General features: G+C 45.0%; 1 protein-coding gene across 1 annotated transcript; it reads right to left on the reverse strand.

The window, feature by feature from the left end:
- Positions 1 to 12,918: 12,918 nt before the first annotated feature.
- On the reverse strand, positions 12,919 to 82,467 carry CAPN13 (calpain 13). The gene is made up of 21 exons (XM_088841730.1): positions 82,270 to 82,467; positions 73,433 to 73,511; positions 71,546 to 71,661; positions 66,401 to 66,534; positions 59,948 to 60,122; positions 58,930 to 59,004; positions 53,374 to 53,459; positions 49,664 to 49,738; positions 47,497 to 47,642; positions 45,350 to 45,501; positions 39,196 to 39,398; positions 37,866 to 37,902; positions 37,459 to 37,515; positions 35,785 to 35,842; positions 35,633 to 35,691; positions 33,452 to 33,520; positions 31,467 to 31,542; positions 28,888 to 29,016; positions 27,792 to 27,847; positions 27,173 to 27,227; positions 12,919 to 13,314 (listed from the first exon to the last, which is right to left on the reverse strand). Exons 1-20 carry the CDS (start codon positions 82,465 to 82,467, stop codon positions 27,201 to 27,203), a joined length of 2,007 nt encoding a protein of 668 aa, XP_088697856.1. The 3' UTR covers positions 12,919 to 13,314; positions 27,173 to 27,200.
- Between the last annotated feature and the right edge of the window lie 61,712 nt (positions 82,468 to 144,179).

A 144,179-nucleotide genomic window follows, 5' to 3' on the forward strand; every position in this document is an offset into this window, starting at 1 on the left:
GGTCCATGGGGTTGCAAAGAGTCAGGCACGACTGAGCACACACGCAGTCACAGTCATTGTATTCCCTGCCTGCTTATGTGCCAGGCTCCTTGGAGGAACTCAAGTGAACAGAGGTGAGAACTTCTAGGCTGAGAGAGTAGTGAGATTTCAGATAGTCGGTAAGACACACTCCTAGGAACACGTATGTAACACATGGGCTGTCAGGATGTGGGGCTCCGCCTCTGGGCCACGGAGGAAGCTAACATTGCAAGTAGCTGGACTAGGGTGGGCATGGGTCTCCCTGGCAGGAGGTGGCTCCTGGCTGGCCAACAGCAAGCTTCTGTGCTTTGGGTTAAGCAGGCAGGACCCCAGGAAAGGTATGGAACTCTCTATCCTGAAGAGTGTGAGAGAGCTTAGTTTTTATTTTTGTTTTTCAGTAGAGTATGGACAGACGGAAGGGAAACAGGATTATGTGATGAGGCCCACACCTGGGAGAGACAAGGACATAACTGTGAGCCCAGAGTGGTGGTGGACAGTGCAGTGATGGGGGTCAGGACAGAGCTAACGTCTCCGGGACAGAGCTAAACCCTCACAGAGAGTCTGAGCCAATCTTATCTCCTTCTTAGGGGCAGGGCCACCTGCTGACTTGCTGGTGACGAAGTACTGCAACTGCATCTCAAAGATTCAGTCATTTAGGGACTTCCCTGGAAATCCGGTGATTAAGACTTTGCCTTCCAATGAGGAGGGGTTGCAGGTTCCACCTCTAGTTGGAGAGCTAAGTTCTCACATGCTATGTGGCCAAAAAAAAAAAACCAAACAAACCAGAAACAATGTCATAAAAAATTGAATAAAGACTTTTAAAAAATAGATCATCACATTAAAAAAAATCTAAAAAAGAAAGATTAATTTATCCAGTTCATGGAGCTGCACCTGAAGCATCCCTCTGTAACGCCCCCTGCCTGGGCAATGTCTGGGACCATCCAGTCTGTCTAGTGGGCTAGTCCACCCCTGTCAGGAATGCCCAGCTGCTCCACTGAAGCCTGATAGCCTCCCTGGCCCTGGGCTCCTTCATCCCGCAAGAGTTTGAGTTGGCTGTGGCTGCACTGGGCAACTCTCCTGTCCTGGGTGCACCTTCTCAGAGCTGCAGGTCCTTGGTCTCCCCCAGCACCAAAACTGTGGCCATTCCTGGAGCCCCCAGACCCCACACAGCCCAAATGGCTCTCCCACCACTGCATTGCTAAACCTGTGTGAGGAGCTGATGTTCTGGGGTCCACGTCTCTAGAGGTGGGAGACAGGGGAGAGCCATGGCTGTCACTGAGGGGGTGGGGGTGGCAGGGAGACACTGTAGGTTAACTACAGCTAGCCACCTCTGATGGCGTGTTAGTTTCCAGGCTCTGCCTTAAGGTCGCTAAATATGTTACATTCATAAATCCTCATCCCTATGAGGCAAGACTAATTTTACCCCCATTTACGAGAGGAAGAAACTGAGGCCCTGACTTCAGACAAGAACATCCCTCTGAGAATCACTCAGTGTGGAGACCGGGGACCCAGCTCCTTGGCTGCCGGCCAGCTGCCCTGTCCAGGTACTGCTGCACACAGACCTGGACTTTTCCCTGACCTCCTGCCCAGTGAGACTCGAAGGAGGGAGAAACAGAGGCTGACTCAGGGACAAGCTGGTGGTCCCAGGTGTGCCCAGATCAGATCCACTGGCTGCTGGGTCCCAGCAGGACACAGGGCTGCCCATGTGCCTTCCTAGGAATATTTGGTGCCCAAGGGATTAGAGGCACCGGCCGCAAATGCAATCACTAAAGGGTTCAGTCGAGGGAGGATTAGCCAAGGGAGATTTGGAGGAAGTTATCCATAAATCTCTGTGGCTCCTGGAGGCAAAGATTACTTGGGGATCAGAAGAGGTCCTGTTGGATGAGCAGAAGCCGACAGCAGGACATCAGGTGCTTGCTTTGCTGGGGTTCCCAGCACCCCCTCAGAGAGCCCAGGCTGAGTCTCAGGGCAGTGGGGGCCCTGGCCAATGCGACCCTCCCTGGAGACTGGGCCCTGCAGGAAAGGGTGCCTGCCTGGGGTCAGGCCTCTGGCTTTGGGTCACTCCCTCCCTCCAGGGGCCACACTGTTCTCATCCACCACATGAGGCTCCTGCAACCCACCAGGAGGCCACCAACCACAACGGGCAAGTGCCCCAGCTGCCAGCAGGGGATTATTTGATTCTAGGCTCTGCACCCTTATGGAACCTGCCTGCCAGAGTCCATCATCCTGCCCCTGTACAAGGCAGGTAACTGAACCTCCCCCTGATATGAACCTACAGCGGTTAAAGGAAGGGTTTGTGACATGTGCCCAGCATGGTAAGAGCTCCATAAACAGTCTGTGGTTATCGTCAACCAAGGGGCCTTGCCAGCACTCCCATTCTGTGAGTGAGAAAGAGGGCTCCATATACGGCCCCATGCTGCCACCTGGCAGTCACAGGGAAGGAAATGAAACTGAAGAGTATGAGGAAAAGAAGGGCCTGAGTTCTTACCAAGCAAAAAACGCTTTACGTGAATTATCTCATGAAAGTTACCTAATAACTCAGATAGAGTGGTATTGCTATTTATGTGGCCAGAAACATTGCTTGTGTCATTTGACTTAATCTTACTTACAACACCCCTTCAGGTGGAGATTTATTTTCTCCATTAAATAGAGGGCAGCAAGTTTCAGAGAAGTTAAGTAACTTTCCAAGGTCACACAGCAAGCAAAATCAGAGTGAGAATTTGAACCTGATCTGTTTGGAAGCTGAGCTCCTAACTGAGCATCATGTGCCTCCCCCAGAGAAGCTCTGGATCCTCTCGCAGGGGAGGGGATTTGGCATGGAGGACAGGTGTGAACATGGAGGGGGACTCAAAGAAAATCAAGCACTTTGGTCAGGGAAGCATCCACTTTCATCTTGGATCAGATACTGAGGGCAAGGTCGCAGCCCAGCAGTCTTCAAAGTTATCTAAGCACTTTGCAAACGTGTGTTCCATTCCCTCAAAGGTGGGCACAGAAATGAAGATTCAAAAGGCAGAGCCTGGGAAGAAATACCATAAGTAAGGGAACCTCTTCATTTTCACCTTCATCCTTCACAGATTTAATATTTCTCCCAGTGCATTTGAACCACACTGAATAAAACATAACATCACCACAGGGAGGACCTTAGAGATCGTCATGCTCATAGTGGGCACTCAATAGTGTGTTCAGTGACAGAAAGAAGAAAGGAATCGGCCTGGGACACTGAAGCACAGCGTTGGGGAGAGATGCCCCCGAGGTCATACAGCTACAGAGTTGGGTCTAAACTTTGGGTCTCTGATTCCCTGTTTTCTTTCTACTCCACTAACAGTTCCCAGAGTGGCTGTACCACAGAGGAAGCGGACGGAAAGCCTACATGCCAGGTGAAGGTGCTGGGGAGCACGTGAGAGCTTCAGAGCCAGGGGAGTGGCCCGCCAGATTCATGATTTTTACCAAATAACTAGTCTCTTCTGGTTCCTTCCATTGGCTATGAGAAGGTTCATCTGGAGAGAGGGAGGGACCAATCTTACAAATCCTAGACCTGGGCCTGTTAGCATATCTAGTCCTGGGCCAAAATTGCTTTTCTGTCTTCTGACTAATACTTGCCCCAGACTGGTCCTTAATCCTTACACCTCCAGCCCTCCAATCCCCCACCCCGAGGGCTCCTTGAGGGAGACGAGCATCGCCCTTCCTCCACTGTCAGGGTCCTTCTGGACCTGCACTGAGTTTACGGGGTGATATCTCCCCTCATTCAGCTACCAGGGACCCTGAAGCATGCCAAAGCCTGGGTTAGGCCCTTTCACAACATTATTTTATTTAATAATTCTCACAACCACATTAAGAGGCAGTAATTTTTTCTCTTTTCACTAGACTTGTTTTTAGATTCACAGAAAAACTGAGCAGAAAGTATAGAGAGTTCCCACATACCCCCTGCCCCACCACCTCCCCCACCATTAACATCCCCCACCAGAGCGCTACACGCTACAGTCAATTAACCTACGCTGACCTGTCCTTATCAAAGCCCACAGTTTATCCTAGGGTTCACTCTTGGTGCTATGGTTCTATGGGTTTGTGTAACAGAGCAGGACCCTATGAGGCCTTCCCAGGACAGACCCCTCCTCCATATCCTCTGCTTTAGCTCCTCTCCGAAGGACCAAGATAATAGCACACGATGCCCATTTCCTGAGTTGTATTATAGATGCTAAAACCCCCACCAAATGAAAGACATTAACTTCTTGATGACCATGAGCACATAACCCCCAGCCTACTAGGGGTTGGCTGCCCCCCAAGCAGGGGCTCTGAGGCAGGAGCCAGTTCCTCTCCCAAGCCAGGCACACAGCTTTGGAGTAAGTCTCATGTGTGCCTGAATTTCAGCTCCGCCCCACGAGGCCTTGGACAGACCCCCAGTTTCCTTGTTGTGGTGTTAATCCTCGCCAGCAGGTTCCAGGGTTGGAGACAAAGGGGCACAGCTCCTAGCACACAGTGGCTGGCTCTTATTTTTGACTCAGGTGGGACTGCCCGGCTGGCTCTAGCTTGGAAATACCTCCTGTCCAGAAAATGTGTCTAAAGGGGGCCAGGGGTCCTGGAGCCCACCTTCCAATTTTCTGGCTGGCAAACAGGAATTAATTAGGCCTCCATTAGAGCCATTACAACTTGATCACCCATGAAGCAGATCCATGTGCCCCATCTGATTTTCATTTCCGAAGTCAGGTAGCAGCATTGACCTTTCTGCGAGGCGCTGAGGCTGACAGGAGCTTGTTAGTGTGAAGTCCCTTCCCCGGCAGCCAAGGCCAGGCAGCTTCTCATTTGCTCATCTAGTGCAGTGGAGCAGTTGGCGCTCCTTTATAGGCACATCAAGATTTCTGGGGATTTTGTTAAATGCAGACTCCAGCCCTACTCCTGTTCCCAACTATTAAATTAGGGTCTGCAGAGAAGGACAGGAGCCTCTATTTGCACCAAGCTGTTCCTGGTGATTTTGGTTTAGAAACCACTGCCTTAGGGCACCCCAAGGCATCTGCCTCACCACTGGCCTCTCCAAGGAGGAGAGCCCAAGAAGCAATGCTGGGAAGGTTCATGTGAGTTCATGGAGGAGGAAGGGGGAGGAAGGATCTCACTGTCCTCCACCCTTCACAGAGAGGCACTGTTAGCTTGGGGTAGGAACCGGGACTCTAGAGTCACAAACACAGCACTGTAAACACCAGCTCAGCCACGTATATTAGCTGTGTATCTTCTCGGATCACTTCTAGCTTTCAGAATCTACTTAACACTAAAATGGGAATTCTAGTAACTATTTCAAAGAATTGTGCTTCTTGAGATTATATGAGATTCATTAGGGAAATGCATAACAGCAGACCTGGCAGGTGGACCTGTCATCAACTTGTTGCCTTTCAACTCCAGATCCGCCCTTCTTTGCTCACTTTGTAGCTGCGGCTGGACCCTGGTTTCTGCTCTGCCAGCTGGTGCTCAGTCAGTCCAGTCGCCCAGTCGTGTCTGACTCTTTGCGACCCCGTGGACTGCAGCACGCCAGGCCCCCCTGTCCATCACCAACTCCCAGAGCTCACTCAAACTCATGTCCATCGAGTCAATAATGCCATCCAACCATTTCTTCCTCTGTCGTCCCCTTCTCCTCTTGCTTTCAATCGTTCCCAGCATCAGGGTCTTTTCCAGTGAGTCAGTTCTTCCCATCAGGTGGCCAAAGTATTGGAGTTTCAGCTTCAGCATCAGTCCTTCCAATGAATATTCAGGACTGATCTCCTTTAGAATGGACTGGTTGGATCTCCTTGCAGTCCAAGGATTCTCAAGTCTTCTCCAACACCACAGTTCAAAAGCTTCAATTCTTTGGTGTTCAGCTTTCTTTATAGTCCAACTCTCACACCAATACATGACTACTGGAAAAACCATAGCTTTGACTAGACGGACCTTTGTCAGCAAAGTAATGTCTCTGCTTTTTAATATGCTGTCTAGGTTTGTCATAGCTTTTCTTCCAAGGAGCAAGCGTCTTTTGAATTCATGGCTGCAGTCATCATCTGCAGTGATTTTCAAGCCCAAGAAAGTAAAGCCAGCTGGTGTAATGTCAGGCTTTGTCAGCAGAGGGTGCTAGAGGGACACTGGAAAGCACACAGAGGCAGAGTGCCCCTGCTGGCTCCAGGGTGCTTTTTTTCTTCCTACAAGGTGACTGCCAGCAGCATCTGGGTTCTCTCACCCAGCAAGGTACCCCCGCAGGTGTCCTCCAGTCAACAGGAGCCCCGTGAACATCTTCACCATCCAGTGGGCAGCAGGCACACACTTTCCGAAGTGGTCTGGATCTCACCCAAGTTATTTCTTTCATTGTTGGGTAATCTCCTTCATCCTTTGAGGCATCAGCTGCTTCCTGCATTTTCTATTCCTCTGTTCTCTAGAGTCTCCTATTGCCCCTTTTAATAGTTAATTACCTTTCACTAGTTAATAATTCTTTGTATTAAAATACAAAGAATATACCCTATTCAAACAGCTGGTATGATTTTTGTCTCCTGAATGGACCCTGGTGAATATAGAGTAGGTATTTTTAAATGATAGCTCGTGTGCTCTCTATGTGTATAAAGTGTTTTTACATACACTATTTAACAGGCAGGGAAAAATGACCATATACCAGAAGCTCTGGTGACTCTGGAAAATGTATCCCCAACCTGAACGACTCACTTCCTTCTTCAAGGGGTTCTTGGGTGTTACCATTGTACGCTTCTCAAGGACAGTCTAGGGGAGGCTGTAAGGGAGTGATGGTGACACGAACACAGCCATAAAGAAAAGCACCACAGTCCTCTGCAGAAATCATGTAGCTCTCAAAGATTACACTAGGAGAAAGATTCATAAATAAGGACCAGAAACTAGTGATGAGGGACATGGCTCACGAGGGAGGGAGCACAGTTCTTCTGGGGTAAGAAGAATATGTGAGTCAGAAAAGACCCTGAAAGCTCAGCCTGTGTGTCCTCGGCCATGCCGAAATACTGTGAGTGACTATGGGGCGGTTTGGAAACTTCAGTACGCAGCCCTCTTTCTCCTCTTCGCAGCTTGTGCAGGTGTCAGCAAAGGGAGGAATGTGTTAAAAAGAGCCCATTTACATTGTTCTTTAGGTGTGCATGAACCCCACAGATCCCATCAATAGGGCAAGATTCTGGTACCCAAATTGAAGAATAGCAGGTGGAGTTCCCCTCCCCACCCAACCCATAGGAAGCTGACTCAATGAGGCTTCCTTCTGACTGGTTCCATTACTTCTTCCCACCTCAGCAGCTGGTAACCAGGATGGAGGCAAGCCTTGGATGGACTATCTGTGGTCAATGGTCCGGCCACGTGCTCTTGTCTCTAGGCTGATCAAGGACTGTGCATGATCACGTTGGTGGGAACCCCAGGGTCCCAGTGGCGAACTCTGGGCCGTGCCTTCCCAGCAGGGACATCCTGCCCTCTGCATGGACCTAAGATCCCTGACTACATGCCCTAAGTCGTGGCGGTCCAGAGAGCAAGGCAGTTGGAAGGGAAGCACGTAAGGGCCAAAATCCCATTTGAAGAAACTGAAGGTGGTCAAACAGAGAGGCATTTGCAACACTGAGATTACAACCCAGGGCCCGGCATTTCTTGCATTCACTGAGAGTTAATGCAGCCCTTTCAGCCACGGAAAGGATGGGACTTTCTCAAGTACAGAGAAGCTGATCTGGGCTGTGATTAGTGGAAATGGCCACTAGGTGTCACTGCACCACCACCAGCCCTGGCTGCACCGTGGCCCGGATTCCACCTTTCCAGAGCAAGGTCAAAGCTAAAGACCAACTCTGGCTGAATGGAGGAGCACTGTTTTTTCACCCCATGCATACAGTTTAAAAAACTTTTTAAAAATTGAAATATAGTTGATGTTCAATATTTTATTATTTTCAGGCGAGCTACCAAATGATTTGACATTTGCATACATTATGAAATGATCACAGTAAGTCTAGTAACCATCTGTCCCCATACAAAATTATTACAATATTATTGACCATATTCCTTATGGTATAATATACAGTGAAGGGGATTTTGAACTTCTGTCATTGAAAACCTTGTAAAAGGAACAGCAACTCCCAGGTCAAAGGAAAAGAGTCCTGTTTATTTCCCTAGAGAGTGGGTCTCTCTCTTCAGATAGGACAGCTTCGATGACAGCAATGGCCAGGCTAGCTGGATACTCCCACCGAGCCCACACTGGAGAACTGTTGCTGCCACATTGCTAGGGGCTTGTTTTTCCTGACTAGTTGCTTCCCCTTAATGATGCCTGTGACTTAGAATCCTTAAGCTTTGGCTCCCCAAGTGTGTGCCATGGAAGGGACCTTAGATATCTCCAAGTTCAGCCCCTTCATTTTAAAGAAGGAAGTCCAGAGAGGGAAGTCCTCAGAGCACACACAGCTGGATGGAGGCAGCACCAAGATTTAAACCTGAGACTCCAGAGGACTTGCCCAGTGCTCTGTCCACTCTGCCATGCTCCCTGTATTCACACTACACAAGCTCAGCCGTTCATTCTCTTAACACTACTGGCACTCACTCTATTATATTTTCTCTTCTTTGTGCCTGAACAGAATTGGAAACATCGAAAGACATAGGATGACATGGCATGTCAGTGATCGCATGAGAGCTGCACAGTTGGAGGGTGGGGGGATCAGTTCCCTTCCCCGTGGTCAAGACTATTTACTAATGTCATCCAATCTTTATGCAAAAGGGGGGGCAGAAATGAGATGGAGTCAGGCAGGTGATAGGGCAATTGTGCATACAGGGCAGCCTAGATGGCAGCAATGCCAGACTGGCTGGAGACTGCCACTGAGACCACACTGGAGACTTGAGTTGGAAGGAACCTTTGGGAGGCGGATGCTTTGAAGCTGTAACAACTGTGACCTCCAGGGGGCAGTGTTTTGCCACATCCTGCTCAGTCCAAGGCACCTCCACGCACAGAAGAAAGCAAATCTTTTGAGGGAACAGAGATCCAACCGGTCCATTCTAAAGGAGATCAATCCTGGGTGTTCATTGGAAGGACTGATGCTAAAGCTGAAACTCCAATACTTTGGCCACCTCATGTGAAGTGTTGACTGACTGGAAAAGACTCTGATGCTGGGAAGGATTGGGGGCGGGAGGAGAAGGGGACGACAGAGAATGAGATGGCTGGATGGCATCACTAACTTGATGGACATGAGTTTGAGTGAACTCCGGGAGTTGGTGATGGACAGGGAGGCCTGGCGTGCTGTGATTCATGGGGTCGCAAAGAGTCGGACACGACTGAGTGACTGAACTGAACTGAGGGGTGTTTAAAACAAGAGTCTAACTGTGGGGGAAAAAAGTAAGACATAACAGTCTGGACTTGAAATTGATCTCGGGAAGGCAGTCATTTTATCGTTTTGCCTGTCTCTTCTCTGACTCAGGCAATTAGATAGTTGGCAGAGCTGTAAGGTTGGGGAATTATGTCTCTGTGTCCAGAACCTTTCAAGTGGTCCTTCTCCTGTCTGTTGTCCAGAGTTGTTCATATCCTTATATACCCTCTGGGGGCATTCAGTGGTCTCAGAAAGAATGGCCTAGAATCTGGCTAGAAGGGTATAGTACCTGCTGCAGCCTGGGCAGCCTGGAGACTTTCCACCTTCCTCTCCACTGACCTCCACCAGGCTGCAAAGTTGGCCCAACTGCCCATCTCACATCCATCTGCTCAGAACCAGGCCAGTGCTGCCGCTCGACTCATTACTGACCACTCCGCTGGGATATTAAGCCCTTTAGGCTCAGCTGCTGCTGCTGCTGCAAAGTCGCTTCAGCCGTGTCTGACTCTGTGCGACCCCACAGACGGCAGCCAACCAGGCTCCTCTGTCCCTGGGATTCTCCAGGCAAGAACACTGGAGTGGGCAGGCTCGGCTGGGGGATGGTTAATCAACAACCTTGTCAGAGTGATGGATTCTTCTAGGATTATTGCTTAATGAGCTTGTTTAGAGGTAAAAATCAACTAGGACATCAGTTCTCAGGGAGCAGGAAGGAGGGGAGCAGTGAGCTGGGAGGTGGTGGGAGGGATCTCAGATATTCTAGGCAGCAATGAGGGGCTGGGGCGGGGAAGTGTGGTGAGAGGCCTCTGACCAGAGCAGAACTTAAGCTTGGATTCATAGTCGCCCTGGTTGCTGCAGCCCAGAGCATTTCACCACTCAGTGGGGCTGCAAAGCAGTGGTTCCTAGAAAGTCATCCAAGGACCACGGGCATCACTTGCTGTGCTTAGTCACTCAGTCGTGTCCAACTCTTTGTGACCCCGTGGATTGTAGCCCACCAGGCTCCTCTGTCCATAGGGATTCTCCAGGCAAGAATACTAGAGTGGGTTGCCATGCCCTCCTCCAGGGAATCTTTCCAATCCAGGGACTGAACCCAGATCTCCCACATTGCAGGTGGATTCTTTACTGTCCGAGCCACAAGGGAAGCCTTTGAGCTTTTTTTTTTTTTTTTTTTTTAAAAAAGCAGATTCCCAGTTCTAGCATCAGACTCTCTGGGTCAGAATTTCTAAGGCTTGTTATAAAAGTTATTCCAGGTGACTTTTACACACAATGAAGTCTGAGAACCACAACCTGATTGGCATCGTAAGTCAGCAGTTCTACTGGCAACAGATTTTGAGTGATTGGGTGCTATGGCCTCCACTCCCATCAACGCCCATAGACCTCAGCCTTCCTCCTTCTGTTTTAGTCTCTTGTCCCTGGCCTCTCCCATCTTATTTGTCTGTGTTGCTCCCTGCCATGCCTCACCTGTCCTCCCCGTGTCTGTCTGAATCATCCTCCTCCCACCGCCCCGCTGTCCATCTCCATCTGCTTGTCTTTCCCTCTCCCTGCATTTGTCACTTTCCTCTGCACTTGTGACTTGGAAGGCAGCAGAGAGGCAGAAGCCTTATTCTGCCTCTGGGCAGGGTGAGCAGACACGTGGGCTGCAGAAGTTGTGAAATTTTGTCCCGCTTAGGGCTACAAGCAGCCGTGGCCATTTCTGGCCACTCCCTATAATGTCTGGCGAGGGTGGCGGCAGCAGCTTCATCATTCTTTCTTGGTGGTGAACCTGGGACTTGGTGGCGATCTTCTCTGGCCTAGGGCTTCCCTGGTGGCCCAGACAGTAAAGCATCTGCCTGCAATGTGGGATACCCAGGTTCGATCCCTGGGTCAGGAAGAGCCCCTGGAGAAGGAAATGGCAACACACTCCGGTACTCTTGCCTGGAAAATTCCATGGATTAGAGGAGCCTCAAGGACTACAGTCCGTGGGGTCACAAAGAGTCGGATACGACTGAGCGACTTCACTTTCTTTCTTTCTCTGGCCTGTGCTCCTCCAGCTGAACCAACAGCTTTGTGAGCAACTCGCTCCCTGTGTTAAATTCCTCCTTCTTAAAATACCTTGAGCAGTTCCTGTTTTACACTTGCTTGATGCCGCCTGCTACACTCTCTGTTCCTCCCTCCCACCTAACCTTTACTTCTATTCCACAGTCTCTCCCCTTTCCCTGTTCCTAGCCCCTCCTCCTAATTGGCTATTATATGAAACTTAAGGCTTTAAATGTTTAGATTGGATAAGTTGTAGTATCTCCATTCTTAATTTAAAACACAAGTGAATTGAATGTGAGGTTCCTGTTTTTGAGATTGGAAAACCCATCACTGGACTGAGTTGGTTATCATCTAAGGTCCTTGTGGACTCTGTCCTGGGGGTCAGGGCCCTGATGGAGCACAGGGAATAGGGAGGCATACATGTGCTGTGCCGCTCCACTGCAATCCTGCCTCTGCCTGGAGGTGGTGAGAAGCAAGCTGTTCAAAGGAAACTATTTCTGTCCTAGGGAAAAGCAAGACTGATGTCATCCCTGATCAGTGGGCTTGCATGTGGAACTGTTCTCTGGGGCTGGGCTGTGTGTGTGTGTGTGTGTACACGCGCATATGCATGTGGGCTGGGCTTCCCTGGTGTGTGTGTGTGTGTGTGTGTACATGCACTTTCAGATGTCCACCCTCACTAGGGTCACCACCGGCTCTGGGGAAGCAAGACTGTTCTTCCTGCTCCTCCACTTGAGGGCTTCCCAGGCCAAGTTGGGTTTCAGTCCAGGTGTTTGGTTCAGCAAAGTGTGTTGGACTTTCTACCTGAAAGTACAGGTAGGTGAACATCATCTCTGAGTCCTGCCAAAACAGCTCATTCATTTTTTTTTTGAACTTTCTCCTTTTATTTTAAAACAGTCTGTCTTGATCGGTCAGGACTCATTGTTTTGCATAACAGCCTAGGACTTGGGGTCTTCAGGCATTAGCTCTGTCTACCTCTGAAGCCCATGCTGATAACCATGGCCATCTATCCTAGTTAGCCAAGCACAGGGCAAGGGCTCACAATGACGTGGCCCAGGCTATGCCGTGTGTCTCAGCCTGCTGTGCTTCTGAAATGATTGCAGACCCTTAGCAGCAGCCCCTGTGAGAGGCAGTCAGTTGGCTGTGTGTGTGTTCCTTGTACCAGGACACATCCGCCTCCAAATGCTAACCTAGTTCCTGAGTGTGGGTATTTGCATGATGGCACACCCTTGCCCATGCCACTGACATTTTGATTGTTTTTTTCTCAGAAAAGTCACACTCTGGAAGGTTCCTGCCCTCCTATTCTTGACACACACGTTTGCAAGTATTCCCTCACTGGTGAGATGCATTCAGGAATGGGTTCTCAAATGCCAGTTCTCCTGAGTGAGGTCTGGCCTGGTCACTCTGGAATCTATTCTGTACTCTAGTGGGTCTTTTGGAACTATCTGATGACTTCACAGACTAGGAGGGAGGGAGGTGCTTGCCTTGCTGGTTGGATTTCCCCTTCCCCAAAGGTATTTTTCATCCAGAACTAAGATCTTACTTGCCATGAAGTTGAAGACATTTATTGGAACCATGTTTTATTTTGCCATCTGGCTGTGAAACAGTCAGGATTCAGATATCAGAGAGTATGATTAACTCTGCAAACACCCAGCGAACCACTCCCACGCCACGCACAGCATCCTGTGGGTGGACAGACTGAGAAATGACTGGGTTGGTGGGAGAGGACCAAGATGCGGCTTTCCCCTGCCTTCCCACAAGGGAACATCTTCTGCTTCTTTCTCCTGGGATTCCAGGTTGGTGTCTCGAAATATTCAGATAACTTGTTTTATGACCTTGGGCGAACCAGAGCTTGACCCAGCTGAGGACCCGGTCCAGGCTCCTTGAAGGCAGCTTTGACTACATCCAGGTAGGGCAGGCTTTGATGTATATCACCCATGGGGGTGGCATGCTCAATGGAACAAGAGCCAGATTCTCGAGTGATCACTGAGAACTCATCCTAGGGAAAGACACAGGCACTCAAACACAGAAGGCCCAGGGTGAGTAAAGAAGCTTTTCCTTTCTTTGAGTGACTGCAGAGGTAGGCCCCCTTCCCACAGATGCTACTCTCAGGACTACCAGGCAACAGAGGGTACCACGTGCTGGCCAGGCTGGCCGAGTTCCATCACACCCGTGGCTCCAATGGATGGCAGTGACTCTACTTCATTCTTCAAAATTCTCCAGATGCGGAGGGGGGAAAAAGATGGTGGAGGAATAGGACGGCGAGACCACTCTCTCCCCCAGAAATTCTTCAAAAGAACATTTGAACGCAGAGTAAAGTCCACAAAACAACTTCTGAATGCTGGCAGAGGACATCAGGCACCCAGAAAAGCAGCTCATTGTCTCCGAAAGGAGGTAGGAAAAAACAGAAAAGATAAAAAGAGAGACAAAAGAGGTAAGGACGGAGCTCCATCCTGGGAAAGGAGGCTTTAAAATGAGAGAAGTTTCCAAACACCAGGAAACACTCTCACTGGTGAATCTGTGGTGAGCATTGGAACCTCAGAGGGCCACATAACTCGGAGGAAAAAGAAAGAAATAATTAAAACCCACAGATTACCCGCCGAACGGTAACTCCCAGTGGAGAAGTAGCGCAGACGCCTGCATACACCATTAGCAACCGGGGGCTGGGCAGGGAGGAGCCGGCTGAACTGCTTAGAGAGAGGACTGGGCTTGAATGCCACGAGGGCAATCTGAGAGAACTGGGGATAGCAAAGCAGACTGTGGGATAGCTTCCCTGCGAAAAGGAAGAAAGCTCTAACCTAAGACTCCGCCAGCCCCGCTCACAGAACAAAGGGCTGAGCAGAGCGAGCTGGCTGCAGTCGGCCCATCCCCCATCCCCCGCTGAGACAGGCAGGGAGGGCAGCCAGAGCCAGAGGGGGCAACCATGGCCCCAGAAAGGCATCCGATACAAACTGCAGGCAGGCTTGTTGCTAATCAAGACTTCTTGGGCTCGGGCCGGTCGATATCCGCCTGAGAAGGTGTGCTGGTTGTACACCCAGAAAACTGGGGACTGGGGAGGCGATAAGTCGCAGTGACCGCACTCGCCAAACACCTGGTCACCTGAGCTGCTCGGACGGGGGAAGGCACAAAACGCAGGCCCAACCAAGTCTGCGCCTTTGTGGAGTACCCGAGTACTTGAACTTGAGCCGCTCAGACCTGGGAAGTGCATACAACCCAGTGCCGGCCTTGGACAGTTCCCAGCAGAGCAACCTAGAGCCTGTGCAGTGTAGACTGGGACAGCACACACGCTGTGAGTGGGGGCAAACCCAGTGTGGCCGAGACGCTACGAGCACTCCCCACAGATGCCAGAGATATTTGTCTGCAGCATTCCTCCATTCCCAGAACAGGACTGAACAAGTGAGCCTTAAAAAGTGTCCACCCGCCCCCTAATATCAGGGCAGAAATTAGACACTGAAGAGACCAGAAAACAAGCTAAAACAGAGGGAACCACCTTGGAAAATGACAGATAGAGAAGTCTAGAGGTTACTCCAAGAATAAGACCAAAAACCAGAGGCAAGAGGCTTAAGCCTGAATCCTGAGAACACCAGAGAACTCCTGACTCCAGGGAACATTAATCGATAGGAGTTCATCAAACGTCTCCATACCTACACTAAAACCAAGCACCACTCAAGGGTCAACAAGTTCCAGAGCAAAACACACCACGCAAATTCTCCAGCAACGCAGGAAAACAGCCCTGAGCTTCAATATACAGGCTGCCCAAAGTCACTCCAAACCCACTGACATCTCATAACTCATTACTGGACACTTCATTGCACTCCAGAGAAAAGAAATCCAGCTCCACCCACCAGAACACTGACACAAGCTTCCCTAACCAGGGAACCTTGACAAGTCACCTGTCCAACCCCACACACAGCGAGGAAACTACATAATAAAGAGAACTCCACAAACTGCCAGAAGAGGGAAAGGCCACCCCAAGCAAAGCAATATAAGCAGGATGAAGAGGCAGAGAAATACCCAGCAAGTAAAGGAACAAGATAAATGCCCACCAACACAAACAAAAGAGGAAGATATAGGGAATCTACCTGATAAAGAATTTCGAATTTTGATGGTGAAATTGATTCAAAATCTTGAAAGCAAAATGGAGCTACAGATAAATAACCTGGAGAAGAGGATTGAGAAGATGGAATAAAGGTTTAATAAGGACTTAGAGGAAATAAAAAAGAGTCAATATACAATGAATAATGCAATAGATGAGATCAGAAACACTCTGGAGGAAACAAACAGTAGAATAACAGAGGCAGAAGACAGGATAAGCGAGCTAGAAGATAGAATTGTAGAAATAAATGAAGCAAAGAGGAAAAAAGAAAAACGAATTAAAAGAAATGAGGACAATATTAGAGACCTCTGAGACAATGTTAAATGCTCCAACATTCGAATCATAGGAGTCCCAGAAGAAGACAAAAAGGAAGACCATGAGAGAATACTTGAGGAGATAATAGTTGAAAACTTCCCTAAAATTGGGAAAGAAATATTCACCCAAGTCCAAGAAACCCAGAGAGTACCCAACAGGATAAACCCAAGGCGAAATACTCCAAGACACATTAATCAAATTAACAAAGATCAAACACAAAGAACAAATATTAAAAGCAGCAAGGGAAAAGCAGCAAATAACACACAAGGAGATTCCCATAAGGATAACAGCTGATCTTTCAACTGAAACTCTTCAGGCCAGGAGGGAATGGCAAGACATACTTAAAGTGATGAAAGAAAATAACCTACAGCCCAGATTACTGTACCCAGCAAGGATCTCATTCAAATATGAAGGAGAAATCAAAAGCTTTACAGACAAGCAAAAGCTGAGGGAATTCAGCATCACCAAACCAGCTCTCCAACAAATGCTAAAGGATCTTCTCTAGACAGGAAACACAGAAAGGGGGTATAAACTCGAACCCAAAGCAATAAAGAAAATGGCTACGGGATCGTACTTATCAATAATTACCTTAAACGTAAATGGGTTGAATGCCCCAAACAAAAGACAAAGGCTGGCTGAATGGATACAAAAACAAGACCCCCATATATGTTGTCTACAAGAGACCCACCTCAAAACAAGGGACACATACAGACTGAAAGTGAAGGGCTGGAAAAAGATATTCCATGCAAATAGAGACCAAAAGAAAGCAGGAGTAGCAATACTCATATCAGATATAATAGACTTTAAAACAAAGGCTGTGAAAAGAGACAAAGAAGGAAACTACATAATGATCAAAGGATCAATCCAAGAAGAAGATATAACAATTATAAATATTTATGCACCTAACATAGGAGCACCGCAATATGTAAGACAATTACTAACATGTATATAAGGTCTGGGAAACTTGTTTATCTTATAATTGAAACTTTGTACCATTGGCCAGGAGTATCTCTCCCTGTAGCGAAATCCCACAGCCCTGGTAACCACTATTCTACTCACAGTTACTATGAATTTAACTTTTTTAGATTCCACGTATGAATGAGATCATGCAGTGTCTGTCTTCCTCTGTCTGGCTTATTTCACTTAATGTAAGGTTCATCCATGTTGTCTCAAATGGCAGGATTTTCTTTTTTAAGGTTGAATAATACTTCAGTTTGAGTGAACTCCGGGAGTTGGTGATGGACAGGGAGGCCTGGTGTGCTGTGATTCATGGGGTCACGGAGAGTTGGACACGACTGAGCGACTGAACTGAACTGAATACTTCAGTGTGTGTGGGTGTGTGGGGGGAGGTATTTGTATATCACATTTTCTTAACTCATTCATCTGTCAATAGACACATTGTTTCCACATTTCTTGGCTACTGTGAATGATGCTTCTATGAACATGGGAGTGATGTTCACTTCTAGACAGTGATTTTATTTCCTTTAGTTATATACCCAGAAGTGGACTTTACAGGTGTCTAGTCCAGTACTCTTGCCTAGAAAATCCCATGGATGGAGGAGCCTGGTAGGCTGCAGTCCATGGGGTCGCTACGAGTCAGACATGACTGAGCGACTTCACTTTCACTTTTCACTTTCACACATTGGAGAAGGAAATGGCAACCCACTCCAGTGTTCTTGCCTGGAGAATCCCAGGGACAGGGGAGCCTGGTGGGCTTCCATCTATGGGGTCACACAGAGTCGGACACACCTGAAGTGACTTAGCACCAGCAGTAGCAGCAGCATGAAAGGGGAAATTAACAACAATGCAATAATAGTGGGAGATTTTAACACCTCACTTACATCTATGGATAGATCAACTAAACAGAAAATTAACAAGGAAACACAAACTTTAAATGATACAATAGACCAGTTAGACCTAATAGATATCTATAGGACATTTCACCCCAAAACAATGAATTTCACCTTTTTCTCAAGTGTACACGGAACCTTCTCCAGGATAGATCACATCCTGGGCCATAAATCTAGCCTTGGTAAATTCAAAAAAATTGAAATCATTCGAAGCATCTTTTCTGACCACAATGCAGTAAGATTAGATCTCAATTACAGGAGAAAAACCATTTAAAATGCCAACATATGGAGGCTGAACAACATGCTGCTGAATAATGAACAAATCATAGAAGAAATCAAAAGAGATCAAAATATGCATAGAAATGAGTGAAAATGAAAACACAACAATCCAAAACCTCTGGGACACTGTTAAAGCAGTGCTAAGGGGGAGGTTCATAGCAATACAGGCACACCTCAAGAAACAAGAAAAAAGTCAACTAAATAACCTAACTCCACATCTAAAGAAACTAGAAAAGGAAGAAATGAAGAACCCCAGGGTTAGTAGAAGGAAAGAAATCGTAAAACTTAGGGCAGAGATAAATGAAAAAGAAACAAAAGAGACCATAGCAAAAATCAACAAAGCCAAAAGCTGGTTCTTTGAGAAGGTAAATAAAATTGACAAACCACTAGCCAGACTCATCAAGAAAGAAAGGGAGAAGAACCAAATCAATAAAATTAGAAATGAAAATGGAGAGATCACAACCAACAACACAGAAATACAAAGGATTATTAGAGAATACTATCGGCAATTATATGGCAATAAAATGAATAACCTGGAAGAAATGGACAAATTCCTAGAAAAGTACACCTTTCCAAAACTGAACCAGGAAGAAATAGAAAATCTGAACAGACCCATCACAAGCACGGAACTAGAGGCTGTAATCAAGAATCTTCCAGCAAACAAAAGCCCAGGTCCAGACGGCTTCACAGCTGAATTCTACCAAAAATTTAGAGAAGAGCTAACACCTATTCTACTCAAACTCTTCCAGAAAATTGCTGAGGAAGGGAAACTTCCAAACTCATTCTATGGGGCCACCATCACCCTAATCCCAAAACCTGGTAAAGATCCCACAAAAAAAGAAAACTACAGGCCAATATCACTGATGAATATAGATGCAAAAATCCTGAACAAAATTCTAGCAATCAGAATCCAACAACATATTAAGAAGATCACACATCATGACCAAGTGGGCTTTATCCCAGGAATGCAAGGATTCTTCAATATCCGCAAATCAATCAACGTAATACACCACATTAACAAACTGAAAAATAAAAATCATATGATTATCTCAATAGATGCAGAGAAAGCCTTTGACAAAATTCAACATCCATTTATGATAAAAACCCTCCAGAAAGTGGGAATAGAAGGGACATACCCCAACATAATAAAAGCTATATATGACAAACCCACAGCAAACATTATCCTCAATGGTGAAAAACTGAAAGCATTTCCCCTAAAGTCAGGACAGGAACAAGACAAGGGTACCCACTCTCACCACTACTGTTCAACATAGTTCTGGAAGTTTTGGCTACAGCAATCAGAGTAGAAAAAGACATAAAAGGAATACAAATTGGAAAAGAAGAAGTAAAACTTCCACTGTTTGCTGATGACATGATCCTCTACACAGAAAACCCTAAAGACTCTACCAGAAAACTACTAGAACTAATCAATGAATACAGTAAAGTTGCAGGATATAAAATCAACACACAGAAATCCCTTGCATTCCTATACACTAATAATGAGAAAATAGAAAGAGAAATTAAGGAAACTATTCCATTCACCGTTGCAATGAAAAGAATTAAATACTTAGGAATATATCTACCTAAGGAAACAAAAGACTTGTACATAGAAAACTATAAAACACTAGTGAAAGTAATCAAAGAGGACACTCATAGATGGAGAAATATACTGTGTTCGTGGATTGGAAGAATAAATATTGTAAAAATGAGTATACTACCCAAAGTAATTTATACATTCAATGCAATCCCTATCAAGCTACCAAGGATATTTTTCACAGAACTAGAACAAATAATCTCACAATTTGTATGGAAACACAAAACACCTCGAATAGCCAAAGCATTCTTAAGGAAGAAGAATGGAACTGAGGGAATTAACCTGCCGGACTTCAGGCTCTACTACAAAGCCACAGTCATCAAGACAGTATGGTACTGGCTAAAGACAGAAATATAGATCAATGGAACAAAATAGAAAGCCCAGAGGTAAATCCACACACCTATGGACACCTTATCTTTGACAGAGGAGGCAAGAATATAAAATGGAGAAAAGACAGTCTCTTTAACAAGTGGTGCTGGGAAAACTGGTCGGCCACTTGTAAAAGAATGAAACTAGAACACTTCCTAACACCATACACCAAAATAAACTCATAATGGATTAGAGAGCTAAATGTAAGACCAGATTCTAGAAAACTCCTAGAGGAGAACGTAGGCAAAACACTCTCCGACATAAATCACAGCAGGATCCTCCAAGACCCACCTCCCAGAATACTGGAAATAAAAGCAAAAATAAACAAATGGGACCTAATTAAAATCAAAAGCTTCTGCACAGCAAAGGAAACTATAAGCAAGGTGAATAGACAGCCTTCAGAATGGGAGAAAATAATAGCAAATGAAGCAACTGATAAAGGATTAATCTCCAAAATATACAAGCAGCTCCTGCAGCTCAATTCCAGAAAAATAAATGACCCAATCAAAAAATGGGCCAAAGAACTAAACAGACATTTCTTCAAAGAAGACATACAGATGGCTAACAAACACATGAAAAAATGCTCAACATCCCTCATAATCAGAGAAATGCAAATCAAAACCACAATGAGATACCATTTCACACCAGTCAGAATGGCTGCTACCCAAAGTCTACATGCAATAAATGCTGGAGAGGATGTGGAGAGAAGGGAACCCTCTTACACTGTTGGTGGGAATGCAAACTAGTACAGCCACTATGGAGAACAGTGTGGAGATTCCTCAAAAAACTGGAAATAGAACTGCCATATGATCCAGCAATCACACTCCTGGGCATACACACCGAGGAAACCGGAATTGAAAGAGACACATGTACTCCAATGTTCATCGCAGCACTGTTTATAATAGCCAGGACATGGAAGCAACCTAGATGTCCATCTGCAGACGAATGGATAAGAAAGCTTTGGTACATATACACAATGGAGTATTACTCAGCCATTAAAAAGAATGCATTTGAACCAGTTCTAATGAGGTGGATGAAACTAGAGCCTATTATACAGAGTGAAGTAAGCCAGAAAGAAAAACACCAATACAATATACTAACGCATATATATGGAATTTGGAAAGATGCAAATGATAACCCTGTATACAAGACAGCAAAAGAGACACAAAACAGTCTTTGGGACTCTGTGGGAGAGGGTGAGGGTGGGATGGTTTGGGAGAATGGCATTGAAGCATGTATATTATCATATGTGAAATGAATCGCCAGTTCAGCATCGATGCATGTTACAGGATGCTGGGGCTGATATGCGGGGATGATCCAGAGGGAGGATAAGGGGAGGAGGGAGGTGGGAAGAGGGTTCAGGAGGGGGAACTCATGTACACCCAGGGCGGATTCATGTCAATGTATGACAAAACCAACCAATATAATATTGTAAAATAATTAGCCTCCTATAAAAATAAAAATTTTTTAAAAAAGGAAAAAAAAATTCTCCTGATGCACCCAACCCACCCTACTCTGCCCTGTCTGAGTGCAACCACTGTCCCTTTAGCTCCAGAGTACCCGCAGCAGAGTGGAAGGAAAGTTGGGGAGCAGATGTTCCTATGACTCCACGGACAGGACCGAAGGGCTGAGAACAGAGGCAACTCTATCCTCTGTCCTCAGGAGTCCCAGGGAAGGGTGGCTTTTCTCAAGGGCTTATCTCCTGGATTCAAGTGATGTTCTTGCATGGACAATTTTTTTACAACTCTAACAACCTACTTTCCTGTCCATGTGGTAAAGAAACAGTCTCAATTCTGCTCTCCATCTCCTTCCTCTTCTCTTGAGTCTTAAACTCTACTTCTCAGATTATTTGCTAGTTTTCTTACTTTCATAAAAGTCCAGACCAAGGTACATTTAAAAATGCAAGACATTAATACAAAGCATGAAGAAATAACAGCAGTCCCCTGCCCCACTCCTATATGGAATTCCTCTCTCCTAACTCTTTCTTCTGAACTCCTTACTTTTAAATAATATTTTATATGGTTATCCCCTTGACTTACCAATTTTAAATGCCTACTGACATCTCGTGATGGAAGATGAAGCTGGGGTGTTAACCTACTTTTGTGCCTGTATCTTCTTCCTTCCTCTAATATATTTGTGTTACATATTTTATTAAATCAATACTCAATTTTTATTTTATTACAATTATGTGTGTACGGTTCTCTTCTGAATGAAGAAAAACTCCATTTGCTTTCTTCTAGAAGTCTTTGTTCTTCTAGGAATTAGTAATTACCTCCTTTTAAAAATCTGTTTGGTCTATGTCATTATCCTAATAATTCTTCCAAAACCCTCCAGCAGAAATTCAAAATCCTGAGCAATAGTTTATCTATGATTAAGTGATTAGATTGGGGCTTCCCTGGTGTCTCAGATGGTAAAGAATCCGCCTGCAATGTGGGAGACCTAGGTTTGGTCCCTGGTTTGGGAAGATCCCCTGAAGAGGGGCATGGCGACCCACTCCATATTCTTGCCTGTAGAATCCCCATGGACAGAAGAGCCTGGCAGGCTACATTCCATGAGGTTGCAAAGAGTCGGATTAGATAAAACTTCCCTTTTCAATCCCAACTCAGATTGAACCTGGGTCTCCTGCATTGCAGGCAGATCCTTTTTCCCCAAAGATCGCTCTTTGTGATTTCCTCTTGGTTTCTGGCTCTCCCATTTAGCTGTACAGCCCTGGACTCTGGAGTTCCTTAGCCAGTGATGGATCTAGTGTTGAGCCTCCTGTTTCCTGAATTCCAGCTCTTTCTCCTGCTTAGTTTATGCCTTTGGAGTGTTCATGCTATCATCCCAGTTTGATACATTTCTCTTTAAAGGTCAGCTCTGGAAAGGTGGACACTCTAGGTGTGAAAGGTGCCTGGTAATCACCGGGTGCGTGTTTGCTAAAGGAGGTGGGGAGATTTCCTATCAGTGGAGGCAAATGCAGATTCCTACCTCTCAAAAAGAATTTCTCTGGGTCTGAATGCTGGAGAGATGGGATTTATTAGGATGGAAGTAGACCCACTCTTGTGAAAACGGCTGTTGGTAAATCAGCAGGACCTGGGCCTCTGCTGCTCATATTTCACCCTCTTGCAGAGTAGGAGGAGGTGCCCCATCCCTCGAGACATTTTATTTATGTGTAGTGGGAAGTTGTTCTAAACACTAACTTTGTTAGAGTAAGGCACTTTACTGCCATATTGACTGTAGATCAACATGAATGTAGATGACATCAGTTAGACAAACTGTTAGCGGGTGTGACTAGCATGTACGAAACCTCTAGACTCTGCAATCAGATAAGATCAACATAGCCTCAGATATCCAGGACCATATACCAAAGCATGAGTATTTAAAGCATTATTTAAAGTAAGAATTCAATATTTGGGGGGGACTTCCCTTGTGGTCCAGTGGTAGACTCCATGCTTCCAAAGTAGGGGGCCCAGGTTCGATCCCTGGTCAGGGAACTAGATCCTACCTGCTGCAACTAAGACCCAGCAGAACCAAATATTTAACATTTAAAAAAAGAGTTCAATATTTCAAACAACTTTAAACATTGCCCCCAGTGTGACAACGGAAGTGTGTGCTTTGTTCAAAAGAAACAGATGTGACAGGAGGGAAGGAAGAAGAGTTGTCTGGTTGGTTTTAATATTGCAGTTTACTAAGTCAGAGGAGGGCAGATGGGTTGAAGATTAGCAAGAGGAACAGAAGTATTCTTATAATGGGAGTACATCCCGGCTTGCCTGGTGAAGCTTCTGGCAGGAAAGGAATGAAGATGGACCCACTACATCGCACCATACACAAAATTTACCTCAAAATGGGTCAAAGACCAAAATGTAAGAGCTAAACTATAAAACTCTTAGGGGAAAAACACAGGTGTAAATATTCATGATCTTAAGTTAGGCAGTGATTCCTTAGACACAATACCAAATGTGTAAGTTACAAAAGAAAAACAGATAAGTTAGACTTGATCAAATTCTGAAAATGATACCATCAAGAAACTTAAAAGACAACCTACAGAATGGGAGAAAATTTTGCAAATCACATATATGATAAGGGCCTGGTAACAAGAATATATATGTGTGTGTGTGTGTGTGTGTGTGTATTTACAACTCAGCAACACAATGATAAATAACCCAATTTTAAACCTGTAACAAGAATATATGTGTGTGTGTGTGTGTATTTACAACTCAGCAACACAAAATGATAAATAACCCAATTTTAAACAAAGGATTTGAATAGACATTTCTCAAAAGAAGATATACAAATGGCCAGTAGACAACAACAAGATAATACCACAAGCTATCAGGAAACTGTGAGTCAAAACCTTAATGCGATATCACTTCATACCCCGCAGGAAGGCTAAAACAAAAAAGACAGACAATGAAAAATGTTGGTGAGATGAAGGAAATTGAAGATGATTCAAAGAAATGGAAAGATATTCCATGCTCTTGTATTAAAATAATTAACATTATTAAAATGACCATACCACCCAAAACAATCTACAGATTTAATGCAATTCCTATCAAACTACCAAGAACATTTTTCACAGAAGCATAACAAATAATCCTAAAACTTATATGGAAACATGTGAAGTGAAGTCGCTCAGTCATGCCCAACTCTTTGTGATCCCATGGATTATAGCCTACCAGGCTCCTCCATCCATGGGATTTTCCAGGCAAGAATACTGGAGAAGGTTGCCATTTCTTTCTCCAGGGAACCATGAAAGACTCTAAATTGCTAAAGCAATGCTGGGAAAAAAGAACAAACCTAGAAGTATAACCCTTCCAGATTTTAGACAATAATACAAAGCTACAATAATCAAAACAGCACAGTACTGGCATGAAAACAGACACATAGATAATGAAACAGAACAGAGGGTCCAGAAATAAATACACATAACTATAGTTAATTAACCTATGACAAAGCAGGCTAGAATATACAATGGAAAGAAGACAGACTCTTCAACAGGTAGCACTGGGAAAACTGGACAGTCACGTGTAAAACAATGAGATTTGAACATTCCCTCATGTTAAACTCCTAGAAGAGAACATAGGCAGAATGCTCTTTGATATAAGTCATTGAAGTATTTTCTTGGATTGGTCTCCTAAGGCAAAGGAAATAAAAACAATAATAAGTGCTTTTGCACAGCAAAGGAAACCATCAACAAAATGAAAAGACAACCTGTGAATTGGGAAAAATATTTGTAAATGCTGTGACTGATAAGGAGTTAATATCCAGAGTATATAAACAGTTCATACAACTCTATATAAAAAACTCAGTCCCATAAAAAAAATAGGCAGAAGACTTGAAAAGACATTTTTTCCAAACAAGGCATACAGATGGCTAATAGGCACATGAACAGATGCTCAACATTCCTAATTATTAGAGAAATACAAATCAAAACCATAAGGAGATATCACTTCACACCTGGTAGAATCACCACCTCATAACTACTATCAAAAAGGCAAGTGTTGATGAGGATGTGGAGAAAGGGAACCCTTGTGCAGTGTTGGTGGGATGTAAACTGGTACAGCCACTGTGGAAAACAGTATGGAGATTCCTTAAAAAGAGAGTAATAGGCTCTGGGTATCTGCTCTCCACAGGACGCTGAACTGACTCCTAGGACCATCAAAAAACACCTGTCACTTGAGTGGGTACAGCATGCCTACTTTTACTTGCATCCAGGTAGACTGTAAACTGTGTGTCTTGCCCTCAGAATAGGACCCCCATGACCAACTGCCTGCATATCATCCACTGGCTCCCCAGCTGGTAATGTCTTTCTGCCTTGAAGCTTCGCTCAGTCTATCCAAAGAATTCCATGTGAACGCTGACCTCAACAACTACCCACAACACTGGATAACAACTCTGAATCATTCAAGACTCAGCTCCTAGGCTGTCTCCTGGAGAGACACAACAACTTATAGGCCAAGTTAGTTGTATCGTCATCTTTGGGTGAACCTCTGTGTTAGCCATCTCTACAGAGTATTGTAATTGATCTATTATATTTACATTTCTGTCTCTTTCATTTCACAGCAAGGCCCTCCAAGGCAAGGATCAGGTTTGATTTCCCTAGAGACCTGTGTGTTCAGCTGTCCATGGGAGATCTCCATATGAGTGTCCCACAAGCATATCACCTTGTCCAAAGCAGAAATCATCTGAAGCATCTGCTGTTAGTATCCACATAGCACCCAAGCCTCATTCATTGAATCTTGTATATTATAGCATAGTTTCCTATTTACAAGACTCTCTCTCCCAATAGATAGTGAGCAACTGAGGGCAGAAACCATGTAGATTTTCTTAATCTTTGACTCCCTGGAGTCCAACACATAGCCATGTAGGAGTTGTTCTATAAACAGTCACTGAACTGAAAAAAATTAATAATAGAACTACCAGAACTACCATAGGATCCAATGATTCCACTTCTAGGCATTTATCCAAAGAAAACAAAAACACTAACTTGAAAAGATATAGGCACCCTCATATTCACTGCAGCATTATTTACAACGGCCAAGACACAGAAACAATCTAAGTGTCCATCAGTGGATGAATGGATAAAGGAAATGTGGTATACATATTTATATATACATACAACAGAATATTATTCAGCCCGTTGTGGTGTCTCTGCCATTTGTGACAACATGGATGAACCTTGAGGGTTATTATGCTAAGTGAAGTAAGTCAGAGAGAGACACATATTGTATAACTTCATTTGCATGTGGAAACTAATTAAAAAAACCCAAACTGAACAGATACAGAAAACAGAGTGGTGGTTACCACAGGTGGAAGGTGAGGGAGTGGTCAAAATGGGTGAAGGTGTCACAAGGTGCAGACTTCCAGTTATAAGTATTGGGGATGTCACATACAGCATGGTGACTATCATTAGCAATACCGTGTTGTATATTTGAAAGTTGTTAAGAGAGTAAACTGTAAAAGTTTTTATCACAAGAAAAAATATAACTGTGAAGTGATAGATATTAACTGAACTTGTCATGGTAATCATTTCACAATACATACAGATATCAAATGATTATGCTGCATGCCTAAAATGAACACAGTGTTAAATGTCAACTATATCTCTAGAAAAACAAATGAAAAAAAATTCTAAATTCCTCACTCATAACTTCCAGGCCACACCCTTTATGAATGTACATAAAACTTGGATGAAATCTGCAGTATTGGCCTTGAAACTCACAGGCCAAGCAGCTTGTAAGCCTTGACTCACACAGATGAGGGCTCTGTGATCTCTGGGGAGGCTGCCCCCAGGGAGAGAGTCGTGTGTAGTTCCTGGAGGGGAAGATACATCGTGCCCTTGGGAGGAAATGATTCCAAAGCTGCCATGTCTTACCTGGGCTCTGGTGACTGTGCTCCTGGCTTCAGTTGTACATCACCAGGTTCATCCACTGAGAAATAAACATCCCTATTACAACCAATCTTTAAACTTGTTAGCTTAACACAGAGTGGGGCAAATGGTTCCCTCTTCCCCTGAAAGATCTCAGTCTAGTCTCATCAACTCTTTCCAGTTAATTCCCACCCAAGCAGGAGGTCTCAGCCCCCTGTTACAACATTTTCGTCTGCTACTCCCTGAAGAGCCGGGCACTGAGAGGGACAGCTGAGGTTGACCAGCTGGCTGGGCCAGGAGGCTCTCTCTAAAACTCACTGGGAGTCAGTTTAATGTACAGTGAGCTCAGCAGGTGTTCTTTAGTTCCCTCTTGGATTTATGACTCCCACATAATCCTCTGCTTTATTAAGCTATTGGAAAAAAATAAAATCTGTCTGCCAAGATCCTAAAGCAGCCTTGGTAGCTAGCAATATATAAAGGCAGTAATTGGAGGCAGGGGGGCCGGCAGCTTGGCTGGTCTTTGACAGACTATTCAATAACTTCAGGGAGAGAAATGCCTCCTGGACTCAGGTGAGGAGAGGTGGCCAGGGTTGTGTCCTGTCTCTGGGAGGGGAAGGGATCTCACCTCCATTTCTGTCAGGTAGAGTCCTTTTCCATCCTTGGAGAGGTTCTTGAAAGCTTCTAGGTTAGAGAGGAGGGGAGGGATCAGGACGGGCCTGGGCCCGCATGAGAGGAAAGCCAGCGTGTTGATCCCGTGAGAAGCCACAGGCTGCGCTTGGTCTCCTCTCCGCTTCTCTTCCCAGTTAAACTCCACACCCATGAGACAGCTCAGGGCTCAGCTCTCAAAACAGCTTCCTGACTGCTCTGCCCACCTCGCCCCTCCCTTCTCTAGCTTCCCTGCACTTTAGACCCTCTATTCTGCGCCGTGGAGATGCAGAGGTCTTGGCTTAGGAGGTATTTCAAGGGCAGTGCTCTTGTCCAACTGCGAATTCTCTGAGCAAGATTATGCCTCTGGCTCCTCCGTTGCCCTCCCAGGGCTCTGTTCCCTCTATCCTGTTAACTGCCTAGCTCAGAGGTGTGGGGCTAGAGCTGTGGGGTTTAAGGACCACATGGTGGGGTGGCGAGGTTGGGGGGAGGGGGTGGAACGATGCGAGTGGAGGCCAACCCCACTTCAACTCAGCCACCACAGCTCTGTTTGCAGCTCTATTGTGGTTTGGGGTTTCATATGAAATTTCATTTCAAACAAAGGGGTATGCTGCTAAAAAGTGTCAAAAACTCTGGCCTACATAGCTGGATTTCTGAGGCCTTGGGGGGACCTCCTGCACCTACCAAGACACCATTTGTGAAATCCTTCAGCAGAGATCAAACCATTTACTGCATAACTAAAGAGTAGGTTTGAACCGTAAACAATCTGGAGGAGGGCCACAGTGACTTAACCTTGTTCCTGAGTGAGAGAAGTGCTGAGAAGGGTGAAGAGGAAATAAACGATCTGGGATGTGGAATGTCCTGGGGAGAAAAGGATGCAGAAGGGAGGCTGAGGTCTCAGGCCAGCTATACGGTCACCTAGGCTGATGTTGGCTCTGCCCCTCAGGATGAGGGCTCCTCTGCAGGACTCCAGCCCATCCCGCTACTGAGGCCTTGCCCAGGCCTGGAGCCAGAGTGCATTCCTGGTCCTCTGCTGTGTTCTCTGGTCAGCGTGATGGTCTCCGGGTGACACTTACTTGCCATGGCTTCCAGTCGCATCAGTAAGCAGACCAGGCTGGGGAAGCTGACCCTGCCAGTGCTGTCACTGTACCGGAGTTTCATGAGGTCCAGCAGCTCCCTGGTGACAGAGATCCCTGCGAGGAAGTCTGGGACACAGTGGGGGAGCTGGTGAGCAGGGAGGAACGGGTGTGGTCCTCCACCTCGGTAGATCAGAAACACCTGTGCCGAGACCTCGTGGCCTTCCACCACCATCCCCTCCTCCACCTGGCTCAGCGGCCAGTCCACTCCTCTTCTGTGTACTTTTGACTCTTTAGTATGTTAGCTTCCAGGCCCCAACAATATTGTTTTAGAGTTTGGCCAGAGGCCAACTCAAAACACTCCTGACCCTTCACAATCATCTGATAATTCCTGTGGGGGATGGGCGCTGCCAGGACACCTGAAAAGTTTGCTCTCAGCCCCACCTTGTCAGGCCTCCCTCTGCTGGCAACCCTCTCCAACAGCCTTCCTCCCCTAGTCCTGGACCATGTGTGGTCTCTGGAAGGCCGGACCCTGGTGGCCATCTTGGCTTCTTCTTCTGCTCTTCATTTCCCGCCGGCGAGAAAAAGTCCCACCAAACCGCTGAAGAGTCTCTGACACAACAGCTCTCCACCGAAATCAACCCTACCTCCTAACCTCCAGAGCGACCAACCCGGTCTCGCCACCTCGACTAGCTGACCTATGAGAGACCGCCACTCCAGACCTCGCCTTTTTTGGGAAGAATTATGCTGCTCCTTACTAAGAGGCTATATAAGTCGCTCTCTGCCTTTGCTCAGGCGCGGACTTCCCGACCTCGCTCTGTTAGGTCTTGGGGTTCCACCCAGGGGTGCCTAGCCAGTAAAGCCTGTTACATTATCTATTTGGCATCTGGGTTCTTTTATTCAACATCATTGGACCATCTCGACCTTACAGTCTCATGTGTGGTTCCTGGAGAAGGGGCTCAGTCCTAGGTTGGTCATCCAGTGATGAGGCAGGTCCTCAGAGCAGAGACCTCAGGCGGACAGGACAGAGCTGCCTTGCCCTCTCTGGGTCTTGTGATCTTAGGTGTCTAGCTATAAGCTCCAGGGAGGCATCGACCACAGAACTGACAAGGGCAGACTGAAAATCCGGGGATCTATGCACCCCAGTGAACTAGCAGAACCCTGTAAACTGGACCATCCATCATGGGGACAAGGCTGGTGGCCTTCGGGCCCCACACAGTCTGAGACACTTTGGTTTCTCCTGCAGAATTAATAAAACATGCATTCAAACACCTTTAGATAGGACATGCCTGCAGCTTGTACATTCTCAAACTGTCCCCTCAAATCACATCAGCTCCATTGCCCTCTTCAGTTACCTGCTGGCCCCTGTAAGCTTTTCAGTTGAAGTCCAGCTATTTTCTTTCTCCCTTTTATTATCCTGGAGTCATGGGTGAGGTCTCCTTTAAAGGTTTCAACTTCCACTGGCCTTTCAGTGGTTCTCAAAGTGTGATCCCCAGACCAGGAGCTTTGGCCTCACTTGGGAACTTGTCAGAGATGCCAGTTCTCAAGTCCCACCCCAGTCCTCCTGAGTCAGTACCTTGGGGTGGGTGGTGAGGCTTAACAATCTTTGCTTCCATAAGCCCCCAGGGGCTTCTTCCTCAACCTCAAGTGTGAGAACCACAACCCTCTGCTGTGAAGAATTAAGGAAGGGGAGGGACTTCCCTGGTGGGCCAGTGGTTAAGAATCCCCCTTCCCGTGCAGGGGATGTGGGTTTGATCCCTTGTCGAGGAACTAGGATCCCACATGCTGTGGGGAAACTAAGCCCATTTCCTGTAACAGGCTCGATGCAGCCAAATAAACAAATATTTTTATAAGTGGAAGAGGGAGGATAAAGGCAGAAGTGGGGGTAGGGGTGGGGAGCAAGAGCTCAGGTTTCTACCTGCTCTCTAGGCCAGGAGCCCCAGGAGGGAAACCCATTGAGGCTGCCCTTTCAGCAGTGACCTGCGGGAGTCTGATTTTACATTTCATTAGGGAAGGTGGCAATTTCCCGACTTCACCTTTCTGTGGGCCATTTTCCCGCAGGGACAGTGGGGACAACGATTCCTGCCCTGCCCGGTTCAAGAGCTGTTTAGATAATCAAAGGAGGTGATGTGTGTGCAAGTTGTGGCTGAACTCTGACGCAGCCTCACCCTTCAGTGTTATTATCATTTTCCCAGGACTGAAAGCTCTTGGCTCTTTGAAGCAAACATACCACGTGATTTCACTTAACCCCAGACCCTCTGCGAAAAGAGGGCATCCACTGGCCTGTGGGTATTTAACTCTGATAGCCTGGATGCTGAGGTGGATGTGTCTTCAAGTAAGCTAGATTTCTGGTAGGTTATCAACCATTCAGGGTCATTTTTCACAGTTAGTGCTGTGCTGGGGAGAGAAGGCAATTAGGAGAGCTGACTGGCAGGTGAGAACTCAGGTGGGGGAGGGTGGAGTCGGAGTCTGCAGCCAGGAGGTCCACAGAGGGTGGGCGCGTGCACACACACACATACACCAAATACACACGCACTGCCACTCCCAGTCATCAGTGCTCAGAGGATTGTCTGCTTTACCTGTGTCTTTTATGGCCTTCCACAAGTCCGAGCTGAGCAAAATGCCAGCATTCTTTGGGGAGTTCTGGAAAACACTCTGATATGGAGGAAGAAGCAAGAAACCCATATGAGCCCCAGTGTCGACGTGAAAGAGGGTGTCCTGGAAGATCTTGTACCCATTTCTGGAGGCTGCTTCACTAAAACGTGATGGGCTCAGCTCAGAGGTCAAAGGGTGCACAGCTGAGGATGGTGGTGGGGGAGCAGGGAGATGGGGAAGGAGAGGCAGCGTGGTTCCGCTTGTTAAAGTCCACCGACCTCCTGGCTGCTAACTGCAGGGCTGCGAGCCCCTCGCTCAGGCCTGCACCTCCCCGCTCCCAACCTGCTCTCCTTTAGCCTCTACACCCATAGACTGGGCTCCATCCTCCCAGGGAGGCTTGTCACTTTCCAGGGATGTAAAGAGCTTGCCTAGGATGGGCATTAAGAGCACAGACCTCACAACCAAATTGCTGGGTATAAATCCCAGCCTAACTATTCACAGCGGTGTCACCTTGGGCAAGTGACCTAATCTTTCTGGGCCTCAGTCTACCCCTTCTGCAGCACAAGGCCAATGTACTACCTACCTTGTAGGTTTGCTGTGAGGAAGAAATGAGCACATCTTCTGAAGAGCTTAGGAGTGCACCTTGCACGCTAGTGAGCGTGGTGTAGGCAGCACTGAAGGCAGGTGAGAACTGTCTCTGGGACCAGGGAATGCCTCAGGGTGGAGTCCCCTGAACACCTCAGTTTTTTTACAGGGCAGCTCTCCATTTGCTGGGGACTGTTCCACCTCCCTCTAACTCTCACTCTAACCCTCAGCCTCCTCCCGTTTCCCAGGTAAGAACACAGGCTGGTGAGTCATGCACCTTGATGAAACAGACAAGCACCAGAGAACTGAACCCCAGGATGTTTCAAAGCAAAATACCCCCAGCAGGTGCTCAGTCCGGGCTGATTGTGAGAGCCAGTTATGGTGAAAGCGCAGCTTGAGAACTTTTTCCTGGCCTTATTTGGCTTTTGTGAGTTCAGAGTCCTAGATGTTCTCAATTAGGTAGGGACTCAGTGTCATGCATTCGTTCACTCATTTGTTCAGCACATTTTTAGCATCTGCTGTGTGCTGGACACTGTGGAAGGCACTGGGGGAAAGGACGAACATGAGGGCTCCCTGCCCGGGAAGACCCTGAAGTCTAATGGACGGGCCATCAGTCCTGTCTGTGTCCAGTGGGAAACCCAATCACTCCAATCAGAGGTAGGTGATATAAATAAATAGTATTAAACAGGAAGTATTTGCATCTTATTGTTGTGAGTTCAAGTGTTGGGAGCTGAGTGGGAACTAACCGGATCTGCAGAGGGGAGTCAAGGCCCCCACGGAGCTTCGGGGTCTGGATTCTTAGGCTGGGTGGGCACCAGGCAGGCTCCCATTGCAGGGAGGGGAAAGTGAGGAGTCTCACATTAGGGTCCAAAGGAGCAGGTGGGATGAGTGAAAGGGCTTCTCCTAGACCCCAAAGTGGAGTGTTAACTCAGGTCTTGGGTATAGCTGGTGAGTTTCAACTTTGTCCTGGGAACAATGGTGAGGCCACACTGAGGCCACAGACCACAGCTGTGACTCTGATCTGTTTTCTGGCAGGGGTAGGGGAAGGGAAAGAGGTGAACTAGCGGCTTTTGGGGGACGCTGCAGTGGGCCCACAGAGAAATGGGGAGGGCGGTGCCAGCTGGCAGTTTCAGCTGCAACCCGCTGTGGCCCTTTCTCCTCTGGCCTCCTAGAGCGGTCCTCAGCCTGCCACCTGACTGAGCATTGCCTCGAGCCATCCAGTGGTACACGCACATCTCCCCAAGCAAAATGGGGGCTCTCCTTGAGGGTGGGGTGAGGTTCCCCTTCTTTCACACCCCTCAAGCCTGGGGCAGAATCGACCACCCAGTAAATCTGTGCTGACCCAATTGGAATGAACACTAGTCAAAAGAGAACATGCTGGTACCTGGCAGTGGACAAGACGGCTCCACAGCCTGGAAAACTCCTCTTGGTCAAGTCGCCCGTTCACCTTCAGCTGGTGGGGAGTTAAGAGTCAAGCAGTCTCGTGTGTAGTGAGCAGAGGGGCCTCAGGCCTGGAGAGGATCCATCCATCAACTAGTAACCCAGGCGGTCCAGAGTCATGGGGATGTGGCCCCACACCAGCTGGTTCTGATGCATCTAAAAGGGACCTGGCTTAGATTCATTTCACAGGAGAAAACAGGCAATTGGAAGAAGGCAGCCCTGAGAAAGGGGTGCCAATGTCATTTGCACCCATGGAAAGAGGGTGAACCCCAAACACAGCCTTCACCAGTTGGGGTGGGGCCCCCTTGTAGAGGGGAATGGGAAGCAGCGGTGGGGGGAGTCACTGCAACTCCTGAGGCGGGCTGAGAGATGAGCGCATGTGCTAAGTGTGGGGCCACGGATGGACCACATTCTGGGGATCAAAGCCAGCCCTGGTCCCTCCATGCTGGGTGCTGTGCTTAGTTGCTCAGTTGTGTCCAACTCTGCGACCCCATGAACTGTAGCCCGCCAGATTCCTTTGTCCATGGGGATTCTCCAGGCAAGAATACTGGAGTGGGTTGCCATACCTTTCTCCAGGGGATCTTCCCAACCTGGGGGTTGAACCAAGGTCTCCCACATTTCAGGTGGATTCTTTACCATCTGAGCCACCAGGGAAGCCTGGTCCTTCCATACAGAGAGTTTAATGAGAACTCATGGAAAGAATGGATCTCTGTGGCACTGGAGGGGAGCTGACAGGTAAGCAGGAGGAAGGGTAGAAAAGATTGGTCTTCTGTGCAGGGGTCCGGCAGACATGACCTCCCCTGGGGTTACCTGCCCTAGGCTGCGGGGCTCCTGAGTGTCATTCCGATTTATCTGCAGGGATAAGCAGTGTCTCTGAGTGATTCTACACAATAGTCAAGAGACAGGGCCTGACCGGTGAGCTCATCAGGATGGCTCTTGTTCGGCAATGCCCAGCTCCATGTCCCCAGTAGAGCCCTGTTAAGAGGGAAAGAGCTGGGGGATCCGTGTCCCCTCAGGGAGACAGTGCACACCGAGGGGAGCATTGCAAGCTGACCCCTGGGGGATATGCTCACCAGCAGGGAGATGGGGTGGCAGGGAAGAAATGGCTCCCAGGGGAGTGGAAGTCAGGACGGGAGGCAGGAGATCCTGGGTTTGGGTCCCAGTCCAGCCACTTGTGGCCACGGAACTAGGGCAAGTCACTGCACTGCCCATCCCAGTCTCATCTGTCAATGCAACAGAATAGTAATAACAGGGTGTAACCGCCATGCAGACCTAGGGTTTCCTACATTAGTTGGATGGACTGTACAGTCCACAGGGTCGCAAAAAACAGACACAACTGAGCGACTTTCACTTTGGTGGTTGTTACCTTTATTGAACTGGGGGTTTGTTGAGCAAGGGACTGGAAAAGACTGATGCTGGGAAGGATTGGGGGTGGGAGGAGAAGGGGACGACCGAGAATGAGATGGCTGGATGGCATTACCGACTCTGTGGACATGAGTTTGAGTGAACTCCGGGGGTTGGTGATGGACAGGGAGGCCTGCCGTTTTGTGATTCATGGGGTCGCGGAGAGTCGGACACGACTGAACGACTGAGCTGAACTGAACTGAACTGAAGAAGAGGGGTAGAAGGAAAGAAGTTAGGATACTGTCCTTCGCTAAGCAGTGAAGAATACTATTAGAACATGGGCTCTGGAAGCTGAAAACTTCAAGTTCGAATCCAGGCACAAATCCTGACTAGCTGTGCGATCTGGGTGAATGACTAAACCTCTCTGAACCCCTGTTTCTTCCACTGTACCATGGGACAATACTTCTTATATCACAGAGATACTTGCAAGAACTACAAGGGAAAAAATATCTATCAGTACCATTCTGGGTATGCAGTAGACACTTGATCGGTAGTAAGTGTTGTTTTTGTTGCTATGGTGGTTCTAGAGAGTTAGTGAGTTATGCAGAGTCCCCAGAAGCCCAGGCTCTTTGGTGAGCTCTTAGAACCAAGGAAGAAGAAAAAACAGAGTGAAAAAAGATTCTCTACTATCCCACTTAGACCCCTGGGGAAGCTGATGGAGCAGACAGGCTCTCAGTGCTCGGGAGGCGGGGTGGGGGTGGGGGGTGCCTGCAAAGGATACATCCATCAGAGCCACGATGCTGCGGCACTCATCCAAGGAGAACGCGTCCCCTGAAGGTCCTGAACGGAAGAGCAGAAAGGACTGAGAGGTCAGAGAGGGCAGCATTGGCCTGGCGTGGCCGTGGGGATGGGGCCGGGCCAGCAAGTCCTTACCTCTTAGGAATTCCTGGTTGAGAAGGCTCTGAAGCTGCGTAGCATCAATGTCCAGCCCCTGCTCCAAACAAGAAGGGATGCAGGAATCACATCAGTGCCCAGGAACTGAGGGGCAATGCCTGCCTGACTGTGAAAGCACTGGGATTTCTGAGCACTTAAGTTCCCATCTCACCTTTGTCCTGAAGCCTTTCCTTTTTCTTTTTGGCCATACAGCATGACTTGTGAGATCTCAGTTACCTCACCAGGGATTGAACCCATGCCCTCAGCAACAAAAGCATGGAATCCTAACCACCAGGGCCCCAGGGAATTCCCATGAAGCCTTTCCTGATTGCTTCAGGCCATAACTCCCTCCCTGAACATCTGCAGTGCTGATTACTCCTGACACTTGATACCCAGTGAGGGTCACCTTGCATTTCTCTCTGTATTCATTATTGGGCTGAAAGCAGTATTTGCTTCCTCCCCATCATACCAGGCACTTGGGAGCCCCTCAGGAGAAGTATTGTTGAACGAATCAATTCAGCCCTGCAGCAGTGTGTCCCCATCTGCTTCCAGAAAGATGGGAGTGAGAGAAAACATGGCTACTGTGTGTTGTGTGTGTGTGTGGTGAGGAGAGATACACACGCCAGGAATCCAGGCTAAGAGAAGCTGCTCTAATTGAGCACATGACTTAGCATTCATCTTCCCAGCCACAGAAGCCAGAAAGGGAGACATCATGGTTTCCCTTGGATAAAAAACAGGAAGCAACAGAGGTTGAGGGGAGAGAAGCTCTTCCTGGCTTGAACTCCTGAAGGTGTTAACTGCCTTCCCTTTTCTGTTGGGGACCCTGACCAGCTTTACGGGCAGTGGCTTCCATGATGATTTTATGGAGAAGCAGATGTTCCCCATGCAGGCGTTTCTCACACCCAGCCTGGTAAAAGTGAACACATAATAAGATATCACCACCCTGGGAAAACTTGTCCACGGGAGAAGGAGCTGGCATGAGGTCTCCAGCAGTAGCTCTGCAGAGCATCACAAGGTCGGGGGAAGAAGATGCCTCCTTGGGGGTCTTCTGGGAACCCACATTTCTGGGGAAGGAGGCCACCTGTCTGATACAGCAAGAACCCAAGAACCGCCCACCTGTCTTCCTGAGGCCAGCTCGGTACATACGGTCATCTGTATGGCTTTCTGTTTCCCACACCAACATGATGACTAATGGTAAGAGGCCCATCGTGTGGAGCCCTTGGCAGCTGTTTTCCTCCTGACAAGTCAAGGATCTTTATAACAGCTTATTAAACCATTAAGAAAATCCCTTGTGCACATAGGTGGCTTGGCAGAAAGAAGGCTGGTGGTGCTTTCTGAAAGCTGGCCAGCTCCCAGGAGGAAGGGTGCCAATGCCAGTGGGAGGCAGCAGAGCGGGAGAAGGGAAGATTTCCAGGGGCATTGCCGATGGCTTGTTTAAAGATTTATACATGTCACCCTCGTATAAGGAGCCCTTTCCTTTCAAAACTCTACACTTCACCCCAGACGTCACCCAGTTGGGTGTCACCCCAGATCAGTTCTGGAGGCATCCAGGGAGAGAGGCCAGTCATCTTCCTTTCTAGCCTGGTAAGGACCTGGAAAAGGCTTTCTTTCCTTTCACTTCTTCATCTCTGTCCTAGGCAGGGCACCTCATGGCTACGTTGCTAAATACAGTACCTGCTGAACGTACTTGTAGAAAATGTTCTGCTGGGAATCATTTCCTGGAAGACTTGCCTGGATATAAGGAAGAACAGCCAACATCAGATTTATGGGAAAGGGATCCCCTGTCTGATAGAGTGAGGGCCCCAGAACCTCCCACTTGGAAATCAGAGGCTTCATCCAGCAACTGGATCAAACCTTAATGGGGAATAGGAAAATGGAAGCTTGTGGAAGGAAGATGGTTGGCTCCAGCCTGGTTTCTGAGGCTTCTCCCCTCGTCCCTGCCCGCTTGGAGCTGTCACCAGCCCGTTGTGGTGTCTCTGCATTCACTGGTCAGTGGTGAGGCAGAAGGAAGGAGATAGAAGCTCTTGGGGATGGGCCATGGCCCACTGAAGGCTGCCAACCAAGCCTTGCGGCACACCTACCTGCAGGGCTCTCATGTTGAGACTGCCGTCCAGGTTCCTAGAAAACCAGGGGACAGTGTGACAAGGGTTACCAGCTTGTTATTCAAAGGAGGCTCGTGCTTATATATGGTGGGCACCTCTGGAGGCATTGGGCATCTATGCCAAGGACATGCGTGGAGAGCCCTCAGCACAGCGGGCTGTGAAGTGGGCAGTCAGGAGACAGATGAACATCGTGACCTCATGTCCAGTCTTCAAGGTGGGCCTCCCCTGGCCGTCAAATCATTTAGTAAACTGTTACTTTCACACCCAAATATGGGTGTTTAGTGACCCCCATTGCCAGGATGGCAAATAAGATTTGTCTTAGGTTCCAACTCTGAGTGGTGGTACAGTGACCCCATGGCATGCTGGACTGAGAAAGCCTCACCTGCACTCGGCTGTGAAGACTGCCAAGGCAGCAGTGATACCTGCCTCGGTGCCCCAGCAGCGGGTGTGCTGTTGGTCCCCGTCTTGACTGCCGACTTGGCAGTGACCCCACATTCTGGCCACATTTCAGACAATTACCACGCATGCCATATACCACCTTCCTGCACGTTATGGACAACATTGCTGATTCTTCAATGAGCCCCATCCTCGCCCACTTCCCTGTTTCTGCTCATGCTTTTTTCCTCCACCAGAGTCCCTTGGACTACAAGGAGGTCAAACCAGTCAATCCTAAAGGAAATCAACCCTGAATATTCATTGAAAGGACTGACGCTGAATCTGAAGCTTCAATACTTTGGCCACCTGATGCAAAGAGCCAACTCATCAGAAAAGACTCGATGCTGGGAAAGATTGAAGGCAGGAGAAGGGGATAACAGAGGATGAGATGGTTGGATGGCATCACCGACTCAATGGACATGAGTCTGGACAAGCTTTGGAAGATGGGGAAGGACAGGGAAGCCTGGTATGCTGCAGTCCATGGGGTTGCAAAGAGTCAGACATGATCGGGCAACTGAACAACAACAACACTGCCTTCCCCTTTGAAACACTGAGTTATGTTTTTTCTCAAGGACTAACTACTTAGCAGCAGCAGCAGCAGCAGCTCACATGCCATGCCCCCAAGAAGCCTTCCTCCGGCCCTCTTGCCAGAGATGGGTCCCTCCCTTGCGGTCTCCCATGTGACCCTGCCTTCCATCAAGCAACATCCCCACCCTCTTTTTTGTCTTGGCATTGGACTTGGCATTGAGTTTCTCCAGAGTGAGGGCCATGCTGTGTCCCCCACTGATAGAGTACATTGCTGCACAGAATGATGTGATGTGTTTTTATAAAATTAAGTAGGATAAAAACATTTAGAATCCCAGAAGTTCTGTACCTGTCACTGTCTGGCATCTTCAGGAAGATTCGGAGCAAGAATTCAACAGCTTCTCTGCCCTCGGAGACGACCACCACGTAGGTCCCAGGGCTCAGACTGAAGCACTCTGTGAGGTTGCATGTGGTTTCAAACACAATGCCCCTCTCAGCAATTCTGAATTTGGAGAAGAAGGTAGATGGCAATCTCTCTTGAAAGTGCTGGAACTGGAGGAGATGGGATGTTGGTGAGAAACCCCCTATGTCTATGGGCCCCAGCCACTGGGAGAGACCCCCCACCTCCCAGGCCCCTCACTATCCCTCAGAACAGCCCTACAGGCCCTGAAAAGGGAGAGACAGTTGCTTACCTGAAGTCTCAAAATGCAATAGAGTTCAGACTGTTATTTAATATAGATGCTAACACTGCAATGAATGCAAGGAAATATGACACATGGTTTTACCTCATTAAATCTTACAGCATCCTGGGCTTCTGCGTTTATCACTCTGCTTATATATAAAGACGAATCCCATGAAAACTAGTGAGATTCTTCCAGTACTAGATTACCATTGGAGCTCCTAAAGTCCCTTCTCCCTGAGCTGTCTTGCAAAACGCTCTTGGACCCCTGTAGCACTGTGCAGCTGGGGTCCTTTCACTCCCTCCATCTGGTCCTTCCAGTGAAGTCCTGAAATGCCTTCTCACTGGAGAATAATAGGCCCTGATCATTTTCCTTTTATTTCAATATTTGCTTAGAGACGAAACAATAAATATAATGGAGTTCCTATTACTGGATGTCACATACATATTACATAATAAAAACCCCTTACTAAATAAATTTTCCCCAATACGGTTGAGATTGGGATTCCATTTAGAATGATCACGCAGCGTGAAATGACTGCTTGTGAGCTCTGCCTTAGGGGGAAACAGGGAGACGGGAGAAGTTCTCTGCAGGGGCTGGAGACCAGGCTGGGCTGCACGAGGAGACCACGGTGGCTGTCGAGCGGCAGGGAACTGGGCTGAGTCTCCACAGCGGCTCTGCTGATAGCAGCAGCAGCCCCAGTAGGTTTGGAATCTACCTCGCTTGGGCTTTTCTGGCAAAAGCAATGATGAGATCAGTTCTCCAGAGAGTCAGCGTGTGTGTGTGTGTGTGTGTGTGTGTGTGTGTGTACGTGCATATGGGGAGGAAGTGTGTACAGAGGTGTGTGGGCTCTGAGCCTCCTACAATCACAAGACATGACCCTGTAATTCCAAGGAAGGGGCTAATGCCCTTTCTTCAATCAAGTCCTCATCTTGTTCTCCAGCTCTAAGAACTAGAACCCTGACCTGTTTCTTGCACTTCAGTGCTGCCCTTGAAGTCCTTCCAGAAGTTCTAATTTCATGACTGGTATGCTGAGAACCAGAGTCAGACCCTAGATGCAGCTCTGTGGCTGTGCCGCCACTGTGACAGACAGGACTTGCTGTCTGTGGTCTGCCTGAGCTTCTGTGTGTCCCCTGCTCAGACCCTTGTCCCAGCCTCTGTCTCCCTGTTGGGGTACCTCTGGGAGGTCTGGACCTGCCAGCAGGCTGCAGTCGCTATTCATTGGCTGTGGCTCCATCCTGCTCCATCTCTTCTCCCTTTGATCCTCGGGCCAGGTCACATGGACCCTTTGGCAATAACAGCGCCACAGAGCTCACATCTACTTAAGCGGTCTGAGTGCCTGTGAGGTTAGGTTTCCCAAACTCTGTCTTTCCTTCTCCATCCTTACCCATATTTTGGTCACCCATGCCAAGCCAGAATATTTACTGGGGTGGGTGGTGGGGGGTAGGGGTAGTAGTGGCAGCAGCAGCTAGCAGGAGGGTGGTGGCGGTGATGTGGTTGAAGAAGAATTGGAGGACATGCCTTGAGCTTGCATTTGCATTGCATGCATCCTAGTTGTGGTGAGTTTGGGGGCTGAAAAAGAATACAGGAGGCTAAAGATACCCATCAGTCCTGTCTCTCATCTTAGAAGGAATCAGCAGCATCAATCTTATCTATCAGGGGCCAAATGTTGAGGATAGTTTCATGGCTGCAGCCTCTCTGGGACGTCAAGCCAGAGAACAACCCAAGGAATCCAGCTTTAGACGAGCACAGCTGAAATATTTCCTGTGTTGTTGACCTGTTTGGAAGTTCTAAGCTTGTGTCTGTTGCAGGACATGGCAAGACTGAACTGGCAGCCACCGAACAGCAAGAGACATATGGAGGTCAAGGGTGCTGGAAGAGGCACAGCAATAACGACAGATGGCAGTAGGGCGGTGGCCATACCTGATAGTCGACCTGTGGGAAGAGAAGAAAGGCAGGTTCAGGAACCCAAACAAAAACCCAAAGGCGAGTAGATCTGGGCAGCCTAGCCCAGGGCCCTGTGTTCCTTTTTCTGGCACATTCAGCCTGTTCCCTGGAACACTTGGGGGGCGAATGGGGACCATCACTCGTTCCCCATGTGAAGCTGCAAGAAAGGAAAGCCAGCTGCTGTAGAGACCTGAAGGGGAAGGAAATCAAGGGTGAGGGAGGTGTTTGAGGAGAGGAGAGTCTTCCTTTATCATCTCAGCTTGGTTACTCTTTACAGCAATGATGATAAAATTGAGAGGAAAAGGTAAATGGTGATGGGGACTAGAGGGAAGACAGAACCTGGATCAAGTGTAAATTCTCCAGCTCTGGAGCTCCAATGCGAAGGAAACTTGTTCTGTCAGATTGCTGTCGAGCATGATGGGTGTTTGTTCTAATGTCCCCCCACCCCACTGTGCCCCAGTGTTTGTAGGGACGTATGTGTGTGTCTGAATGGGGAAATGTCTATATTCCAGTCTGCCCATGTTGTAGAAGGAAGCACTGAAGATGGAGTCCCATTTTTAAGCCACTTCAGGGTTTACAAAGTACTTCCATGTACTGTATTGGATTGTCACAGTAATCCCAAGCAGAAGGTTGGCTCTTTATTCTATGAGTGTGGGAACTGAGGCTTTGCAGAGGTGAGAACAGAGAAAGCTGTGTTGCTTCCTTTTCAGTTAATACCCACCACCTCCAGGCACTGTATTTCATGTTGGCATGGGTTTCAGTTCTATTTTACTGCTGATCCTCAGTTCCACTTAGGTGTACAGACCATTTGACTTGCCTTCTTCAGACGTCTCTGGAGCTCAGGGGTAAGCTGGAAGGGAGGTGGAAAGCCCCAGCCTCGGGGAGGATGAAGCTTGTCCACCCTTCCTTTTTTCCTTTCGGTTTTCTCCCTACCTATTTGCATATCACCCATGTTTGGTTTGATGCAAGGCAGAGCCGTGCTCCCATAGCACTCGGAGGGTCACAAGCCCATGCCAAGGTGGCAGCCCTGTACCCACAACACCACTGGAGCCCTGGAGACTTCAAAGCCTAGTTGCTGGTGTTAACATGGCTTATTTCTCAGCAGAACTGTGGAAGGACCCCACAAGTGTCTCTTGAGTTGTCAAGGTCTGGGCTGCTCTTTGGCATTTAGAACCCTCTCAATCAGGATCCTACAAGACCCAATGGGATCTCCAGGGAGCCCGAGGAACTCATGGGTCTGCATGTTGTTGCTGTTTAGTCACCAAGTCCTGTTCAACTCTTTGCGACCCCATGGATTGTAGCCCACAAGGATCCTCTGTCCATGGGATTTCCCAGCCAAGAATACTGGAGTGAGTTGCCATTTCCTTCTCCAGAGGATCTTCCTGACCCAGGGATCAAACACACTTCTCCTGCATTGGTAGGCAGATTATTTACCACTGAGCCACCTGGGAAGCTGAGGTCTGCATGACCCTTCAGCAAGGTGGGCAGATGAGAAATAAGGCAGCTCTAGTTGAAAAGTAGACAAATGGGCTTGGCAACATTTAGAAAACAGATATGATTACAATCTTGCTCTGGAACCATAAAGACTTTGGGCAAATCGGTAAACACAAGGCTGCTACATTGTCCAACTCTGGGGTAACCTAGAATCAATGACAATAAAAAGTGCACACCCAACTTCTGTACACTGGGGGCAGCCCCTATATCCTCTCTGGACTTCTCTTATTAGGAAATGGAAGAGTAGGCTGAAATATTTTTGGTAGTCCTGTCTGGTCCTGAACTGGGTATACCAGATGCCTCATTTCTTCCCAGCCTTTCCCAACTCCTTTTGCTTTGTTTTTCTCAGAGGTGGAGAGCTGGGGGACTTTGAAGTTGAGGATCCTCTTAGGGGGCACCTGAATAAATTGGGATCCTTGGCCAAACACAGTGGAAACCAATCTAGGGTGGAGGGAACAAAAAGTCATTTATGGAAAGGAAAGTCACAGAGTCAATGGGAAATCTAAGGAATGCAGCTAGGAAGGTGGAATGAAAAGAGGTGGCTACACAGCTAGACACCACCACCGGATCTGACTGCATTGCTGCTTGTGGGCCCAAAGATTTGCTGCAAAAAATCCCTCGGCTAACCCCACACCTTTAGTTACTTTTTCAAGACTCAAGCCCTAGAGTGACCAAGAACATCTGATCGGACAAGCCTCGCCCAACAGTCTACTCCTTTGTATCCAAGGGCTGGGAGAGGCAATATTTGACCTCTTTGCTGCAGTGGGAGACCAGGCCTTGCCTAGTCCCTGCCCACATGGAAAGGGTTCACATGTGCCCAGTAGTGACGAAAAGGACAACTGTCCACTACAGCATCCAAAGATGTTCTTTTGATGGTCTCTGCTGGTTTGAGGTGCCTCAAAAGTATGGTCTTTTCCATTGATTTCATGCAACTAGAAGAGGAAATGTGCTCAGAGAGAGCAGGATCCAAAGGGTTCTCCTCCTTCTAGAACCAGAAGCATTGTTTTTCTTTGCACTGTGAGCATCACCAGAAAGGCACATGCCTAAGTCTTACTGAGAGCTTTGGTCCTGGGGCCACAAGTTCTGGTCTTAGGCACACCCCTGTCACCATCTTGCTGCACCTTGGGCAGGACATTCATTCTCCCTGACCTGTGACTTCCACATCTATGAAAGCAGGTGTACTAGGGTTTTTGAGACAATGAATGTGAACATGCTTGGAACTCTGAAGTTCTCTATCAGCAAGGCCTTCCTATTAGAGTGAACCACAGCCAGTGCACAAGACTGTTTCAGGACCCAGGTGTTCTGCCTGTCCATGAGGGGACTGAAGCCCTAGATGTGAATATTGCCTTAGTCTCGGGTAACATTCCTGGACTCCATCCTAAAGATGCCATAATCAGAGCTCCAGTCACACAGATGATGAGTGTACTGAAGGCCTGAGAGACATCTGGTACCCAGTTCCCAGTTCTGCCATTAACTCTGACAATGTCACTTCACCTCTAACATGGGGACAGAGGATCCCAGCATCGGATGTTTTGCACTTAGTTATCCATGTTTGTGCAGAGAGGCTGCAGGGTATATGCTTTGAGGACCCTTCACTTGATCTTTGGGATGCATTAAATTATTTGGGAAAGGAGAAGGGATCGAGGGTGTCAGATTTTCTTTCATAACTCCTTTATTTTACATGGTATTAAAAAAAAAAGAATTCCCTGATCATCTGCTCACAGTTAGGGTGTGTGCAGGTGAGTATGAGCAGGCGAGGGGAGGCGATGACCCCTTCAGAGCTGAAGGGCTGGCTGGGAGAGCCATGAAAGGGGAGGGGAGGGAGGGGAGGTTGGGTAGAGAGGAAGACCTGGCCTTGGATGAGTGGCCAAGCCAACCATGGAACTTTCACCAGACTTTAGTTTCAGCGTGAGAGAAGATGTACCTCCCGGATATATACCCAGGACTGTTTTTTTCCTTATACTCCTCCCAGAGTGTAACCAATGATCCTCAAACATTCCTGGGTATACACAGTCTCCAGAGAGCTCGTTACAATGCAGACTTTCAGGCTCTGTTCAAGGGGATTGACTGGGACTCAGCAGTTGGAGGGTGGTCCTGGGAATATGCACTGTTGCAATAGCTGGCCTTGGATCAGATTACTTTTTGAGGAACAAGCATTAGAGCCACCAGCATACCAGGAAATCGTGACAAGAGACGAGGTGTGTCCCATTGTACTCTTCTGTCTCAGGTTTTCCTGCAAATTTATAGACTTGAACCAAGTGAACTCAATTGCCCTTTTGGTTTTATCTCTGAGTCTGTTGCCAAGTGAAATTTCCCAGGCTAGCAAGCTGCTTTCTCCACCCAAGGTGTATGGAAATGTCCCCAAAGGGCAAGCCCTGAAACATACTGCCTTACCTTGAACACCTCGTACTTCAGTGGAAATGTCTTGTCTTTTGCCTTTAAATTTTGTGACCCAATGTTGAAGGACATGATGACATTGTTGTTTTCCATGCTGTCTGGTACAGAGAAGATATATTGCATGTCCCTCTGGTATCCTGCATGAAAAACAGCAGTGATTGGACCTCAGCTTGTCCCTGGGGTTCTGGGATGGGACCATGACCACTTCAGAGAGCCAAGCCCAGTTCAGTGGGTTGTGGAAGAAACTCTGGATTTAAAGACCTAAGACCAGTGTTCCAGTCCCCAGAGTTACCAGTTGTGGCACAAGCTGCTTTATTTTGTGAGCCTTAGTCTCTTCTTAAAAACAAGGAGGGAAAGTATAGTTCCTGTGTGGTGAAAATGTTTCTTACACTGTAAGATGGAGGGCTGTTTTTATAAAGGGCTTCCCTGGTGGCTCCATGGTAAAGAATTCGCCTGCCAATGCAGGAGATGCAGGTCCGATCCCTGGATTTGGGAAGATCCCCTGGAGAAGGAAATGGCAATCTACTCCAGTATTCTTGGCTAGGAAATCTCATGGACAGAAAAGCCAGGTGGGCTATAGTCCATGGGGTCGCAAAGAGTCAGACATGACTTAGTGACTAAACATAAACAAATTTTGTAATAAGTGGAATTCTAGAGGCCTCAGGTATACATGAGCTTATACACTGACAACCATGGAGCCATGAAATGATGTCAAACCCCCAAGCACACATGGAGACAGAGGAAGAGAGGCTGAGAGATGTCAATTCATAGAACTCTGCTACCCAAGTGTCCTCACCGAAGCCAGAGGGAGACCACAATGTGAAAACCATTAGATTCAAATGCATGGGAGATAACATATGAAAAATAAATGAAGATAAATCAAGACAGAGATCAAGTAGTAAACATCAGAAGGTTAAGGCACAACTGGGAAGCTCTGAAAGGGAAAGAGGGAGTCGTACATGACCATCACAGGCGTCAGTTTTTTTATGAGGATTAAAGAAGATGATACACTCAAGCGCACTTAGCAGCACATAGCAGGTGCTGTTGGCTGCCTCCCTGCCCTCTCTCCCTTGTAAGGAATTACTAAAGATGGCACCAGTGTATAATTCTGGTTAATTCCTCGACCTGTACTATATTTAGGGAAGAGGGCTTCAGCCCCACGGTTGGGTAGGTGGAGCTCAGGAAGATTAAATCAGTCAACCTGCTGCCCAAGAGTGACTCAGCAACTTCTCAGAATCTGCCCGTGGCCTCCTGGTGACTAGCTTCTCTGACCAGCAGAGTGAAAAGACTGAGGGAGGGTGGATGGTGAGATCATTCAAACACACCATTTTTGGCAGGCTGGTGCCAAGGAGAGGGAATGCGCGTGACGAGGTGCAAACACACACACAAATGTGTTGTTTGCATAGCTTTTCCTATCCAGGGTGTGTAAGCACACTCAGGTTCATCTTCAGAGGGTGATATTTCACTCATCCATGTCACAAATGGGGAGCCAAGGAGCAGTGAGAGTATGTCACTCATTACCTTAAAATCTCATCAATACAATTCATCTTCTGGTAGCCCAAAGACAGGCTCTGAGGCGCCCACCTCTGGGACCTCAGTACGGTGCTGCAGGTTGCAGGTACCAATCAACATCAACCAACAGGAGCAGGAGTATGCTCCCTGGTGCCTGGATGGGCCTTTGTGGCTTCCAGGGGCAGACAGAGATGACTGATTCCACTGGGAACAGTTAGGGAGACTGAGGACAGAGAGACCAGAACCACAAAGCCAAAATGTGGCAAAGACAATGGTTGAACCCAGGCCCTGACACATGTCCAGTATTCTTCTCACAGCCCTCCCAAAGTCCTAGATAATCACTGAAGTGCAGTGGGCCCATTCTAGTCCTGGGAGGTGGTGGAGGTTAGCAGAAGGGCTATGGGAAAGCAAGAAGCCAGGGGAGGCACATCTGAGAGCCTCCCACCCACTCCCTCCAGCAATCATTTCTCCTGGAGAAACACAGTTGTCCCTTTGGGCTAACAAAGTCCTCCCCTTCTTTAGGCTGTTGGTCTAGAATCAAGGGCCACTGAGAGCTTAGATCAGGATAGGGCAAAAGCTGGCAGCTTCCCACCTGGTAGAATAATTATTGTCATAGCTACCTTCAGTGTTTCCTGGAATTAAGTGGTCCTTAAACATCATTTGGGACCATCTTTCATGGAGCATGCTTCCATGGTCCAGGCTGATTGGATCTTGGTTACATATAAACAGGCCGGAGAAGTTATCTCGGAAATCTTGACATGACATCCTGTTATAAACAGAGACACATCGCCTTAGTGACCACTGGTTTGTCCCTTGGGTGGAGGTCCCCATCACTTTACTGTCCCTTTGCCTGTCAACTAGAGTATCCATTGACTTACCACTGTCCTACCCGAAGACCAGAGCCCCATTCTGGTTCATTTGTGGGCAAATGCCCTTCTGATTTCTCCAGTGGCTGGGAGGACAAGTGAAAGTCGCCCAGCCTGTGTCTGACTCTTTGCGACCCCATGGAATAGTCCATGAAATTCTCCAGGCCAGAATACTGGAGTAGGTAGCTGGTCCCTTCTCCAGGGGATCTTCCCAACCCAGGGACCCAACCCAGGTTTCCTACATTGCAGGCGAATTCTTTAGCAGCTGAGCCACCAGGGAAGCCCAAGGACACAGTCAAATTATGGGGAGGTCAAGGACACAGCCAAATTATGGGTTCTGTAGTCCCCTTTCCTGGCCAGCAAGATGACTGGCAGTCTCTTTCTGTCCTGGGTCCTACACACTGCTAATCACCTTTCCACAGGCCCTTTGCCAAATGCACTATTGAAGTCTTGTGCTTGTGTGTGCTCAGTTCTCTCTGCTGTGTCCAACTCTTTGTGACCCCATGGACTGTAGCTCGCCAGGGTCCTCTGTCCATGGGATTTTCCAGGCAAGAATCCCGGAATCGGTTGTCATTTCCTTCTTCAGGGGATCTTCCTTACACAGGGATGGAACCCACATTTCCTGTGTCTCCTGCATTGCAGGTGGATTCTTTACCACTGAGCCACCTGGGAAGCCCTTCTCAGAATACAATGGATTTAACACCTAAAATCACACCTGTGATTAAAGTTGCAAGACTGGAAATAGTTTTCATTCTAATTTATATGTGTCCCTCTGATTCTCAATTACTTAGACCTAGTCTCTTTTTCACACACGCTAAATTTTATTTAAATATGTCATTGAATAAACTGGACAACTCATCAGAGAAATGTCCATCTTATCCTTTAAAATGTGAGTGTAGGGCTGAGGATGTTTTTAAATTTTTTTTAAATAAAAAAATGTTTAATGTTGCATAAGAGATAACTTATTAATAATTTTTCAATAGTTTCAGGTGGACAGCAAAGGGACTCAGCCATATATATACCTGTATCCATCTCCCCCAACTCCCCTCCAACACCCAGCCTGCCACATAACACTGAGCAGAGTTCCATGTGCTATACAGGAGGTCTTTGTTAGTTGTCCATTTTGAATACAGCAGTGTGTACTTGACCTTCTCAAATTTCCTAACTATCCCTTGCCCCTGGCAACCGTAAAGTTCATTCTCTAAGTCTATGAGTCTCTTTCTGTTTTGTAAGTTCACTGTATCATTTCTTTTTAGATTCCACATATAAGGGATGTCATATATTTCTCCTTCTCTGTCTGACTTAACTTCACACAGTATGACACTCTCCAGGTCCATCCATGTTTCTGCAAATGGCATTATTTCATTCTTTTTAATGGCTGAGTCATATTCCATTGCATATACGTACCACATCTTCTTTATCTGACGGTATGTTTTAAAGCATCTAGTCTTACATAGCTGCTGAGTGATGACACTGACAACTTACTCAGAACTCTAGAGAAAGGGCTGGGAGGTTAACCTCAAGTTGCTCTTTCACGATTCATGCCAGGAAAGACTGTGGCACTCCAGGGTTCCAAAAAGACAGCAAAGAATTTACACGCCTGATAACCATGTATCCTGGTTGCCAGGAAACTGCTGATTTCAAAGCTTTAGTGCCAATATTCCTTTTCACCATTAACATCTGCTGCAAGTTCTAATATTTCAGAGCTGAAAGGCCTTTCATGCAAAGAGAGAACACACAATATCCTTTTCAAAGCTTTGGTGTCTTGATGGAGAAAATAAGCTCCTTCTGTAAAGGTCTCTGCAAAACTAATCCTCCTTCTCACAAAAGTTTAGGGAAAGGGTGGGGACTGAGGGTTTGGGCAACAGTTAAAGATTTAAAATATAATAATAATAAAGTACCAAATAATAAAATAAAGTACCAAAACTCGCCATTGTCCTTATCCTCATACAGCTGGCTTTTCCGTTGGTCGTGGGTTTCCTGCCACTCTGGAGACCTGGGCATGGAGAGACAGACCATAGGATGAGATCTCCTAGGATGTTTCATTTCAATTACACGTGCCCTGACAGGGGCCCTTTGCACAGGTCTCCAGAAGTTTCCACGTGCGAGTGGACACTGTCACTCTACCTGACAATTCTTTCTCTGCTGATAGCTTCTACACTGTCCCCAGCCTTATCCTCTTTCCTGAGCTTTAGAAGGATACATTCTATGCTTCATCCCTTGTCTCCACCAGAGCCCCACCATGACCTTGAAATCAACCTATTCCAAACCGTACTCACCACTGCCTTCTCCTATTGCCCAAGTGAGAACATGAAGGGTTATTCTCTCTTGTACCCTCCACGTCCAAGCCATCACCAAATATTAATGATTCACTGATTCTACCTTCTAAACCCCTCTCAAAACCATCCAATTATTTCCATCCTTATTGCTATGTTCAAGTTCAAGAACCCTCATCTCCCTCGTGGACTTGCCTCCCAGAACTCAGCCCTGCCCACTTTCATATTCATTCTCCACACCTCCAATGAAAACGATCTTTCTAAGGCAGAAGTCTGATTATGGCAGTTCCATAAACACATGAAGCACGGCCCCACTACTCTCAGGACGAAGTTCAAACTCTGAAACAGTGCTTGACCTCTGCCCACCTCTCCAGTTTTACCTGAGCAGCAACCTGTTCTCTCTGCCCTTGAACTATGCACTCCAACAATAATGAATATCTTTGTTTCTTAGAAATGCTGGTCTGTTTGGTGGCCATGGCAGCACCCAGCCTCCACCACACCTTGGCCTTCACCATGATGCTCCCTCTGCCTGGAATACTCCTCCTCTTTTCAGTCCTGAAGCCCAATAACTTCATTTCATTTTTCCTCCTATTAAGTTACTTCTACTGGGACACCTTCCTTGTCCCCACTGTGGCGCCCGTCCTTTGAGCCCGCACAGCACACTGTACCACTCCTGTCCCAGCACTTGGCACCCTCTGATACTAATGCCTGTATATTTCTTGCTGTCCCTTATTAGCCTCCAAGGTCCATGAGATCAGTGACATTGCTCAGCATTGCATAATATCATCTGACATAGGGCTTGAACACATGCCTTGGCATATAGTAGAATGCCATAGTTTTTTGCTGGCTTAATAAACAATTAAAGCTGTCTGCTTCATTGGGATGATGTGTTCCAAAAGCTAGTCCTAGGGTCTACAGTGAAGGATACTCTTATAGGCAGAACGGAGTAGCTGTCCCTCCCGTTCCAGCCTGCTCCTCAAATCAGAGACATGCTCATAGGAGATGGGCCCCACAGGCACAAAAGTGTAATGAGATCTTTCTCTGGGAGTAACTTGCAGGGTGGGGCTGGGTCACCTCTGAGCCGGGAGAGCAAGGCAGGGACCACTCAGGCTTCTGGCTGCAGGCTGAACCAGTCAGATGTGTTATTGTAAAATGGTAATTTTATAATTAAGTGATAATTACATTTTCTGCAGTGTGTAAGGGAAAATGAATGGAGTGTAAATCAATACACTATTGATTCATGCAAGTTTGCCTTTAAGTGTGTGTGACTGAAATTTCCTTTATGGTTGAGATTAGACCATCCACTCTCCCGATCCATCTCCAGTTCTTAAAAACTAGGGAGGGGATAGACCAGCGCATGGGGAAAGTGAGGATGCAGCCGTGCCACTTGCTTCAAGCCTGGTCATTGGTGGGGGAATTGTGAACCTCAGCCCTCAGTCATGTGATCCACCAGAGAAGGTGTGGCGGGGTCCACTCCACCTTCCTGCTCTGCACACTTCTCTGCCCCATTCAAAGGCCTTCATAAACCCCAGGACTCTAGGGCACAAATCTAAACTTCTCAGCTGGCACCAGGCTCCCTGGCTCCAGGTTGTGACACGTCTTTCTCTCTTGTTCCACTGCCCCAGACCAGCTTCCTGGCCCTTAACACATTACCAATAAATGTGGCTAGGCTCAGCGGCCGACATTTCCCTCCTACCTAGGGATCGCTTTCAAAGCGAGTTATACCTTTTTTGGGGGGGCGTTAAACTCCATTCAACCCCATCCATCCATCCCTGAACAGACCTGCCCGTGGGAAGCTTCTCTTCCCTCACCTCTGGGGTCCCTAGTTGACTTCACTGGCCATTTGATCTCTAGCACAGGGACTGTGGCCAGAACATCAGCTCATGTGAATTTCTTGCCTCTTTTACTCAAGGAGGATGTACTACAGGCACCTTCCCTTCCTCTGCTCCTGCTGTTGTGGCCAGCCCCAATCAGGGATTCTGGCTAATCTGATCGCCCTGGCCACAGAGGGCAGCTTGGAGAGATGATTGGGAAGGGGGGGGGAAGGGACTTGTTAGCACCATGGATACCCCTGGGGAAGAAGAAAAGAACAGAGGTACAGTAAAAGGAGGGAGGGCAGCAGGGAGCAAAAACTGTCCAGTGGCTCGTGGCTTTGCAAGTTCATTCCCCTTCTGTTGGGGGAGGGGGGATTAGCCGCCCTTTTTTCAGAGGGTATCTGAGATCACAACAGGTTTACCCTAAGTCAGGTTACCTATTTCCTCTCTCGACCTCTCTCATGTTACTACCCTCCAGCCCCACTCGTGTAGGCACCTCAGCTGTTGGGGCTCACACAGAATCCCGGGACCTACACAGGATCACACGCCACTCAGCCTGGGGCACAGGGGTCAGGACGGGGACAAGAGCGATGCTGGCCTTTGCCTCCAAGACACGCTTCTCCCTGCATGGATGCTCACTGCTTGTTGGGGCCTGTTCTCTTGTGTGCCTGAATGCTTTGCATTTCCTTTTGGATCATCTCTTCCTTGTGCTAAGCTGCCTTGGCCTCTGGGCTCTTTCCATGGACCTAAAATAGGTCCTCAGCAGCCTGTGGAGGGGCTGGGCCTCACTGGAGAGGAGCCGAAGGGAGCCAGTCTGCGGTGGCTGGCCCTCCATCCCCGCTCAGGACTGCCAAGTCATTCTTAGTCAGCAAAGGGGTGGGAACCAGGAGTCAGTCCTCCTGGCAGCTGGGAAAGACCAGTCCAGCTCCCCAGGAACCACAGACCACACAGCGGGGGCCCCACAGGTCAGCTGGGCCAGTGAGCAGCTGCCTGGAACATGGCCACAGCTAAGACCTACTTCTCCTCGTCACTTCCACCACCAGCAAAGTGAGTCTGGACCGATAGGGCAGGAGAGACAACACAGGTGGACTGAGTCAAAAAATCAGCCAGCTGTTTTATGCCTCAGCTTGCCAACTCCCCGTCTAGAAGAAGGCTTTTCCAGCCTGATGATGTGGCATCATCAGGGCCCGCATCCCATGGGATCCTTTTATGGTCTGAGGCTCCTGCTCTCCATCTCCCTCTGCCCCGCCCCACCCCCTTTAAATTTTTTACTTATTCTCGGTAGTATGAGTTCACTGCTCTGGTGTACCCACTGGAGGACAGACCCATCCTGCACAGTGTACTTAGCACAGAGTACACAGTAGGTGTCTAAATGATGCCTGGTGAATGGCATCATGGGAGCATGTGATGGATGGACAGTCCCACACAGGTGTGAGCTGGATAGGCCCGCAGGGAGGTCCACCTGCTGCCCTCGTGGGCCAGGGTGCTCTCTGAACACCAGGTCCCCATGAAGGAGAGAGAGAGGTTTCCAGAAGCCATACCGATCACTCCAGCGCCCTCTCCATTCCATCTTGCCCCAGGGGTTCCACAGGCGGATAAGATACTCCCAGCTCCTCCTGTACTCAATCTGCAAAGAACAGAAAAGGAAAACTGTCAGTGTTCTCCAGCAAAAGTTGGCAGAAGGGATATGAATGCAGCTGCTTTTCACCTCCAAGGACTAATTTAACTTCTGACCTCATTTGGCTGCAGCCAGAAGAAAAAATGGAAAGGAAAAAAATCAATGCTTCTGCCCGTGTGGAGCTGGAATGAGACGAGAAGAAAATGGTCATTTTTTTTTCCTGCGCAGCACCTTGAAGGCAGGTGCAGCTTCCTCATTCCCTAAGACTGCATCCTAAAGCCTGCGCCAGCTGAGACTGCATGGCAGATAAACTCTGAGGATGGTGCTGCCACGGCTGCAGAGGGGAGATCTTCATGGGTCCCCAGCCTCCTCCACCTCTTGTTGCAGCCGGCATCTCTATTCCACAGAAATAGCTGCTTCCTGGCTGGCAGCCCCTTGGGAGCTGTGCTGGGGTCTCCACAGCACTGTCCTGAGCAAGGTCAGTAGAGGAGGCTGATCTGAGCAGGAAGAGGACTGCCTGGGAATTGAGACCTCCCCCAGCCTGCAGTTGGGGCGGGGGGCAGGGTGGGGGCTGCACCTGGCTCAGGCAGCCTGTCTCTGTAGGGGCATCTCCTGAGTGCTCTGAAATTTCCTTCCTTCCTTGGGGGGGCTCGGGGAGCGGGGCATGGAGGTGGAAGGGGTCACATCATCATCCCTCCCAGATATGGAGGCCAGCACACCTATTCCTTCAGACCACTGAGGCCAGAGGGCAGGACTGTTTGTTGCAAAGTTAAAACAATCATAACCCTTTGAACTTACATTCCTGGATCCAGGAGCCCTCCGCCTGGGGAGAAGAACTAAAGCATGATTGAATTGCAGCTGTGATATTGATCGGTGTTAATGTTGTTGGAAGAGACAGAGGGGTGAAGAAGGGGCGGATTTGTTCACTGATTCCAGGTCAGAGGAGAAAGTTCTGAGTAGAATATTCCCACGTGGAAAAGAAACACGTGTGTGGAGGCAGGCCCAGAGCCAGGCCTGACTGAGCGTGCGATGTGTGCTCTAGTCTTCAATCCTCCCAGGTAGATGTTCATATAACCCCTGTCTTGCAGAGGTGGAGAATGAGCATCGGAGAAATTAAGCAACTTTCCCAAGGCCACAGAGTGAGTGGCAGAGGTGGTGATCCTCACCACAGTCAGTCTCCAAAGCCCAGGCTCTTATTACTTTGCCAACCAAGGTCCGTCTAGTCAAGGCTATAGTTTTTCCCGTGGTCATGTATGGATGTGAGAGTTGGACTGTGAAGAAAGCTGATCGCCGAAGAATTGATGCTTTTGAACTGTAGTGTTGGAGAAGACTCTTGAGAGTCCCTTGGACTGCAAGGAGATCCAACCAGTCCATTCTAAAGGAGATCGATCCTGGGTGTTCATTGGAAGGACTGATGCTAAAACTGAAACTCCAATACTTTGGCCACCTCATGCGACGAGTTGACTCACTGGAAAAGTCTGATGCTGGGAGGGATTGGGGGCGGGAGGAGATGGGGACGACAGAGAATGAGATGGCTGGATGGCATCACCGACTCTGTGGACATGAGTTTGAGTGAACTCCAGGAGTTGGTGATGGACAGGGAGGCCTGGCGTGCTGTGATTCATGGGGTCACGGAGAGTCGGACCTGACTGAGCGACTGAACTGAACTGAACTGAAAGGCTACAGCTGCTCCAGGGCCCAGCTCATGCTTGGATGTGGCTGAGACTTTGACCTTGCATGAAAACCCTGGGCCAGCATGTGATTACCAAAAGGGTGGTGCCCTGAAGGAGCAAGGGGCTTCCCTGGTGGCTCAGATGGTAAAGAATCTGCCTGCAAGGCAGGAGGCCCGAGTTCAATCCCTGAGTGGGGAAGACCCCCTGAAGAAAAGTATGGCAACCCATTCCAGAACTTTTGCCTGGAGAATTCCATGGACAGAGGAGCCTGGTGGGTTACAGTCTACAGGGCTGTGAAGAGTCAGACACAACTGAGCAACCAACACACATACATGAGAGAGCAATGGGGTCAGACAAGGGCACACGAACCGAGCTTGGGTACAGTTCTTTTCTGTCTACTTCTGTCTGGCTGACACTGCAGTGGAAGGTACTCTGACTTTTAATGCCATATGAGGTGGGGGTTCCCCTTCTATGCCCCATCCCCTGGGATCCCAGGCTTTGTACGTGGTGTATTACTAACCGCCAGCATATAATGGAGCCCATGGAACAGGGATGTGAGAAACAGTCTTCTGGTGGTCCAAAAAGCTTAATAAGCCACCCTCAGTGCCTAAGGGACAGTTAGGGGCTCAGGCAGGCTCGGGAGAAGAGCAGCCAGAGTGATTGGAAGGGGCTGAGGTAGCGCTAAATGATGCATGCAGAGAAACATACAGCCCCGTGCCCCGGGGAGTCACCGACCCAGCTAGGTGCATAGTAAAAAATGCCAATTTTGTTTATCTTCCTGTCTGTGTCCCGTCCAGAGGGAGGATGAGCGGATTAAAAAGCATGCTGCATTTATGGGCTGGTTTAATCTTAGCACTTGTGGTCAGTTATAAGCCCCTCATTCTGGAGGAAGACTCTTTAATCAAGTTCTTGGGTCTTTGTCTGACTATGTTACTTCTTTCTGACAGAGCTCTGTTATCACATGGGCCTTGGTCAAGTGGCTAAGAGGTCACCTTCGAGGCCAAGGTCACATCGGCATCTGAGAATGGGTGAGCTTTCTTGCTTCACTCTTCTGGCTACTGACTGTACCCTGACCCTGGTCAGATCTCTCAGAAAGGGGGCTACTGGGAAGAGGTGATCCAGGTCATCTCTCCTAGGATAATAATTCTTTGAAAGTATCCTCTTGAATGTAAGTTCCATAGATGGTTAATAGTGACTCCTAGAGAAAACTGTTTCTACTGGTGGATAACGGTAGATTATAATCTACAGCGGCTAACGATAGATTAAAACCAAGCTGCATGTATGTTGTTAATACAGGCCTTCTCAGAGCCTTTAAAATGCTAATATCCAAATACTGCTTTCACAGATCATCTCACCAGGCTGGTACTGCTGAAAGCACACGCTGGCAAGTGTCAGTAGCCACAGAATGGCAGGAACGGCTGGAATGGACCATGAGGACACACAGTCTTCATCACCTCCTGTCACAGGAGAATGTCCTATTCAGACTACTCAATGCACTGTAAGAACAACTGAAAGCATGTGCTGTGGGGGAAAAGCATCCTGGCTGTGAGCAGCATCATCAGGAGCCCAAACCCCAGCTAAACCCCCACTTGGAATCCCCAGTTTGCCTCCCTGCCCTTGCCCCAGAGGTCTACTTGGCTGCTCTGTCACTGCCATCCCCAGGCCCAGCCTTGGCGGGACTCATATTCCACAGCCATCTGGACCTCTGGATACACAAAGTACCTTCTCCCCTGTGTTCAGGGAAGAAACAGAGGCCACCTCAATGTATGAAAAGGGCCTTGCCAGGAATGGCCGGCACATCACACAGGTACCATGGCTCTTTCCTTCCAGGCCCAGGACAGATGTCACTCATTGATCATAGCTCTCTTTTCCAAGTCTGGAAGCAGAGCCAAAGTCTTGTCGACACAGTTATCTAGGCAGTAGTGCCGGGATCAAGGCTGGCACACGAGAAAGCCAATTTGCTCTCCCTAGCCTAGACTTTTGGAGAAGGAAATGGCAACCCACTCCTGTGTTCTTGCCTGGAGAATCCCAGGGACGGGGGAGCCTGGTGGGCTTCCATCTATGGGGTCACACAGAGTCGGACACGACTGAAGTAACTTAGCAGCAGCAGCAGCAGTAGCAGCAGCAGCAGCAGCAGTAGCAGCCTAGACTTGTCCACATCTGGGATGGGGAGCTTTGGGGGAGCAGAGCATCCATCCGTGGTCAGATGTGATGATGGTACTGACTGTCTCCACTGAGAATTCAGGGAAGGGAGTGGCCAATTACAGATGAAGTGCATCGGAGCCATTGGGACTGGGATCTCCTGTGGCCTGGGTTTGTCAGGGCCTCTTCCTTGCTTCTGAGAAATATTTGAGCTCCTCACATACGTCCTATGATGGAGGATCCATGATGTCATTTTCACAGGCCAAGGACAGATGCATTGATTTAAGAGCATCTATTAAGTGCCTACTCTCCTCCAGGTGCTGTGCAGAGGAAGCATTTTGGTACTGATTTCCTTAGGGAGGCAGGCATGCGGGCAGGAGATAGAAGATATTGCCTCTGTTTTTCATTCACCCAAACACAGAACAGTGGAGCAACTGGCCTTTGGTCAAAGGACAAGAGAGACAGATTGGCACAGGGAAGGGAGATATGAGAAACAAGCCAGAAATAGAAGTTGATGCTTTTCATTCCTTGCTCCATAAATACCTGTGAAAAATGGACCCTGGGGTTTGTAACTCTGTCTCTTAGGGCCTAGAAAACATTATCAGACCTCAAGAGCTGTGAGAAATACAGGGATCAGCGTCGGGGGGACATTTGTGGGAAATCATCACAAGGCCAGGAAGGGTGGTCCCTGCATGTCTGCGTGATGAGCATAGATGGGATCTGAGGAGATGTGGTGTCTGAGTCCAACCACTGCAAGCAGCTATGCAACCCTGATCTTCCCCTCTCAGGCCTCGGCTTCTCATTTATGAATGGAGGAGGCTGGACTTAAGTCATGTTTTCCAGAATAAATGCTACTGCACACACTGGTGACATGCATTTTTGCCCAACCCAAGTCAGTTGTTGCACTGGGGAGAAAGACTGTCCCCCAAGAGCCACCCTCCCCTCTTTTGTGGGAATAAAGTTCTAGCTGGGCATATGGCGGCCCTGCCAGGTATGTTTTCCAGATACCCTTGGGCCTTGGGGTGGCCCGATTAGGTCCAGACTCATGGGATCTGAGAGGACACAGTGTGTGCCTGCACTGACACATGCCTTCCAGATGGGTGTAAGTGTCCCTCGCCTCTTTCTCCTCCCCAGGCTGGGAGATGAGGAGACTGGAGGCAGCTGCCCTGGGCTCACAGGTAGAAGCCCCATGTTACAGATGGCAGAACCACCTACCAGCTCTGGAATCGCCTGCTCACCTGAGGCATGAACTTGATCTTGTTTGAGCCCCTACACTTTGGAGAGTCTTTGTCATAGTTAAGTTGGTATGTAACATACAAAACCCTTTTGGGGGCAAATTCTCCTCCAAAGTCAATTGGGTAGCTATTCTGCTTCTTTTGGGGCTAATCCCCCAACCTGCCTAGACACTCAGCCTCTCTCAGTTCATTTAAGGAGAATAAGATCTCTGGTTGGGGGGAGGGGTGTCCCTGAGGGATGGGGATACCAGACGCCAGGACTTTTGGACGAATAGAGGGAATGAGGTTGTCCATGATGGGCCTGGACACAGCGGAAGCAAGAGTGATCAGTAACCATTTCAGCTTTGCTGGGCTCAACTCGGCATGTGTTTCTGATTCCTGCTTAGGGGAGCAAGAACCCTGGGGCACCGTGTCCACAGGGAGCCTTACCTTCTCAGCGCCAGTCACTGTGTAGGCATGCCGGCTCACCAGTCCATTTGCCATCCTCATGGACTCGCTTGTGGGCTTCAAAGGAGGGAAGCAGACCAAGCATTAAACACTCATACATTCTTCAAAAAAAACCCAGAAAAGCACAATTCACTCAGCAGCTGAGCTGGGGCTAGATGACAAGCCTCCCACTGACTCACGCTGGAATGCCATGTGTTCCTGGATCTCTTTCCTAGAGAGGTGGAGTTTGAAGGCTGTAGGGTGTCTGAGGCCCCAGCATTTCACACCTCAGGAGACCATCCTATGACAGACAGAAGCCCACTGAGTCCTGAGGACCTGGGCCGCTTGCTTGTCCCTAATGGCTTGTTATCAACGAGACATACCCCAACACATATCTTCTGGGCATTTTGTGGGAGTCAGAAAGACATCCCACCTCCAGGCCGTGAGGAATTGGGATTTAAAGTACATTTTGGTTTCAGGTGGCGTTTCAGACCAGGGGTGTGTGACTCAAAGCCCACGTGGTTAAAGAGTGAAGGGAGGACCCGCAGGGATAGGGCATTGGCTTCCTTAGAACAGAATCAGATCATTTGGAGGGTCAGCCAAGCTTTTCAGAATGGGGCATGCTGCCTTTGGGGTGCTGCCTTTAGAGCCAGTGAGAATCAAAGGGCCTCCCCCGATCACTCTGAACCCCACTGCTTCTGGTCACAGGAAGCAATAGGCAAAGGCTTCAGCATCAGACAGCACTTGAAGCCCTGCTCAGCCACTTACTGGCTGTGTGGTGGTAGGCATTTCACCTAGCCTCTCTGAGCCCATTTCTTCTTCTGTAAGTGAATTCTGTGATCCCGGTTTCAGATGGAGGGCCGTTGTGAGGATTAAATGAGGCAGTGGCAATAAAGCACAGCATCAGTGCTCCGTGGTGGTCACTTGGCCATTCGCCTTACTAACTGAATGGGCCAGTGGCTGAACACTCTGGGGTGAGGAAAGGCTCGGACCAGTGTAACAAGATCCTTGATCCACTCACCCCAGCCAGGGTGCTGCAGGTCATCAGAGAGCCCGTCTCTGCTGCCGTCTTCACCATCGTCATCAGGTCAGACGAGGATGAGTGCAGGCTGATCTTGGTGACCACCCCTCCCGTGAGGTCCACCAGGGCATTGGGGAGGTAGCCATAGTGCAAGTTGGCATAGGACCCGTGAAACCTGGGAAAGAGGAAGGCAGATCAACCCAGTGGCGCCTCTGGTGCCTCCAGGAAGGGACCTCTGTGTATTTCCCAGGGAAAGGATTTACCAACCACCCTCTGGCTGTGGCCATCTGCCAACTTCTGTTCTCCTGAATAAAGATTCTAGCAATGTGCCAGTCTTATCACTTCCTTCTCCTGGTCCTCTGGGCAGTCTAACAGGTGGCAGCATTATATAGAGGTTAGGAATGCAGGTGCTGAGGCCACAGGCCAAGGGTCAAATCCCAATCTCCCCAGATATTTAACTGCTTGACCTTAGATAAGTTATTTAACCTCCTAGGGCTGGGCTTCACATAGTGCCTGGCACATGGAAAGTCTTTAATAAAGACTGGCTGTTAATACAATGAGGATCCACTGTTTCCTGCTTAACAACAGTGGTAAGTACTGGCTGTGTGAGGGTACCTTGTATTCAAAGAGAGGTGAGACTTCTGCCCTCCAAGAGACCACAGTCAACAACTCTGATGCCCTCTGTGACCATAAGCAGCCTTAATACTTACTCTTGTGTGAAGCTTGATGCAGAATTCCCCTTCCCATCCTCAGAACAAACCCTCCCCCCACTCCAAGAATCATTAAGGAGGTGATGTCACTGAAGGTAACATAGGTGAGGACAAGGCTTCCATACACATCCCCAAAGCAAACCACCTAAACTCTCAGACCTGTGCTCCAAAGTGCCTCTCCCACCCTCCCATGAGGTTTCTGCTTCGGGACACATACCCCGAGAAAAGCCCAGACTTATTGCCCCTATCTTGCCTTCCTCCCAATTTTCTCTCAACTGTGGCAGCCCCAATCACCTACTGGTGAGGCAGACAGTCTCAACTCAAGAGCCAATCTGCTTGGGCCAACTCCTGACCTCCCCTGTCATGATGTCTCAAACTCGGGCAGGAGGCTGAGCTTCTCAAGGCCCCCTCTGCTCATCCAGGGAACGGGCTCTTGCAGCGGTGCTGCCAGTAAAGCACACACAGCACATGGAGAGGGTCTGGCTCACGGAGGTGTGCTTCCCTTGGGCACAATCGGGACAGCAAGTCTCTGCTTCCCTGCTTCTACTGTCCCCCCTGAACAGCAGAACTCGCCACCGAGATGCTCTCCCCTTCAAAGGACACATCGGGTTGCTTGGCCTTCCTCGGGTGTCTGCTAACTATGAGAGTGTGTGGATAAACTTGGAACAGACAGGAAGTGACTGAGGGTTCTGGGAAAGTTTCTAAGAAGGGGCACAACTCTGAACTAAGTTTTATCCAAGTAAGGCTATGGTTTTTCCAGTAATCATGTCCAGATGTGAGAGCTGGACCATAAAGAAGGCTGAGCACTGAACTGACACCTTCAAATTGCGTTGTGGGAGAAGATTCTTGAGAGTCCCTTGGGCTACAAGGAGATGAAACCAGTCAATCCTAGAGGAAATCAACCTTGAATATTCATTGGAAGGACTGATAGCGAAGCTCCAATACTCTGATCACCTGAAGCAAAGAGCTGACTCATTGAGAAAGACCCTGATGCTGGGAAAGATTGAGCGTAAGAGAAGGGGGCAGCAGAGGATGAGACGGTTGGATGGTATCACTGACTCAATGGACATGAGTCTGAGCAAGCTCCAGCAGTTGGTGATGGACAGGGAAGCCTGGAGTGCTGCAGTCCATGGGGTCACAAAGAGTTGGATATGACTGAATGCCTGAACAACAAGGACAGCGGGACAGACACTCTGGGGAGGAAGAACTAAACAAGGAGGCTCTGGAGCTGGAAGAGCATGGTGGAGTGGGGCCAGTGATGGACTGACTGGTGCTCCTGGGAGAGGCAAGATTGATAGATCACAGGAAAAGCCTACAGCAGGCCGGAAGGATGAGGTCATATTTGATTTGAAAACTCAAATTCCTGTCAATGGGGTGACCTGGAAAGATTACTGTGGGGTCCTAAAATACAGGCAGGGCAAACCCACAACAACATGGAGGTGAGCTGGGTTGGGTGGGAGACCCTGCCTCCCATAGTCAAAACTGTCTGGTGGGCATGTTCCCCACCATTGCCTGATCACTTGGGCTGTGGCCGGGGATCTCAGCTTTCCTGTCCCTGACGGGCAAGCAGTGGCCAAGCCCCTCCCAGGGAAAGTCCTGGCCTTGGCTTGCTTTCTGGAGATGACCACGTGGAGGTCAGGCGTGGATCCATTCTGTTGCCGCCTCTACTGGGGCCCATGGCCTTGGATAAGATCCCTCCCAGTCCTCAGCCCTTCACCCAGAGCAGCTCCAGGGCCCCTCAGACATCCCTCTCTCAGCATACTTCCAACTCTGCCATTCTCTTCCCCTGAGACCCCCAAACTCACATAAACCCACTCCAGCAAACACAGATCAAGCAGCCGCTCTCAGCAGGACACTGTCCCAGGTATAAACACCATGGATGCTGAAAAGCCTTGTATTAATGAAAGCAAAGGACCCACAGCACCCAAGGGCCATTCTACAGGAACCAGATGACAGATGGATCTCGACTTGTTATTAAACTGGTTCTAAATCTTATCTCCCTCTCTCTGACCGGGGTTATGTTTGGTATTAGACTCTTATCTCTGTGATGTTTGCTGAGTCAACTGCAAAGCTTCCCTTTGGTCACGATTGTGCCCAGGTGGGTCTCAGTATATCTGACTCACTTGATTTTCCACATGCTTTCAGGCTCTGGGTCATAGATTAAGAGGGTGATGAGGGTGCCAGAAGGTCACCAAGACCAGTGAACCAGTGAAGTTGCTCAGTTGTGTCCGACTGTTAGTGATCCCATGGACTGTAGTCTACCAGTCTCCTCCATCCATGGAATTTTCCAGGCAAGAGTACTGGAGTGGGTTGCCCTTTCCTTCTCCAAGGGATCTTCCCGACCCAGGCATCGAACCCAGGTCTCCCGCATTGCGGGCAGACGATTTACCGTCTGAGCTACCGGGGAAGCCCAAGACCAAGGTTCTAGAATCTATTCAAGAGCCCACCAGCATGACCAACCTCCCTTGCTGCCACACCCCCTTCTGGCTTCAAATAGAATTGCACCAGAGCCACACCAGGAAGGCCCTGCTGGCTCTGTCCCATCACTCCAGGGCCACGGCCTCAGTGTCTACAGGCCTCATCTTGTTATCTGGGCTTCATTCTCAAATGCTAACGGTCCAGCTCTTCCTGACACTGGAAATGAGCAACACCTTCAATTAGGAACAAGGTGGCTCAAAAGAAACAATGTACAAAAACAGTACTTCCAATGCACCCTCCAGAAGGACAGGGACTGGTGGTGGTCTGTAGGGTTGTAACCATTTCTTAGGGCCCAGGACTGGATGGTCCCAGGTCTTCAGTCTTGCCAAATAATGTCACCTGATCACACGACCAAAGACCTCAGTAGACTCAGGTTAATCACTTGCACCTGCCATCACATCACTATTCAGAGTCTTGGCTTCCCCATTCATCTTATGAAGCATTGGTTAGGAAGATCTTTGGGGAACTTGATTCCAGAACACTCTCCACTACTCATTTTCTCCCGAAATGTGTGGTCCCCTGTCCTTCTGTCTCCTAGTATTGATTCCTAGCTGTGATGTGTCCCTCACCTGTGTGGCTCTTGATGCTAGCAAACTCTTACACACACATGACTCTTGTATCTGATGTCAGCACCCTACCCTCTGCAGCCACCACGGAGACACCAAATGAAAGGGGAAGGATCCACAGCCAGCAGCCCCCTCTCTCAGGGTCATCCACAGCCTCCTCTCGTTGTGTGTCTCTGATGCCTATGAAGCCTGTCCCAGCAGGGGCTGGGTGTTTAGACAAAGAGACAAAGAGCTCTCTCTCTGCTTTATAGACACGAGCTCATGGATCCTGCTTGTGTTTCAGGGACGTGGCAGTTCTTCTCAGCTTCCTTGGCTGACAGAAAATAGAAAGGGAGGGAAAGAGAGCGCTGTGTCTGCCACACCTGTCACTATGCCTGTCATCTGGACCCAGGAATTCTGAGAGAGCCTTGTTCTCACCCCTCAGCTTCAGCCTCATTTTAGGAAAATGTCTCTCTACCTGACAATGATAGGAGAGAGGGAAGAATTCAAATGGCAAATCAGATCCAGGAAGGATGCTGAAAGGCTGTAATTCTGAGTCACAGAGATCCCAGAAAGGATGCTAGGCAGCCTACCAGATTTTGTCCCCCACTCTCCTGTTTTGTGACCTCTGGGGAAAAAAGCCAGACAAATACGTATATGTATATATATTTCCCCTCCACATCTGACTCACTTGACCAATTTATTTCCAGACTCCCCAGCTGCAACAGCGTTTCAAAGTCTGGAATCCAGAGGTTCACTCAGTACTGTCTACACCCTGGGAGGGAAAGAGGACCATCCCCACTCAGACATGTGGGTTCTCATGCTTGTTCTGCAATTATTGTGGGCCAGACACTGAAGCAAAAAGAAGCAGAAGACAAATCCTTTTCTTCTAGGACTGGCAGTGTCAAGGGATGATGGACAGGCATGTGACTGGGGAGGACAGATCTGATCCCAGCTTGGCCTCAAACACTGTGTGACCCTGCGCAAGTCATTTCATCCCCCACCAGCCTCAGTTTCCTCATCTTTCAGAGAAGGTAGGGTTTGATGCTGACAGAGGCTTCATCTAGCTCTGATGTGCTCTATTTGATTTCCTCCACATTCTACAATCCCCTTCTTTGGGTGGAGAGAAAAGCTTTTAAATAGCTTTGGAGTTGGCAACATTTTCTCCTGGGTTTCTTCAGGCAGTGCAATGTGGATTCTGAGTCCAGTTTCCCATTTCTTTTCAAGCTGAATGACTGCTTTAGGTCAGCTGTTAACAAAATGGGGTCAAAGTCATCACTTCATTCACGAGCTATCTAATTCTCCAAGTGAACCGTCTTGCTCCCCCCTTTCAATAAAGGAAAAAAAAAAAAATGAAGCCCTGGAATGGTGAGCTCTGAATCCACCCAAGAAAGATAATGGCAGCATTTGCATAAGAAGCTTAGAAGTGAATTAACTTCCCAAAACATATGGATTGTTTCAACCACCTTGGTTGTTTTCTGGGCTTCATTCTCAAATGTTAATGTCCAGCTCCTGATACTGGAAATGAGCAACAGCTTTAGTTTTGAACAAGCTGACTCAAAAGAAACAACGTATAAAAAGAGTGCTAGCTATGTGCCCTTCAGCAGGGCAGGGACTGGCGGTGGTCTGTGGGGTCCTAACCATTCTTCGGAGCCCAAGACTGGATGTGGTGGGGTCTTCAGTCTTGCCAAATAATGTCGCCTGATCAAATGACTGCTTGCACCTGCCATCACATCACTATTCAGAGTCTTGGCTTCCCCATTCATCATATGAAGCATTGGTTAGGAAGATCTTTGGGAAACTTGATTTCAGAATACTCTCAACTACTCATTTTCTCCTGAAATGTGTCCTTCTGTCTCCTAGTATTGATTTCTAGCTGTGATGTGTCCCTCACCTGTGTGGCTCTTGATGCTAGCAACGTCTTACACACATGATTCTTGCACACCCCACCTGGGCCAACCTGAGCATCTCTATTCCAGGATGCCGTGCAGTGGCTAGACTGTGACTAAAAGTGCAATAAATATCTGTTGAATAAAATCAACCCAAATTGTGCAAGTGAAGCACGTGACTTGGGGACGTGTCCTTCAGCTTGTGAACACCAAAAAATAGTCCTTAACACAGGGTGTTTAGACCACATAATAATAAGCAGCTCCTGCCCTGCCGCCCACACATAAATCCAATCTCACAGTATCCACACCAGGCCCCAGACTGTCTGCTGGGGTTGCTGCTCATATCATTCCCATTGTTGGGGATGTCCATGCCCCCATATCCCCTCTCCCGCTTCTGAAATCTCACCCACACTTTAAGGCCTCGTTCACAGCCACCTCCACTGTGCAGCGACTCTCTGTGAGCCAGAAAGTCAGAACTGCTGTCTCTCTTCTCTGCCCTCTCAGCAGACTTTGACCATGATATTGTACAGCCCCTAAAATAATACCACTGTCAGTCCCTATCTCTGTCCAGCTCTGACCTGCCCATCCCTTGCTATGTGCCTCTGGGTCCCTCCCAAGGGTTGTGTCTAACACAGCCTTGCACATGTGATTATTTATATAGGATGTCCCACAAGGTGGCAAAGGCTCTGAGGCTCCCAGGGGCATTGCTTGAATTGAGCAGAGCTGCCAAAAGTCTCAGGACCGAATGGTGGGGAGCATCTGTCAGGGCTAGTGGCTGGGCAGGCTGGGCCAGTATCCAGGCCCCAGGCATATGGACAGGCCCATCCTTACTTGGCGTAGGCCTTCTCCAGCAGGCACGGCCAAAACTCTTGCTTGTTGCGAGGTTTGACGAAGAGGTACTCGTTGTTCAGGACAGGTAGGCGATCGTCAATGACCACTTCCACCCACTGGCCACACCGCCAGAACTGGAGGAGAGAGAGCAAAATATATGCCTTAGTAGAGCTGGGGAAGGAGAGAGGGGCTGACCCCCTGGCCCCAGCCAAAAGATTACCACCATTGCCGCATGACCACCACAGTGCAACAAGAAGTCTATGCAGATCAAAATTGCAGCCCAGGTTGGCAGACAGGGCCGGGCCTGTCATCTCCACTGACAGGGGAGTCGCAGATCAATTTAACCAAGGAAAACGCAGACAGGGAGGAAGGCGCCTCAGGGCTAGCTGGACTTGGCTACTAATTCCTGCCTCACTTTCGAACGTCCTTTGTGAGCTTCGAACACATGTAAGATGCTCCAGGTACATCTTGTGTACAAAATGGGAGCAGCGGGAGCAGATGCTGAGAGCAGAGGAGAATGGGTGACTGGGAGTGTCCTGATGGGGAAAGAGAGCCTTCAGGTTGCTGGAGGCTTGAGGGAAGACGGGCAGGATTCCTGCAGGTGGCAAGGAGGTGGGAAAGCATCCCAGATGGTAGCCACAGAGTGGGCAGGGCCCGGAGGCCGCCAAACATGAGGTTGCTGGGGAGGACTGAGCAGTTTCAGCCTCGCCCTGACCCTCCTGTCCTCACGTCCAGCTGGCCCTGCCATCAGAGCAGCAGCAATGAAGCAGGCTGGCACTGCTGCCGCCAAGAGCGCAAACGAACCAGATGTTCCTCTCCAAAACAGACTGGTTTAATCTTCAGCATTCAACTCTTAATGGTTCACCCGGGGACACTGCCAAATGACGAAAATTCATAACAAGGCCAGCTTTTGGGAGTTTGTTTGCTGGTCTCTGGATCAGCAGGCAAGCCTCCGACAGCATGGCTCAGAGTAAGGCTGGGTGGATGCGATCCATCACCTGCTCATGGTGAGGGGGAGCCATCCGCGTGGCCTTGTCCACAGCTGAATGTCCCAGGTGTTGGACGGTTGCACCCGCATGAGGATACATTATTGAAGCAGAGATGGAGACCAAGACGGAAATGTCAGGGGAGACAAAACAAAGAAGGTGTTCTTACAGTCTTTAATGAACCAGTCCACTGGAGCTGGTGTTCTCACAGCTGCGGGTCTGCGTTCCCGCTGCAGTCAGATGCACAGGCAGGTGAAGTGGGGAGCCAACAGAGATGCTATTACAGTGAGATCATTGAACATGTCTGAAGCACCAAGGAAGCTAACCCTGGCTCCTGGATGGAGGGTACCAGAAGGACAGGCCCATTTGAGTTTGATTGGATGGCAAAGTGTAGGAGCCAGTGTCCGGTCAGTGGAACCACGCTCCAGGCCTAGTTTTGTCCCGAGCAATAGCTATTGGATAAGACACTTAATTCTCTGTGACTCAGTTTCCCCATCTGTCAAATGGTAGTAAGAGTGACAACTATCTCACACTGTGACTGGGATCAGATGAGACTATGAGAGTGGGATCACAGTTTTGAAAGAAGGAACTGTTTTTTCAATAGCCTTTTTGTTCAGCACCTAGGATAGTGCCCAGCACACAGTAGGCCATCAAGAAATGAGTGAGTCCCGGCTTGAATGAGCCCATCTGGTTGGTTCCACCCTCATTTGCACCTTCCCTTGCCAGTAGAGCTGACCAGACTTGCTCTCCCTATACAAAGGAAACCTCAGATAAGATCATAGTTCCCAGAAAGGATGCAAATGGCCTGATGAAAATGGGGTGGTCAAGAATGAGGTCAGCGATCTGTGTTTCCTAGTTCACTTCTCTGGATGAGGAGGGCTGGCCCACTAGATAATGTCTGCACCCTTTAACAAGCAGCCTGGGCCATCTGACCAGCACCCAAGTATCTGCAGGAAACCAGAATGGTTTTGGGCAAAGCATCTGAGTTGCCCAGATACAGGGCTCTTTCCTGAGAACCGTGCCCAAACTCAGAAGGAACAGATGTACAGAGGTCAGCACTGCAGCTATTTCTGGAGAACCGTGGGACTTTCTTCACCTTCCAGAAGGGCAGGGCATACCCTGCCTAGACCTCAATTTGTCCTAACCACCTGTCTCTCCACCACTTGTAGCTTTGAGGTGAGCCTGGACACAGCTAAACCCTGCCCCCTCTGGCTAACTTCTCAGTGTGATCCTTGGACCAATAATACCAGCATCATCTGTTAGAAGACCTAGCATGCAAATAATTGGACTTCAGGAAGAGAAAACTCTTTTATCCTCTTATCCTCTTTTAACTCTTTATCCTCCAGGATAAAGGAGGATACCCAGAAAAAAAAATAGAAGGAAACAGCTGAGCAGAAAAAGGAGGCAGGTCTTCAGAATGAAAGGGCTCACTGAATTCCAGGCAAGAATATTCTTCAAAAGGACACAGACATGGGGAACAGACTTATGGACACAGAGGGTGGGGGAGGAAGGAGAAGGTGGGATGTTCGGAAAGAGTAACACGGAAACATATACATTTTTACATGTAAAATAGACAGCCAATGGGAATTTGCTGTATGACTCAGGGAACTTAAATCAGGGTTCTGTAACAACCTAGAGGAGTGAGTGGGGAGGGAGGTGGGAGGGAGGTTCAAGTGGGAGGGGACATAGATACACCTATGGCTGATTCATACTGATGTTCAGCAGAAACCAACAGAATATTGTAAAGTAATTATCCTTCAATTTAAAATAAATACATTTAATTATAAAAAAAGGCATACATCTGGACATATTCTAAAGAAATTTCTGAACCAAGAAGAGAGAGAGCGCCTCATACAAATTTGCAATTTGAAAGAATGTATTGCATACAAAGTCAAGAAAATAGATTGGATATTTCTTCTGCAACATTGGAGAAGTTGCAGGACAATGGAAAAAATATTTACAGATTTTTGAGAAAAAGGAATGTAATCCAAAAATCCTAAACCCAGCTGAAATACTGTTTTTAAGAAAGAGCAAGTGAAAAAATACTCATATAATCTGAGGAAACTCAAGGAATTACTCCTACCGAATGATAATGAAGTTAGAACAAAAATCTTAAGGGGAAATGAAGGCTGAAGGAAACAATGGTGAATAATGAGTTTTGAATATGCTTTGGACAGGAAGCATACTCATAACACAGTGAAAGTAAAATTGATAATGAAAGGATGAGCAAAATTATAACAGGGAATGTAAGTAACAGGAATCTGGGATAGTGGTGTGAGATCAGGCGAGGAGGGAGTCAAGGTTAGAAGCTTCATACATAACAAAGTGGGGTATTGTGTAAGTTTTATTCTAATAGCTGAAGAGGAAAAACATAATTATTTGGGTACAAAAGAATACAGCAAGAAAACTATAAAGTCAGAACATAAAAGGAACCCTCCAAACTATAACTTTGGGAAAGAACTTTAATTCACTTCTTTTAGAATATGACAAATCAAACAGACAAAAAATAAGCCAAGATAAAAGAGATAATTGCAGATTATGTAATCTATAAATCAGAGAACTTGATTGCATATATCAAACTTACGACCATTGGATAATATATTTAAATATATATATAGCAAAGAGATTGATAAAGTAGACTTAATCACAAATTAGAGGAAATTAAATAAAATTTCAGAGACTTATATAAGCAACTTTGGGGCAATGCATTTAAAACTATAGAAGAAATAGTTGATTCTCCCAGCAAAATATAAATTTCAAGAATTAACTCCAGAAGAAATAAGAGGCCCGAGTAGATCAATAGCTATTGAACACATTGGAAGAGTTAAAGAAATCATATTTTAAAAGGAGATAGGTCCAGACAATTCAACAATTATCTATGTCACTTGCAAAGAACAGATAATCAATGATTAACAACTGTTATACAAATTATTTCAAATCAAAGTAAATCTCAATGTGCTCATATTAAAAAGCTAGTATAACTCCAAAGAAAAACAACAAAAATCTGGAATCCAATTGTACATGTGATATAGACGCAAAAATTCTAATAAATTTTTAGCAAGTTGAATCCAACAGTGGATTAAAAGAATGGCATACCAAGAAAGTATGCTACTAAAATCAAGAGAAGCCAGAATTTTGCTCTTGTCACCTCATTCAAAATTACAGTCTTCTAATTAATACAGCAAAACAAAATAACTCTATTAATATTAAGAGACAAAAGTATCTTTACTTGTGGATAATATTAGATAACTAAAAAATATCCAGACATTAATAAAGAAAAAATTAGAATAAGAGAATTTGATAAGGTGGCTAGATACAACTTAATACAAAAAAGGACTAGCATTCTCTTTTCATCAACATATAGTTAGAAAAACCATTCATGTTAGCTACAAAATTGTAAAATATCTGAGAATACATTTATCAAGAAGGGTATAGAAGGAATATCAAAACATAGCTATAACATTTTATTGAAGGACATAAAACTAGTTCTGAATAAACGGAAAGATATACTGTGCTTTTGGAAAGGAGTAATTATAATAATAAAACTGTGATTTTTCAAAATTAATACATAAATTTAATGCTGCTCTATTCTGCTTCATGGTAGCTTTTCTGTTTAATTAGATGCAATGATTTAAAAATTCTCACAGAAGAATAAATGTGTAAGAATCAACAAGATAAAATATTTTTGAGGGAAAGATACTGAATATTGAAGGAGAACGTATGCCACAAGCTGTTACAGCTCACTCTGAAGCTCCTGTAATCAAAACAACAGGGTGTGGCACAGGGAGAGACAGACAGACAAAATCTCAAGGACGTACAGGGTCTTTGATCAGCAATTCTTTTCTTTGGCTGATTGTTTCTGCCATACTTTTTATTGGGTTGCCCAAAATGTTCGTTCAGATCTTTCCATAGATGCTATGGAAAAACCCAAATGAACATTTTGGACAACCAAATATTTACACAAAAACATTTTAACTCATCTTCCCTATGTGTTGTCAGATCCTGAGTTCAAATCATTTTGAGGAGCTAACACACATTAACTAACACTTAAGTGTCTTTCCCACATCTCAGGCTGCTAGACCAAGAGAACGTTCAAGACAGTTGCCTTCCTAGGCTCACAAAGAATTCCATTTAAGGAGCATCCCAGCAGCATACTGACCCGAAAACGAAAAATCCCCGCATACTGGTATGAAAAGCTTTGGTCTATTAGGATCTTCTGCAGATACTGTGGACTCTGTGTCAAGGCCCCCAGTGCTGCCAGGAACCAGCAATCTCCTGGAGGGGAGGGGGAAATAAGTCGTGAGATGCTGTTTGGACACACCTGGAAGCCCCACCTCATGCACTGCTCAGAGTTGGAGCTCAGTTCAGTTCAGTTGCTCAGTTGTGTCCGACTCTCCGTGACCCCATGAATCACAGCACGCCAGGCCTCCCTGTCCATCACCAACTCCTGGAGTTCACTCAAACTCATGTCCACAGAGTCAGCGCTGCCATCCAGCCATCTCATTCTCGGTCGTCCCCTTCTCCTCCCGCCCCCAACCTTTCCTAGCATCACCTCCTTCCAAATAATGCTTTTTTTTTTTTTTCCTGTCTGAGAGAGGAGAACTGGGGGAAAGATTCACCGGGGTCAGTTCCAAGCAAGACAGAGGTGATGGTGGTAGTTACGGAGACAGCGGTGGGGATAGGGGTGGAGTAGTGATAGGGCTGGTGGTGTTGCTGCTACTGTGATGGTGATGGTAGTGTAGATGGGCCACTTGCCTTCTGATTCTCAATTGGCCCAAGGTGCCCAGAACCAAAGTTACAGCAAATTTTGTTGCCAGCATTGGTAGCAATGGTGCACTCTAAAATTGGGGAGAACAGATTTCTGTGTTTCTTTGCTAATATTTACTCAGTGCCTCCTGGTGTCGGGGCCTTTCCAGCCCGTATCCAGGTTCTTCCCTCTTCCCCCGTGAGGGAACATGGCTTTGAGTTTCTCCTTGAAGGCTGCTGTGAGCCCTTTTGAGCAAGCTCACCGCCTTCTCCTGAGTTTTCTCTCCACCTTCACACAATGGCTTGAAGGCCCTTTCAAGGCAGGCATGCTGCTGGGTGTGGAAGCCACAAGGATGCCCTGGGAGAGGTCCCTTCTCCCGTCAGGAGGCGACTGGCTGGAGGGGACTTTCTCCAACACAGACAGCAAGCCAGGCAGGCTTCTATCAAACTCACCAGGTGAAGTCCAAGTGCCAGGGCACTAACTGGAAAGTGACATTCTAAGGACGTAGAGTCTGCTCTCAGAAGGGTTGTGTCTTATTTATTTATTTGGCTGCACTGGGTCTTAGTTCTGGGATGTAGTTCGCTGACCAGAAATCGAACCTGGGCTCCCTGCACTGGAAACAAAGCCACTGAACCACCAGGGGAGTCCCAAGGGTTGTATCTTATTTTGCTATGTCTCTGGGCTCCATGCCCACTTGCCCACCCCAAGGAGTCTTGCCCCCCACTCCTCGGGTTCTTGCTAAGGGGTGTTGTGTGACCACACCTGCTACCGCCCATGGGGCTCCCTTCTCCTGCCACACTCCTCAGGTCTCAGCAACAACTCCACCCTGTGCCTGTCCAGTGGGTTGGAGGGAGTCACACAGCCCTAGATTCAAATTCAACTCTGACATGCATTGCTTTTGTGACATGAAAGACATTATTGTGTCCCTTGGACCCCTAGCTTCCGCATATAAAATGAGGATGTTGCAGGGTTCATGAACTATTTCATGCAAAGTATCTAGCAAAGCCTTGCAGAAGTTCAATAAACATTTACTTCCCTCTCCTCAGTGCTCAGACTAAACTCTGTGTATATTTTCTCCTTTTCTTTGACAATGCCTCTCCCTAAATGGCTCTGCACACCCACTGCTAAGCTGATTTGCAGGCTGAAGGTCTGAGCATAAGTAGTCCAACCACAGCAACACTGAGGGTGCCGGTCTCTATGGGGCTGGGTGGCGCTTCTCTCCACCCACCGCTGCTCAGAGGTGGACTGTGGGCAGCCTGCCTCCATCCAGGGGCAAGCAGAAAGAGGTTGAGTTCTTACCTGCCTCTCCTTGTTGGATATCGAATCTGCTCGCACCTTCCAGGATGAAGACAGGCTCTGATTTACCCTTCAATAAATCCTTAGAAAAGAGCAGGGGAAAGCCATGAGCATCTTTTATCCCTCTGTCTCCCAGTGTGGTACCCAAGACATCACTCTCCTCGTCTTTGAGAAGTAGAGGTTACTTTGTAAAGAGGTGTTTAGGATCTGAGTTAGGAAAGTTCCCCTCATTCTTCAGGTTTTATTGCTAACAGGGAGGCAGATGTCAGAAGGGCATATGTGTAACTGCCCAGATTGGCAATAAATGCATGGGCAGACTGCACAAGGAGATAAGGACCAGGATCCTTACATCAAATGATCAGCCATCCTGCTCCCAACAGCAGTGTTTCATTAAGAGTCTATAAACAGCCAAGAAAGAAAAGGATGCATTTAGTAGAGGAAAGTTTTACAAGCATAATCACACTTTCCTTGTGAAATGTAATCTCTCAGAAGTCAGTATAGGCATTTGGAGCTTCAGGTTCAAGTCCAGCTACGTGCTGTACAGGATGCAGGCTGTGTATTACTCAGGTCTTTGCCCACTCCCTGGCTAACACCCAGACTGATTCTGGAAGACCCCAGGCACCTTCTAGGTTTTCCTGCAACCAGGAGCCCACAGGATTTCCTCAGCATCCTCTCTGTGTCCTGGATCTCCATCACATGGATTTGCATGATTTGGTATAATTGTTCCTATGTCATTTCTTTTCACATTGACAAAAGAGTTCCCAGAGAGCATGGCTGCAAAGTGGAAATGGATTCACCTGCTCAACAGCCATGAACATGCAGAGTCCTGTATTTTTGTGAGACCTGTCAGCCCTTCGTAAACTGCCCTCCAGTTTCCTAGTGGAGCCTCCAAGGGGCAAACAAAGGTGTGTGTGCTTGCAAACAAGTCAGCCAGACCACCACACCAGGCCTCTTCCCACCATCTTCTCTGCATACAACTGGCCCTCTCTGATGATCACGAGGGGGGCCCTCAGGCCCAGGTCCTTGCAGTGCAGGCCCTGGGCTGACCCTCTGCCCTACCTTTGGCCGCACAGAACTCGGGGTCTCTCTTAACACCAACAGGAAGGGCAGAGCTGTCACAGGTCCCTGGAGGGAGCAGTCTCCCAGTGTCAAAGCAGCTTGGGGTGCTTCAGTGGCTCTAGTTGTCCCCTCCCTTTCTACTGGAAGAGGGAACTCGAGGTCTTAGTGGAGGCTGGCTGCAGATCCTCCACTCAAGGGAGTTAAAGAAGAGGGTGAAGGTGTTTGGGTTTTGGCTCAGGTTTCTTGACCATTGCATAAAGAACGCTGCAGCTTCTTTGTCATTTACTCCTGGTTTACCACCCTGATGGGCAGAGCAGGGGTGGGTGTGCTGAGGGTCAGAAGAGCAGAACCCGGTGTGGAATCCTGTCTGCATTGTTCCTGGGGTGACCTTGAGCAAATTCCTTTACTTTGCTGAGCCTCGGTTTCTCCATGTGTAAGAAAATGGGCATCAGATTAGAAAGTCATGATGTCCCGGCTGCTGTGACCAAACCCTCGTGGAGGACGAGATGCTTCATTCACAGTGATCTCCTGATGGACTTGCCAAACAGGAGTCTTCATTATTTTACAAATGTGGAAGGATGTGAAATATTAGCGTAGCCTCAGACAAGGGGCCTGTTCAATAAATATTGATTTCCTGCTTCTGTAATATTTGCAAAATTAAAAAGCCCACACTCATGGATAAACCTAGTATCTCCAATGCATTCATTATTAAACAAGAGAGAATAAAAACATGATTACACAATCGAATTATAGATAAAAGAAAGAAAAAAAGAGCCCCACAAATATAGGTGGAAGGAAATGACAAAGAGAACAATTGGTGAATTACAAAATAGAAACACAGCAAGATCAGCAAATACATTATATTTGGAGAGAAGGTTTACTTAGACCCAATCTTTGGCTAATATGGTAGAGAATCTTATTTCAAGTAAATTAGAAATCTTGTTTTAACAATATAAAAACATGATGTAAAATTCTATACTAATTGGTTTAAAACATACTGAAGATTGTTGAACAGAAATTAACATGGCCAAAAATGATCCAAGTTGGTAAATCACCTGAAAATCAATAACCTTGATATAGTATTTTTTAATGATTAAAGAATATCTTCCCAATATCTCTGTCAAGGCTTCTATACACAATTTTGTTGCTGAGTTCTCTCAAATTTTCAGGGAATAAACAATTCCTGTGTCGCTTGTAGTTTCAGTGTTATGGAAAAAAAAAGAAAGAATTCTGTCATTGTTTATTTTAAGAAGCCAGCACAGCCTGGATGCCCAACCTGAGACATACACACACACACAGCTCCCCCACAGATTGATTTCACTTATGGAAAAATACTGAAATAAATACCTGGCAAGAGAATCAACAATAAATTATACAACTAACCCACTATCATCAAGTAGGGTTTGCCACAGAAATTGTAGGATGCCAGGATGGATTCCTATCAGGATCTCTGATGATATCAAATGACATTTACATAGTCCAAAAGAGAAATAATTGCTCTCTTTCCAGTAAATGCCATGAAGGCATTTCATAAATGCACAACTTTTTCTGATTTACCAGAATATTAAAATTAAAAAACTGAAATTTTTGCCAAGTAGGAACAGAAGGATACTTTAATGTTCTGAAGATTAAATGGCAGTTATTTCAAACCAAAAATCAGTCATCAAGATCAAGTTCATGGACAAACACTAGAAATATATGCATCAAAGTTGAGCACAAAACCAACATTTTTGTCTCTTTTCCTGAGCTACCCATTCCTTCCTCACCCTGGCTTAAGTAGGGTCCTGGACAATCCCAAAAGAGCAAAAATAGGAGGAGACAGAAATTATACCCAGAAGCATTTCAGTCTGCTGAGCCGGCTTTCTGAGACTAGGCCCTCAAAGAAAACAGGTCAATATGCTTGGAAGATAAAAATACTCTGGCTCTGGGCAGGTGCCCTGTCACCACGTGGGCCGGGCACACCATGATGGCGAGGGAGAGTGACAGGACTGGTGATGGGCAGCCTCCACCCCGGGAGTGACTCAGAATCACCCAGAAGTTTTGCAGATATGCAGGCTGCTGGATGTCGCCTTCCCACAACCTGTATTCTGTAGGTCAGTGGAGGTAGAGTTCAGGATCTGCATAGCTCTTCCGGTGATTCTGAGGCTCAGCAGGGCAAGAAGCAGGTTCAGAGAGGTTGAGTGATTTGTCCCAGGTCACACAGGAGGCAGGCTGTGCATTAGACACTCCACCCCCATAGTGCCTTTGCCGTGGACCACACCAGGAGGCAGGGTCTTCAGTTTTTTCTGATTCTGTGACATGGATTGGCCCTTTGAGGCTTCTGCAACATCATCCGTACAGAAGGAAGCTGTGATGGTTCATTTTATGTGTCAGTTTGACTGGCTCATGGGGTGCCTAGATATTTGGCTATACATTATTTCAAAGGAGTGCTCCCAGATGAAATTAGCTTCTGAATCAGGGGACGCAATAAAGAAGATTGCCCTCCCCAATGTGGATGGGTGCCATCCAGTCTATGGAGGGCCTGAACAGAACAAAAGGTAGAGGAAGGGAGAATTCACCCCTTCTCTGCCTGACTGCTGCCCAGGGACTGGGGATGACATCATCAGCCCCATTTGTTCTCAGGCCTTCCCACGTGGGCTACACCATACCATTGGATCTCCTGGGTCTCCAGTTTGCAGATAGCAGACTGTGGGACGTCTTGCCTCCATAACTACATGTGCCAATTCCTCATAATAGATGAAGCCACAGGCTATATCTATGCAGTTACTATTGGTTATAGGAGATCTCGACCTCTCCTCTGTCTGCCTCCCTCTTCCCCTCTGCATCCACACCCACACCCATATCTGAAGTGGTACGACACCAGGCACTGCCCTGCAGTCATCCTTGGAGGTGTCTTTCTAATGTGGCATCACTTCCTATGTTCTGGACAGTGATTCCTGTGTTCTTTTCAAGAGCTCCTCATGCCTTGCCCCAGACGGTGTGGGATGGGGAAACACCAGGTTTAGCATGCTGGCCTTCAGACACAGCCCCTTTCAGCCAGTGGCCAGAGTTCAGGCAGGGCTAGGTGGCAGCGTCACTCCCTTTTAGAGAACTTTGCTTTATTGGAATCAAAGTTCTTTGGTGCTGTGCTAATTGTCTGTTGCTGGGTTCTCTGTCTGTTGCCTTCTTTACCTATTGCCTTCTCACAACCTACTTCAGAGCGGCACTTTGTTAACCCTTTCCTTTCTGGGACAACTTATGTTGAAACCAAGATGAGTCATTTCTAGTAAATGGTCCTTTCGGAAACTCTGCTCTGGTTACTTGGAAGATGAATGTTGTCATCTGGGTACGTGACATTCTGGGCTTGCCACAGGCCAGAATCCACAGTGGGGCTGGGTGCTGAACCCTGAACCTGTTTTGGGCCCACAGCCCATACATCTACAATTCTTTGCTTTCCAATATGGTAGCGATAAGCCATATTGGCTACTTACATTCAAATTAAATTAAATCCAGCTCAGCTGGTAAAGAACTCGCTTGCAAGTGCAAAAGACACAAGAGACATGGGTTCAATCCCTGGATCAGGGAGATCCTCTGGAGAAGGAAATGGCAACCTACTCCAGTATTCTTGCCTGGAAAATTCCATGGACTGAGGAGCCTGGGGCTACAGTCCATGGAGTCACAAAGAGCCAGGCATGACTGAACATGCATACACAGCCTGATATATTGGCAACTCTGCTGTGAAGACCTACATCTACAATTCTGTGCTTTCTAATATGTTAGCCACAAGCTATATTAGCTACTTACATTTAAATGAAATTAAAATCTTCAACACCTCAGTCACACTGGCCACAGTGTGGCCAATTGCTTGATACCAACACGTGACTAGTAGCTCCTGTATTAGCAGAAAGGACATTTCCATCCTTGCAGAAAGTTCTTTTGGATGGTGCTGATCTATTGAATGAGGATAATATCATCTGGGCTTCCCTAGTAGCTCAGATGGTAAAGAATCTGCCTGCAATGCATGAGACCTGGGTTTGATCCATGGGTTGGAAAGATCCCCTGGAAAAGGAAATGGCAACCCACTCCAGTATTCTTTCCTAGAGAATCCCATGGACAGAGCCTGGCGGGCTACACTCCATGGGATCGCAAAGTGTCAGACACGACTAGTGACTAACATACACACACACAATATCATCTACCTCAGAGGCCTGTTATGGCAACTAAATGAAATGTTGTATGTAAGGTGCTTAGATTAATACTTAGCATAGAGACATGCTTGATAAATGGAATTTGATATTATTCATGAGATAAAAATTTTAGAAGAAAGTGACTCTACCAAATTTAGTTTGGGGAAATCTCATGTAGAGTCTCTGAGTACAGGTGTAATTCCCAGCATCGTCTCTTCCTGAGGCTGGGGTTGCAGGAAGCATTGAGGAGGATGAGGAGTTGGGTCCTTTCAGCGCCTTTTGCTCTGGGCACAGTCACAGGCATTTATGGAACCTGACTGCCTGCTGGTTGGGGAAGGGAATGTCTGGGAAGTGGGTTGCTGCTGCTACTGCTGCTAAGTCACTCCAGTCGTGTCCGACTCTGTGTGACCCCATAGACGGAAGCCCACCAGGCTCCCCCGTCCCTGGGATTCTCCAGGCAAGCACACTGGAGTGGGTTGCCGTTTCCTTCTCCAATGTGTAAAAGTGAAAAGGGAAAGTGAAGTCGCTCAGTCGTGTCCGACCCTTAGCGACCCCACAGACTGAAGCCTACCAGGCTCCTCCATCCATGGGATTTTCTAGGCAAGAGTACTGGAGTGGCTTGCCATTGCCTTCTCCGGAAGTGGGTTACTGATTCCTTAAACCCAGAAAAGCTGAAGGAAGCAATAGGAGGAGCTTCTACAGTAGCAAAATGGATCAGGTTTAGTTGTTAGTGAGAGAGGAGATAAGAAGAAAGAAGAGGTAGACAAAAGGAGAGAGAGCATAAACTACATGAGAAACAGCTTTTCTTCTTCATGCAGAAAGCCAAGCCTAGTTTCATGTCCCTGACCCTTGCCCTGTTGCTGAACCTACCAAGCCTGGATGAGTACTTGAGGTAGAATGATATCCATGCTGGTTTAGCGGTTGCCTAGAGTATGATGCTTTCCCATTGTCTAGAAAATGCAGAAATGGCCTAAGGAGCCTTGGTGCGACCTCAGCTGCTATATAACTGAAGTTTAGGGGATGCCAGTCAGGTCTCTGGTCAGGCACTGAGCAAGCTTTAGATTGGGAGGCCCCCTTCTAACAGAGATAGACAGCAGAAGGTGAGAGGAAATCACCCTGCACACTCCCTGCCAGCCTCCTCTGGGCTCCCCAGATGGTTTCCTCTGACCCACATTTCTCCTTAAAAGTGTCTGCTGAAATTGGCTGGAGACGGAAGCTGAGATGACTAGACAGTGAAAGCCCAAGGAATCATAGGGGATGGCCCCTGTAGCTGCTACTCTATGTCATCCCTCTCAAATTAATCAGGGTAACAAGAGCTAGAGTTTAGTAAGTTGTTACAATGTGCTAGACAATGTTCTATGTATTGTCTTCATTTATTCCTTAAAATAATCTTGTTAGGCACTGGTAAAATTTTTATCCTCTTTTCACCTAAAAAAATGAAAAGAAGGGCAGAACATAGACAGAGATTGATTCCTGGTTACTCAGACAAAGCAGGAGATTCTATTGATGCACAAGATATTATTAGTAGCAAACAGGCACCTAAAATACAATATGAGGGAAAGTGCAGTATGTGGGGGGATTCCTCGTTGGCTCAGTGGTAAAGAATCCACCTGCCAATGCCGAAGATGCAGGAGACGCAGTTGTCGATCCCTGGGAAGATCCCCTGGAGAAGGAAATAGCAACGCACTCCAGTATTCTTGCCTGGAGAATCCCATGGACAGAGGAGCCTGGTGGGCTACACACAGTCCATGGGGTCACAAGGAGTCGGACATGACAGCAACTGAAGATTCACGCACATTGTATGTGAAGTCAGAAATTTTAGTTTAAATCCTGCTCTTTCCCTAACTATGTCACATTGTGCAAGTCACATCACTTGTCTGAACCTGTTCCCTCATAAAACTGGGAAAGAACAAAAGACAGAGAAAGAGAAGACACATGGAAAGTTCTGAAAAATACAAGTGTTAAGTGCTGCCAATTGCGATAAGGGATACAAAGAAATATCCACATATACATTTTAAAAGAAATGTGGGAATGAAAAATGATCCCCTGGTAGAGTTTGTGGATGGATAAGCTTTTGGGTGAGAAGAATGGCAGTAAAATGTACTTGGCCCCTGGCTGCCTCTACTTTGGGTTCCTGGAATGATTCTGTGTGAGTCATTTCATTTCTGTTTGCCTCAGTTTCTCCTTGACCCCAAAAGACATCACAAGTTGAGATGTTGCTGGAATTAGATAATAAAAAACTCAATCCTTTCTAAATAAAAATGTTATAAATTCTTCAACACTATAAATATAGTCTCACATCTATTGCTCAGTACCTTGTGAAAAAAAAAAAACATTCTAAAAGAATCTCATCTGAAAATAACAAAGGGAGGAAAAATATAATCCTTCCAAGCTTTAAACAGAGTTCTCTGCTCAGTTCTCCTTAGGAGTGAAGTCCAGAAGGGAGTCCTTGTTGGGGACTTATTGCTTCCGGCTGGTAAGATGGATCCTAGAAGTTTGAAGCACCTTCATCTTAACTAAGCAGCATCCTAAACCCCGTCAGATCCCCACTCACCCTTGCCTTCCCCAAAGCTACAAATTGGTTCTGAATTAGGACAAGAGATGGTTACTCCAGGGTTTATGTCTTGTTCTGTCATCTGAAAACACCTATTCTGTATAACCTGACCTGGCTTCATTGAGTGTGTTCCACAGAGTGCTTGGCGTTTCATTCACATTCAATAACCCTAGTGATATCATAATCCTTATCTTACTAGACATTATACTCTGTCCTCTTGTCCTAGGCTCTGCTGTCCACTTTTGGAAGCATGAACAGGATGTTTGAGCATCAGTGCCCTCAAAGTGGTCCTTAGCCAGGTCCTTTGTATCATTGAAAATGACGCACGAGAATGTTTAGTGGACTGAGAAATTTCCCTTGGAGCTTCATGTCCTGAAACTGACATAGTTCTAGAAAAACCAAGAGGGCTCACTTGGCTGCAAGGTGGAGTTAGTGGTCATCTCTTGGGGTGGGGGAGTCAGGGGGTTTGAACATTGCCACAAAATATCTTTTTAATTTTACAACTAATGTCTAAAACTCTTTTATAGGTGATCAGCCTTTACAAGACTAGATATACAAATACATGTGAGAGAGGCAAGGCAATTGTTGAAATTCATCCTATTGTACAAGTGATTGACATGTTATCTTCCCTTTGAGTAAATTCTAACAAGGAAAGAAAAAAGAAAAAGACAGTGATACCTGGACAGAATAAAGAGTGATGAACACTGACAGAGGGGCTCGTTTATGGAGATGGAAGAGACCCGACAGCTACTACTACAATCCTCATACCCTTGCTTCCCCATTTTTTATGTGGGAATCCTGAGGCATGTAACCTAGTGACATGCTGTGTTAGAACTGGGTTAAAACTCAGGGGTCCTATTTCCTGGTATAGAGTCTTTCCATCCCACTGTGGATGCAAAACCATAGCTGAGGGGATCAGATGAATTTCAGTCTCCTTCCACTTTGGTTTGGGCCAGCCCTGAAAACCAGGTGTCAAGCCCATCCTTTCAGTGGGAAGTACCATGGGAAACAGTCAGAGGGCCCAAGAGTTGGGTATGTCCCTGGTGTGGAGTTTCACTCACCTTTGGCCGCATCCAGCTTAGGTTGGAGAGGTTTTTTCCCTTGAGGAGCGGCAGACCTATGGAATAAGTCTCGGCAGGGAATGTCTCATCCTCAAACAGCAGCCCTCTGTTTAGGCAATGATCCCACAAGGAGTAAAAGTCTTGCTCCTTGAATTTGATGATGGGGGTCTTGGCTGGAAACTGCTGGTTGTATGCCATGATTCCTCCAAGAAGAGGTATCAGATCTTTCCTTCTGGGTGAGAAAAAGAGGTATTTTTAGGAATAAGCTGTCAAGTACTTTGCATCACTGGATGTGAGCCCTGGAAGGCATTCAGATGTCTTCCACCTTCACAAGTGAGACTGGAACCAGGTAAGTTCTGTCCCTGCGGACCCAGCCAGTTGGTTGGGGGCAAGCCCAGACTAGAATCCAAGAAAACTTCCTTCCAGGTCAGTTTTCAATCTGCCTACCGAAGAGCTTCTCAGGATGCTCTTACGCGCATGAGAGACTATTTGTACATTAATGAACATTTATTGAGTACTGACCTTGTACCAGGCACTTTTCTGAATGCTGGTAATTCAAAGATAAATATGACATGATCTTTATCCCCTGGAGGCTCATTATCAAGTGGCAAAATATATTAGACATTCCAACAACTATCATTCAACAGAAACGTTGAACTATCGTTCAACAGAAATGGTCTACTTAAAAATGTGTAAAAAGTCCTGTGGATATAAAGAGGAGGAGCTAGGAACTTCCAAAGGATATTTCTTCCATGAGTTCTCACCCTGCAGTTGGCCTTGGGGGAAAAGAATCTTCCAGGTGAAGAACTTGTAGGTAGAATAAAAAAAAGAAAAAAAAGTCCCAGGACTTCCCCGGTGATCCAATGGCTGAGACTTTGTGTTCCCAATGCAGAGGGCACGGGTTTGATCCCTGAGGAGAACTAGATCCCACATGCCACAACTAAGACCCAGGACAGCAAAACAAATGAATAAATAAAAGAAATATTTTTTTTAAGTCCCTCCAGTGTCCCGAGTAGCAAATACATGGAGAACCAGGAGTTGGATTGGAAAGGTGATGGGTGTTAGAGGGAATGGGAGGGGCTGGAGGGCCAGTGGAGTGGGGGTTGGGGATAAAGAGTGTTGTCAGACAAGGCCAGGAAGGTAGGTTGGAAAGCAGGATTGTTTTTGTTTTATACCCTTCAAACGCTGCAGGGCCATTGACGATCCATGCGTGGGATTATGGAGCAAGTTGGAGGCCACGTGGTGGAATGGAGAGGGTCTGAGACAGGGCGGAGGTTGGGAGGCTGCTACATTTGTCCTTGGAAGGGTCAGTGTTACAGCAGTGGTCGTGAAGATGGTGGAGAGATAGGTTCCAGAGTCATTTTTAGGTAGAATATATAGGGCTTGATGATGAAAATGGGGGTGTGGGGTAAGAAAAAGAAAATGCGGTGTGATGAACAATCAAATAAGTTTTGAATTTGCTTTCTGCTCTCACCACCAACATATCCAGTTCTGCAATCATGAGTTAGTATTCAACCCTGTAAACCTATTTCTCCACCTGTACTGATTAATGATACCAATCTTGAAGTGTTTATTGCTGTATTCAGTGAGGTGGGACCTAACAGACTGAATAATGCTCAGTCACTTCAGTTGTGTCCAACTCTTTGTGACCCTATGGACTGTAACCCACGAGGCTCCTCTGTCCATGGGATTCTCCAGGCAAGAATACTGGAGTGGGTTGCCATGCCCTCCTCCAGAGGATCTTCCCAACCATGGGATCAAACTCACGTCTGCCTGCCTCTCCTGCATTGCAGATGGATTCTTTACCCACTGAGCCACCTGGCAACAGTAGGCAGTCAATAAATGTCAGTGTCCTAATTTCTCTAAAGAGAAGTCAAGGAAGTCTGGGTTTTCTTGTTCAGGAAGCTACAGGGGTGTAACTGATGCCATTTAACAAAATATGCATCATATCCTCCATCTGCTAGACAAGCTGGCTTGGATCCGAATCCACACTTACTAGCTGCGGGACTTGAAAAGCCTATTTAGCACTTAAACTAGTACGTTTCAAGCTTCTTTGACCAAAGTCTGTTCAGTTCAGTTCAGTTGCTCAGTCGTGTCCAACTCTTTGCGACCCCATGAACCACAGCACGCCAGGCCTCCCTGTCCATCACCAACTCCCGGAGTTCACTCAAACTCATGTCCATCGAGTCGGTGATGCCATCCAGCCATCTCATTCTCTGTCGTCCCCGTCTGTTAAGGTGACACAAAAGACCCCAAGGTTCATATGTCCTTTCCATACCTACTTCATAGTGAAAAAGCAATCAAATGGTGACAAAGAACTAGAGAGGAACGTGAATGAGCAACTCATAAAGAAAGAATATGCGCTTATAATCAAGACTTTGGATCAGAGAAAAAATATGAAAACAAAAAATAATTTATAATTTTCTTACAGTTAATATATAATAGTATATGCAAATTATTTAGATAACACAAATAAACACACAGAATAGCACCAATGAAGTATCACTGCACACACATATTTGGAGAGAATTATATATACAATTGTCTAATAAATGAAGTAAGAATAATTTATATGTGGACTACTAGGTTGGACCATATGAAAGTAAATATGGGCAATTTTATTTGGTTTAGTCCTGTATGATATACACATTTCTTCATTCTAGTTCTTGGAAAATAACAGGTGAAAATATGTCAGTGTACCTCACCACTCACTATAGGGTTAAGAGGAAAACCTGCAACAAATTATGTAAGAGCGATAAAGCTGAAGTAACAGTCAGGTACAATTCAAGAACAAGAAAACAATGATAGAATTTGGTTGCCAAGTAAAGACAAGGCAATGACACCTGATAAGGGAGAGCTGTGAAAATTGTGGGTCTACCAACTCTGCACATGCTTAGGGATGGTGGAACCAATACAGCACCGCCAAGGCATCGACCTATGATTATGGGACTATTCTTAAGCAGCTTTTAATTACAGCTAAAAATGTATATTGTCACCTTGCTTATTTAACTTATATGCAGAGTACATCATGAGGAATGCTGGGCTGGAAGAAGCACAAGCTGGAATCAAGATGGCCGGGAGAAATATCAATAACCTCAGATATGCAGATGACACTACCCTTATGGCAGAAAGTGAAGAGGAACTCAAAAGCCTCTTGATGAAAGTGAAAGAGGAGAGTGAAAAGGTTGGCTTGAAGCTCAACATTCAGAAAACAAAGATCATGGCATCTGGTCCCATCACTTCATGGGAAATAGATGGAAAAACAGTGGAAACAGTGTCAGACTTTGTTTTTTTGGGCTCCAAAATCACTGCAGATGCTGATTGCAGCCATGAAATTAAAAGATGCTTGCTCCTTGGAAGGAAAGTTATGACCAACCTTGATAGTATATTAAAAAGCAGAGACATTACTTTGCCAACCAAGGTCCGTCTAGTCAAGGCAATGGTTTTTCCCGTGGTCATGTATGGATGTGAGAGTTGGACTGTGAAGAAGGCTGACCGCCGAAGAATCGATGCTTTTGAACTGTGGTGTTGGAGAAGACTCTTGAGAGTCCCTTATACTGCAAGGAGATCCAACCAGTCCATTCTAGAGGAGATCAATCCTGGATGTTCATTGGAGGGACTGATGCTAAAGCTGAAACTGCAATACTTTGGCCACCTCATGCGACGAGTTGACTCACTGGAAAAGACTCTGATGCTGGGAAAGGTTGGGGGCGGGAGGAGAAGGGGACGACGGAGAATGAGATGGCTGGAGGGCATCACCGACTCTGTGGACATGAGTTTGAGTGAACTCCGGGAGTTGGTGATGGACAGGGAGGCCTGGCGTGCTGTGATTCATGGGGTCGCGGAGAGTCGGACACGACTGAGCGACTGAACTGAACTGAACTGAACTGAACTGAACTGAAAAATGAGTCAGGAGAGTTTGGCTTGACTTCTCCACGAGAATCTTAAAAAAAGGCCTTATGTTTGGGGATCAGATCCAGGCTCATCTGCAGGGCCCTTACTGCCCACGACTGGGCAGTGGACTGGGTAGCTTTAGGAATCCCCCATCTAAGACTCTCTTTCCTCTTTTGTGAAATGGAGATGATACTAATACACAAGATACAGAGTTGTGGTGAGACTCAGATGAAACCACGCTGACTGAATGTTTAGCACTGACTGGTCAACAGAAACTGGTCACTGAACAGTGATTATTAGCATAATCAACATTATTATCATTTTGGCCATGAAAGGACATGCAGAAGTCATACACCCTCTAAGAGGAGGACTCACTCTTATGAATGATGGGCCAGGCCCAGAAGGGCCAGCATGGATAAGGGTCAGAAGTGGTACATCAGACCCACGTCCTTGACTTTGCCACTGCTCTGTATCCACTAACCAAGAGTGCAAGGAGGAAGGAGAAGGCTCTGGGGGCCAGGAACAGGCCTGGTTCTGTTGCTGGAGAAAGTGGTCTGCTGCTCTGGGAGGGAGGAGAATACTAATGGGAAAAGAGAATAGGCTGGAAGGGAGCCTCCAGAGGCACAGATATCACACCTACTGGGTTCACCTTCTTGATCTCTGAATTGGTAATGGCTTTGCCAGATAACAGCCTATACACTCGCTTTCTTGGGCATAAACGTGACAACATCTCCCTTTTGCGTGAAGCAGAAAAGACCAAACAATATTCCCACCTGTCACTTTGGCAAGGACTCTTTCAGTTCAGTTCAGTTCAGTCACTCAGTCGTGTCCAACTCTTTGCGACCCCATGAATCACAGCACGCCAGGCCTCCCTGTCCATCACCAACTCCCGGAGTTCACTCAAACTCATGTCCATCAAGTCGGTGATGCCATCCAGCCATCTCATCCTCTGTCATCCCCTTCTCCTCCTGCCCCCAATCTCTCCCAGCATCAGAGTCTTTTCCAATGAGTCAACTCTTCGCATGAGGTGGCCAAAGTATTGGAGTTTCAGCTTTAGCATCAGACCTTCCAATGAACACCCAGGACGATCTCCTTTAGGATGGATTGGTTGGATCTCGTTGCAGTCCAAGGGACTTTCAAGAGTCTTCTCCGATACCACAGTCCAAAAGCATCAATTCTTTGGCGCTCAGCTTTCTTCATAGTCCAACTCTCACATCCATACATAACCACTGGAAAAACCATTTGGCTTATTCCTTTTCTTCTATATCATACTTGCTTCACTTTGCAAAATAAACAAAGGCAGGAGAAAACTCAGCTATCTTAGAAAGAGAAAGAAAAAGAAAGATGGAAGGCCTATCCGATAGTCAAAATCATACCTAGTCTTGCTGCTGCAGTATCTTATGGATCTAAAAATGAAAACGGCACAGGAGAGGCTAGAAAAATGGCAAAAAGAGTTGAAATCAGGTTCTTTTTTAAAACTGAAGTATAGTTGATATCCAACATTGTGTTAGATTCAGGTGTACGGCAAAGTTTTTTTCAGATATATATGTGTATATATATATACATATATGTATCAGGTTATTTTCCAATTTAGGTTATTATAAGATTTTTAATATAGTTTCCTGTGCTTTACAGTAAATCCTCGGTGTTTATCTATTTTACATATAGTAGTTTGTATCTGTTAATCCCATACTCTTAATTTATCCCTCCCCCTCTGGTAATCATAGGTTTGTTTTCCATGTCTGTGAATCTTTTCTGTCTTGTATATATTCACTTGTATTAATTTTTAGATTCCACATGTAAGTGATATCATTTTTTTTGGTCTGATTTACTTTATTTATTCCCTGGGTCCATCCATATTGCTGCAAATGGCAATATTTTGCTGGCTGAGCAATATTCTATTGTATATTTATATATCTTCTTAAACCATCTGTTGATGGGCACTTGGGGTGCTTCCATTTCTTGGCTAATATAAACAGCACTGCTATGAACAGTGGAGTACATGTATATTTTTGAATTAGAACTTTCATCTTTTCCAGATATAAGCTCAAGAGTGGGATTGTTGGATCATATGGTAGCTCTATTTTTAGTCTTTTACTGGTTTTCATAATGACTATACCAATTTACATTGCTACCAACAGTTTACAAGGGTTTCCTTTTCTCTGCACCCTATCTAGAACTTATTATTTGTAAACTTTTTAATGATAGCCATTCTAACATAAAGAGAAGATGGATGAAAATTAAAAGACTTCAGAAGAAAAAAGTCCCAAAGTTAAATGACTACAGAAAATTCCAACTCAAGTTTTTATTCTGCCCTTATTAGTCATATGAGCCTGAAGACGTTTTCTAAGCACTTAGAACTTCAGTTTTCTTTTCTGTCGAATGGGTACAATGATACTTTGTTGAAAAATAAAATGAAAAAATAGGTGGGACGAGATATAAATCATGAAGCATTATACAAAGATATTAATTTCTTATTTCTCTGACTCCAATAATCTTGTCCTAAACTTTCATGCATTTCTGCCTCTCAGAGATGGATAGCTGTAAGAATACATGAGATTCTCTAGTAGCTCAGACGGTAAAGAATCTGTCTGCAATGCAGGAGACGCAGGTTCGATCCCTGGGTTGGGAAGATCCCCTGGAGGAGGGCACGGCAACCTACTCCAGTGTTCCTTCCTGCAGAATCCCATGGACGGAGGAGCCTACAGTTAATGGAGTAGCAGAGTCAGACCCGATTGAACAACTAAGCATAACACAGCAGCCAAAGTCTTTAAACTTTACAAACAATTGCATTTGTTAGTTTTTAAATTAGGCCACTTTGATATATATAAGAAAATGTATAAGTTAAGTCAGTTCAGTTCAGTGACTCAGTTGTGTCCAACTCTTTGAGATCCCATGGACTGCAGCACACCAGGCTTCCCTGTCCATCACCAACTCCCAGAGCTTACTCAAACTCATGTCCATTAGTCGGTGATGCCATCCAACCATCTCATCCTCTGTTGTCCCCCTCTCCCCCTGTCACTCTTTCCCAGCATCAGGGTCTTTTCCAATAAGTCAGTTCTTCGCATCAGGTGGCCAAAGTATTGGAGTTTCAGCTTCAGCATCAGTCCTTCCAATGAATATTCAGGACTGATTTCCTTTAGGATGGATTGGTTGGATCTCCTTGCAGTCCAAGGGACTCTCAAGAGTCTTCTCCAACACCACAGTTCAAAAGCATAAATTCTTTGGTGCTCAGCTTCCTTTATAGTCCAACTCTCACATCCATACATAACTACTGGAAAAACCATAGCTTTGACTAGACAGACCTTTGTTGACAAAGTAATGTCTCTGCTTTTTAATATGCTGTCTAGGTTGGCTTTTCTTCCAAGGAGCAAGCATCTTTTGATTTCATGGCTGAAGTCACCATCTGCAGTGATTTTGGAGCCCCCGAAGATAAAGTCTCTCCCTGTTTCCATTGTTTCCCCATCTATTTGCATTGAAGTGATGGGACCAGATGCCGTGATCTTAGTTTTCTGAATGTTCAGTTTTAAGACAACTTTTTCACTCTCCTCTTTCACTTTCATCAAGAGGCTCTTTAGTTCTTCTTCGCTTTCTGCCGTAAGGGTGGTGTCATCTGCATATCTGAGGTTATGGATATTTCTCTCAGCAATCTTGATTCCAGCTTGTGCTTCATCCAGCCCAGCATTTCTCATGATGTACTCTGCATATAAGTTAAATAAGCAGGGTGACAATATACAGCCTTGACGTACTCCTTTTCCTATTTGGATCCAGTCTGTTGTTCCATGTCCAGTCCTAACTGTTGCTTCCTGACCTGCATACAGATTTCTCAAGAGGCAGGTCAGGTGGTCTGGTATTCCCATCTCTTTCAGAATGTTCCACAGTTTATTGTGATCCACACAGTCAAAGGCTTTGGCATAGTCAATGAAGCAGAAATAAATGTTTTTCTGGAACTCTCTTGATTTTTCCATGATCCAGCAGATGTTGGCAATTTGATCTCTGGTTCCTCTGCCTTTTCTGAAACCAGCTTGAACATCTGGAAGTTCTCAGTTCTCGGTATTGTTGATGCCTGGGTTGGAGAATTTTGAGCATGACTTTGCTAGCATGTGAGATGAGTGTAATTGTGCAGTAGTTTGAGCATTCTTTGGCTTTGCCTTTCTTTGGGATTGGAATGAAGACTGACCTTTTCCAGTCCTGTGGTTACTGCTGAGTTTTCAAATTTGCTGGCATATTGAGTGCATCACTTTCACAGCATCATCTTTTAGGATTTGAAATAGCTTAACTGGAATTCCACCACCTCCACTAGCTTTGTTTGTAGTGATGCTTCCTAAGGCCCATTTGACTTTGCATTCCAGGATGTCTGACTCTAGGTGAGTGATCACACCATAATGGTTATCTGGATCATGAAAATCTTATTTTTATAGTTCTTCTGTGTATTCTTGCCACCTCTTCTTCCTGTCTTCTGCTTCTCTTAGGTCCGCAATATTTCTGTCCTTTATTGTGCCCATCTTTGTGTGAAATGTTCATTTGTTATCTCTAATTTTCTTGAAGAGATCTCTAGTCTTTCCCATTCTATTGTTTTCCTCTATTTCTTTGCACTGATCACTGAGGAAGGCTTTCTTATCTCTCCTCGCTATTCTTTGGAACTCTGTATTCAAATGGGTATATATTTTCTTTTCTCCTTTGCCTTTAGCATCTCTTCTTTCTTCAGCTATTTGTAAGGCTTCCTCAGACAACTATTTTGCCTTTTTGCATTTCTTTTTCTTGGTCATGGTTTTGATCACAGCCTCCTGTACAACGTTATGAAGCTCCATCTGTAGTTCTTTAGGCTCTCGTCTATTAGATCTAATCCCTTGAATCTATATCACTTCCACTGTATAATTTCAAGCGATTTGATTTAGGTCATACCTGAATGGTCTAGTGGTTTTCCCTACTTTCTTCAATTTAAGTCTGAATTTGGCTATAAGGAGTTCATGATCTGAGCCACAGTCAGCTCCTGGTCTTGTTTTTGCTGACTGTATAGAGCTTCTCCATCTTTGGCTGAAAAGAATATAATCAATCTGATTTTGGTATTGACCATCTGGTGATATCCATGTGTAGAATCTTCTCTTGTGCTATTGGAAGAGCGTGTTTGCTATGACCAGCACGTTCTCTTGGCAAAACTGTTAGCTTTGACCTGCTTCATTTTGTTAGCCTTTGACCTACATAAGCTATGTAGACTATGAAATATCATAATTTCACAAACACTCGTGAACCTACCGCCAAGGTTATGAACACTCCAATAATTACGAAGGTACTTGTGCTTTCCTCCCCCAGAGGAGGCCAAAACCAGAATGCTGTATTTATCATTCTCTTGCTTTTATTGAAAAACAGGTTTATCACATATTTATGCATTTCTATATTGAATTATTTTACTTTTCCTTATTTTTAAGCTTATAAAAATTATAGAGAGGAGTTCCAGTTCCTTTATGCAATGTAAGAAGCCCCCTATACAATCCACCTGTCCTCCAGATTATAACTATAACCTCTGGAAACAATAAAAACTGGGAATATGAAAACAAAAGCTGGCAAATTGTATAGAGGAGTCAAAACTTGGAGAAGAAACAAGCAGGAGGGTGAATTTCCAGGTCTTTGATTTATCCCTCTCATATTTTTGCCATGAGGATGGGGCTCAGTCATCAAGTATCCCAGTATAGATAACTGAAGTTTTGATGGACACCCTGCTGTTTTTTGGGAAAGGAATTCCTACAGACCTGGGGGGAAGGCACTAGGGGAAAGAAGCCTAGAAGAGAGGGCACCAGAGAATTAGATTGTCTAATTATGTTAGCAAGCTTGCACGTGTTTTAACCTAACCCATCTGTATCTCTGTATTATAGATGTGTGGTCCAGAGCCAAATCAGTACAGCAGAGGTTTAAAGAAAGAAATTGAGATTTGAACCACTTTCCACAGAAGGTGTGCTAGAATGTATACTCTGAACTTAATAAAATTAATCCTTGCTTCCAAAATAATCAACATTCCCCAAAAGATTATAACAGAACACAAAATCTACCCAGTATAGCATCCACTTTGTCCAGAATATAATCTCAAATGTCTCAAAAGAACTAAGAAAAGGTGTCTCATTTTCAAGAGAAAACACAACTGACAAATGAGAATGTTGCAATGGTCTAGATGTGGAAATTACAAAGAACAGGTTTTAAAGCAGCTACTAAACTATGCTTCATGAAATAAAGGAAAACACACTAGAAATGAATGATAAGGCAGGCAATCTCAATAGAGAAACAGAAGTTATAAAAAAAAAAAAGGAAATAAATAGACGCTAAATTTTGAGTTGAAAAATATAAAATCTGAAATAAAAAATTCACTGGATGGGCTGAAGAGCAGAATGAAGGTGACAGAGGAAAGAATAAGTGGAATGAGGGAAAAGATCAATAAAAAGAATCCATCTCAAGAACAGACTGAATAAAACAATGAAAATAAAGTAGAATGTAACCACAGGGAGACACATGATGTAATATCAAAATGTCTGATTTATGTGTAGTTGAAAATCCAGAAGGAGAGGATCAAGATATCAGGGCAGAAAAAGTACCTGAAGAAATAATGGCCCCGAACTCCCCAAATTTGATGATAAATTTATGAACTAGAGAAGCATGCAAAATCAAGAAAACCATAACTAAACACACCATAATCAAGCTGTTGAAAACCAAAGATAAAGAAAGAAGTTAGAGAAAAGAAAGAAGAATTCTTGAAAGAAGTTAGAGAAAAATAACACATTAAACAGAAAGGATAAATGGAGACAATACTGACAAGTTTCCTATCCAAAGCCTTGGAGGACAGAAACCAGTGGAGTAACTTCAAAAGGCTGAAAGAAAGAAATGTCAACCTAGAATTCCATACCCAGTGAAAATTTCAAGAATGAAAATAAAGACATTTCAGATAAACAAAAATTAAGAGACATCATGCAGAGACATGTCTTAGAAGAAATAATAAAGGAAGTAATAAATAAATAATAAAGAACAGTAGTAAATCATAAAAGGGAGTAATAATAGGGAAAATTGAATTTTCAGAAATGGTATACAGTAAATATCTTAATAAATATATGACTATTTTTCCTCTTAAATTCTTTAAAATACCTATGTGTTTAAAGCAATTATAACATTATCAGGAGAGATTTTAAATATATGGAGGTATAATTCATATGGTAACTATAACATAAGGAATAGTGGAAGGGAATTAAAGGGATGCATATGGTTGCAAATATTCTGCATTTTAGAATGCAATGGTACAATAGAATGAGAAAGGTTAAGTATGTGCACTCTAATTCCCAGACAACCACTAACAAAAAGAGATATCCCCAAAATCCAACAGGCAAATTAAAATGGAATACAAACACATATTCAAATAATCAACAGAAATCAATTAAAGTGGAAGAGTGGATAAAACAAACAAAATAGACCTAAATCCAACCATATTAATAATTAAATGTTAATTTAATTCCAGTAAAAGTCAGAGATTGACAGTAGACTAAACTATTTTCTGCCTTTTAAAGACATACTTTAAATGCAAAGCCACAAATAATTTGAAAAAAAGTGGACAAAAAGGAATATTCCATGCAAACAGTAATCATAAGAAGGTTGGCGTGAATGTTTTTAGTAGACTGATTAGTCAGACTTCATAACAAAGAGTGTTACCAGGGGTAAAATTACCAGGGACATTTAATATTGGTAAAAATACATCAGAAAGAAATAAAATCATAAATGTGACCTAATAATAGAAACTGAAAATATATAAATCAAAACTTAACAGAAGTAAAGGAAGACAGGAACAATACCACAATAATAGTGAAATTTCAGCATGCATTTTTCATCATCTAGTAGACAAACTAGACAAAAACGTTAGTGAAACAGAATATCTGAATAACACAATCCATCATCTCAGTCTAATTGAAATATATACTACTTTATACACATAAACTGTAGTATATACTTTCTTTGCAAACATGTGATACATAAACACCACAATAGACAATATGCTGAGCCATAAAACACTATTATTTCCAAGGATCGAATCTCATAGAGTATTCTCTAACCACAACACAATTAAAATTAGAAATTAATAACAATGTTTAAGAAAACCCCAAATATCCAGAATGAAACACATTTCTAAATAATCATGAGTCAAAGGTGATATCATAAGGGAATTAAGAAAACCCAAAAGAAGTAGAAGGCAGTAAATAAAGACAAGAGCAGAAATGAATGAAGGAGAAAAACAGTAGAGAAAATGAACAAAACAAAAGCTGCTTCTTTGAAAACATCAACAGAGTTGACAAACCCAAAGTCAAATGAGGAAGGAGCAAAAGAGTGAGAATACAAATTACCAATATTATCACTGATAAGAGTTCTTTCTCATCACAGATCTTAGAAACATTAGAGATCTAAATAGGAAAAGTGTACGTCAAGGTTGTATATTGTCACCTTGCTTATTTAACTTTTATGCAGAGTACATCATGAGGAACACTGGGCTGGAAGAAGCACAAGCTGGAATCAAGATTGCTGGGAGAAATATCAATAACCTCAGATATGCAGATGACACTACCCTTATGGCAGAAAGTGAAGAGGAACTCAAAAGCCTCTTGATGAAAGTGAAAGAGGAGAGTGAAAAGGTTGGCTTGAAGCTCAACATTCAGAAAACAAAGATCATGGCATCTGGTCCCACCACTTCATGGGAAATAGATGGAAAAACAGTGGAAACAGTGTCAGACTTTATTTTTTGGGGCTCCAAAATCACTGCAGATGCTGATTGCAGCCATGAAATTAAAAGACGCTTACTCCTTGGAAGGAAAGTTATGACCAACCTTGATAGTATATTAAAAAGCAGAGACATTACTTTGCCAACCAAGGTCCGTCTAGTCAAGGCAATGGTTTTTCCCGTGGTCATGTATGGATGTGAGAGTTGGACTGTGAAGAAAGCTGATCGCTGAAGAATCGATGCTTTTGAACTGTGGTGTTGGAGAAGACTCTTGAGAGTCCCTTATACTGCAAGGAGATCCAACCAGTCCATTCTAGAGGAGATCAATCCTGGATGTTCATTGGAGGGACTGATGCTGAAGCTGAAACTGCAATACTTTGGCCACCTCATGCGAAGAGTTGACTCACTGGAAAAGACTCTGATGCTGGGAAAGGTTGGGGGCGGGAGGAGAAGGGGACGACGGAGAATGAGATGGCTGGATGGCATCACCGACTCTGTGGACATGAGTTTGAGTGTACTCCGGGAGTTGGTGATGGACAGGGAGGCCTGGCGTGCTGTGATTCATGGAGTCGCGGAGAGTCGGACACGACTGAGTGACTGAACTGAACTGATGAGATGCTACAAGTAGGTTAATGCCAACAAATTTATTAGTTATATGACATGGATAAATTTCTTGAAAAATATAAATATAAAATAAAAATATAAATTTACCAAAGTTTACAGGAGAAGAACCTAAATAACCCTGTATCTAGTCAAGAAACTGAATATGTTATCAAAAGCTTTCCCCCAAAGAAACTCCCAGACTCAGGTGGTTTCACTAGTGAATTCTATTATACCGTCAGTGGAAAAATAGCACTAAGATTATAGACTTCTTTAGAAATGAGAGGAGAAGAGAAACAGTGCTGAATGTATTTTATCAGGACAGCAAAACACTGGCAACGAAGGCTTACAAAGGAATCCACCCCCACCCTGCCCCTCATCAAATTATGAATCAGCATCCCTCATGACCAGAGATGGCAAAGATCCTTAAAAAATTTTAGCAAACCAAATCCAACAATGTAAAAAAGAAAAAAGGGTAATACATCAAGACTAAGTTGAATTTATTTCAGGAATGTAAGGTTGGATTAACACTTTAAAAAGTCAGTGTAATTAACCATATTAAAAGGCTAAAAAGAAAATCAATAATTGAATTAGAATTATTACACAAAATTCAATGTATATCTATGATAGAAACTTTCAAAGCAAAGTTAGCTACAAAAAGTAGGTAACATCTTCAAACTGATGAAGGAAATCTATGAAAAAACCTACAGCTAAAATCATACTTAATGATGGAAGAGTGTATTTTTCCCTTTTGATCACAATTAAGGCAAAGATGCCCATTGTCACCACTTTTAGTTAACATTGTACCAGAGGTTCTTGCTAGTTCAATAAGAAAATAAAAAGCAAAAAGATTGGAAAGGAAAAAAAAAGATCAGAAAGAAGAAAAAAATGATCCCTATTTGATATTTGGATTTCAGAAACAAAATCTACAAAATAACTATTAGAATTAATAATTGAATTTGAGGTCACAAGATACAAGCTGCAAACAATAGGAAAATAGTAGCATTTTATTATATATGCTTGCAGAAAAATTTAACTAAAGACATCCAAGCTCTCCATATCAAAATTACAAAACATTGTGACAAGAAATTAAATAAGACCTAATAAACAGAAAGATAGATCAGGTTCATTGATTAGATGACTAAGTATTACAGTTCTTCCAAAAGACTCAATAAAATCCCAACCAAAATTCTAGCATGCTCTTTTTTTAGAGATTAATAAGCCTATTCTAAATTTTGTATCTAAACACAAAAGGCCTAGAATAACCAAATAATTTTTTAAATGGGAAACATTGGAGGATTTAGCCAACCTAACTTCAAAACTTGTTATAGAGATACAATACTGGCAAAAAGACAGATGAATATATCAATGTGGCAGAGTAGAGAATCCAGAAATAGACCAAAACATATGTGGTCAATTAATTTTTGTTCAGATTCCAAAGCAATCCAACAGGGAAAGAAATGTATTTCAAAAACTGATGCTGGAGCAACAAGATATTCACTTGGGGAAAAAAAGTAAACACAAACCCTTCCTTCACACAATACACACAAAATTCAATCAAAAGGATCACAAACATATTTTGGAAGAAAATATTGAAAATATTTGCAATCTTAGGGTCTTTTATACACAAAAATATGAGCCTTACAAGAAAAAAAAATGGGTAAATAAAACTTCATCAGAAGTGTAAAAGACACCATTAACAAAAATGCAAACCATGACCAGGAGAAAAATATTCATTTGAAGCACATATGTTAGACAAAGGACTTGTATCAGTTCAGTTCAGTCGCTCAGTAGTGTCCGACTCTTTGCGACCCCATGAACTGCAGTGCACCAGGCCTCCCTGTCCATCACCAACTCCTGGAGCTTACTCAAACTCATGTCCATTGAGTCGGTGGTGCCATCCAACCATCTCATCCTCTGTTGTCCCCTTTTCCTCCTGCCCTCAATCTTTCCCAACATCAAGGTTTTTTCAAATGAGTCAGCTCTTCACATCAGGTGGCCAAAATATTGGAGTTTCAGCTTCAGCATCAGTCCTCCCAATGAACACTCAGGACTGATTTCCTTTAGGATGGACTGGTTGGATCTCCTTGCAGTCCAAGGGACTCTCAAGAGTCTTCTCCAACACCACAGTTCAAAAGCATCAATTCTTCAGCACTCAGCTTTCTTTATAGTCCAACTCTCACATCCATACATGACCACTGGAAAAACCATAACCTTGACTAGATGGACCTTTGTTGACAAAGCAGTGTCTCTGCTTTTAATATGCTGTCTAGGTTGGTCATAACTTTCCTTCCAAGAAGTAAGCATCTTTTAATTTCATGGCTGCAATCACCATCTGCAGTGATTATGGAGCCCCCAAAAATAAAGTCTGACACTGTTTCCACTGTTTCCCCATCTATTTGCCATGAAGTGATGGGACCAGATGCCATGATTTTAGTTTTCTGAATGTTGAGCTTTAAGCCAAATTTTTCACTCTCTTCTTTCACTTTCATCAAGAGGCTCTTTAGTTTTCTTCACTTTCTGCCATAAGGGTGGTGTCATCTGCATATCTGAGGTTATTGGTATTTCTCCCGGCAGTCTTGATTCCAGCTTGTGCTTCATCCAGCCCAGTGTTCCTCATGATGTACTCTGCATAGAAGTTAAATAAGCAGGGTGACAATATACAAACTTGACATACTCCTTTTCCTATTTGGAACCAGTCTGTTGTTCCATGTCCAGTTCTAACTGTTGCTTCCTGACCTGCATACAGGTTTCTCAGGAGGCAGGTCAGGTAGTCTGGTATTCCCATCTCTTTCAGAATGTTCCACAGTTTATTGTGATCTACATAGTCAAAGGCTTTGGCATAGTCAATGAAGCAGAAATAGATGTTTTTCTGGAACTCTCTTGCTTTTTCCATGATCCAGCAGATGTTGGCAATTTGATCTCTGGTTCCTCTGCCTTTTCTAATTCCAGCCTGAACATTTGGAAGTTCACGGTTCATGTATTGCTGAAGCCTGGCTTGGAGAATTTTGAGCATGACTTTACTACCGTGTGAGATGAGTGCAATTGTGCGGTAGTTTGAGCATTCTTTGGCATTGCCTTTCTTTGGGATTGGAATGAAAACTGACCTTTTCCTGTCCTGTGGCCACTGCTGAGTTTTCCAAATTTGCTGACATATTAAGTGCAGCACTTTCATAGCATCATCTTTTAGGATTTGAAATAGCTCAACTGGAATTCCATCACCTCCACTAGCTTTGTTCGTAGTGATACTTCCTAAGGCCCACTTGACTTCACATTCCAGGATGTCTGGCTCTAGGTGAGTAATCACACCATCTTGTTTATCTGGGTCATGAAGATCTTTTTTGTATAGTTCTTCTGTGTATTCTTGCCACCTCTTCTTAATATCTTCTGCTTCTATTAGGTCCATACCATTTCTGTCCTTTATCGAGCCCATCTTTGCATGAAATGTTCCCTTGGTATCTCTAATTTTCTTGAAGAGATCTCTAGTCTTTCCTATTCTGTTGTTTTCCTCTATTTCTTTGCATTGATCGCTGAGGAAGGCTTTCTTATCTCTCCTTGCTATTCTTTGGAACTCTGCATTCAGATGCTTATATCTTTCCTTTTCTCCTTTGCTTTTGACTTCTCTTATTTTCACAGTTATTTGTAAGACCTCCTCAGACAGCCATTTTGCTTTTTTTGTATTTCTTTTTCTCAGGGATGGTCTTGATCCCTGTCTCCTGTATAATGTCATGAACCTCCGTCCATAGTTCATCAGGCACTCTAAATATATAAAGAACTCAAAAATCAAATAATAAGAGGAAGATAATCCATTCAAAATGATCAAAAGATTTGATCAGACATTTTTCCAAGAGGTATACAAAAACAGGCAATAACCAATATGAAAAATATTCCACATCTTGAGTTGTCAGTTAAGTGGACATTAACACCACAGTGAGATACCACCATACATGCAGTAGAAAGACTAAAATTAAAAATATTGACTATACTAAGTATTGGTGAATACTTAGTATACTTAAAATGGAATGGCTGAACTTTAACCTACTATTGGTGCATATGTGAAATGATGTCTACTGAGTTGGATTTCTGGGTTTCACTTGTGCATATATTCAACTTCACTACATATGCCTCAGTATTTCCCAAGGTTGTTAACAATTTATAACCTCACCAGTGATGTAAAAGAATTCCTGTTGCTCTATCTCCTCATTAATGCTGCATATTGGCAGGATTCTTATTTGTATCCATCTGGTGGGAGTAAAATGGCAACCCCTTGCAGTCTTAATTTATGTCTCCCTGAAATTACTGGTAGACCGAGCATCTTTCAATGTGTTTATTCTTGTACTCCCTCTTGTATGAGATGAATATTCACATCTATGCCTATTTGTCTGTAAGTTATATTTTTCTTATGGACTTGGAGGAATTCTTTATTTACTCTGGATATTTCTATTTTGTTGGTCATATGTGTTGCAAATGTCTTCTCCCAGTTTGTGGTTTATTTTTTCACCTCCTTTATAATGTCTTTGGATGAACAGAGATATTCATTGTATATAGATATAAACATGTTATGAATCTTTGCTTAGAAGTTTAATTTTTATAAATTGAGCCATATGTTAATTCTTATGGGAATTTAAGAAACTTTGTGAGAGTTTCTCTTTTTAAAAACAGGAAGTTCATTTGTAATTTACACATTCATTCCCCAAAGTATTGATTAAAAATTTTTATGGCCCTATAATAATGTTTTTAAGAAGTGTGATATTCACAGCAAAACTCTGAAATGAACTTGTAAAGAAGCACTATGATATTCATAGCAAAATTCTGAAATGAACTTGTAAGAAATACTTTGAGTACTTAGGAAACAGTGCATGTTTTTCTAGAGGCAAATAGTACCTTACCAAAGTCAATCATTTAACTTTCTCTCTCTTTTTCTTCTTTTTTTTCTATTCTAACAATAGACTTCCAACTTTAGAATAATAGGAGAATGCCATATATATGGTCACATGTATATGACTGATTTATATACATATAGATAGATAAAACATATTGATTTTTTAAAATTGTTCAATAAAAATCATCCTTTTTTCCATATATACAAGATGGTAAAATCAAGCTAGACTAAGTAGGCTGTATGTATCCTGTAGTATTATATAGAAGTACAGTGCAGCATAGCACAGTAAAGTAAAATATAACAAATGTCATTCACAGTTTGAACCAGAAATCACAGATGAAAGATTTTAGATTATCTTGGAATCATCGTACTGTAATAGTCACAAAACTCTGTCCCTTGCACTAACATTTTTATCTTGGTCCTGGATGAAGATGTTGAAGTGAAAAGGAAAATACTTTTCAACACTTTCATCATTTCTAATGATAGAAAGAAAACATTACAATTAACCAACCAGATGGTAGAAACAAAATTCTAAAGGACCTCAAAATCGAGAAGATGGAATTTAACCAATGAAACTACAAAGCTGTCTTCACATTTTAAAGTTAATTGCAAGTAAATTGTGAGTGGGCTCTGCCTCAGTTAAATTTCATTTCAGAATTATTTTGTGTGCCTTACTTGACTTCCTGTTCTAAATGAGGCAATGTGGTGAAGGACTGGACATAGCCTGAACTGCTATCACAGTAGTAAGGGGTTGCTTTGGAAGGGACACCTCCAGCCCCCTAATCAAAGCGGCTGTTGACCCCACATGGCCACCTAACCCACTGTGTTTAGTTCTGGAGGCCACACTTTAAGAGAAACATCAACATCTTCAATGGTATCCAAAGAGAGTAGCAGAGGGTACCTGGCCAGGGAGGAAGCAGTCTACTTGCAAGGATGGTTTCCTAGTATGCACTTATATCCACCTAGAAAAGGTGATGACTTTTTCTAATTGGCACAAACTTGCCATCAGCTAAGTACACAAGGAATCTAGAGATTAATCCTGGGAAGTTAGAAATCTAGGAATATCTACTGGGAGAAAGATGATGACTGTCAGATCCAGCCCTGTAGTCCTAATCCCCAGCCCTCTAGAATAATCCTGGTCTTAGAGAGCACAGATTTAACAATCTCTGGTCCCACAGGTGGAATCCCCTTTGCTGCTTCTCTAACTCCCAATGCTCCCTTTCAGAAAACCTGGCTTTGCCCTATCTCTTAAAAAAAAAAAAAAAGACATCATGGAATAGTGGTCAAGAGCATGTGGAACCAGGTTGAAACTTTGGTTTGAATCCAGATATTGCTTAGTGACTAAGCAGTGCCCTTACTATCTCTGAGCCTCCTTTTCTTACATATAAAATGGACTGGAGGTGGTGGCAATAAAACCAGCCTTTTAACAGTACGTGGGTATTTAATGAGAAGTTTCTTGTAAAGGGTTTGGCATGGAATATAACGACAACTAGGTAAGTATCACCGACTCGATGGACATGAGTTTGAGTGAACTCCGGGAGTTGGTGATGGACAGGGAGGCCTGGCATGCTGTGGTTCATGGGGTCGCAAAGAGTCAGACACGACTGAGCGACTGAACTGAACTGAGGTAAGTAGATCTTGTGACCATCACCACCAGGATCTCCTCAGGTACCCACCGCCCTGCCCTGTGACAGGAAGGGGCACCTCAGGCATTGGCCAGTTACTCCTGGACTTCTAACAGTAGGCCTTCCCAGGTCCCTAGAGTTGAGTACAACAGAGTAGCCACTAGATACATGTGGCTTTTGAACATTTAAAATATGGCAAATACATCTAAGGTACTGAATTTTAAGTTTAATTTAATTAATTAAAGGAAATCAGTCCTGAATATTTATTGGAAGGACTGATGCTGAAGCTGAAGTACTAATACCTTGGCCACCCAATGGGAAGAGCCAACTCATTGCAGAAGACCCTGATGCTGGGAAAGATTGAAGGCAGGAGGAGACAGAGGATGAGATGGTTGGATGGCATCACTGACTTGATGGACATGAGTTTGATCAAGCTCGGGGAGTTGGTGATGGACAGGGAAGCCTGGTGTGCCGCAGTCCATGGGGTCGCAAAGAGTCGGACATGACTGAGCCACTGAACTGAACTGAATTTATATTTAAATACCCACACACGTGGGTAGCAGCTGTCTTATTGGACAGAGTCAAGGGTAAGAGGGTAATGGCAGCAGTGACCACAGAACCAGGAGGGCCTGAGCACCCATAAGTGGAGACAGTCAAGATGAGTTTCAGTTCAGTACAGTCGCTCAGTCATGTCCGACTCTTTGCGACCCCATGAATCACAGCACACCAGGCCTCCCTGTACATCACCAAATCCCGGAGTTCACTCAAACTCATGTCCATCGAGTCAGTGATGCCATCCAGCCATCTCATTCTCTGTCGTCCCCTTCTCCTCCTGCCCCCAATCCTTCCCAGCATCAGAGATGAGGTGGCCAAAGTATTGGAGTTTCAGCTTTAGCATCAATCCTTCCAATGAACACCCAGGATTGATCTCCTTTAGAATGGACTGGTTGGATCTCCTTGCAGTCCAAGGGACTCTCAAGAGTCTTCTCCAGCACCACATTTCAAAAGCATCAATTCTTTGGCGCTCAGCTTTCTTCACAGTCCAACTCTCACATCCATACATGAATGATTATAAAAGAGAGGTGCAGAAGTAGCCCTGAATCGGGCAGATCCTTTCACTTTGACCTGCAGAGGTAACTGCTTGTCTTCAACATTGTATTTTTGCCACTAAACCACCCAGTTCCTTTCTGTTAGTGATACGACAGGCCAGGCCTCACAGTGATAGGTGTAGGGCTGGCCCTGGTGAGCCAGCCTCTGGGCTGAGCTTAGCACATCCCAGCCACCAAGAGGGATGCTGTTTGCATTTTGTTCTCAATCCGCTAAGAAACCGGAAGTAGCATACATCTGTTCCCTGCCGGGAGGGCTGCATACAGCTCTCTCCTAGCTCGTGTTTTTTTTCCAGAACAGTGGAAATATATCTGATGTAATGTAGCAGAACACGACAAGGGACGGTTTTTCCCTTAACAAATACTCATTTGAAATGGTGCCCACACCCCGCACGAGGAGCGATCTATTTCCCACAACAGTGTTCCGGCAAAACCCATTACTAATTCCACAACTCAAATTAAAACTAACAGAGCTTGAAGGCTGGGGCTGACTGTGCTCTCTGCTGACAAGGAGCAAGGAAGGGTGGGGGGAAGGGCCCGGCGCACTCGCGTGTGTATGTGTTTAATTACACTGTTTAACACATCGAGGATAATTTAGCCACCCGAGTGGGGAAAATAAGGCACTTAACTGCTCTCCGGTGGAAAAGAGCCCCGTGCAAACCACTCTCAGCTGTGTGCCACCTCGCACACTGCAGGGCTTTGCAGGGAGAGAGAAGGTGGGGAGAAGGGTTGGAGAGAAAGAACAAAGATGGGGGAGAGGGAAGGAGGGAGAAGGGATTTGGGGCAGAGGCAAATCCACTGTGAGTAGGGAGGGCACGTGACTATTTCTCAAGGAGAGTGGATACGAGACGGTGTGAAGGTGAGAATGAACATAAATTTCGAGCTTTGAAATGGAACTTAACACCTAGACCAGGGCTTTCCCTGGGTGGCTCCCCGGCTTCAGAATCGTCTCAGCTGCGTTCCCTGCCTTGATGGCCTGGAAGCTGTGAATGGAGGTTTCTGACCCCTGGAAAGGCAAGCCTACCCAGGGCTCTCTGCAGAAGGGGAAACTGAGGCTTAAGATCAGACAAGAGGTGTCTGGGCAGCTTGGGGAGTAAATGGTTGTCCAACTCCCAGATTTAAGGCTGGTGCTCTGGCCTGGAAGCAAAGCTTGTCATGGGCCCTGCTGAGGGGTTTTTTACTTTCTGTTTTGTTGGGGCTGAGAGGGGTCTGAGATAATCTCTCATCCAAAGGCCTCGGGAGAGGGAGTGATGAGAGAAGCCTTTCACGTGCCTTCAGATTACCAGAGCACTGAAGCGCCCCAGACAGGGACCAGGTGCCAGAGAAGTGAGTACTCAGAATAGAACTATCCATCGTCTGCCAGTGACTCTGGGTTCAACGCCGGGCCGACTGCCAAGGAGATGAACAGCCTGGCACAAGAGTGGCAGAAAGCAGAAACCACTTGGTGTGTCCCATGGATGGGACAACCCCACTGTGCTCTCTAGCAGGTGGCCTCGCCATGTAGACCCGGCCTCTTCGGGGACTCGTGGCTGATGGGTCCCTCCCAGGGCACCCTGTGGGGTAACAAGGAGAGCCCTTGCCAGGCAGCAAAGGGTCTGACCCACTCCATTAAGTCCATGAGCCACGCCTCTTCTCTGGCCTCTGTTTCACCGTTTGGAACACTGAGCAAGTTGGACTTACTCTCTGAAGTGCTTTTCAGCTGCAACATTCTGTGTTTCTGGAACTGAGAATGTTCTATGCACACTCCATGATACTGTTGGACAGGCAGTGAAACTGGAATACAGTATTCCTTTCAGTTAAGTTCATCACGTGCAAACACAGAAGATCCAAACATCTTTGCATGAAACGCTTCTTCTTCCCATCTCCCAAATGCTTTGATGTGTTACTCAATACAGAAGAGGCCTAGAAAGTTCCCAAGTAGCGTGTCGATGTATTCTGAGGACATGGCAGAGCATTCTTCCTGGGTTCTATAATTACATATGTCCCAGAAACACTGTGTAATATTCAGTATGATCACGGATTTCTGGGCACGGTTCTTCCCCCATCTATAAAGAGAGGATAAACTTCCCACTTACTAATTTAAACTCCTTCTAAAGCACATTAGGGGGATTTAGGAAGTTGGGACCCATCATGTATCAAATGATAATCTGATTTTAAGAGTTACTATCTCCAATTCATCCTCCCCGGGTCACTCCAGATGGCTCGCTTCCCAGTGGGCAGGAACCTTATGTGCAGTCTCAGGTCCTCTTGGTCTCGCCTGTCTCTGGGACTCTCTTTTGAGGGTTTTCTTGGACTCTGGGCAAAGAAGAGGCTCTTCTCACCTCTTCCGGACTGAGGTGAGGTGCCAAACCTCAAGGAGTAGGATCTGGATTTCCCAGTGACTGCCAAGGGGCCACATGCACAAGCCAGAGGTTCAGAAGCATTCATTCCTCATGGGGCAAACTTTGAGTAATGAGAGATGGAAGACAGAAGGGAGCCTCCTTGTAAATTTCCTCTCTAACATCTCTCCTGCGGATTATTCCAAGACCCAGCATTTTTGCAAAGCTAGTTGGAGGTGTTCTGCTTTAGCCAAGTAGCTGACCGTTTCTCTTTGTGAAAAGACGTGGGTGACACGTCACCTTGTATTGCTTCCCATCCTCCTCTCCTCATTTCTTATTTCCCTCACTTTTGCTGCCCTGGGATTGCACCTCCCAGTGAGGCATTAGCATTCAAGCTTTGCTTTAAACTTTGTTTTGTAAAGAACCCAGGATAGAATAATATCAACAATAACAACTAGAATATTTTGAGCATTTTTCATGTGCCAGGTACTTTACATATATTATCTGCTAAGTACTTTACATATATTATCTCATTTAATCTTTTCAATAATTGTGCAAAGCATACACTACTGTTACATTTTAATGATGAGGAAACTGGGACCCATGCCCAAATGATAGCATTAGAAATCACACATGGGAGATCAAGTACAGAGCTAGACACATAGTAAACCCTCAGGGTCAGTAGGTGGATCGTTAATCTGTATATTTCTCACGAGCACCTTTTCTTCTAAAGCATTCTTTCCAGTGAATCATTCACTGAATACTACCAATGAAGAAATCAAAGAGGAAATCAGAAAATACCTCAAGACAAAATGAAAATGAAAGCACATCCCTTCAAAAAATCTACAGGATGTAGCAAAAGCACTTCTAAGAGGAAAGTTCATAGTGATACAGGCCTCCTCAAGAAACAAGAACATCTGAAACAACCTAATTTACCACCTAAAAGAATTAGGAAAAGCACAAACAAAACCCAAAGTCAGCAGAGGGAAGGAAATGATTCGAGAGGAAATAAATAAAACGATAAAAAAAATGATAGAAGGCATCAATGAAACCAAAAGCTATTTTTTTTGAAAGATAAGTAATTTTGCTTATCCTGTATGTCAGAAAGTATACAGTGGTAAACAAAGACATGGTTCCTGCCATCAGGGTATCCTGATGGTATCATCAGATGATAATGTAGCCCTCCAGGTTGTGACTGAATGAGCAGAAAGAAAGGTGACTCGCTGATTAAGAGATCCTCTCACCGTATGAAGCGGGCAAAGTTGAGGTTATCTTCATTTACGGCGTCAACTCACCCTTTGCCCTAGTTTTTCTTAATACTTGTACTTGGACCCTTTGCATCACAGACACCTGCTTTTTTGAGCTACTGAATCCATATCTCTAGGGGTGGAGATTTCGAAGCTATAGAATTAAGACAGTCTCTGAGACATTTATATGCTTACTAAAGTTTGGAGCACTTTCTTAGTCCAAAGCCCTGAGAGGTCACCCCTCACACCCTACCTGTTTCGAAGACAGGTGTATTGATGCAGCCTGGTCAGCAGGATTCCCCCAAAAGGAGCCAAGTTGGGACTAGGTGGGTCCCACAGGCTCAGCTGCAGCCGCTCTGTGGGATGGAGGGTAGTGGAGGATACTGGTGGTGGCACAGTAGCAATTCCTTTGCAGAAACAGCTGGCTGACAGTCGGCTGCCCTGGTGTCTGCTTGCTTCTCCCCCTTGGGCTCTTCCTTATATGGGCACGGCAGATACCGCCCCACCTTAGTTAAACAATGACTCCATCCTGGGGCCTGGAGAGAAGATATTGGATTTTACTGCAGATCTTCCCCCAAGCCGGTCTCCACCTGATCCCATTTCACTTCCTGGAGTCCCGAGCTTTCGATTTCTTGGCTGCCTGATTTGTGGTCATCGGAGATTTCCAGATAATTCAGTTGCTTTGTTTTAACTTCAGGGACTTTTCCTTCAGAGGAAGGGCTGAGAGAAGAGGGACGTGCCCTTCCTTGTTCTTTCTCACAACCCAAGTGCCTTCACCAGGTGTCAAGAGCAGATACTCAAAGTAAGTCACACCACATGGGCTTTGTGCAGGAAGAGCATCTCCTTTTGGCGAATATAAATGGCAGACTCGATGAACCCTGGGCGTGGAGAGACCCAGGGAAGGTCTCTGCATCATTCGTGCTTAATGGATGGTGGAGAAAGGGCTGAAGAGTGTAAGTCAGGCACTTCCTGACTCCAGACCCCTGATAGCATGGTCCACACGTGTTGTAGGTCTTGATTGAAAAAAATGCACAGCCTAGAAGTTGAGAATTCTTAGGACTTTAGGCCTGAGAGGCAGCCTCTCTGATAGCTCTGTGGGACTGCTGCAAAGAGGAACCAGGATTTATAGGAGTTTTTGTAACAAAGACCAGGTCTTTGGAACATCAAAAGGTTACCATTAATGAAAGAAAATCAGGTATCTCAAGTTAAGGAATTTAGCACTTTTCTGTTTATGGGAAGAGGCAAGAGTCCAGGCTCATTGGAATCATTCCTTTGATAGGCACCTCGGCTCTCTATGGCCAGTATCCCGTTCTTTCTCAGCCTGAGTCGCCTCAGGGTGCACTGTTGGGGGTGGCCGCAGTGTCCGAGGTACTTGGCAGTGGGCAGTCCTGTTCCTCTCCATCCATCCAGGGTTTTTGTAGTGGCTGATGACTGCACCACCCTTTGTCTACTGACGTGGCTGGCAGGATTTTTCACTCACAATATAAAAGAGGGAAAACTCGTCTCTAATGATGAGACATGGGAGGCCCTGCTGAGGAGTGATGGGTAGTGGAGCGTTTGCCAAGAGAAGAAGGTGGTGAAGTGGTCCAGGGAGGGGTGAGCGTGGTGAGAAAGTACAAATCCCAAGTGGACAGCTTGAGGAACTTGCATGAAGTGAAATCCAAATCACCCACAGACACGTTAAGGGCCAACATTACCAGCACCCCAAAGCCCCCTTGGGGATCTCCTTCCCATCACTATCCTCCAGGAGAGCCTCCAGGTAAACCATTCCCAGTCCTGTGCATTTTGATACGCTCTATCCTCTTCCTCTTTTAAGAAAACAAATTCAGTGTTGATTTAGGGGATTAAATCAAAAGTCCCTACAAAATATGACAAAGGAGACTATTGTGGTAGGGCAAACAGGTATACAGAGTATTTGCCATGTAATCAAATGGCTCATCTAACAGATTTCATGGGTTTTTACATTCCTCTGTGGGTGGAAAAAGTCAACAAAGTGAGGTGATTTTTCTTAGTGCTAAGAAGTGTAAAGTGCAAGCTCACCCAGCTTTAGCGCTGTGCTGTGGGCTGCACTCTGTATGAATCAGGCAAGTCATGTTCTTAGACTCAGAGAAATAGGTGACAAATCTAACAATATCTTCAAGAGAAACATTATAAATGAAACTGGTTAGCTGGTATTTCCTGGGGAAGGGGGGTTCTGAAGAGCTCTGGTACCACAGTTTTTTATGTTTCAGTGCAGAAAAGAATTTAGTGAGAGGAAAAGTGATGGGTAAGAAGTGATTTATTAGAATAGGATGCTTGTGAGTTTTACAAATGGGCAGGTGAGAGATGTCGCACCCTGGGAACTTACTGGGCTACAGTTTTGTAATCAAAGGAAAAATGGAGGGGGGTGGAGAACTTACTTGTCTTTCTTGAGTAGACATCATGCTTCCATCATCAGCTCCTGCTCCAAACTGAGCAGGGGAGTTTTCTTGTCCCTTCACGGTCAAGTGTGTGACTGTGTGTGTACTCAGTCATGTCTGACTCTTGGTAATCCCGTGGACTGTAGCCCACCAGGCTCATGTGTTTATGAAATTTTCCAGGCAAGAATACTGGAGTGGGTTATCGTTTCCTCCTCCAGGGGATCTTCCTGACCCAGGGATTGAACCCATGTCTCTTGCATCTCCTGCATTGGCAGGTGAGTTCTTTACCACTGTACCACCTGGGACATGGTCAAGCTAGGTCCATAAATGATTGTTTTTTATGTGTGCAGAGAGTATGTCCTAGGGGTCATTAACTTATTTATCTCACTGGGCAGGATATGGGTCTCCTGCCACCATTGTTTTATTGTTTGGGGGGCGTGTCTCATGCTTCTGTCACATGGTTTTGTTGCTAAGCAAGCGTGCTTGGCTTTCTGGTTAAGCAATCCTGTTTTCTTGAGTAATCATTAACTTACAGGGGTTTCCCATATTTTTTGTACTTACAGTCCCCTAGTGGGATAAACTATTTAATCACCTATTTCATCCCTTTACTCTGTCCCTATCATAAACACTCAGGTTTTCAAACTGAAGTGTCCCGGCACAATAACTTACTTATCGTGGAATTTTGGACAAGCTACTTAATGCTAGGAGAGGGAAATGGCAACCCACTCCAGCATTCTTGCCTGGAGAATCCCGTGGACAGAGGACCCTGGCAGGCTACAGTCCATGGCGTTGCAGAGAATCAGACATGAATGACCCGCATACACACACACTTAATGCTAAGCCTGTTTCCTTAACTCCAAAATGGAGACGATAATAGAATTTAACTCATCAGCCATCATGAGAATAAAAAAAAGAAAATGCAAAGGCAGATGAATTGCTTACTACCATGCCTGACACACAGTAACTGTGCAACGATGAGTAACTATTACAGTGGCTATTTAGTGAAGCCAGACATAGTACCTGGCTGGTGGGAGTTCAGAGAACCACTGTTAGGGGACAGACTGGGACCTCCAAGGTGGAAACCATGGGCTCTTTGGGGAAGGATAAGGGAAGAATAAAGGTGATGCCTCAGGCTAGGGAAGGAGAGCTTGGCACTGATGAAGAGAAAGTCCAGAAAGGGAAAGGAAACTTGTCTTCATTCATTTCATAAAATTCTGTTTCCATAACAAGTAAGTCTACATAAGTATTGCCTGAAGAAACCAACTGAGACCAGCATGGTGTGCTTCTATCTGGTGTTGCCACAAGTTGCTGACCTGAGAAATACATAGGCATCTGGCCAAGTAGAAAGGAGCTGTGCTTTCTTCATAATGAGGGAAACCTTCATAATGAGGGGGCTGAAAGGAGATGGACCCCTTTCCTGCCTTCTGATATGGTGGCCATGGTGGAGAGGGATAGAAGGAACCCGTGTCCTGCTTGAGTTAAAGAAGCAGGAAGCCAGCACCCTGAGAGACATGTGTATGTGTAGGGGCAGAGTCCCTGGGCACTGCTCTGGCCCTCAGCGCTCCAGCATCCTTCAGGGCAAGCTCCATCGTTGAACACCCAGGTCCATGAAAGCACAGTCCAAGGGTGATCACTGTCATTGCAGCCCGAGAAGGATGTGTGGACCAGCAGTGTCCTGAGGCTACAGTGTGGGTGAGATGACAGGATATAGGACTGTGCTTGCTGTTTCCTTCTTGGGTTGCATCCCCAGGAAAAAGTTCTCAGAAACTGGGGGCAAGAAGGCTTAGGTCAACCCACACACATGAGGGTGGCTTGGGGAGGATTAGAGTCAGGTTACTCCCCAGACTTTCATTCTTGAGCTCCCCCAGGGGACTGTGGAAAATTCTCCCTTCTTTCTGAAAGGTGACAAATGGGGTGGGGTAGGGACAAGTACAGATTAGGATTCAAAGATGGTTCAGAGTGGCCTGCAGAGAGAGGAAGGGCATTTGGTAACCAGGTAGGGAAAGGCTGCGCTTGCCCAGAAAAGTCAGTGATTGACCTTGGAGGTAAGCAGGCCTTGGGGAGGAAGAGGCAGTGTGGCCAGGACAAAGGATGACAAGCAGGTTCCTGCAGGGACCAGGAATCCACCAAGCCTGATGGTGGTGTGGTGACCCAAGGACGAAAGAACAGATCAAACCAAGAGGGGTCTTGGAATGCAGGAACAGAGAAACCAGACCCTTATTGTCCTTCCCTCCCAGATGCTGTAACTATTAATGGATTTCAGGTCCTCCTGAGCAGTATAACCTGCCTCCCCTCCTACCCCATAGGGAGAAGATACTTGCCTTACTCTCCCTTACCGCCACCCAGGATATGTGCCTCATCCTATCAGCAAATGACCCACAAGACGGCTATCCCACTCCTTGTACCCTGGGTATAAAAGTGGACTAAGGACCCTTGTTCAATGTCAGTTCTCCCTTGAGCTGTCCCGCTGTTCGAACAGTGTCTCCCACTCTAATAAACTTTCCCTCTCATTCTGCCTCGCATCTGGAAAATCTTTTCCAAACTGCACCCAGACCATGACAGGCAGCACCAACCCAAATTCACGTGGGGCTATGGCACGATTGATTAATTTTGAGTGATTCATCTGGAACGAGACTGTCAGTCCTGACGGCAGAGACCTACAGGGATCCAGGGACCCTCTCAGAACACGATCTCGGACAGCCCCATTAGTGCAGCTTCTGCCTGGGGATCTGTGGGCTCCCCCATCTGTCCCCTAACGTAATGAGCAAGAAAACTAATTAAAAAGGACGCCTATGCTCATTTGGGAGTACAGAAAGAAAGGAATGTTCTGAAGAGGTTAACAGAGCAGGTAAATGAATCCCCAGAAAAACAAAAGGCAGAGAAGGTGGAGAGATTTGGAGATAAAAGGGGAACCCTAAGTATAAACCGGCAGAAAATCTGCATTGTGCTCCTATGGCTCTGCTAACTGCCCACGGACACACTATGGAAGATAGTCAAAGTAATTTCATTATTATGGATGCTGGCACCCTCACAAAGTAGCTAAATGAGGATGCCCAATAGGCACGTCCCTGGTGGTCCAGTGGTCAAGAGTCTGCCTACCAGTGCAAGGACATGAGTCTGATCCCTGGTCCTGGAAGATTCCACAAGCAGTGAGGCAGCTAAGCCCGTAAGCCTGTGAGCCCTAGAGCCTGTGCTCTGCAACAAGGGACGCCACTGCCATAAGAAGCCCGCACACCGCAACGAGAATGTAGCCCCTGCTTGCCGGGACTAGAGAAAGCCTGCCCCCTGGCAGCAATGAAGACCCAGCACAGTCAAACAAACAAACTGCTCAGTACTGTGGCCAAGGAATGCACAGAGGTGCCTCATAAAGATTAGATTTCAGTCAAGCTCAGATATGCCAGTTATGATTCCCAAAAGCCAATGTGGGGGGTCAAAGAAATAGTCGTGCCTCCTTGATGAGACAATGCTGCTGGGAAGGGGACGCATCCAAACCTGTGAATATTTTTATCCACCTCAGAGCCACACTTAATCGGGAGAGGGCAATCATTAGACAACAGGCAGAGTCTGGAGAGAAGTACTGAGTGCTCAGTGGCAAATCTTAATCTGAACAATCAAGCTTTATTCATTTTTCTGATCGCTCATCATGTTAACCTTTTATTATGCAAAACTGTTGATTCAATTGCACAATGTAAAAAAAAAAGAGTATTTGGGACAATTCACAAGCCATATTTACCAAGAGCGGCTAAAAGGGAAAAAATAAAAGAAGAACCAGAAAGAATTTGCTGAAGAGGATTCTCAGGCTGTGCTCAGATGCTCAGTGGAAAGCTGAGCTGGTCATCCAGGAAACTGACCGCCTACTCCAGTGTGCATTAGAAAATTAAGAGCAGGCCAGGACTCCTCTGCTGCAGAGAAGCAAAGCTTTCCTATCAGCAAACTGGGGCATAAAGGGGTTTCCTGGAAATGAACTCTCACTTGGTGTCATTCAGTCGCTAAGATATGTCTGACTCTTTGCAACCCCATGGACTGCAGCACGCCAGGCTTCCCTGTTCTTCTGTATCTCCTGGAGTTTGCTCAGACTCATGTCCACTGAGTCAGTGATGCCATCGGCAATGCTGTCAGTAGCCTCAAATTTAGGGGCACAAGATTCATTGGAGGAGGTAGGGGTGTGTTGAAAATGAGGATTTTCAGGCCTCACCCCAGAAATTCGTATTCAGTAGGTCTGGGGTGGGGCCAGAGAATCCACAGGTTTGATAAGCATCTCAGGAAATCAGGCAATGAGATTGACTACCTGGAGTAGCCTGGCTGGGGCTGGTCCACTACTTAGAAAAGCCAACCCCCTCATTACATGTACATATGGTCCCTGCTGAGACACCGGTGCTATAAGAGGGGTCCTATAGCCTTCACACGGTCAGCAGGTGGGGTTGCCCTCCGTGAGCTCAGCCTGGGGCCCAATGAGTAGTAAGTCAGGATCAGTCCAGCAGGGGGCAGAGTAAACTTGTAGAGGGGATTTAAGGGAAAGTCATCAGCCTTTCCTGTCTGCGCACCTCTGTTAGCCAAATGATTCTCCACTCTTCCTATGCACTAGAATTACCTGGGAACATTTTTTAAATGTTTGTCTCTGGGCCCCACCCCTGATCAGTCAAGTCAGAATCTTGATTGAGTAAGGGTGCTCCTGGCAGTAATATATTTGAAAAGATTCTCGGGTAATTCTAGGGCAATTGAGAACCACAGGTTTCTTTCTCACCTCCTGGATCCCTTCTCTCCTATCTCCCTCCTGGGTGGCGGCATTTCCAGTGCAGTGCTCAGACCACACGGTGGGGCTGCCTGGAAGCCCCAGCTCTGCTGCCCCATCCAGGCCTGCTCTTTCTTGGAGCCCCCATGCCTCTCCTACACATACTCCTCTCTTTGCTCTGTGTGGTGCCGGGGAGGATGCCAGCCTTCAGGAGTCCTAGAGGGAGAAGGCGATGGCACCCCACTCCAGTACTCTTGCCTGGAAAATCCCATGGATGGAGGAGCCTGGTAGGCTGCAGTCCATGGAGTCGCCAAGAGTCAGACATGACTGTCTTCACTTTTCACTTTCATGCATTGGAGAAGGAAATGGCAACCCACTCCAGTGTTCTTGCCTGGAGAATCCCAGGGATGGAGGGGCCGTCTATGGGGTCGCACAGAGTCGGACACACTAAAGCCACTTAGCAGCAGCAGCAGAGGGAAGTTGTACAGTTCTGTAACCCCTTTGTTCACAGTGTGTGGATGACTAATGGTCTAATGGTCTTAGGGCAAGTTCCAGAGAGACAGACTCTGAGATTTACATGCACAAGGTTTATTGAAGAGTGTTGTTGGGATCAGTGCTTTCAAGGTTAGGGGATGAAGGAAAAGAGACAGGATAGAGGGAGGTTATGGACAGAGGTAAGAGGATAGAGGCCATCACAGCAAAGGTCTCAGCAGACCTCATAGAGGGCAGGTCTAGACTCTGGATGGCCCAGCGAGGGCAAGCCCTTTATATATACCCCACGTGGACAGTGATGCTGCCTTTGAGGAGGGAGCATGACCTTGGATAAGGTGCTTCTTTTCCACCAAGGGCAATTCAGGGAAATGCCTGGAGAGGGGCTCAACTGAGAGTCATTCATTGTTAACACGTCCAGCAGAAGGGGAAAGCCATTCAGGACCAGATGGCTCAGTCCTGAACCAGGACCCACCTGCCACACCACATCATCCACTCCACCAGCTGTGTCTGCGTGTGCGTGTGCGCAGTCATGTCACACTCACTCTTTGTGACTCCATGGACTGTAGTCCGCCAGGCTCCTGTGTCCATAGGATTTCCCAGGGAAGAATACTGGGGTGAGTTACCACAATTTAAAACATAAGAGCTTCTCTGACTGACTGTTAAATCTGTTTTTATGCATCTGGGCTTCCAAATAACATTCCCTTGCCTTGTCTCCCACACTCGATTCAAGGTCCCTGAAGTGCCTCACCGGAATTGGACAGGACTCAGGAGCACAGCTGAGAAACCCTGGGATCCAGGATCCAGAAGTTCGTTCCAATGCTCACCTCACAGGAGTTGAAAATGCTCAGTAGAGCTTTCTCCTCCTGGGGTATTTTGCCCTCTAGGAGTGCCATCAAAACTGGAACCAGGACCTTCCCTTCTCCACCTTGATCTCTTCTTCCTTCTTTTCCAGTTAATAAACACAAAGTATTATCTTTCAAACTGTAAATCAATATAAAGGATTACAAAGAGATAATAGCCTCATTCTTGAGAAATTTACTAAGGGGAAAAGTTCACCGCTAGATAACCCTTACTATGCCAAGGCTATTTGGTTCAGATGGTAACAAGACTATCTGCAATGCAGGAGGCCTGGTCCGATCCCTGGGCTGGGAAGATCCGCTGAGAAGGAAATGGCAACCCACTGCGTATTCTTGCCTGGAGAATTCCATGGACAGAGGAGACTGGCTGGCTACAGTCCATGGGGTTGCAAAGAGTCAGGCATGACTGAGCAACTAACACTTTCATTTTCATGCAAAGGCTTAAGATTTTAAAGCAGAGACACCCTATTCCTGAGAAATGCTTATGTATTAGCAGATATAGAAAACAATGAGTCTGGTTCACTGTTTAGATAAATGTTTCCTCCTCAGATAACCATACTGATCACAGTAGCACCTGCCAGCAGTTTAATCTTGACCCTGCAGGGACTTGTATAATTTGAAGGTGTGCTTTTTCCTGGCTGAACCTGAGATACAATTGGCTATGACATGGGCCCAAGAGAATTTCTCTTAGTTTCAAATTTTTATGTGAGACTATACCTTCTAGGGGCTTCCCTGGTAGCTCAGTGGTAAAGAATCTGCCTGCAATGCAGGAGTCCCAGGAGACAGAATTTTGATTCCTGGATCAGGAAGATCCTCTGGGAACCCACTCCAGTATTCTTGCCTGGAGAACCCCACGGACAGAGGAGCCAGACAGGCTACAATTCAAGCGTTGCAAAGAGTTGGACGTGACTGAAGTGACTTATCATGCACACACGTACCTTCTAGAAAGTTTCATATCAAGGATTTTTTAAAGAGTTGTGATCTAAATCCTTCTGAAGGACTGAAGGAAACATTTTATTTTACTTTGTTATTTTATTTTATTTGAAAGGATTAAGTAAGATTTTGCTAGACTGAATTTGGATGTGGTTTGGAATTCTGCCTGTTATGATAGGGATAGAGTAGGCAGATTTCCCAATGGGCAACATTTCATTTCTGAAACTTGTTTTAAAATGTGTTTCTAATCTAGTTGTTTCCTCAGGAGAATAATATGCAGATAGTGAGAATAGCCCTGGTTAACTTGCAGACAATCTCCTTCTAAATGTCAGACTGTCTGTTTTTATGATCATCCCAATGGCAAACCACTCCAGTACTCTTGCCTAGAAAATCCCATGGATGGAGGAGCCTGGTAGGCTGCAGTCCATGGGGTTGCTAAGGGTCGGACACGACTGAGCGACTTCACTTTCACTTTCACACATTGGAGAAGGAAATGGCAACCCACTCCAGTGTTCTTGCCTGGAGAATCCCAGGGACAGGGGAGCCTGGTGGGCTTCCGTCTATGGGGTCACACAGAGTCAGACACGACTGAAGTGACTTAGCAGTAGCAGCATGTGTTTGGGATTGTCCGCATGTCTAACCCCTTACATAGACAGTCAAAGCGCACTTTGTTTTGGAGAACACTAATTTGAAGGGAGTTTGTAATTCAAAAGAGTAGACTTGGTATTATTTGTAAAATATATCCAGAAATTTCTTTCTTTCCATTTATCATTGGCTCTCAGTGTTTGTATGTATATTGAAGTGCTAAGTGCATCAGAAAGTCTTTAGGTGAGTCGTGTCAAATGGGAACAGTCAGGGAAAGTTACCGGGAGGAGGCAGAACATATGGGCTTAATTTTAGGAGGAGAGTCACATGGTTCAGCAGGAAAGAAAAAGGAGAACTTTCTAGAGAAGACGGAAAGTTCATGGGTGGTGCATAGGAAGTTGGTTTGTCTGAATCGAACAAAGTGCAAACGCAGCAGGAATAAAGGGCCTTGTCTAAAATCATGAACACTGGGAGTTGAACCAAGATGGTGATATAGCACTTCTTAGACTCACCTCCTCCTATTGCCACAGTGAATGTACTGCCACACACAGAGCCATTACCTCTGTGTAATGAAATCTAGAAACTAGCTGAGCAACTTCTACACATAAGGAAAAAGAGATAATACCTATATTGAGATGGATAGGAAAGGCTGAGACATATGCTTGTCATAAACCCTCAGTTCAGTTCAGTTCAGTTCAGTCGCTCAGTCGTGTCCGACTCTCTGCGACCCCATGAATCACAGCACACCAGGCCTCCCTGTCCATCACCAACTCCCAGAGTTCACTCAAACTCATGTCCACAGAGTCGGTGATGCCATCCAGCCATCTCACCTCTGTCGTCCCTGTCTCTTCTACCCCCAATCCCCGCTAGTATCAGACTCTTTTCCAGTGAGTCAACTCATCGCATGAGGTGGCCAAAGTATTGCAGTTTCAGCTTTAGCATCAGTCCTTCCAATGAACACCCAGGATTGATCTCCTTTAGAATGGACTGGTTGGATTTCTTTGCAGTCCAAGGGACTCTCAAGAGTCTTCTCCAGCACCACAGTTCAAAAGCATCAATTCTTCAGTGATCAGCTTTCTTCACAGTCCAACTCTCACATCCATACATGACCACGGGAAAAACCATTGCCTTGACTAGACGGACTTTTGTTGGCAAAGTAATGTCTCTGCTTTTTAATATGCTATCTAGGCTGGTCATAACTTTCCTTCCAAGGAGTAAGCGTCTTTTAATTTCATGGCTGCAATCAGCATCTGCAGTGATTTTGGAGCCCAAAAAAATAAAGTCTGACACTGTTTCCACTGTTTCCCCATCTATTTCCCATGAAGTGATGGGACCAGATGCCATGATCTTTGTTTTCTGAATGTTGAGCTTCAAGCCAACCTTTTCACTCTCCTCTTTCACTTTCATCAAGAGGCTTTTGAGTTCCTCTTCACTTTCTGCCATAAGGGTGGTGTCATCTGCATATCTGAGGTTATTGATATTTCTCCCGGCAATCTTGATTCCAGCTTGTGCTTCTTCTAGCCCAGCGTTCCTCATGATGTACTCTGCATATAAGTTAAATAAGCAGGGTGACAATATACAACCTTGACGTACTCCTTTTCCTATTTGGAACCAGTCTGTTGTTCCATGTCCAGTTCTAACTATTGCTTCCTGACCTGCATACAGGTTTCTCAAGAGGCAGGTCAGGTGGTCTGGGATTCCCATCTCTTTCAGAATGTTCCACCGTTTATTGTGATCCACACAGTCAAAGGCTTTGGCATAGTCAATGAAGCAGAAATAGATGTTTTTCTGGAACTCTCTTGCTTTCTCCATGATCCAGTGGATGTTGGCAATTTGATCTCTGGTTCCTCTGCCTTTTCTAAAACCTGCTTGAACATCTGGAAGTTCACGATTCACATATTGCTGAAGCCTAGCTTGGGGAAACCCTACACCTGGAGTAACATCATACAATTGAGAGGGAACTCCCAACTCCCAGTTTTTCAGTGATGTGTGCAGGTTTGGGACCCCAAAGTTACTGTTTCAATTCTTAAACCTTCCACCTGAGCAATAGGCTCCCAAAACATCTGGCTCTGAAAGCCAAGGAGGCAGTAGCCAGGAGATCCACAAGTCTATAACTGATGAGCAGCTGTTAATGGGCATGCAAGCACTCACCAGGACCAGTTCCCCAGGGTCAGTTCAGAGGGAGCTGAGAAAATCACCCATGTCCCAGTCTTTTCTTGAAAGTTTTCCATCTGAAAACTTTCAAAGCTTCTGCCTGAGGGTCAGGTTGCTAATTTAGAACACATCTAGGGGCTGTTATGATCTTCCTCAGGGGCTGGGTAGCTGGCAGACACCTTCCCCAGTCTCTCATAATTTGCTCCAAATCACCAGTTTCTCTCAGAAAGGAGCTTGTGCACACATTTGCACCCACACTTTTGTAGTTGTTGCCCAAGGTGCATATCCCCAGATTGCCTGGGTATGATGGCCAGTGGGGCTTCCATTCATGAATACCACAAGACTATACCAATCAAAGGAGTTTTTAACTGATTGTCCCCTCAGGGCTCGGTCCAGAGGAGACAGACAAAACGTTCATTTCCCAGTCTTCTCCTGAAAAGACCTCATCTCACGAGTTGCTGCCAGTGTCAGCCTTCTAATTTATCAGTTATCTAGGGGCTGGCTTTGATCCTCTCAAAGGATCAGGGAAGCTGGCGGACATCTCCTTTGCTGTCTTCCTGTGGTCTGACCCAGATTGCCAGTATCTCCCTGAAAAGAGTGTGTACATACCTCCAGGCTCTACTTTTTGCAGCTGCTACCCAATGGATGGGTTCCTTCATTGCACGACTCTACTAGCCAAAGAGGCTTCCATTCATGAGCCCCATAGAGCTGTAGCAGTCAAAGAAGCAGTGGCAAATGGAGCCTCACAGCTACACACATGGGCCCAGTACAGAGGGGGCAGACAAAACTGCCAGTCTTCCAGTTTCTCCCTGGAAGGGGCTTAAGATCATACTCTCCCAGCTGCCGCCTGAGAATCTAACTCCTCACCAGCCTGCATCTAGGCATTAAATGCAGTCCTCTCGTTTGGGACACAGACAGGTCTTGGCACAGCCACTCTCCTACTGGGATAACAAAGATGGTGGCCTGGACAGTCACAGAGATCTGAGAGACAAGAATGAGCTCAGCCCAGGCTAATGGATGGAATGTACCTCCTATAGGAGACCACTCTGTCAAGACTGGGAGAAGGGGCTGTTTTATCCTACGTGCAGAAACCAATACAGAGGGGCAAAGAAAACGAAGAATACAGGATATGTTCCAAACAAAATAAGATAAATCTCCAGAAATAGATCTCAATGAAATGGAGATAAGAGATTTACCTGATAGTTCGAAATAATGGTCAAAAAGATGTTCACTGTGGTCAGAAAAGCAAAGTGGGAATTTTAAAAAAAGTGTGAAAATGAAAATCACTTGGTTGTGTTTAACACTTTGTAACCCATGGACTATACAGTCCATGGAATTCTCTGGGCCAGAATGCTGGAGTGGGTAGCTGTTCCCTTCTCCAGGGGATATTCCTAACCTAGGGATTGAACCCAGGTCTCCCACATTGCAGGCAGATTCTTACCAGCTGAACCACCAGGGAAGCCCAAGAGAGAGTATAAAAAAGTAAAGAGCATACATTCACACAGCTGAAGAATATAATATCCAAATGAAAAATTCAATAGTGGGGGTTCAACAGTAGACTAGATCAAGTGGAAAAAAAGATCAGTGGAATTTATCCCATCAGAGGAGCAAAGAGAAAGAATGAAAAGAGTGATGATAACTTAAAGAACTTATAAGACACATCATCAAGTGGACTAGTTTATATGTTATAGAGGTCCCAGAAGGAGAAGAGAGAGAGAAAGGGGCAGAAGGCTTACTAAAAGAAACAATGACTGCAAACTTCTCTCATCTGGGGAAAGAGACATTAAGACCCAGGAATACCATAAAGTATGAAAGAAGATGAATCCAAAGAGACTCACACCACATTAAATTATCATTGTATAATCAAAAGTTAAAGACAAGATGAGACTCTTATAAGCAGCAAGAGAAAAGCAACTTGTTATGTTTGCTAGGGAATCCTCATAAAACTATCAGCGGATTTTTAGAGAAACTTTGTAGGACAGAAGATAACAAGAAAATATAATCAAGGTGCTGATAGAAAAAGAAAAAAAAAACAAAACCCTGGTAACCAATAATATTCTCTCTGGCAAAACTGTCTTTCAGAATTAAAGACAAGATAAAGAGTTTTCCACACAGTCAAAAGCTGAGGCTATTGATCATAACCAGACCAATTTTGCAAGACATGCTAAGCTGAAATAAAAGGGCACTAGTTAGTAACATGAAAACATATGAAAGTATAAAACTCACTGATAAGAGAAAACGTATAGTTAAATTTAGAATATTCTAATGTTGCTGTTCAGTTGCTAAGTCAACTCTTTGCAACCCCATGGACTGAAGCATGCCAAGCTTCCCTGTCCTTCACTGTCTTCCAGAGTTTGCTCAAACTCATGTTCATTGAGTAAATGATGTTAGTGTTGTAATGGGGTGGGTAAATCATACTAACTCTAATGTGAAGACTAAAATGAAAAAGTGTTAAATAACTATTACCATAATAATTTTTTATTGAATACACTAGATAAATGGAGAAGGAGATGGCAACCCACTCCAGTACTCTTGCCTGGAAAATCCCATGGATGGAGGGGCCTGGTGGGCTGTAGTCCATGGGGTCGTGAAGAGTCGGACACGACTGAAGCGACTTAGCAGCAGCAGCAGCAGCACACTAGATAAAAAGATGCAATTGTGACATGAAAAACACAGAAGGGGAGAGGGTTAAAATGTAAGCTTTTTTATGTTAAGTTGTTATCAGCTTAAAATAGACTTTATAAATACAAGATGTTTTATGTAAAACTCCATGTAGTTACAAACCAAAAACTCATATGGGATACATAAAAAAATAAAGAGAAAGGAATCAAAGCATACTACAGCAGCAATTCATCAATTCACAAAAGAAGAGAAAGAAAAGAGGAAAAAAGGAACAAAGGAATTACAAAACACCAGAAATGAACAAAATGGCAATAGTAAGTCAATGCATATCAGTAATCACTTTAAATGTAAATAGACTAAATTCTCCTATCAAAAAACACAGAGTGGCCAAGCAAAGAAAATAATAAGACCAAAACACATGTTGCTTACAAGACATTCATTTTAGCTTAAGGGACACAGTGGACTGAACATGACAACAATATTCCATGCAAATGGAGACCAAAAGAAAGCAGAATTAGCTATACTTCTATTAGACAAAACAGACTTTAAACCAAAGACAGTAAAAAGAAATAAAGAAGCCCGTTATACAATAATAAAGGGGTTAATTCACCAAGAAGATATAACATTAGTAAATATTTATGCACTCAACAGAGGAGCAGTTACATATATGAATATTAAATGATCCAAAGAAAGAAATAGAAATATAATAATAGTAGGAAACTTCAATACCTCACTTTCATCAATGAGTAGATCATCTGACAGAAAAGTAATAAGGAAATATTGGACTTAAACAACATGTTAGATCAGATGAACTTAAGAAACATTTACGGGACATCCCATCCAAAAGCAACAAAATGCACATTCGTCTCACACACACACAGAACATTCTCCAGGATAGATCACAGATTAGAGCACAAAAAAGGCTTAATAAATTTAAGATTGAAACCATACCAAGCATCTTTTCTCACCACAATAGTATGAAACTAGAAACCAATTATAAGAACAAAATTGAAAAATTCACAAGTATGTGGAGATTAAACAACATGCTCCTCAATACCCAATGCATCAAAGATGAAAACAAAAGAGAAATGAAAAATCTTGGTGTTAGCTGAAACTATTGTGATAATCATTTCATGATACATATAAAGCAAATCATCAAGCTGTATACCTTAAACATATACAGTGATATATGTTAATTATTCTTTAAGAAAACTGGAAAAAAAGAAAAGCGACTGTAAAACAAATTAAAATGGAAACACAGCATACCAAAAGCAGTGAGATACAGCAAGCGCAGTTCTAAGAGGGAAGTATATAGTGATAAATATTTACATTAAGAAGGAAGAAAGATCTCAAATAAGCAAACTAAGTTTGTACCTCAAGGAATTAGAAAAGGAAGGACAAACTAAGCCTAAGGTTAGGAGAAGGAAGAAAAGAAAAAAAGACCAAAGTGGAAATAAATGAAATACATGAAATACAGAGTAAAAAGACAATAGAAAAGATCACTGAAACTAAAATCTACTGTTTTGAAAAGACAAACAAAATTGACAAAACTTTAAGTAGACTTACCAAGAAATAAAAGAGGACTAGAATAAAATTTTAAATGAAAGAGAAGACATTACAACTGATACCACAGAAATACAAAGGAGTATAAGAGACAACTATGAATAATTATATGCCAACAAGTTGGAAAACCTAGGAGAAATTGATAAATTCCAGAAACATAAAACTTTCTAAGGTTTAATCATGAATAAATAGGATATATGAACAGATCAATTACAAGTAAGGAGACTGAATCAGTAATCAAAACCTCCCAACAAACAAAAGTCCAGGGCCAAATGACTTCACCAGTGAATTCTACCATTTAGAGGATACCAATCCTTCTCACAATCTTTTGAAAAACAGAAGGAAAGGGAACATTTCCAAACTCATTTTACAAGGCCAGCATTAAAATGTAAACATAGATTATCTCTGAATGGTGGTGTCATGAATAATTTTCATTTTCTTTTACAGTCATTTCCAAATCATTCATAAAGCATGTATATTAGTCTCAAAATTAAGGAAGATATTTTAAAACCATTTTTGCCACTATGAAAAACGATATGGTAAATCCTCAAAAATTTAAATATAAAATTACCATATGATCCAGTAATTTCACTCTAGGTACATGCCCAAAAGAATTGAAAGCAAGGCCTCAAGCAGAAATTAGCACAACCATATTCACAGCATCATTTGACAACAGCCAAAAGTGGAAACAACCCAAGTATCTACTGATGGAAGAATGGATAAACAGAATGTAGTATAAACAAACAACTGAATAGTATTCATCCTTAAAAGGAAGGAAATCTGTCACTTGTTACAACATGAATGAACCTTGAGGACATTGTACTAAGTGAAATAAGCCAGTCACAGGAAGACAAATACGGTACATTTCCACTGATATGAGGAAACTCAACTAGTGAAATTCATCGAAACAGAAAACAAAACGCTGGTTACCTAGAACTAGGGGAGAGGGCTATGGGGAATTGCTTTTTAATGGGCACAGAGTTACAGTTTTGCAAGATGAAAACAGTTCTGGAGTTGGATGGTGGCGATGGTTGCACAGTCATGTGAATGTATGTAATACCACTGAATTGCATACTTAAAGTTAAAATGGTAAATTTCATGTTAGATTTTGTTGGTTAGTTGCTAAGTCGTGTCTGACTCTTTTGCAACCCCATGGGTTGTAGCCCACTAGGCTCTTCTGTCACGAGATCTCCTAGGCAAGAATACTGGAGGGAGTTGCCATTTCCATATCCAGGGGATCTTCTTGACCCAGGGATCTAAACTGTGTCTTCTGCATTGGCAGGCAGATTCTTTACTACTGAGCAACCAGGGAAACCCCCATGTTTTATATATATATATATATTTTTTTTTTTTTTTTAACCACAATTTTTAAAAGTTTATTTTCATCTGACTTGAATTAAAATCCAGATAATGCCAGGTCCTAGATAAAGTGATAAAGTTGGAAGGCAGTGGGCCACATGGGCCTCGATATCCCAGCTGAGCTGTGATGTCAGAGGAGTCATGGAAAAGAGTCATGGAGCGTATGGGACTGCAGGAGAGCCAGTCTGACAGTCATGCTCAGGGTGAACTAAGTGGGAGGAGGAGGAGGAGAGAAGTAAGCCAAAAGTCATCAAAAGCATAGGCCTCCGCATTGATCTAAGGAGAGAAAGGCTAAGAGAGACTCACCCAGGGTCCCAAAGGCAGCAGGTGGCAGATGCCTGCCTTGTGTTCAGAGGTCATGGATTCTACATCTCCACTTTTTTCTTTACACCATCCTACTTCTTCCATACATTCTAAGTGAAAGAAACGATAAGGAATGGTGGGAGAGGAGAAGAGGACATGGGGAATAAGAAGAAAGTAAGGAAAAAGAAAGGAAATGCCAGGAGAAAGGAAGAGGAACATCAAAGCTGCAAACAAGAACCAACTTTTAAATAAGGCCCTGAGTCTGCATTGAACTTTTGACAATTATGGTTTGTCAGCATGGTGACTGATTCGTAATTATTTTATGGGATTTTAGCAACTCTCCGTGTAACTGTCTCAGAGCAGTTGCAGAGCTGTTAATCCCGAATGTTTATTACCCACCATTCAATAAATAGCTTAATAAATCTAAAGAAGTCCAATTTATGGGGATGGTTATAGCATGCTATTCAAATTCCAAGCAGTTACAATAAAACCACATCTATTGATGGTAATGCACTTTTTAAAATTTGATATTGGAGGATGCTGGAGCTTGACATCCTATTGAGTTATTCCTTGCTCTGTATTTGAGCCATGAGGGTCAGAGCAGGACAGAGGTCAGAGGCTGTCACTGGGCTGCTGTCTGCCAAGGCGATGGAGTGAGATGGGTCATAGGCTTATCAATGTCCATAATGTCTAGGGATCTGGGTCTGAGTGACAGTGACATGTCAAGGTTGTGTGGCTGTGTGAGCCATTCAGAGCTCACCTCTGACCCTGCTGTGGTAGAGCGTGCCAGAGCCCAGGTTGGGTGGGCTTTGGGTATCTTCTAGAAGGTGAGTGATTTGGGAAGAGCCAGGAGTGACGACGTCTCTCCTCACAGATCCTGTCAAGATCAGAGACTTCTCTGCTCATTTCCAGGAGCCCGGTGCAGCCACACAGAGGGCTATACACAGAGTAGAAAGGAGGGACACACACACACATACACGATGGGCCCCATGGCCTGTGGATTTCCTTTCACTCCCTGACATTTTCCCTTACGTGGTCTCCCATTAGGGAGGCATCTGAAAGAAGGTGGTATAAAGAGGGAGCAGACAGAGAGAGTCAAGTGGGAAAGATACTGTCCTTAAGAAAGTGGATCTGGCCCTGGCCTTGGCTCTTGGCCATATGGCCTTAGACAAGCCACTCCAACTGTGGGGCCTCAGTTTCCCCTTTGAGTTCTGACAGTCTGTGACTTTATACTTCAATAAAAGGGAATGGCAAGTGAACTCAAGAGACAGACAGAAGAAGCGCTCCACAGAGGGGGAGCCCTGTGTGAATGGGGGACAAGGCTTTATATCATTTACAACCTCACGCCTGTTAGAATAGCTATCATCAAGAAAGACAAGGGATAACAAATGCTGGCAAGGATGTGGAGACAAGGAAACTCTTGTGCGCTGTGGGTGGGATTGTAAACTGGTACAGCCACTGTGGAAAACAGCATGGATGAGCCTCAAAAAATTTCCCATCTGTCCCCGTAGGAATGCATGAAGCCATTCAGAAAAGAATGAAGATGACTACTAAGCTACACAGATGAAACTTGTTTAGAAGCAGCTAAGTGAAGCAATTTAAAATACACGTTTAGGGAGAATGCTGCCCTACAATCAAAGGAGGGAAGCAAAAAGATGAAGGGGTTTTACAGGAGAAATGCTACTTGAAGGTCAAACAAAACCTGGGGAAAAGGAGGGTCACTGAATAATTCAGTAGCAAGAAGGCTGTTGGAGATTTTGGGTTAAGCCATTTTATTGAAATGATGGGAGCAGAATGTATTACATAAAAGATTATGAGGAATCAAACGTACAGAAAGTAGAAAAAGCAAATACATAAATCACTGTGATAGAGTATTCCAGCAAACAAGGACTTTGAATTATTGGATATTACAGTCATGGCTTTCATTGACTCATTCAATAAATAGTTTTCAAGCTGATAATACATTCCAGGTACTGAACTGCAGTAAAATATAATTACTGTCTTCAAGGTGCTCATCGTCTTGTAAGAGAGGCAGATGCAAACACTGTCCAAAACTAACAGTGAAGATAGGTACAGGTAGAGGTGTAGCTCAGCAGAAGAAACATTCTTTTCTATCTGGTGGAGAAGCTGGGGATACTTCCTACCGAAATGCCAATAAGCTGGATTTTGAAAGATTAAAAGGTGCTTGCCAGGTGGAAGAAGATGGGAAGTTCATTCCACAGAACTGGGATAAAATGCAATTAAAAAAAGGCAAGGAAGAGAATGTATTTTGGGGATTCAAGCAACTAGGTATTGTTGAAGCATGAATTGTGTTGGAGAGTGCCAACTGATGGGGCTTAGAGGTGAATAGGTACTAGATGATAAGTAACTTTAGGTTCCATGCTTTGTGCTAAGAAGCTGGTCTTATCTCTTACCCCTTGTACGTAGAGATAAAACATATAAGCAAGGAAGAACCAGAATTGAAAGATCTCTTTGATTTTAACTTTTCTCTTTATTGATTCTTTTTTTCCTGATTGCTTGGTTTATTTCACTGTTATAGTTTAAAGTGAGCCCTTGGTTCCTTTATTTTTCAGTGTTCTTTAATAACCAAGTACTGCTTTTATAGTGCCTTGTATTATTTTGTATGAAGTGTCATATTTTTCACTGGTATATAGCTAGGAAGTGATTTCTTTTTAAATTTCTTCTTTGAAATCAGTGAAATGGAAATTTTAAAATGGAAAGGATAAATAAATCCAAAATCTGTTTTTTTTTTAAAGAAAAACAATAAAACAGATATACCTCTTGCAAGTCTCATTAACAGGGAAAAAAGAAAGCATAAACATAGACAAGATTGGAAATAAGAAGGAGACATGGCACTGCTACATCCTTGAACTTTATACCAGCAATATTTAAAACAGAGTAAATGGGGTCGCGGAGAGTCGGACACGACTGAGCGACTGAACTGAATTGAACTGAAATGTATTAATTCTAGGTAAGACATTCCCCATTAGAATTAATTTAAGAGGAAATGAAAATTTTGATTTGATCAATTACTAGAGAAGAAATAGACAAACTGATTAGTGAATTAAATTTTAAAAAAATCACTAGGCCTATACATTGAGATTTTATGTAACTCCAGTTCAGTTCAGTCACTCAGTCATGACCGACTCTTTGCGACCCCATGAATCACAGCACGCCAGGCCTCCCTGTCCATCACCAACTCCCGGAGTTCACTCAAACTCACGTCCATCAAGTCGGTGATGCCATCTAGCCATCTCATTCTCCGTCGTTCCCTTCTCCTCCTGCCCCCAATCCTTCCCAGCATCAGAGTCTTTTCCAGTGAGTCAACTCTTCTCATGAGGTGGCCAAAGTATTGGCGTTTCAGCTTTAGCATCAGACCTTTCAATGAACACCCAGGATCGATCTCCTTTAGAATGGACTGGTTGGATCTCCTTGCAGTCCAAGGGACTCTCAAGAGTCTTCTCCAGCACCACAGTTTAAAAGCATCAATTCTTCGACGATCAGCTTTCTTATGTAACTTAAGAAAGGTAATTTCCATTTAAGTGTTTCAGATGATAAAAAGAAACTTGATAAAGACAACAAGGAATACAAACTATATCCCAATATTGCCTATAAGTATAGGTACAAAATTCAAATGAAAATATTAGCAAATAGAATCTGGCAATGATCTAAAGAAAAATATATTGTGATTAAGCAAATTTTATACTAAAGGTAGTCCAATATGAGAGTATCTACTAAAACAATCCATTACATCATTAAATTGATATATACAATTATATAAATTGAATATGTATGTTGTTTGCACACAACCATGATGCATATCTTTGAATGTATTATGTACATGCATAATATATACACATTTATATTATATATGGCATTTATCTATCTCCAGGTCTCCTGGCTTGCAGGCAGATTCTTTACCATCTGAGCCACCAGGGAAGCCCCAAACATTAACCTAGAAGACTACAATCTAAGATTGAGGAGACTTTGCATGAACAGTTGACACCTAGAATAAATAAAATAAAGTATAGACATATTTAACTGCATACAAATTAAAAAAGCAAACCTTTACAGAAAATACAAATTGAAATGACTTTTTTCTGGGAAAAAAAGATATTACAAAGACATCAGTGAAAATGACAGAGTAAGAACCTTCAAAAATTCACTTCTCCATAAAGGCATTAATAACACTAGCAAAAATGTTTGGAATCAACTTTTTCAGAACTCTGAAAATTAACCAAAGGGTTGAAGAAATCCAAGGGGTATTTATACAAGAAAAGTGGCTGGATTTTGATAAGAACAGTGGACATATGACTTTTTAGTTTGTCCTATTTTCATCTCCCTCTCACCAGCTCTGCAGTAGCCTGGAAGATCAATAGCTTACAATATCCGTGAAAACCAGCAACCTGGCAGCCACCAGGGCAGCCACGTTGAAAACAACTAAAAAATATAGATAGTAAAAGAAGTGACAAAAGACTTAATTAAGGTATAGTACTAGGAAATATTTAACACAAATGACACAGTAATGGAGGACTGGAACAACAAAAAAGATATGTAAAAACAAATAGCACAAAGGCAAACGTAAATAATACCTCTTTAGTAATTGCATTAAATGCAAACAGATTTAGCATTAAATATAATTATTAAACTCCAATCAAAAGGCAGAGATTGGCAGAATCCATAAAATATAACCCCACATATGCTGCTTACAACGGACTCACTTTAGATTCAAAGACATACCTAGGTTGAAAGTGTAAGGATGGAAAAGATATACCATCACACAAACAGTAGTCAAAAGAGAGCTGGAATAGCTATACAGATATACCTGTGTTATGGTGCTTCACTTTATTGCACTTTGCAGATGCTGCATTTTTTACAAATCAAAGGTTAGTGGCAACCCTGCATTGAGTATGTCGATTGGCATCATTTTTCCAATAGCATTTGCTCACTTTGTGTATGTTTTACATTTTGATAATTCTTGCAGCACTTCAATCTTCTCTTGTTATATTTGTTATGGTGACCTATGATCAGTGATCTTTGATGTTACCACTATAATTGTTTTCGGGTGCCATGAACTGTTCAACTTAATTGATTGTTGAAATGACAGCAAAGGATTTAGAATATTACATAAACTTAGTTGATAAAGCAGCAGCAGGGTTTCAGAGGATTGACTCCAATTTTGAAAGAAGTCCTACTGTAAGTAAAATGCTGTTAAACAGCATTGCATGCTACAAAGAAATCATTCCTGAAAGGAGAAAGTATTCATGAAAGCAAAAGTCAATCAATACAGCAAACCTCACTGTTGTCTTATCAGTATTTTAAGAAATTGCCACAGTCACCCAACCTTTAGCAACCACCACCCTGATCAGCCAGTAGCCATCAACACTGAAGCAAGACTTTCCATTAACAAAAAGATTATGATGTACTGAAGGCTCAGATGATATTTAGCATTTTTTAGTAATAAAGTATTTTTAAATTAAGATATGTACATCTTTAGATATAAATCTGTCACAAACTTAATAGACTACAGTATACTATAAAGATAACTTTTATATGCAGTGGAAAACCAAGAAAAAATGTGTGACTCATATTACTGGGATATTTGCTTTATTGTGGTAGTCTGGAACCAATCCTAAAATATCTCTGAAGTGTACCTATACCTTTTTATTTTTTTAAAACTTCAGTCAGTCTGTTCAGTTGCTCAGTCATGTCCGACTCTTTGCAACTTCATGGACCACATCTTGCCAGGCTTCCCTTAAAACTTAATTTTATTTTATTCTTTTTGGCCATACCACACAGCTTGTGGCATCTTTCCCGACCAGGGATTTAACCTGGGCCACCACAGTGAAAGCCCCAAATTCTAACCACTATGCCCCAAGGGACGGAGGAGGCAATGGCAAGCCACTCCAGTACTCTTGCCTAGAAAATCCCATGGATGGAGGAGCCTGGTAGGCTGCAGTCCATGGGGTCGTTAGAGTCGGACACGACTGAGCGACTTCACTTTCACTTTTCACTTTCACACACTGGAGAAGGAAATGGCAACCCACTCCAGTGTTTTTGCCTGGAGAATCCCAGGGACGGGGGAGCCTGGTGGGCTTCCGTCTATGGGGTCACACAGAGTCGGACACGACTGAACGACTTCACTTTCACTTTTCACTTTCACACACTGGAGAAGGAAATGGCAACCCACTCCAGTGTTTTTGCCTGGAGAATCCCAGGGACGGGGGAGCCTGGTGGGCTTCCGTCTATGGGGTCACACAGAGTCGGACACGACTGAAGTGACTTAGCAGCAGCAGCATGCCCCAAGGGAAGTCTGAGGTATGTCTGTACCAATATCAGAAAATAGACTTTAAAACAAAAATTGTTACAAGAGACAATGAAGGACATTGAAATATAAACACATATGCACCTAACAACAGAGTTCCCAAATGCATGAAGCAAAATATATGACAAATTGAAGGGAAAAATAGACACTTTAACAATAACAGTTTGAGTCTTCAATATCCTACTTTTAATAATGGATAGAACAACTAAACAGAAAATCAATTAAAAAATAGAATATTTCCCTACAAAGAACAGCACTACAAGCCTACTAGACCCAACGGACATCTACAGAACTTTCTACCCAACAAGAGCTGAATAGACATTCTCAAGTACATATAGACATTCTCCAGGATAGACCATATGTTAGGCCACAATACAAGCCTTAATAAATTTAAAAGGATTAAAATCACACAGAGTCTGTTCTTCCACATAGAATGAAATTAGAAATCAATACAGAAGGAAATTTGATAAATTAACAAATGCATGAAAATTAAACAACAAACTCCTAAATAACCAATGAGTCTAAGAAGTCATGAGGAAAATTAGAAAACTGGGAAGAATGAAAATGAAGATATAATTTTCTAAAGCCTATGTAATACAGCAAAAGTGATGTTTGATAGAAAATTTATAGCTGTAAAGTACTATATGAAAAAAGAAGAAAGATTTCAAAACAAAATCGTTAACTGTCTACCCTCATTAATAAACTAGACAAATAAGAGTAAACTAAACTTCAAGAAAGGAGAAGGAAGGAAATAATAAAGATTAGAATGGAAACAAATAAAATATAGAATAGAAAACACTAGAGAAAGTCAATACAGTAAAAATTTGATTCTTTGGAAAAAAATCAACAAATTGATTAATTTTTAACCAGACTGGTAAAAAAGAAAGAAGACTCAAATTACTAAAATCGGGAGGCATTGCTATTGATTTTATAATAAAGAGGATTATAAGAGAATACTATGAATAAGTGTGGGCCAACAAACTAAAAGACAGAAAAAATGAACATGTTTCTAGAAAGATACACATTAATTAAGGAGAAGTAGAAAATCTGAATGACTTATAATGAGTAAACAGACTAAGTTAATAACAAAAAAATTTCCCACAAAGAAAAGCCTAGAACCAAGTGGTTTCACAAATTCTAAAAATTTTGAGAGAAGAATTAGCACTAATAACTTTAATTATAACTTTTATAAGTTATAAGAACTTATAACTTTTATAAGTTCTTCCACATAATAGGAGGGGAAACTGGAAGCTTCATACATTACTGGTGGAAATGTAAAATGATGCAGCTTCTTTGGAAAATAACTAGTCTGGCAGTTTCTCAGAGGTTAAACATTGAGTCACCATGACTCTGCAGTTACACTCTTAAGTATAGACTGAAGAGAAATGAAAACCTCTTTGTACAAAAACTTGTATATGAATGTTCACAGCAGCACTGTTCACAATAGGCCACAGGTAGAAGGCAATGGCAAGCCACTCCAGTACTCTTGCATGGAAAATCCCGTGGATGGAGGAGCCTGGTGGGCTGCAGTCCATGGGGTCGCTAGGGGTCGGACACGACTGAGTGACTTCACTTTCAATTTTCACTTTCACACATTGGAGAAGGACATGGCAACCCACTCCAGTGTTCTTGCCTGGAGAATCCCAGGGACAGGGGAGCCTGGTGGGCTTCCATCTATGGGGTCACACACAGTCGGACACGACTGAAGTGACTTAGCAGTAGCAGCAGCAGAAGCAACCCAATGGAGAAGGCAATGGCACCCCACTCCAGTACTCTTGCCTGGGAAATCCCATAGACAGAGAAGCCTGGAAGGCTGCAGTCCATGGGGTCGCTGATGGTCGGACACGACTGAGCCACTTGACTTTCACTTTTCACTTTCATGCATTGGAGAAGGAAATGGCAACCCACTCCAGTGTTCTTGCCTGGAGAATCCCAGGCACGGGGGAGCCTGGTGGGCTGCCATCTATGGGGTCACACAGAGTCAGACATGACTGAAGTGACTTAGCAGCAGCAGCAGAAGCAACCCAAATGTCCATCAACTGATGAATGGTTAAACAAAATATGGTGTATCACGGGGAATGAAATTCTGATGCATGCTACAACGTGGACAGACCTTGAGAACATTATGCTAAGAGAATGAAGCAGACCTAAGAGGCCACATATTGCATGATTCCATGCAATTTATAGAAAATGTCAAGAATAGGCAAATTCATAAAGACAGAAATCAGATTTGTGGTTGTCAGGGACTTGGGAAAGAGGGAAATGAGGAGTGACTGTTAACAGGTACAGGGCCTCTTCAGGGTGATGAATATGTCCCAGAATTAGATAGGACTAATGGTTGTACAACCTGTGAACACACTGAAAGCCAATGAATTGTACACTTTAAAAAGTATATTTTATGCTATGCAAATTTTACCTCAATAAAAAATTTAATTTATGCATTCTGACAAAAAAAAAGACAGAACAAAGATAATAGGAAGACAATACAGTTTTTGTAATTCAGATGGTAAAATGTCAATTCTTCTACCACACAAAGAGAAATTATAAATTGACAAAATACTAAATCACAATAAACAGAAAAATTATATCAAAATATAATTCATAGAAGGGCATATGCAGATGGCACAAAATGTACTCAGTTCACTGATAGTCATAAATTAAAATAACAATGAAGTATCTTTTTGTACCCGCCAGACTGGTGAAAATTAAAAAGAACTATCATATCTATTGCTGGCAGGGGTGCAGAGAATAAAGAGTGTCCTCAGACATTGCTGGTTAGAATAGTGATATACTTACAGCTTTTGGGAAGCTAGAAAGCAACAATCATGAGTATACGAAGTATATATATTCTTTGACCTAGCAGTCTAACTTCTGTAAACCTAGCTTATATAAATAAAAAGAAAAGTTTCTAAGGACACAGAAACAGGAGGAATATTTACATATATATGTATATACATGTATTTACTGAATTGGTTATTGATGTTTACAGTGGTCCCAAGCTGAATAGGCTGGTACATCTATACTGTGGATTATTATGTAACAAAAATTATGAATTGCAGAACTACTAGAAAACTTAGAGGAAATTCCATGTGTTTGGCTGAATGAGAAAGGAAAGATATAGAAGGATGTGTGTAATATAATCAATCCCCTTTTAATAAAATAATTACAAAGAACAATATATATACATATGCATATATTAAATACATACATCTATATATGATTATACTTTTAACATACCTATAATGCAGAAGGGAAATGATCACTTTGGCAGTACTAGTGGGGAACATAACCTGAAGTAGATGTTACGGAGACTCATTGGGGGGCTCCTGCAATAGTCCAGGAGCCACATGATGAAGTAGTGTAGTCGTTAAGTTGTATCCAACTCTTGCCACCCCACAGACTGTAGCCTGTGGGTCCCTCTGTCCATGGGATTCTCCAGGCAAGAATACTGGAGTAGGAAAGCCTTGACTAAATCATGGTCAGAGCCCAGAGTTACAGAGCACATCTCAAAAGCTCTGCTGGGACATCTTCTCTGGGGCTGTTTTTGGATATCATAGCCCCTGCTGGCCTTTGCTCCTGCAGACCATGTAACAAGCGTTTTTGGTTCCTGCTCCACAGCCACCACCTACTCCATCTTAGATTTTCTTTTTTCCACAAGGCCAGCGGGAACGAAAGCATCTTCCCAGCTTCTCCCTCCCCCACATCCCGCACCTTCATGGTCCTAAGCATGCCCTCACATACTTCGAAGGCACTCCATGAATCTGGACCATGGAATTCCCCCAAAACACACAGGGTCAACAGTAAGACATCCAAGATAATAGCCTTGGACTTTTCTCTACATTTATCCTTGGTCTATGTGGATAATGAAACATCCAACGGTGACTTTCCTTTACCTCTTCCCTGCCCTCTGCATGTTTTCTGTCTTCATTCTCCTAGGAATCAGCTTCACTCCTTTTTCAGTTTCACTCCTTTTTTAAAAAATTATCTAGAACTTCTAAGTTCTCTCGGAACACCATGTACTTCTCCATTCCAGCCCAATTCTCTTGTGTTCAGACCTAGACTAAAGAGTCTCATGTTGGGGGCGGGAGAGAATATCAGAATCTCATGGAAAGATTTTCAAAAGACATGCCTACCACTCTCCACCCTGCTTCCCTCCTCCGTGGGTCATAGGTTCTTGAAAAATGAGCTTTTCTTTTTTTTTTTTTAAGTGATAGTATTAAGATACTACCATCTGCTGTTTTTATTTTGCAGATTAGGAAACTAAAGGCCAATGAGAGTAAGTGATCTTCCTAATACCTTGCTTAGTAGTAATAGCACATACTATTCTATCACACTCCTAGCTTTTTAGGGGAATTAATCAAAGGCTCTGAGGAGGTACCTTTACTTCTCAGAGGAACTCTTGGGAATCTAATGCCTAATAGTTTGTTTGGGTTTTCACTTTTTTGCAAACAATTGTTGAGTTTCTAATATATGTCAGGCATTATAGAAGGTGCATGCTGTAGGAGGTGAGGGAGTTCCAGGAGAGATAAAGAAATAGAAAGATGAACAAAACAGGGCAGCTGCCTTTGATGAGCTTTCAGCAAGTGTAAGAATAGATCAGTGCTTAAGAGAGGCAGTTAAAATCAGTGTGATTAGTGTCTTTACAGGCTAAAGGAATTTGGAATTTATCCCACCTTTGAGGGCCTGAGAAGGTGCCCAGTGAGCAGGTGTCCACTTTATGCCAATGGACCCATTTAGATTTAGCTGTTTGTGAAAGGCAGAAATCCCGTCCTCCCTCAGGTAAGGGACCTCCTTGGGACCCATCATGTTTTACACCCAACTTGGGAGCAAGAAAATGTAGAATGAAGTCTGCCACTTCCCATGACTCTCGAGGGCTCTTCATGAACCAGGATGCCATGATGTTTTGACAACAAGGTCTTAGGATGCTGCCCAGGCTTGGGCAGACAGAATCCCTGTATGAACGCACAAATAAAGTGAGTGAGTCTTTAAAGTATTTATGAAGTGAGCGTGATCTTATAGGAAAGAACAGAGGTTCACCAGGTGAAGGAAAGGAAGAGATGAGAATTCTAAACAGAGGAGGAGTGTGAGCAGAGGCAAAAGTTCAGAATACTTTCAGAGTCACGGTTGACAGACTCTGGAGCTAGCCTGCCTGACTTTGAACCCCACCTCTGCCACTCCTCAGCTGTGTGGTCTTGGGCCACTTATCCAGGAAGAGAAGGATGTTTCTGATTCTGAAACAGAGAGGCATTTGTGGGGAGGATGTGGAGGAAGTAGTGGTGCTCAAACTGTATGTTGGTCCAGACTGTAAAGGATCTTACATGAGTCTGGGCCTTAGCTGGGAGCTAGAGTAGATTTTTAAGGCGAGCACTGCAAGGTCAAAAAAATTATTCTTGATCATTTCTTCATAACTCCCCAGAGGTTTCCCTACCTGGCAGGGATTTGTGTGAAGCATTTGAAGAATGCCTGTGCATGAATCAGCCACAGAATGATGGCAAGAGAAACACACATCTGACATGGGCTGAATCACGTATCTCTCCAAAGCAGAGTGGGACCCAGAGAAGGAGGGAGGTATTCCAGGTTGTGGGGGTGGGGGGTAGGTACGGTGGCCCACAAAGCCAGTGCTTGCACAGTTTCTGCCTTTTGGGCCCAAGAACTTCTGAAACCTCTGCTCTCCCTCTGTGTTTTCAACCTATAAAAACTGCCCCTTTGATATAAAAGGGAAAAATGGATTCAGCCTCTAGGTTAATGCTGTTGGCTAAGTACTTCAGAGAGGCTGTATGACTTGAGCACAGAGAACCAGGCATCAGAAGAAGCAGCTGTGGAATAAAGGCAATCCACTTAAACTCGATGAATCATAGCATTCTCATCTATAAAATGGGAGATAGAACCCCTGTCCCACACTCCTCTCCAAGGAGGGGACACAGAAGGTCATACAAGGTGAGTCTCTCCACCTCTTATCTGTTGCCACATTAGCGATGTTGAACAAAACCCGCAGAAACCACAGCAGCATACAATGGTAAACACTGAATTAGCTCAGAAGCCTGTGGAGTTCAGCTGATCTGGGCTTGGCTACTCCCACTCTGCTTGCTCATATGACTGTGGTCACCTTCAGGTCTCAGCTAAATGGCTCTGCTGATGTGAATGGGCTGGGCTCATGCATATTCCTGGGAATTGGCTATCTACTGCTGACCTATGATGGTCTTAGGACAACTTGGCTCTGTTCCACCGGCATATTCTTCTAAATGCGATGGCAGAGGGTAGGGCCGGATGAATGGAAATGAGCCTATGCTTATGTCACGTCTTCTAACAACTCATTCAGTTCAGTTCAGTTCAGTCGCTCAGTCGTGTCCGACTCTCCGCGACCCCATGAATTACAGCACGCCAGGCCTCTCTGTCCATCACCAACTCCCGGAGTACACTCAAACTCATGTCCACAGAGTCGGTGATGCCATCCAGCCATCTCATTCTCCATCGTCCCCTTCTCCTCCCGCCCCCAACCTTTCCCAGCATCAGAGTCTTTTCCAGTGAGTCAACTCGTCGCATGAGGTGGCCAAAGTATTGCAGTTTCAGCTTTAGCATCAGTCCTTCCAATGAACACCCAGGATTGATCTCCTTTAGAATGGACTGGTTGGATCTCCTTGCAGTATAAGGGACTCTCAAGAGTCTTCTCCAACACCACAGTTCAAAAGCATTGATTCTTCGGCGATCAGCTTTCTTCACAGTCCAACTCTCACATCCATACATGACCACGGGAAAAACCATTGCCTTGACTAGATGGACCTTGGTTGGCAAAGTAATGTCTCTGCTTTTTAATATGCTATCAAGGTTGGTCATAACTTTCCTTCCAAGGAGCAAGCGTCTTTTAATTTCATGGCTGCAATCAGCATCTGCAGTGACTTTGGAGCCCAAAACAACTCATTAGCCAAAGCAAATCACATGGTTAAGCCCAACATGCAAAGTACAAAGGCATAAGGTGAAGATTCAGGAAGTGGTGAAGAATTGTGGCCATTTCTTGCCATCTACTATGGCTTCTATAAACCATAAGCTATGCAAATAAATGTAAGGTAATATTACTATCCAAACACAACTTAATCAGTGTGTGCTTGTTGAATTGATTTATATGGCCATTGGCCTGTCTCAGGCCTGATTACTTCCACAAGTTTTTCCAATTGCCTCATAGTTTTCGTAGCTAGAATAAAACTCCATTTAAAAACTATCTGTAAATTTTTCTTGGACAGCTGAAGCTCTCTGCTTTCTCTCTGTCTGATATTACAGTGCGAGTATGTGTATGTGCGGGGGTGGTGGGTGTTAGTGGTGATTTTCTGTTTCCATTTAGCTTAAGTCATCAGCGATAACTTTAACTTGGCAGTTTCATCAGGGCTCTTTCTAAATGTGCTGACATTTCAATTAAATGTCAGTGGCATCATTCTGTTTACCAGCTGGAAAGATTTGTAATGGGGACTATTGGTAGTGCCAGAGACTAGAGATTTCCATTTGGTGAAATGCCAGCCAATGTCTTTGCCTCTGCTGTACCCTGAGGGTCCTCTCCACATGTGTTTGACAGACTGATTGCTCCTTCAATATGTCCCTGGTGCTCTGGGTCAGGAATTTCAAACTATTCCCCAAATCCTAATGGGAGTGCTTTAGGGGCTTGGTTATTTATTATTTTTTGTTAGAACAGGGAATAAGACTTCTCTGCCCTCCCAGTTTAATTAAGGAATAGCCCAAGTTTGCAGGGCAGGCAATTAAAATTTATTCTCTACAACTACACACACACACACACACACATATATAAGGCTTTTCATTGGGAGCTGCAGAAGAAACTAGTTATTCCAATCCTGGATTATGAATCTAGATTGTCTGGATTCGAAACCCAGCTCTGGCCACTTCCTGGCTGTGTGATCTTGGGCCACTGTTAAACAAGTCTCTGGGTCTCTATTTCCTCCCCTGGGAATGATAATATAATCTGTCAAGAATTCCGAGGCTTAAATGAGTTAAAATGCTTGAAGTACTCAGAACCATGCTGAAGTATTAGTTGTTATGCATTATTAATACAATACAACTCGAATAAAATACAGATATAAATCAGATACTGAAGTTGATATAAAAATGCAACTGTCATCCATGGTTCCTGATTTAATATTATTTGTTAATCAAAACAATCTCAGTGTTGTCACTGATTGACTTTGAAAAAAATTATTAATTAGAAATTACAAAGTAAACACATACATTCCAGACGTGATTTCATTTGGGGGAAAAAATCCTCTGCTGCTTAGAAATTTTGAAATCCCTGTTCTTCACCATCTCACATGATTCTGAGTTAGAGGCTTAAAAAGAAAATCAGATAAGAAGTCAGCTCCCAACCTACATGGCCTTGGAGGACAGATTCCAGGTCAGTGCTGAAGTATAACGGTACAGGGCTGAAATCATTCCACCATGGCTTCTGCTAGCACACCCAGCTGAACCAAACAATTTGTAAGAACATTTGGCGACAATAATCTTCTATGGAAATACATAGTAGTAATTGCCTCGTGCACTGACCAGGGTCTGGAAATAGTCCTCTAAATGGTTGCTAAAGCATGAGAAGCCCCGAAGGTATGTGCAGCTATTACCATCATTGCTAGGCCCAGTTTTAATATTCTGGTTCAGCAGAACCCACAAATACAGCAGGACTCCAGGGGGAGCCATGGCGGGTTCCTGCCTCCCCATGCCTGCCACCTTGTGGACAAACTGCTGCATAACAACTTGATTCCTCAGGTGAAGGCCAAACCTGGTGGGTGGCCAAATCCAAGTGGTAGTGGTTCGCCCCCTTTTCTGCTTGGCTGCCACGTGGAAGCTGCCCTAACTCTCCCTGTGCTTGGAGAAAGCCCTGACTCCCGGGAATGCTAATAGCTACCCGTTTTGCTCAAGGCAGCTCCTCAGTAGATGGAATCCCCCCCATTTAACAGATGGGCACCCTGAAGTTTCAGTGACCCAGCTGGGCCTTGAACTAATGGTTTCTGACTCTAAGCCCATTGTGGTTTTTTATTCCCCCAGCTACCCTGAGGGACCGCTTCAAGGAGAAGTTGGCAAGTACTGGAAACTAACTTTAACTTAAAAATGAATGCAAAGCTTGATTAGCTCACATTTTCACTGCTTTTGTTGTTATCATCCTGGGGTCCATTTCAGCCATTTCTGGTTTTGCTCAATGCTGTATATGCCCACAGTGCCTCAGGGAGATAGACCCTCTCCTCTTTTAGCTGTGCCCATTGTGGAAAGCCACGCGCTCCCCTGTCATGTGCTCTTATTTGCCTTTAAGTGGCTTTATATTAATCTACAGAGTAGAAATACTTTATTCTTAACATTTATGTTATGGAGACCATGTATGTTGGTTTTACTTCTTACTGTAATGTATATTGCTGTAATAAGCATCTTTGTGTTTAATGCCAAAACACCTTTGTCAGTATACAGGTATGTAATTTTTTGTGTGTATGTATATGTATATATTCGCTGTGGCAAGAAAAACAGCTCAATTCTGAGAGTATGGAAGGAATGCAAGCACTGAACTTGCTCAGACACCTCCTTTGACTGAGTGGGGATGGGGGATGGTGCACGGAAGGTTGGTACCAAACTGGGTCGGTGGGGCTTGGATGACAAATGAAGGTTTTGTTACTTTTTATGGGAGAAGGGTTGACATGTGCAAGCTGAGTGTGGGTGGGACTGTAAATCTGAGGTCAGAGGGTGGAACTGAACGGAGCACAAAAACAGTTCTTACAACTCTCTGGGTCTCCGTGTCCTTGTCTAAGAAATGACTGGAAAGGTTAAGGTACAGAGGAAGAGCCCCAGTCTCAGAGCCAGGTAGACCTTGATAGAAGGTCCTTACCCATCTGTGAAATGGGGAGAATTTTATATATCCATATAATTATGGTGGAGAGAACACAGTCCAGTGGTTGCATAAACCTGGATAAGTAGTAACTCTTTCATCCTGTCAATTTTATGGACTGGAGGTTGCCTAAGCTGTTTTCTAGGTCAGATGTGCCTTGGTTCTATTATGTAATGAGAAAATAATTTAAAAGAATAAGGGCTTAGAAATTAAACCATTGGTTAATGGATTCATGGTTTAATCTAGTTTTTAAAAAATCCTCTCCTGGCAAGAACCCAAAGAAAAAGAATAGTCAGTAAAGTTCCAAACATTTCACCGAGGAAAAACTGTGTTGACTAGAGAGGTTTTCTTTAAAGTGTGTTTAGTTCACATCACTTGATGCCATCCAGGCCTTCCAGGTCAGTTCTCACAGTTTCCAGGAGAGGAATGCCATGACATGAGGAATACACCTTGAACTTCTTAGATGATAAAAATAAAAAAAGGATTAAAAATCAATAGCCTTTCTGCTTCAAGTCTTCCAATTTTGTTTTCATCTCCCTTCTGTAGAAAGAAGCATAGCCACTGAAGAATAACTGGTGCATCTGGAGGTACCTGGTGTGTTTTGCCAAGATTATAAGAAAGTTTCTCTGAGCATCACCAACAGCAAACTTCCACTGCATCCTTATTTGGCAGAAGCTGTGATGCTGTACCCTGGGGAAAACATGCCAGAGTTGTGCTGTCTGACATGGTCGCCACTAGCCACGTGAATTAAAACCTCTGCTCCTCAGTCACACTAGCAAATGGCCACATGTGGCTAGTGGCTATTGTATATTACAGAGCGGGTATAGAGCATTTCCACCATTGCAGAATGTCCTGCTGCCTAGCACTGCCCCATAGACTAATTTGCTGGCCCAGAATCCAACTGTCCAGCTATTGGGGAGCCCAGAGGGCTGGAAGAGATGGTCCAGTCCTGCCCCAGACCAGAGTAGGAGGCAGAAGACCGAGTTCAAGACCCAGCTCTGCAGTTAACTCATAGGTCATCTTGGTCTTCAACTGGGGATCACCTAACTTGGTTTACTCATCTATAAAATGGGTTTAAGCACTCACTGAGTCTGTCAGTGAATTATTCTTTTAGCATCAACTAAGATGAGGCCCTATGATACCTATCTGTTGGATTTCTAGCAGCACCACTCAGAGATGACTGAAATACTGATGTGTTACAGCTCTGTGAGTGAGAACCACCCAGATAAAGTACGTGAAGTTCCTTCCCCTGGCCTAGAACAGAAGAGGGCTCAGAGTGTTGGCTGTGCTACCAGAAACCACTGAAATCAAGTGGTCTTTTCAGAGAGAACTTTTCAGTTCCCCACTTCACGTTGTGCTGATCTTCTCACATATTTTACAAGCTGAAAAAGCCTTAAGAGAAGAGACAGAGCAGGGCTAGAGAAGCTGTGTGTCTGGTCAAGATGTGGCTTTAATCTCAGACTACCTCCCTACCTTCCCACCCCCATCTAACCAGGTTATGGGCTCTAGGAGCCCATGGTAAGAAGCAGTCATTCAGGCTCCCACTCAGCTCAGATGAACCTGGAGAATCTGATGTAGAGGGAGAAGCTGGAGTAAGTGTCTTCACTTTTCATCTTGGCCCAACAGCATCCTAGCCATTCCAGCATCTCCTGTTTGTAGGCCGTAGGAGGTGGACGCAAGAAGTGAAACCCAGGCAGGAGAGATGACCCACAACACTCAGAGTCCTTGGAATCGCTGGCACTCAAGCCTCTTATGGTACCCAGCATGAGGACAACGCTCCAGGTGTCTGACCCTCACGCCCATCTCAGTGCTGTCTGTCTCCATCAGATGTATGCCCTGATGGGGACACCTGAGCCCCACAGCCCTGTACTCCCAGAGGAACATTCTGGGCTACAAGACAGGAGACCCAAGGTCCCATCTCAGTCCCGCCATCACCCTAACTGTGTGATCTTGGGTAAGTCAACCAACCTCTCAGGCATGTGTATCAGTGAGATGGTGATGCCCATCTCACTTGTGCGTTTTAATGAGAACCAGAGTTTGGAAGCTAAAAGGAAAGACTGCACAAATTAGAGCCTCAGGCAAAGGTATACATACATGGGTACACTGGAGAAGGACTGGGGATGCCTGGAGTAAGATCCCAAGTAAGGGATCTGCAGCTTCAGGACCACAGAGAGAAAGCCAAGTGCTAGGTTAAGGCTCTCACACCTCCCCCCTATCACTAATCTGCAGCTTGCCTGAGTGACCCAGCTTTCTTCCCGAGCCCTCTGTGGTCATGAAACCTCAGGGACAGTTGGATCCCAACCTTCACCTGTGGTTGAAACTCCCAGATAGCATCTCTACAGGTCACACAGCCTGTGCTTGGATACCACCAGTGACCGAGAGCTCACTACCTTACAAGTCTACCCATTTCAACTCTGGGCGGTCCTAGCTGATAAAACAGCAGGACAAAAGGGGTTCTTTTTGAGAGCTGTCTCTAATTTATTGTTAGTGACTTCCTGGACAGTCAAGTTAAGGAGGATGGCTGAGGCTGTCCTGGTTCGGTGGTAGTGTGATTAATTAACCTTGTCTGCCATGAGTATCAAAGAGGGCAGCTATGGAATAGATGCAGCACATCTGCCCCCAGTCCTAAAAGCTCTTCTTTCTATGAGTCATTTCTGCCTTTACTTATTGGTCCTTGTTTTTCTCTATAGCAAACAGTCTGTGGTCTTTAGTTTTGTCGTTGTTTGGTTGCTAAGTCATGTCCAACTCTTTTGTGACCCCATGGACTATAGCCCTCCAGGCTCCTCTGTCCATGGGATTCTCCAGGCAAGAATACTGGAGTGGCTTGCCGTTTCTTCTCCAGGGGATCTTCCTGACCTTGGGATTGAACCCGAGTCTCCTGCATTGGCGGGTGGATTCCTTACTCTCTGTGGCCTTGCCAAATGTCAATCCCCTTCCTTCCTCCCCTGTCCTGCCATGAATTTCTCCCCGATATCTCAGAAGAAGCTGACCTCTTAGCAGCTCCGGGTGGACCATGATTCTCCTTAACAAACCAGAGTAATCCCATCCTCCCTACACAATAAGTAGTTTACAAATGAGCATGTGGCCCAGTCCCAGCCAATGAGATCAGAGATATTTGCTGAAGGCTTCTAAGAGCTTTCCTCATTTTCACGAGTTAGAGGAAGTCAGCTCTTGCTTTCCTATTGGAAGAGAATAAGAGAGCATACAGCCCCTAATGCTACTGGCATCCATCATAAACATTCTGGAGTCACCAATTTAGGGCAAGGCTGCTAAAGAGTGGAGTGGAGCAATGGAAAGAACCTGAGGCCT

This window comes from Moschus berezovskii, chromosome 11 (assembly GCF_049115385.1).
Source record: "Moschus berezovskii isolate FMDL1 chromosome 11, NW_MosBer_1.0, whole genome shotgun sequence".
In the NCBI taxonomy this organism is placed as follows: Eukaryota; Metazoa; Chordata; class Mammalia; order Artiodactyla; family Moschidae; genus Moschus; species Moschus berezovskii.

What these genes read in the sequence shown, in the direction of transcription:
- CAPN13 (XM_088841730.1), bottom strand. Translation starts at nt 82,467, where the DNA reads ATGGCATACAACCAGCAGTTTCCAGCCAAGACCCCCATCATCAAATTC. An exon ending in CTGGAGAAGGCCTACGCCAA is followed by an intron (nt 60,123 to 66,400) that starts GTAAGGATGGGC and finishes CCTCTTTCCCAG; the next exon opens with GTTTCACGGGTCCTATGCCA. An exon ending in CAGTGACTGGCGCTGAGAAG is followed by an intron (nt 53,460 to 58,929) that starts GTAAGGCTCCCT and finishes TGTTCTTTGCAG; the next exon opens with ATTGAGTACAGGAGGAGCTG.